The sequence below is a fragment of the Hyperolius riggenbachi genome, chromosome 9, assembly GCF_040937935.1.
Source record: "Hyperolius riggenbachi isolate aHypRig1 chromosome 9, aHypRig1.pri, whole genome shotgun sequence".
Taxonomy (NCBI): domain Eukaryota; kingdom Metazoa; phylum Chordata; class Amphibia; order Anura; family Hyperoliidae; genus Hyperolius; species Hyperolius riggenbachi.
The window spans coordinates 25197627-25308696 of NC_090654.1; the positions used below are offsets into that span (position 1 = coordinate 25197627).

General features: G+C 46.4%; 2 protein-coding genes and 1 long non-coding RNA gene across 6 annotated transcripts in view; 2 read left to right on the forward strand and 1 right to left on the reverse strand.

The window, feature by feature from the left end:
* The window catches only part of SMG5 (SMG5 nonsense mediated mRNA decay factor), a 93376-nt gene extending 90851 nt beyond the window's left edge, over positions 1-2525 (forward strand). Inside the window, exons 22-23 of the mRNA XM_068252170.1 lie at positions 388-526; positions 1797-2525. Coding sequence (XP_068108271.1) covers positions 388-526; positions 1797-1880 — 223 coding nt within the window. The 3' untranslated portion in view covers positions 1881-2525. The remainder of the gene's footprint in view (positions 1-387; positions 527-1796) is intronic.
* A 37579-nt stretch (positions 2526-40104) lies between these two features.
* On the forward strand, positions 40105-94864 carry PAQR6 (progestin and adipoQ receptor family member 6). 4 transcript variants are annotated; one of them, XM_068252175.1, is made up of 9 exons: positions 40105-40178; positions 63917-64063; positions 66794-66874; positions 70831-70958; positions 73170-73375; positions 79462-79588; positions 83752-83848; positions 87121-87265; positions 91408-94864. In XM_068252175.1, exons 2-9 carry the CDS (start codon positions 64013-64015, stop codon positions 91677-91679), a joined length of 1107 nt encoding a protein of 368 aa, XP_068108276.1. In that variant the 5' UTR covers positions 40105-40178; positions 63917-64012; the 3' UTR covers positions 91680-94864. The 4 variants fall into 4 exon arrangements, with proteins under 4 accessions (XP_068108276.1, XP_068108277.1, XP_068108275.1 ...); XM_068252176.1 differs by lacking the exon at positions 40105-40178 and adding an exon at positions 51718-51793; XM_068252174.1 differs by lacking the exon at positions 40105-40178 and having other exon boundaries at positions 63741-64063.
* Positions 83650-110060, reverse strand: LOC137532055 (uncharacterized). The gene is made up of 2 exons (XR_011023846.1): positions 109792-110060; positions 83650-83903 (listed from the first exon to the last, which is right to left on the reverse strand). It is a non-coding gene; the product is annotated as an uncharacterized lncRNA (long non-coding RNA).
* Between the last annotated feature and the right edge of the window lie 1010 nt (positions 110061-111070).

Consider the following 111070-nt stretch of genomic DNA (forward strand, 5'->3'; position numbering starts at 1 on the left):
ACAACGCGTTTCACGGGACTCAGCCCGCTTCCTCAGGTCAATACAAACCGATAACCTTAACTACAAGTCGTGTGGTGCGAGGGCGCCTTAGAAAAACTGGTTAGTTAAGTTATTGGTTAGAGTTAGGCATCAGTTTGGGGGGGGATCGGCTAGGGTTAGGCGTCAGTTGGTGTGTGGGGGGGGGGGGTGGTTAAGGTTAGGCATTGGTTTTGGAGAGTCGCTTTAAGTATTGGTTGAAGAGGGGGGGACAGTTAGGGCTAGGCGTTGGTGACGGTGTCATGGATGTAGGGTAGAGACCTCCTCTATTACTCTGCCGTGCCCACTGCATGTATATACTAACAGATAGTGAGGCAGTGTTCTGATTATACCTCGCTCTGCTCCTTCCAGGCACCTCTATAAGATTCTGGATAGCTGCAAGCAGCTGACAGTGTCACAGGGCAGCAATGAGGAGGAGACTGCGGGAATGGTCACCATTATAACCGGCTTCCAGTTTGAGGACCCAGAATGTTTCTCCTCTGCCATGCAGGTGCGTAAGATCCCTGAGCCGTATGTACTGTGTGTATGGAGCAAATTATACTGTTGGGTCCATATATACTTTGTTTCTAGTTTTGGTTCTGTACATTACCACAATGAATTTTTCATGAAACAACTCGGATGCAATTGAAGTGGAGACTTTCAACTTTAATTCAGTGTGGTGAACTAAACAATTGCATAAAAAAGTGAGGCAACTAAAGCATTTTTTGTAACGCAATCCCTTCATTTCTGGGGCTCAAAAGTAATTAGACAATTGACTCGAAGGCTATTTCATGGGCAGGTGTGGGCAAGTCCATCACTATGTCATTATCAGTTAAGCAGATAAAAGGTCTGGGGTTGGTTTGAGGCGTGGTGCTTGCATGTGGAAGCTTTTGCGACAAGATTTTGCTCCGGGCGCACTCTGCTCATCATACACGCGCACCACGCGGTTGCCTAGTAACATGGCCACGTGTATGTTGCCTGACGTCATACGTGCGCGTGTTACTAGGCAACCTCATGGGGTGTGTGTGTGTGTATGGAGAGTGAAGTGCGCCCGGAGCCTGCGGGGACAAGTGCAGGTGCCATGAGACCAACTGTGGGAATAAAATGTCGCATTGTCGGTCGGCATGCATTTGGCGGCACCGATTTTTTAATTGAATCGGATGGTCGATCGGCCGCCAAGTCGCCTGATGTATGGCTACCTTAACTAACTTAATCCCCCCCTTCCTTTGAAGAGTTTACACAATTACCTTCTGGCTTACTTAATGTGAACCAGAGACAAAGCACCCTCATGTATTTTACCATATAGATCAGTGGGAACATTAGAGAAAACACCTACCATGCCCTCTGTTTCATTCTTCACTGATCAGCCTGCTCCTTATCAGCCCAGATAAAATCCCCGACTGAGCATTCAGTCTGGCTTTGCTCAGGAATCATCATAGCTGAGTCTGTCTTCTCTGATGTCTTTTCAAGCCCAAGCCTGCCCCCTTCCGGCTTTGCTATAATGACTGAGCTATAATGATTCCTGAGCAAAGCCAGTCTGAATGCTCAGTTGGGGATTTTATCAGGGCTGATAACAAGCAGGCTAAGCAATGAAGAATGAAACAGAGCAGGGTAGGCATTTTCTCTAATGTTCCCACTGATATATATGGTAAAATACGAGAGTGCTTCGTCCTGTAGATGCTCTTTTTTTTTTTTTTTTTATGAGGTGCTAAGGCAGTAACCTGCTGTAGGCTAGTCACGTTGATAAATCCCCGTTGTAACGTTGTTTTGTGTTGTCTCAGTCTGCCCTGCAGGCCGCCACAAGCTCCAATATCGAGATCAAGAACATCCTAGATTTCTACAAGCAGTGGAAGGAGATGGGTTGAAGGTCCAGAGGTGTGAAAGGTGATGGCAATTTGTGAAAGAAATCCAAACACGACCTTTACACTTCCTCCTGAGCCGACACGGCGTTCCAAATGGTGACCATTTGGGAAAAAAACCTAAAAATGCAACCAAACGGCAAAAGATCTTAACCAGCAAGCTTGGAATCTAAAGTAACATCATTTTTTGGTATGTCTTGCACAAAACAACGGAGCTGCCGGCATCTCTGAGGGATGGTGGCAGATCTGCAGTCTCGGGTAACAGAAGCATGTCCATCCGAGGCTGGAAGAGGAAGTTCGGTGTCCATCTCCTGCTGTGTGAGCTTGGTGTTTGTCATGTGGCCTCGTGGTCTCAGACTTCCATCTTCCAGGCTTCTGGCTGATCTGACCGGACCGTGACCAGATTCTTTTCTCTTGTGTAGTGTGGTGATCGGACAGCGTCCTACTTTCCCGAACGCTCTACCCTGCTTGTTCCCAGATCCTTCCTCACCCTTCCCTCTCCTCATCCTGTATCCTCCCATCCGAATACCCAGCATCTCGCTACCCACGCCTCCCGCTATCCCAAATGCCCTGGTTTCTCTACTTATGTTCATGTCGAATGATTTTCCCACCGAGCGGAATAAAATAAAGAAAACCAGAGCTTTTATCTTACATGAGTGGAGAAATGAGATGTTTTTATTAAGTGGTGTCCGGGGTGGGAATATATTAACCCTTAAAGGGAACCTTAACTGAGAGTGATATGGATGTTTCCTGTTAAACAATACCAGTTGCCTGGCAGTCCAGATGATCTCTGTGGCGGCAATAGTGGCTGAATCACACCCTGAAACAAGCATGCAGCTAATCCAGTCTGACTTCAGTCAGAGCACCTGATCTGCATGCTTGTTCCGGGGCTGTGGCTAAAAGTATTAGAGACACAGGATCAGCAGGTGATTCAGGCAACTGGTATTATTTTAAAAGGAAAAATCCATATCCTTCTCAGTTTAGATTCCCTTTAAAGAGAACCTGAGTCCAAAAATTATTTTTAAAAAAAAGATACTTGCCTAAGGAGAGGGAAACCTCTGGACCATCCATGCTGCCCTCTGGTCCTCTGCCCGGGACCCTCCAGCTGATTGTGGCTGCGCTTTTTTCTGGCACGGCCATGCCTGGGTAGTAGCATGGATCCGCTCATGCATGAGCGGCTCTGGCTTACTGCGCAGATGCAGCCGTACTTGGTGTTTTGCCCCAAAACATTGGAGTTTTAAACCCTGCTACAAAGCGCACAGTACTTATAGTAGGTTAAAAAGAAATCTAGGCAAAACTGAAGAATTCAAACAATAATAGTATGCATTGTTCTATAATTCTATTGTAAATGTATCTTTAACCACTTGAGGACCCACCCTTTACCCCCCCTTAAGGACCAGCGCTGTTTGAAGGGATCTGTGCTGGGTGGGCTCTGCAGCCCCCAGCACAGATCAGAGGGCACGCAGAGCGATCAGATCGCCCCCCTTTTTTCCCCCCTATGGGGATGATGTGCAGGGGGGGTCTGATCGCTCCTAGTTGCGGGGGGGGCACCTCAAAGCCCCCCTCCGCGGCGACATTCACCCCCCTCCCTCTCCTACCTCTCCCTCCCGGTGATCCGGGCTGCACAGGACGCTATCCGTCCTGTGCAGCCAGTGACAGGACGTCCCCTGTCACATGGAGGCGATCCCCGGCCGCTGATTGGCCGGGGATCGCCGATCTGCCTTACGGCGCTGCTGCGCAGCAGCGCCATACGATGTAAACAAAGCGGATTATTTCCGCTTGTGTTTACATTTAGCCTGCGAGCCGCCATCGGCGGCCCGCAGGCTATTCACGGAGACCCCGCCGTGAATTGACAGGAAGCAGCCGCTCGCGCGAGTGGCTGCTTCCTAATGAATCAGCCTGCAGCTGGCGACGCAGTACTGCGTCGCTGGTCCTGCAGCTGCCACTTTGGCGACGCACGGTATAAGCGTGCGGTCAGCAAGTGGTTAAGACAGTATTTGCAAAATCATGGCTACTTTCCCATCAGGATGTTGCGTTTGATGCGACGTTAAAGAGAACCAGAGATGAAGCAACCTCATGTATTTTACCTTATAAATCAGTGGGAACATGACAGTAAACACCTAATCTGCTCTTTGTTACATTGTTCTCTGTTTAATTTGCCTGTTATCACCTCTAAGATAAGAATCCCGACTAAGCAGTCGGTCTGGCTTTGCTACAGAATAATTATAGCTGAGACTGTGTTCTTTGCTGTCTTCAAGTCCAAGCCTGCCCCCTGCTGGCTTTGCTCAGGAATCATTATAGCTGAGTCATTATAGCAAAGCCAGAATCAATGCTCAGTCCGGGATTCTTATCTCAGCTAGATAACAGACACTTTTAGCAGTGAGGATGGAACAGAGAGCATGGTAAATGTTTTCTCTAATGTTCCCACTGATTTCTATGGTAAAATACACAAGGGTGCTTCGTCTCTGGTTCACTTTAAGGTCGCACAACATGCCCCTAACGCAACGCATTGTGCACTATAACTTGGTTATAGTGCATTTTTTAGCCCTGAATTTGGTGCGCCGTTTTCGTCGCACAGTCATGGAACGAAAACGGCGCATGCGTTACATATTAAAAAAAAAAATACTGAGCATGTGCAACACAACTAACGCAGCAGATTCATTGCTAAACGCACAGCATGCAGCACTTTCTAATAACGCCTCACGTTATACACAACGCAACGTGTGCACTGTGAATGTCGCACAGACTTAGTATTGCTGTGCGTTAGTCTGCGTTATATTTTCTAACGTGTGACTTTAACGTCTCACTGTGAAAGAGGCCTAAGTGTTAGTAATTATGAGTAAGCTTAAACATTCTATACCAAGTGTTGTAGCAATATCACCCAAGGAAGAGGAGACTCCGTCAATCCTCCGTAGGGGACAACACCTGGCGACACAATCCATCCCGTCTGTTGGTCTCGGCAAAGTCCCGGAGTCCAGGCGTTTTCCCAACCCAATTATACTCCTAAACCATAACACACACAAGCGCATACACGGTCGCTGTCATAGGCGCGTGATCACAGTATAAATCTGATATCCGCTTCTGCGCAATACAACACAGCCGAGTGTGGACACCTTGTGCTCACTGAATGGGAAAACAATGGCTTACTTAGTACACCTGCGTATCTCATGCACCATTATCCCACGACTACCCGCTCAAACTGGCTGTAGCAGGATTCAGGAATGCATCAACATTCTTCACTGAACCCAAATAGAATCCAGGACATCTGGAACTGAACTCTGATAATACCCAGGTACTGAACTACTGTATCTAGAAGCAAAGACATATGAAAGTGAACACCCCGTAAAGCACTTGTTGGTAATCTTTGGTGGGTCCTCTAGAGGCAACAGGGTACTGGAAGACTTCCTAGAAAGCCCCATTAGTATCCAGAGGCTTCCGTATTCTTAGGCAAGTATGTAATTTTGAACCTGAGGTTCAGGTACACTATAAACGATACCCGATGTGATATGATAGATGTGCATGTTGAGTGCCAAAGACGCACATAACAGTTTCTCTTTAGTCCGGACCTCGATGGACTATAGTAATCTTCGCTGAGTAGTAATTACAGCCATAAACCTCCTTCCTGGCAGAGAACAGCGTCTGAGTGCAGGGATAGATAAACGTCAAGTTCATATATTTTAGCTTCTAGGACACTGAAAGATTATCAGTCATCTTACTAATTATAATAATTATAAATGTGAATGTCGGATGTTTGTTACTCAATCACAAAACAATGGCTGAACGGATTTGAATAAAGTTTGGCACACACATAGTACATTACCTGGAATAACATATAGGATACTTTTTATCCCCATAACCAAAAAGTGGGCGGAGACAAATACAAATTTCACTGGGAAAATGTGTTCAAACTTTCCACAGTTGGTTACTGGGTGACTGAAATTAATAATCAGAAAAGTGGGTGGAGCCTGCAAAAGCCAATCAAAATTCACCTATTGATTTTCAAGGGGAATATTTAAAGAGAACCAGAGATGAAGCACCCTCTTGTATTTTACCTTATAAATCAGTGGGAACATGACAGTAAACACCTAATCTGCCCTTTGTTTCATTGTTCTCTGTGTAATCTGACTGTTATCACGTCTGATAAGAATCCTCGACTGAGAAGTCAGGCTGCTCCGTCTAGCTTTGCTACAGAAAGATTATAGCTAAGTATGTATTCTGTGGCGTTATTTCAAGCCCAAGCCTGCCCCCTTGTGGCTTTGCTATAATGACTCAGCTATAATCATTCCCAGCAAAGCCAGATTTAATTGCTCAGTCTGGGATTCTTGTGACTGCTGTTAAAAGACACTTTTAGCAGTGAGGAGGAAACAGAGAGCATGGTAAGTGTTTTCTCTAATGTTCTTACTGATATATATGGTAAAATACACAAGGGTGCTTCCTCTCTGGTTCCCTTTAATTGCTGCCATTCTTGCACTGTTAATGGCACAAGCCTCAAATTAAATAATTTTAATGTTTGGGTGTCGTCCTTCTATAGATTGCTAAAGTGTTGTTTATCTATGGCCCTTATTGCCTTGACCCCACATGAGCTCTGAGCGCTCTGAATGCCAAATGCCAGCTGTGAAGTTTGGAAGTAATTTGAGGTACTTTTTTGTGCTAATTTAATAAACCGCCTTGGCTCTGGGTATATTGTACCTCCCTGGTATCCCTGCTCTGGGTAACTCCTAGCAAGAGTATGTGACCAGCAAGGCAGGCCCGTGTGTCTCCCCTCCAAGTGAGTTAACCAAGGCCACCCCCCCCCTTGAGCGGGGTGACAGCAGGCAGCCGCTCTCTGTGCAGCAGGAAACTTCTGGTGAAAGTACTCTTGGCCAGGTACGCTTCTGTATAGTGATTTATTTGACATTAACTAAACAAAGCACTTCCACAGAAACAGACAACAAACTCTACCACTGAGTGTCTGAGCAGGACTGGGAAGAGGTTTGTGTCTGGCCTTAAACATACAGCGGACCTACACTAACAAATTGTGAAAGTTGCCTTTGTTGCCTAATTCTAGAAACTGCTGCTTGTTTCACTGTAATGCCGACCTCTTAGGTTCTGTTATTACCATCATGCTTCTACAGCAGGCATGACTAGTCTGTATGGCCTCTTCCATGGATGGCGCACATATAGGTCAGTTCTGCCTCCCGGCTGCTGACCACAAGTGCCTTCAGGCTGCGAATACATGCCACCGAATGGCATCTTTTGGTAACACCATGTGACACGGTCAGCAGCAAATGAAGTCTGTTGTCACGTCTGAAGAGTGCAACCGCCCTGCTCAAAGGCCACTCCATAGGGGAGGCTGCCTGACCTTTGCCCGTGCCAAGCAAGCGCCTGGCCGGTGATCAGGCAGGTGAGGTGAATTCACCATCTTCAGCTGTCAGTGGAAAAGAGGCCTAAGCAGGGTCAAGTTTCTGGAGAGGCTAAAGAGGCCCGGGCCTTGGGTGGCTACAGCCCCAGGGGGGCACCTGGTCATGAAGAGGTTGATACATACATATGAAGGAGGAGGCCGCAAATTGGGATCAACGCATAATAAAGGGATGTTATTGTCCAAGGGAGCTGTTCATTATCTCCCTGGTGATATGATTCCTTCCTGATTTTAGGGTCTAAAAACGGTACAAATTTTTCATGTGCTTTTAGACCCTAAAAGCAAGAAAAAAATCATACCCCCAGAGCCTGGAGCAGCCCCCTGCACTTACCTTGGGATTCAACGCTGTAGTTCTCCCTCTGTCCTCCAGGTGGTGCTGTATCCCTATAGAGAGATTGCCTGCTGTCCTCATGACGACAAAAGGCGATCTCACCAGAGGGATCCAGAGCCTCCAAGGACCAGAAGGAGAATGGCTGCCGATGTGTGAGTTCAAACACCCGCTGCACGCTATACTCTGCACAGACCTGGTGGCTACCACGAGTCAGGCTTGGGGTTACAGCTCTGAGCTGTGGTTTTCCGCCCCGAGTCTGACTTGGGGTTACCGCTGAAGAGGTTGAAGAGATGGGATGCAGTATATATAGATGATGGGATAGGAGGGGTGTGATGCTGCACAGAGAGGGAGTCACAACACACTTGGCCTAGGGGCGAAAAAAGTATAGATCTAGACTTGGGCTTAAGAGTCAGAACACCTGATCTGCAAGTCTTAAAAGCTGAGATATTAATAATTCCAAGTTGATGCTATAGTATGCAAATTTAGTATGTACATTAATGCAGGTTTAAAATAGACCGACCAAACCCTCCCGAGCCCAATCCTTTTTCAAGCTGCATAAATGTACATATATTTACATAATGCAGCATCAATTGGGATGTAATTCTGTCTCATTGGCCATCTGTTCTAAAAATAATATTGTTTGATTGGGAGTGCTAAAAACAGACTCTTAGCATGAGTCCCTTTAGGCTACTTGCACACCAAGACGTTGTGTTAGGTGCCACGTTAAGGTCGCATAACGTGCACCTAACACAACGTATGGTGCTGCAAGAGCCGACGGTAGAGTGAGCCGCGTTAGGCGGCTCGATTCCTATAATGTCTCCCAGAGTGGCGCTGATTGGCCAGCGGGACAACGTGATGCGGAGCGAGACACTCCGCATCACGTGGTCCCGCCGGCCAATCAGCTGCCGCCAGTGCAGTGAATATTAAGTAGCCATGTGCGCGGCTACTGTAGCTGGCTCTCCCCGCCTCCTCTCCGCCCCCCACTGCGCATGTGCAAACAGTCTAACGCGGCTATAGCCGCTGTAACGCCGTAGCATGCTGCACTTTCGGGAGAACGTGCAGCGCTACATGTAACGCAACGTGGGCAGTGTGAACAGCCCACTTGTGTTACATTGCTGTGCGTTGGGGGAGCGTTACAGGCGCACTAACGTGCGCCTGTAACGTCTTGGTGTGTAAGCAGCCTTAAAGTGTAACTCGGGCATAAAATCTATTTTTTTTTTATCTGGTAAACTAGTAGTAAGGATACTAACCAGGCAATCCAAAAGTTAGAGACTCCGAGCAGTGCCCAAATTTAAAAGAATACACTTACCTGGGGCTTCTTCCAGCTCACCGTAGGCGGCGAGGTCCCACGGCATCTTCCTGGCTCTTCTTCAGCCCCCGCCGGCCCCCCGTTATCGGCGTCACCCGGGCCTGGTGTCGGCCAGCTCTTCTTGGTTATTGATGTAATGCGTCATCACGGCGGCCGGTGTGACAGGTCTGGCTCTCCATCGCGTATGGCTGCTGATCACGTGATCATTATGATCGCCGGCGGATCGTACTGATTACCAGTAACAGCTGCGGCAGTGGGGGGAAGAGGATCCCAGCCGTTCCTGCAACGATCTGCGTTCCCCATTGCTCTGGCCGGCATCTCAACTCCGTCTGACGTCAGCGCCGGGTCCCAGCTTGATGACGTCATCAAGCCGCAACCCGGAACTGAGCGGCAGTAGGAGCAGAGATGCCGGTCGGAGCAGAGGGGGCTACTGCGGCTCATCGCTGGAGCCTGGAAGGTGAGTGAAGGCTGCTGCACACAGGGGGGACACACAGCCCAGCATGCAAAACTGGTGATCTGGCTGCCTGACTCCCCAAACTTGCCCCCCCCCCCCCCCCCCCCCCTGCAAAAACGCCAGGCGGCCGGTCCTCAAATGGTTAAGCAATACCAGTTGCCTGGCAATCCTGCTGATCCTCTGCCTCTAATACTTTTAGCCAAAAACCCTGAACAAGCATGCAGCAGATCAGGTGTTTCTGACATTGTTAGTTCTGACAAGATTAGCTGCATGCTTGTTTCTGGTGTGATTTAGACACTACTGCAGTCAAACAGATCAGCAAGGTATTGTTTAAAAGAAAATAAATATGGCAGCCTCTCACTTCAGTTGTCCTTTAAGAGGGGTGCTGAGGTTTCGCCCTGCAATATAGGATTTCTCAAGACCGTATGATACCCTGCGCGTACCTGAACTTGTTTTATACCAGATACCCTGTTCAGACATCATACTATCAACCAATGTGTATGTACATAGCTTGACAATCGAAACGCTATCTGTGTGCAAATATAATGAGCAGGGCTGCTCAAATCCGGATCCGGGAGACATCTGGATAGTTCTATCCGGATATCTCCCAGTTACCTGTGCGGGGTGGGCAGGGGGGTCAATCTTACCTGTCTTACGTCTTTTTCGGTCCGTCCCTCTGCGCCTCCCACGATGCGGTCCAAGCGGCGGTCATGTGATTACAAACACTTCCTCCTTCCGGGTTGAAGGCGGAAGTGTTTGTAATCACATGACGCGCGTGGAGCGCATTGTGGGAGGCGCCGAGGGACGGAAGAAGAAGATGTCAGACAGGTAAGATTGAAACCCCCCCCCCCCCCCCCTTCCCGCACAGGTTTACTGGGAGATATCCGGATAGTTACTATACGGGTATCTCCCGGATCCAGGTTTGAGCAGCCCTAATAATGAGATTGTACTGTAACAGAAATGGAAATACAATCATTATACTGTGCCTGTATTGCACTGCAATCAGTGGTGGTACTACTCTGAAGTCTCAGCAGTCTGGAAGCTGCAGCGGGCTAAGGGCAGATGCAGGTAGTAGTGATGAGATGTGAGTTTATGATCCTGCAGTGCAGCAGCAGTTACAATACCCCTACCAGCCGAGCTTCTCTGGGTTAGTAGGTTTCAGCGGGACAAATGGCAGCAGCTGGCACTGCCAAGAATAGCCGTTGTCACTTCCACTGGGAAATGAAAGGGGATCATCTGTCGTATTTATGGGCGCAATGGTGCCAAGATGTGATGGGAGGAAGATCTCCGGAACTGGCTCGTCGGGGACACAGCCTGGCTCAGACTTAAGCCACACACTGTGCAGTGACCCGTTACTCTGGTGTTCACTTCCTCCGCGCCTAGGACAGTAATGTCTACAGCGACGTCTACAGTAATTTTGATATACCCTCAGCCAGGGCAGTTTTTTGACATAGGCAAAGCAGGCAGATGCCTGGAGTGACGCCTGGAGTGACACCTGTAGGAGGGGGCGCCACAGATCTAGTCTTAGCACATTGTACTTTATGGGATTCTTATAGCCATCTGCTAGTTTTATTAACAAAGGGATGGATGGGACTTTTAACACATTAGGGCCTATTTCCACTAGCACGCATTGCAAATCAGATCTGGAAACACGCATGCGTTTTTATGCACGTTTTCACGTGAAAATCTGCGTTGTGATTTGAAAACTGCCTAGCAACATCACGTGAAACAGGAAGACAGGTAAAAGGAAATGACACTGTGCATGCTGGTTAAATATGCAGCTCCATTGACATGACATACATTAGCCGCGAATCGCATCCAGATTGCCACGTAAGCGTAAAAATGCAGCATACAATCCAAATTTTTCCCGCACCGCATAGCGTCTAAAAATTAGCTTTGGCTGGAAATAACTCCATTCACAAACGTGTTGCATCTTGGATGCGGAAATTGGCATCCAGAATCCGCGTGTAGTGGAAATGGCCTTAAATGGACAATGCTGTGTTGATTGTTGTAACTCTGATTGGATTTCAAGGTCAGTATTCTAAGCTGTAAAGACCCAGGCTATACATAACCAGCATAATATATATAAAGTGGGTACACGCCCCTCAAAACTGTTTTGGAAGTTATTTTTCTACATGGGTTCAGTGAGTTTGGGCCGATGAGATGTATATGGCCTGGTGATAATTTGTGGATCCTTTACAAACCTATTTTGAGAAATATTATTTTTGTGTGAACTGTCAATTTCTTATTGGTGCCCACAAAACGGATTGATATCCTATACAATAAAATGCAAGTGTCCCTGCATCATCCACTGAATGGTTGTGTGTCCCTGGCTTTTTTATACTGAGCATGTGCGCAGCCAGGGCAGTTAGGACACAGGGCCGGATCTGACAGTTTGCTGTGTGTGGGTCACAGAGGTTCTCATTGCATTGTGGCAGGGAACACACTTGACTTTCAGTTTTCCGCACGCGGTTTTCTGCATACTTTTTCTGCACACCTAGAGCTTGATTCACAAAGCAGTGCTAACTGTTAGCACGCCTGTGAAAACCCCCTTAGCACATCTAAACGAGCTTTTCGCGCGCAAAACGTAATGTGCGCAAAACTTTATGCGCGTAAAACTTTACGCGTGCTCTGCGCGAAGTGCCCATTAAAGCCCATGGGACTTAGCGCGCGCATAGGACTTTGCGCTTAGCGCGCGATCTGATTAAGAAAACCGGTGCTAACCCACCCTGGTTAGCGCGCCTAAAGACTTTAGACGTGCTAAGTAGGTTAGCACCGCATAGTGAATCAATCCCTAAGTGTGTTTCCATGCAGGAAAACGCGCACGTTTTTTCAAAGCATCTGATGTAACTGATAGAGAAAACTGCCAAAATGTGCAGAGTCATCATGCAGAATGTCAGGTTTTTTTTCTGAGTGTGAACAACACAGTAAGTGTGAACTAGCCCATTGATTAACATGAGTTCTCCGTTTTTCTGTGCGGAAAACGTGTACGAAAACTGTCAAGTGTGTTCCCTGCCTGTGGGAAATAACAGCTTTTTCCAACTGCCAAGCAAGCAGCTCCCTGTGTGCATATACTTCAGATAGTGGTGGGGAACGAGTCAGCGGGACGCGTATGTGCGCGCATTGCGGGGGCGATCTAGTGCCCGTTTTTTTTAACGGGCGGGCCTTTTTTTTACTAATAGGCTATAATCATCTTCTTCCTGAAATTGGGGTAGAGAGACAAAAGGTGCTTAGCCTGGGGCGCCAAAATTGCCAGAAACGGTCCTGCCCTCAGCATATGTTGCCTTTATCCAGGCCCGCCATCCAAATCATTAAACAAATGTGTGGACCCCATATAAAGCACACCTCCGGACCCCGCCTGAAGCCTGAGACTGGAGCTCTGTATGACTTTCTACCACACTATTCTCTTCCCTTCATATCAATGTTCCCATGAAACTTAATTTCATTCAGTCCTATGACATCACAGCGGTTCAGCCTATGGACACCTAGCATGGGAGGAGCTTGTTGCTCTCCCGGCGTCTTTTTAGCACCTTCAACTCCCTGCTTAAACCCACCCCCCCACCTTCTGTTTCCTCCCTCTCTGCCACAGATTTAGCCACCCACTTCACCAACAAAATAGTCTCCATCCGTCAGGAAATATCCAATCTTCAATCTTCACCTCCCACCTACTCACAACCTACTCCTTCTCCACCCTATCCTCCCCTCACCTCCTTCACTCCTACTACCACTGAGGAGGTCAACCACCTACTGCAGACTTCCCATACCACTACCTCCCCCCTTGACCCTATCCCTTCTGATCTACTTCAGCCTCACTTCACGGATCTGGCCCCAGTCCTCACTACCATGTTTAACCTCTCCCTATCCACAGGCACCTTCCCCTCAGACTTCAAGCAGGCCACTGTACTGCCTCTGCTCAAGAAACCCTTCCTCGACCCCTCGCTACCCTCCAACTACCGCCCGATCTCCCTCCTCCCCTTCGCCTCAAAACTCCTTGAGCGTCTGGTTCACAAACGCCTGACCCAGTACCTCAATGCCAACTCACTACTAGACCCACTGCAATCTGGATTTCGGCCTGCCCACTCAACCGAAACGGCTCTCACCAAAGTGGTCAATGACCTTGCCTTAGCTAAAGCTGAAGGTAAATACACCATTCTCCTCCTCCTTGACCTTTCAGCAGCTTTTGATACAGTAGATCATCCCCTACTCCTCCAGTCCCTCCAATCCATGGGCATTCACGATCTCGCCCTGACCTGGCTTTCATCCTACCTCTCCAACCGCTCCTTCACGACCTCCTTCAATGAGTCCTCGTCCACCCCCAACCACCTCTCAGTGGGAGTCCCCCAAGGCTCGGTCCTTGGCCCCCTACTGTTCTCCCTATACACATCCTCCATTGGCAAGGTTATCTCCTCCATGGGTTTTAACTATCATCTGTATGCAGATGACACCCAAATCTATCTCCACACCCCTGACATATCCACCACTACCATGGACAAGGTCTCCTCCTGCCTATCTGCCATCTCCTCCTGGATGTCCGCTAGGTTCCTAAAACTAAATCTAGACAAAACGGAATTTATGATCTTCCCACCCCGGTCATCCCTGGACCTCCCAGATGTGCATGTCACTGTTAACCACACTACTATTCACCCTACCTCTCAAGCCCGCTGTCTGGGTGTCACCCTGGACTCCGCACTCTCCTTCACTCCCCACATCCAAAACCTCACAAAGTCCTGCAACTTCCACCTTCGTAACATCTGTAAGATTCGCCCTTTCCTGACCCCTGCCACCACCAAACTCCTCATCCATGCCCTCATAATTTCCCGCCTCGACTACTGCAATGCCCTTCTGTCTGGACTCCCTAAGACCCGAATAGCCCCACTGCAGTCCATCATGAATGCGGCTGCCAGAATTATCCACTCCTCCCATCGTTCCACCAGGGCGGCTCCCCTCCATGAATCCCTCCACTGGCTTCCTATCCAGTCCAGAATCAGATTCAAGATATTGTGTCTGACCTACAAATCCATCCACAAAACCTGTCCAACCTACATTTCCGATCTTACTCAGAGGTACACACCAAGCCGCTCACTCCGCTCCTCCAATGAACTTCGCCTGACCGTCCCCCGCATCACCCAGTCCCATGCACGCCTCCAAGACTTCTCAAGAGCCGCTCCGACACTATGGAACTCCCTACCTCCACCCATTAGGGCAGCCCCCTCCTTCAACACCTTCAAGAAGGCCCTCAAAACTCACCTTTTCACTCTTGCCTACCACCCCTCACAATTGCTCTAAACCCACAGCCGAACTCTGGTCCCCTACCTCTCGTGTTCCTACCTCTCCCTCTAGATTGTAAGCCTTTGGGCAGGGTCCTCACTCCTTTTGTGTCCTACCTGATCATGCACCTCTATTACTGTGCACCCATGCTATGCATTTGAGTGAACCTAACTTGCCTAACTCCATGCTCCCATCCAGTGACTGACTAAGCATTACCTTGTACTCATACTGTGTTGTGTGATCTGGTTTTCTTGTATTCCTGTATTGTCATATTGCTGTTTGTCACCCCTAAATATTGTCTGTAACCTAAATTAATGTCCAGCGCTGCGTAATATGTTGGCGCTTTATAAATACAATAAATAATAATAATAATAATAATCCTGCGGGACGAGTATCTGCTTCCCTGAAAACTTCACTTTAGTTCCCAGGGAGGTAGATACTTGTCTCATTCTGTTTACAAGCAGCCCCCGCTCCCAGCATCACGCAGCTGTGCACAGATTGGTGAATGGGAATGTGTGTTCCCAAAGCCAATAAAAGTGTCTGATGAATGAATGATCATTCTGAGTGAATTGCAGGTGTTAATTGTTGACTCTTCCTTTGGAAACCAATAAAGTTTTTTTTCCCTATTAACTAGTTAGTGTTCCCGGGGCAGTTTATCTGCCCCGCAGGACTTAATCTAAAGTCCCAGGGGTGTAGATATACGTACCTCGCCGCACGTGACGGTTTTATCCACAGTAGCACATTTTATTTTAAAACCGTAATGGCCAAAAACTGAGAAATAATTATTTTTTTATTATTATTCTTTTAGAATTCATTTATAATAAAATAATTATTTGCAAAACACAAAAACGCACACGACAGAAAACGCGACCTTTCACTGACAAGTGTGCACCCAGCCTTAGTGATGAACTAGTTAATTTTATGCTGTGATTAATGTTTTAGACCAGATAGATGGAATGCGAGTTTTATCTTACTTTAAGGCCTGACCATTCATAATTTGTAAATAAAATTCCACAAGAGAGTTAAAAAAATTTTTTTAAAGAGAACCCGAGGTGGCTTGTAAGAATCCTATTAGCACACAGAGGCTGGGTCTGCATATAATGCCCAGCCTCTGCTGCTATACTGTTTCCCCCCAGCCCCCCCCCCCCCCGCGCGCTCTGCTGTCCCCATAAATAATCAGCCGTGCTAGCGACATGCAGCGTGTTGCTAGCAGGCTGTTTTCATCTACTCTGTCACTCTTGCCGCTCCCCGCCTGTGTCCCCTCCCTCCAATCAGCGGGAGTGGCAACATAGAGGAGGCGGGGGGAGCGGGGGGAGCGGCGAGAGTGACAGTACAGATGTAAACAGCCGGCTAGCAATGTCGCTAGCACAACGTTTGATGTATGGGGGGACAGCAGAGCGTGGGGGGGGGGGGGCCTGGGGGGAGCAGTATAGCAACAGAGGCTGGGCATTATATGCACACCCAGCCTCTGTGTGCTAATATAGGATTATTACAAGCCACCTCGGGTTCTCTTTAACCACATTTTCATTTAAGATAAATCCTATAAGATAAAAATAACTTACAAAATCGGTTCTAAATTTCTGTATCCCTGATTGGCTGGTTACTGTGGCAGAATAACTTATTCTTTTCTCTTAAATCATTTCTTCTGACAGGAAATTATACTGCAGGTGTTGCATCAGAAAAGTGTGATTGCTGAATTTGATTTTTGTTTTATTATTATTTGCACTAATTTTATTTTTATTTTGGAATTTGCCTGTAACCTCCCTTCCTAAGAATCATATTGTTTTTAGAGCTGAAGAAGGGCTGGCGCTGCCATTAAGGCAAAGGAGGCAATTGCCCAGAGCCCTGACCACTCAAGGGGCCCCTCTGCCGAACTACTGAACATGCGGGGGCCACGGGGAGCAGTCTGGGGGAGGCCACATGTGGGGTCCAGCAGTGCGGGAGTCACGGGAGCAGACTTTGATGGGGGAGCAGTCAAGGGGAGGCCACTTGGGGGTCCAACAGCGCAGGGGCCAGAAAACCGACATTGATGGGGGTAGGGGTCTCCCCAAGTTACATCTGCCCTTGGGCTCCCGTGTGGCTTAAACCGGCCATGTGAATCCCTATCCACTGTCGGTGTGAAGAAAGGTGCCCATACACTGGCTGATGGTCTGCAGATTCAACCAGCAGACCACTCTCTGATGGAATCTGATCAGAGAGAGATCTATTGCTGCCAGTGTAGTGCAAACAGGTTTCCAAGAGATTTCAGAGCATCTCAGTTTGAACCAAACACATCATATTCTTGTGGGAGGGCTCAGCGGGCAGTCACATGATGCCCAGGGCCCTTGCAGCAGCCAATCAGTGTCTGGCACTGAGCAGGAATATGGCTGATCGGTGGACGTGTTGCCCGGTTTAGCTAGAAGCAGCAGAAACATGCGGTTGTGTTGGAGGACGGCTCAGAGCATTCTCACACTTTGCAACTCAGCAGAATTTTTTTTCTCTCATTCGTAATCTGCACAAGAATGCAGGAAATCTTTACATTCCCAACATTTGTCTTATTGGCTTAAAGGGATACTGTAGGGGGGTCGGGGGGAAAAAAAAGTTGAACTTACCTGGGGCTTCTAATGGTCCCCCGCAGACATCCTGTGTTGGTGCAGCCACTCACCGATGCTCCGGCCCCGCCTCTGGTTCACTTCCAAAATGTGCGACTTTAAAGTTGGAAAAACACTGCGCCTGCGTGGCCGCATCTTCGCTCCCGCTGATGTCACTGGGAATGTATTGTGCAGGACCAGTACGGTCTGCAACCGGCGCAGTACGCACCTGCTGCGCTTATGTTGTCTACATCCTGACCCTGCATTGCAAGCATTCCAATATAATCATAAATGTGTCTGCTGTAATGAATCTTATCTCAGCCTGGCTTTATTCTGGTACATTGCCAGGGAAAGGGAAGTTTGTTATCTCTCCTCCCACATTTCTGTTCCTCACTGATTGGCTGAGGGCAGTTCAGTGGGACACATGGCTGAGAAGAGAAATACAACTCACCGCACTGCAGAAGCTGCTGAAATATGATCTATGCTGTGTTCATGTGTTTACAAAGCAAGCTAGATATGACAGTGCAGTCTTTAGTACAGAGCTCAAATTGATTGGGAATTGGTCTGTGGTGTATGGGCAGCCAGCAGATCTCTCTCTGCAATCAGATTCGGTCAGAGAGAGATTTGTCTTTTGGTCGAATCTGCCCATCATCGCTAGATGTATGAGCACCTTTAAGGAGGCTGCCTTATTTATTTTCTTTTAAACGATGCACATTGCCTGGCTGTCCTGTTGATCCTCTGCCTTTGATACTTTTATCCAGAGCCGGATCATCAACCAGGCATCTCAAGCACCAGCTTGGGGCCCCATCCTGGCAGCAGGTAAAGTCTTAACTTTATTGAAATTATAAAGTTTCAGTACAGTTCCTCCCCCCCCCCCACTCCACAAACTCACACAATGACCATTGCCAAGTAGCAGCAGGCAGGTGAGGGGGGACTATTTTCTCACCAGTCTGCTGCTGGCGGAAGAACACCCCTGGCTGACCCGACAATTAATCTTTAGTTCTGGTCAGGGAGGAAGAGCTGCCGGAGGTGGCGCTGCTGAGCACAGAGACGAGTCCCACGTGATGTGAGGAAGACGGAGAAGACAGGAATGCTGCTGCTGCTGCTCAGACTTCAGTAAGTATAATGGGATGGAGGAGGTCTGCTGCTACTGCCATAGTAGAGGTTTTGGTGAAATAAAGCCCCCACCATAGCCGCGGGAAGCCCCGCCCACAACCCGCGGGAAGCTCCGCCCCCATGACACTTTCCAACTCCCTCCATGAGCACCAACACTGACCTCTCTTCCCCTCCTGCAACTCACACTGGCTTCTCCCCCCTGCAACCCACACTGACCTCTCCCTCACCCCCCTGCATCCCACACTGACCTCTCTTCCCCTCCTGCAACTCACACTGGCTTCTCCCTCACCCCCCTGCAATCCACACTGACCGCTCCCTCACCGCCCTGCAACCCACACTGACCTCTCCCCCACCGCCCTGCAACCCACACTGACCTCTCTCCCCCCCCCCTGCATCCCACACTGACCTCTCCCTCACCCCCCTGCAACACACACTGACCTCTCCCCCCTGCAACCCACACTGACCGCTCCCTCACCCCCCCTGCAACCCACACTGACCTCTTCCCCCTGCATCCCACACTGACCTCTTCCCCCCCCCCTGCAACACACACTGACCTCTCCCTCTCTCCCATGCAACCCACACTGACCTCTCCCCCCTGCAACCCATGCTGACCTCTCCCTCACCCCCCTGCAACCCACACTGACCTCTCCCCCCCACCCCCGCAACTCACACTGACCTCTCCCTCACCCCCCTGCTTCCCACACTGACCTCTCCCTCACCCCCCTGCAACCCACACTGACCTCTCCCTCACCCCCCTGCAACCCACACTGAACTCCCCCCCCCCCCCTGCATCCCACACTGACCTCTCCCTCACCCCCCTGCAACCCACACTGACCTCTCCCTCACCCCCCTGCAACCCACACTAAACTCTCCCCCCCTGCATCCCACACTGACCTCTCCCTCACCCCCCCTGCAGCCCATACTGACCTCTCCCTCACCCCCCTGCAACCCACACTGACCTCTCCCTCACCCCCCTGTAACCCACACTGACCTCTCCCCCCCTGCATCCCACACTGACCTCTCCCTCACCCCCCCTGCAACCCACACTGACCTCTCCCTCACCCCCCCTGCAACCCACACTGACCTCTCCCCCCTGCAACCCACACTGACCTCTCCCTTACCCCCCTGCAACCCACACTGACCTCTCCCCTCCTGCATCCCACATTGACCTCTCCCCTCCCCCTGCAACCCGCACTGACCTCTCCCTCCCCAGCAGCGCCCACACTGACCTCTCCCTTACCCCCCTGCAACCCACACTGACCTCTCCCTCACCCCCCCTGCAACCCACACTGACCTCTCCCCTCCTGCATCCCACATTGACCTCTCCCCTCCCCCTGCAACCCGCACTGACCACTCCCTCCCCAGCAGCGCCCACACTGACCTCTCCCTCCCCAGCAGCGCCCACACTGACCTCACACTCCCCACTCCCCTTATGTGTGCCAAAGGTACCCTCAGTTCTTTTATGACATTATGTGGGCGGAGGGAGCAGAGGGGGTTAAGAATGGAGGGGGCCCAAATATGCTACATTGCTTGGGGCCCCATTTGGCCTTAATCCGGCTCTGCTTTTATCCATAGATCCTGAACAAGCATGCAGCAGATCTGATGGTTCTGACTGAAGTCTAACTGGATTAGCTGCATGCTTGTTTCAGGTGTGTGATTTAGGCACTACTGCCGCCAGAGAGACCAGCAGAGCTGCCAGGCAACCGTTATTGTTTAACCACTTGCCGACCGCATAACACCATTTGGCGGGAACGCGGCGGCAGCCCCATGACTGCTCCATGCCAATTGGCGTAAAGTCCTGGGGCGGAGTATTGTAGGAGATCACGCTGATTGGCTGGCGGAGGGAGGGATAAAAAATTAGAGGAATTTATTGTTAAATATTTGTAAAAAATAATTAAACATTGGGGGAGTGATCACAGCCCACCAACAGAAATCTCTGTTGGTGGGCAGAAAAGGGGGAATCACTTGAGTTCTGAGTTGTACGGCACTGCAGTGATCCCTTAAAGCTGCATTGGCCTAATTTGTAAACAATGGCCTGGTCACTAGGGGGTGGTTTAAAGGGACACTTAAGTCATCCCAAAAAAATGAGTTTTACTCACCTTCCGGTTTCGGCGAAAGGAGCCGACAGGCTGGGAACGCGAGTGATTCATCGCGTTTCCGGCCACAGTAGCACCCTGTATGCTGCTATAGCATATATCATTTACCATATAGCAGCATACAGGGCGCTATTGCTGCTGGGAATGCGAAGAATTACTCGCAATCCCAGCCTGTCTGCTCCTGTCGCCGAAACCGGAAGTGGCTGCCGGTGGGGACAGGAGGATCGGAGGGAGACGGCATTTTTTTGAGATGACTTCAGCGACCCTTTAAGCCTGTGGACCTTAAGTGGTTAACAGGAGATAAATATGGTAGCCTCCATGTTTCCTCGGGTTCCCTTTAATCGGGAATATGTGTGCAGCTGTGTGCCCCTGACAGAGATCTGGATTCTGGCATTCTGTAGGCCGGGCCCGCGTACTTCTCAGGAATGATTTGTGGAAGTTGGCGTCTTTCCCTGGCGCAGGGCTGGCTGCCCGCGTTCCCTTGGCGATGCCTCTCGGCACAGGAACACTGAATGTTAATGAGATCCGAGGAGGAAAATGGAGGTGACTTAATAATCCAGGACAAAGTTTAACCAAGTCCATGCTGGCGGGGAGAGATCAGCAGCTTCTCATGTCCCTACAGGAACTGCAGCGAAAGTAAAGTGATGAATAAAATGTTTATTTATAAGTTCCTTAGTCACTGTTTGCTCATTGTAAAATATTTCCTCTCCCAGATTTACATTCGGAAACTTATCACAGACGGTGACCTCTTTAGTCCTGTCAGGTGCAGCTCCGCGGAATGTTTGTGTCTGAGAAATATGAAGTAAGTATAAAATATACCTAGTCTTCCAGAATGCTCTGGGAGGAGAAATCCTCATAGTTAATAAGCCTAATCACTGGAAAGGCGGGGCTACATACCAATATACAGCAATATATAGATATGGGAAGTGTTTCCCAGCTGAACCCAAGAAACTTAAAGTGAACCTACAGACTAAAAATCTACTCAGCAGCACTGAAAAGGCTTTGGTGTTTCTTTAACAGTTTCAAAGCACCAGAACTTTGTTTTTCTTACATAAGCCTTATTTTTAGCTGCAGAAAAGCTAAGCTCCACCCCATCAAAGAAAACTGCCCCGGCGATGTTGTTATTCACGTTGCCTAGCAACTGGGAGGGGTGATCAGGACACAGGACAGTTGGAACTGTGTCTCATGCTCCCTGTCACCTCCTTTCAACCAAAAAGATGGCTGCCCCCATGAAATCAAACATTTGCCTGTTCTTTTAAAACAGTGTGGGTAAGAGATTATATTACCGATCTATTTTAATTAACATAACTAATGTAACGTAATGACAGCATGTTTGTTTAGGCTGGAGTTTCTCTTTAAGCCTGGTACACAGTTTCAATTATTTTACCACCTGCATGTGGTATGAGGGTTTAGCTACACAATCTCAATATCTGTTGATCCTCATACTGCATGGAGGTGGTACAATTGGTCAGTGACTGGCCAATCATAATTGAAAGTGTGTACTGGACTTTATACTAAAAGTAGGATCCGGAAAAATTTGCATTCTACTATATGTCACTACAGTCTACAGTGGATTTGAACTCTTAAGGCCATACATCAGGCGACTTGGTGGCCGATCGACCATCCAATTCGATGATTATAATCGAATTGGATGAAAATTGGTGCTGCCCAGTGCATGCCCAACCGACAAAGTGACCAATTTCGGGATGGAAATTGGTCACATGGTTGATCGCGCATGACGCAAGATGTTGGGCCGAAGTTGGCTGGTCAGGTGCGTGGTGGTGCTACGTCGATTTCCGGAACGAGCAACGAGACAACAAAACCCCTGCCGCTACTGTCGCAATGTATAAATGTACCTGGTGGGTGCATTTATACATTACCTGACCTGTTGCAGCCTCCGTGCGGTGTCCGCAACCTCCGGGCGGCTCTCCATGTACACTTCTGGTGCATTGCGTCTGACGTCAGACACTATGCGTCAGTAGTGTGTACGGATAGCCACCCGGAGGTTGCGGACACCGCACGGAGGCTGCTACAGGACAGGTAATGTATAAATACACATGGGGAGGGCACATTATACATTGGGGGGAGCGGCGGTGCTGACTCAGCCGATTCCCTGAAGATTTCATGCTGAAATTGGATGGGAATCGGCCTGTAGTGTATGGGCAGGATCGACAAAAAAACAAATTTATCTCTAATCAGATTTGATTAGAGATAAATTTGTCTCTTTGTCGAATCTGCCCATAATCGTCAGGTCTATGGGTACCTTTACACAGGACAGAAGGAAAACCTAGAAAAATGCACTCTGTATATACATAGAGAGTTTAGCCTAATTCCCCCTCATTTGTGTCTAATCACACAAGTTGAAATTTTATCTCTCCCCTGGATCACCTCTCTGCCATGGCAGATAAGCTCATTTGAAAGCACAGGATGCAAACAATATGTCTGCTTCCATGAAAGCAGGAAATAGAGACACTGCAGATGTATTGCAGTATTTGTGTCAGCTGTAACAAAGAAATGTTTTTCTATAAAGGGTATTATGCTGTTGCATATCTTTTAAAGCAGAGAGGAAGTTCTGAATTCAGATCCGCTTTAAATAATGAATATATTATAGATTACTGTTTAAAGTGGCTGCCCCGATCACAGACATAGGATCTGGGGCTGTATGATCTTGGTACTGGATTAAGGACGAGTCACATTGGCCTCAATTCACTAAGATCATGCTGGAGATAATAAGGCAAGAGAAAACTTACCTCCACACAGTGAGATAGTTATTTTATCTCTTCATTCCTTAAGTTACCTCCTCTGTAGTTAATTTACCTCCTCTGTAGTTAAGTTACCTCCTCTGTAGTTATTTTCACACGCAGTTAATGAACAGCCTGTCTTTAACTGTGGAGTTATTTTAAGGATTAAAGAGTTAACTTAAAGACAGAAGAGTTAACTTTAGGTTTGCCTGAGAGAAAATGTTTCCTGAATACTACATGCCTCATCACCATGGTGATCACTCTAGAAGAGTTATTAAAGACAGGAGATAAGCTTAGTGAATACACTGGCAGTTTCGCAATATTTTCGTTGAACGTCAGATCAGTCTGTGAACATCTCACTAATCAGTTTCACATTTCATTAGAAAATTGACTGAAAACATACCATTTTTATGAACAATTCTTTATTTGCATTAGAAAAATCTGCTTGAAACTTGAATAAAAAGAGCCAGAAGTTTCTGATAGATAAAAAAAGAACATTTATAGTTGATCGTAAATAGACGGTTCATGGTTGATCCGGCCGCTGAATTCAAATGATGGTATCAAAGATCTTATCTCTTATTTTTTTACTAAGGCGACCCGCATCACACGGACATAGTAAAGGTTTGCTGTTTTGAATTGACCTGAGGAAGCGGGCTGTGTCCCGTGAAACGCGTTATCCACAGAATAATCGTGTTCTTTTAATAAAGACTCCTTTTTCATCTATATGAGTTTTCGTTGGAGGTAAGAGACCTCCTCCCCACTCTAAATTGTTTGAAAATGTATAGTGTTATCTAAATTAAAATTGTTTCGTTGTTTGAAAAATACCATCATTCCCATTTATATTTTATGACTATGGACTTTGTAAAATGCTGCAGAAGATGTCAGTGCTATATAAATACATAATAATATAATAGGACATTAGACTATGACTATGGTAGGATTAGACTGTGAGCTCTTCTGAGGACAGTCAGTGACATAACTATGTACTCTGTAAAGTGCTGCAGAAGATGTCAGTGCTATATCAGTATATATAAAATCAGATGTATGTATGTGTGTGTGTGTGTGTGTGTGTGCCGCGATCACTCGAAAACTGCTTGAACGATTTGAACGAAACTTGGTATATAGATCCCTTACTACCTGGGATGATATGTTCTGGGGGTCTCGCGTCCCCCCTGCACACGTGGGCGATGTTACAAACCGCAAATCAGATTTCACCCATTCATGTCAATAGAAAAAATGTAAAAGGCTGCCATTCTCACAGTAATCAAGCCAGAGTCCCCACACATCGCACAGTTGGTCACTTGGTGACCGAGGTTAGAAATCCAGGAAATGTGGGTGGAGCATAAAACAGCCAATCGAATTTCAGCCATTCTTAGACTGATAATCGCAGGGTTCTCAAACTTGGCACATTTGGTCACTGGGTGAATGAGATTAAGAGTCAAGAAAGTGGGTGGAGTCTACAACAGCAAACCAAAATTCACCTATTGGTTTTCAAGAGGAATATTTAAACTGCTGCCATTCTTACACTGTTAATGGCAGCGGCTTCAAACTTGCTACAGTCGGTCATTGGGTGACTGGGGTTCAAATTCACTAAAGAGGCGGTGCCACAAACAGCCAATCAGATTTCTTTGCTGGATAAACTGCTTCCATTCACAAATTTTTGATGCCCGGAACCCGAAAGCTCACAAACTTGGTCACTGAGTGACTGCGTGTCAAGGTTACAAAAACTGTGTGGAGTCAAAAACAGATTTCCCCGGGACTGGGTGACTGGGATTAATATTCAGAAAAATGGGTGGAGCCTACAACAGCCAATCAAAATTCACCTGTTGATTTTCAAGGGGAATATTTAAATTGCTGCTATTCTTACACTGTTAATAGCTGTTAATAGAAGATGCCTCAAACCTGGTACAGTTGGTCACTGGGTGACTGGGGTTCAAATTCAGAAAGGGGGTGGAGCCACAAACAGCCAATCAGATTTGATTCATTTCAATGGGAATATACAAATTATTGATGCCAAGGACCCCAAAGCTCATAAATTTGGTAATGCAGTGATTGTATGTCAAGGTTAGAAAAAGTGGGCGGCACCAACAACTACATTTTTTACATGGTAAAATATAAACTGCAACCATTTTTACACTGTTAATGGCAGGGTTCCCAAACTTGACACGGGTGGCCACTGGGTGACTGGGATTAATATTTAGAAAGTGGGTGGAGCCTACAACAGCCAATCAAAATTCACTTCTTGATTTTCAAGGGTAATATTTACATTGCTAGGGCAGCACGGTGGCGTAGTGGTTAGCGCTCTCGCCATGCAGTGCTGGGTCCCGGGTTCGTATCCCAGCCAGGGCACCATCTGCAAGGAGTTTGTATGTTCTCCCCGTGTCTGTGTGGGTTTCCTCCGGGTACTTCGGTTTCCTCCCACATCCCAAAAACATACAGATAAGTTAATTGGCTCACCCTTAAATTGGCCCTAGACTACAGCACTTACACTACATAACACAAACATAGACATATGATATTAGTAGGGATTAGAATGTGAACTCCTTTGAGGGACAGTTAGTGACAAGACAATATATATATATATATATATACTGTACAGCACTGCATAAGATGTCGGCGCTATATAAATACTAAATAATAATAATAATAATTTCTACCATTCTTACACTGTTAGTGGCAGAGGCCTCAAACCTGATACAGTCAGTCATTGGGTGACTGGGGTCCAAATTCACTAAAGGGGTGGAGACGCAAACAGCCAATCCGATTTATTAGATTGATTTCAGCCATTCTGTTATTGGCAGGGTTCTCATACTTGACACAGTTTGTCACTGGATGACTGGGATTAATATTCAGGAAAGTGGGTGGAGCCTACAACAGCCAATCAATATTCACCTATTGATTTTCAAGGGGAATATTTACATTGCTGCCATTCTTACACTCATAATGGCAGATGCCTCAAATCTGGTACAGTCTGTCACTGGGAGACTTGGGTTTAAATTCTGAAAAGGGCGTGGGCTACAAACAGCCAATCAGATTTGTTTAATTTCAGTGGAAAAATTCAACTTATTGATGCCAAGGACCCTAAAGCTCATAAACTTGGTTACTGAGTGACTGTATGTCAAGGTTAGAAACATCCCAAAACAATTAACTTTTTACATGGGAAAATATAAACTGCAGCCATTCTTACACTGTTAATGGCAGGGTTCTCAAACTTGACACACTTGGTCACTGGGTGACTGGGATTAATATTCAGAAAAGTAGGTGGAGCCTACAAAAGCCAATCAAAAATCACCTATTGATTTTCAAGTGGAATATTGAAACTGCTGCCATTCTTACACTGTTAATGGCAGAGGCCTCAAACCTGCTACATTCAGTCACTAAGTGACTGGGGCTCAAATTCACTAGAGGGGCGGGGCCACAAACAGCCAATCAGATTTCTTTGTTGGATAAACTGCTTCCATTCACACAATTTTGATGCCAGGAACCCAAAAGCTCACAAAATTGGTCATTGAGTGACTGTGTGTCAAGGTTACAAAAACTGGGTGGAGTCAAAAACAGATTTTGCCGGGAAAATATAAACTGCAGCACCTTCTTCACTCTTAATGGCAGGGTTCTCAAACTTTGCACAGTTTGTTACTGGGTGACTTGGATTAATATTCAGAAAAGTGGGTGGAGCCTTAAAAAGCCAATCAATATTCACCTGTTGATTTTCAAGATGAATATTAAAATTGCTGTTATTCTTGCACTGTAAATGGCACAAGCCTCAAGCCTGGTACAGTTGGTCATTGGGTCACTGGGGTTCAAACTAAGAAAAGGGGGTGGAACCACAAACAGTCAATCAGATTTGTTTTTACTGATGCCAAGGACCCAAAAGCTCACATACTTGGTCATTGAGTGACTGTGAGTCCAGGTTACAAAAAGTGGGAAGAGCCGAAAACAAATTTCACTGGGAAAATATAAACTGCAGGCCTTTTTACACTGTTAATGGCAGGTTCTCAAACTTTGCCCAGATGCAGGGCCGGGCCGAGGCATAGGCTGGAGAGGCTCCAGCCTCAGGGCGCAGTGTAGGAGGGGGCGCAAAATTCATTCAGCTGTCATTCCTAATCATGTATGAAGCAGAAAGAAATAAGAAAAGGGGATACATAGCAGTGACTGCAAGCCAGATAACTAGATATTAAGGTGTTGGGGAGGTTGTGGGCCCTGTGGCGCCCCTTAGTCTAATAGCACTCAGTGTGTGACGGCTGGGGTGGGAGGGATGGAGGGGCGCACTTTGGTGTCTCAGCCTTGGGTGCTGGAGGACCTTGTCCCTGCTCTGCCCAGATGGTCACTAGGTGACTGAGATTAATATTCAGGGAAGTGGGTGGAGCCTATTATAGCCAATCAAAATTCACCTGTTGATTTTAAAGGGGAATATTTAAATTGCTGCCATTATTACACTGTTAATAGAAGATGCCTCAAACCTGCTATAGTTGGTCATTGGGTGACTGGGGTTCAAATGCTGGAGAGGGGTTAAGTCACAAACCGCCAATCTGATTTATTTAATTTCTATGGGAATATACAAATTATTGATGCCAAAGCTCACAAACTTGGTCACTGAGTGTTTGTGTGTTAGGGTTAGAAAAAGTCGGTGACACCGACACCAGCCAAGTACATACCCGGGCAACGCTGGGTTATCAGCTAGTAAATACATAATAATAATATGATAGGACATTACACTATGACTATGGTAAGATTAGACTGTGAGCTCCTCTGAGGACAGTCAGTGACATGACTATGTACTCTGTAAAGTGCTGCAGAAGATGTCAGTGCTATATAAATACATAATAATAATATGGTAGGACATTGGACTATGACTATGGTAGTATTAGACTGTGAGCTCCTCTGAGGACAGTCAGTGACATGACTATGTACTCTGTAAGGTGCTGCAGAAGATGTCAGTATAAAAACATGATATCTGACATCTCTGGAACATAGGTTGACAAGAACACTTTGCAGGACACAGAATAGCGTTTTGTTTGCAGACAGGTCAGGTGATCACAGCATGTTCTTCAGTAAGTCACGGATCATTAATCGAGATACGAATCAGCCCCCATCATCTCCTCCAGAAATACAGCACATGGCAGAATTGGATAGTCTGGTGCTGGGGTGGCGATATCACCGCCTGATATTAGCGCTCTCCCACTTGCTGGGGAATGTTCCTGATGGGCTCCAATATACACAACGTTATCTCCTAACTTTTGTTATAAACTGTAAAGTGCACCGTAGCGTATTTTTATTACCAGATTTGCTTTATTTGTATATTTAGCATGCATACTGTCAGTTTGATTTAAAGGGAGACTTAAAGTGCACCAGAGCTTTCAGTATAGTAAGATTCAGGGGCACCTCTAGCTATTTTGTCACTTCAGGCGAGAAAACCTGAGGCCCCCCCCCCTCCCCCCAACACAAAAATAATTGTAATGCGGCACCATTTCACCAGAAAATAATCGTAATGCGGCAGCGTTTCACCAGAAATTACACTTATTGCAACAGCGTTTCACCAGAAAATATATGTAAAAGCGGCAGTGTTTCACCAGAAAATACACATACTGCGGGCAGCATTTCACCAGAAAATACACATAAGCAGGGCTCCTCCATTTCCTCCCTCTCTGCAGAGCCGGGACAAGGTCCTCCAGCACCCAAGGCTGAGACACCAAAGTGCCCCCTCCATCCCTCCACCTCAGCCGTCACACACTGATTTCTCTTAGACTAAGAGGCACCCCAGGGCCCCCAACACCTAAATCTTTAGTTATCTGGCTTGTAGTCACTTCCATGTATCTCCTTTTCTTATTTCAGTCTGCTTCAAACACAATTAGGAATGACAGCTGAATGAATTGTGCGCCCCCTCCTACACTGCGCCCTGAGGCTGGAGCCTCTCCAGCCTATGCCTCGGCCCGGCCCTGCCTCTCTGCCACAGATTGAGCCACCCACTTCACAAACAAAAGGATTGTGAAGGATTGGATACTTACCTGGGGCTTCCTCCACGCCCATAAGCACCCGAGTCCCTCACCGTCCTCCCGCGGTCTGCCATTTAGTCGCGATAAGCCCCGGTATCTGGCTCAGCCTTGTCAGTCAGGGTCTTCTGCGCATGCGTGGGAGGTCTGAGCATGTGCAGAAGACCATGACTGGAGCGACTGAGCCTGTTATCGGGGCTGATTGCCGCTGAACAGCAGAACACGGGAGGATGGAGAGGAACTCAGCGGTGCTTATGGGGCAGGAGGAAGCCCCGGGTAATTATCTAATCTTATTATACTGACAGCTCTGGTACACTTTACAGGGAATCTGAAGTGAAAATAAATTGATGAGATAATGATTTGTATGTGTTGTACAGCTAAGAAATAGATATGAGTCTCATATTGTTTCCAGTACAGGAAGCGTTAAGAAACTTCAGTTGTTATCTATGCAAAAGAGCTTCTCTGAGCTCCACGACCAATTTGGTTGCTGATTTCTGGAGCCCTTATACATCAAAGAAACAGTGACAGGGCTCAAACCCACTAGCAGCCTTTTCTAAGTGATTTGAAAAAAGCTCTTCCTAATGCAATGCATTGTGGGATTTTTATAAAATCATTATAAAATAATTATAAAGTGGGATCACCCACAAAGCATTACATTAGCAAGAGCTTTTTGAATCAAAAAGCGCTCAGAAAAGCGCTCCTAGTGGGATCCAGGCCACAGACAGCCTCAGGTAAGGTTTTTACTTCAGAGAAGTTCAAAGGGTCATTAGCTCTACAAACCCACTCTGTATTTTACACTATAAAACAGAGCAAACTGCAAATATGACAGTATATATAACTGAAAATCAAAATATGAGACTTAATTTCTTTGCCACTTATGTTCTATTCCTTATCTGTACTACACATATAATTCATAATATCATAAGTTTTTTTTCTTCGCTTAACTACTTTCGCCTCCTGGACGTAGAAGCTACATCCAGGAGGCCATGTGCGCTCCCTTGGCCAATCGCGCTCGTGCACGCGTGCTCCCGGCCCGCGGTTCGTTAGCCAGGGAATCAGTGAATCAGGCCATGGTGCCCGATCACTGATTCCTCTCCCCCGCAGAAAAAGCGACAGCTTCTCTCGGAAGCCTAGCATTTTCTGCCTCCTACATCCCCCTACGTGCCTCTAAGCGTACGTTACGCTTAGAGTGACGTCATGTAAACAAACCTAAGGTTGCCATCTTGTGGGCAAAAAGTAAAACTACATCTACATTAAAAACAAACAAACATATATTTACATTACAAAAATTACTATTTACATCCCACCCTCCCAAAAATACCCAAATAAAATGTTTAATAATAAAATTAAAAAAAAACATTACAATTAAAAAAAACCATAAATATTTACCTAAGGGTCTAAACTTTTTAAATATCTATGTAAAGATGAAATATTTCTATTTTTTTTTTTTTTATTATAAGTTTGTAAATAGTGATGGATGCAAAACGGAAAAAATGCACCTTTATCTCCAAATAAAATATTGTCGCCATACATTGTGATAGGGACATAATTTAAATGGTGTAATAACCGGGACATATGGGCAAATACAATACGTGAGTTTTAATTATGGAGGCATGTATTATTTTAAAACTATAATGGCCGAAAACTGAGAAATAATGCATTTTTTCAGTTTTTTTCTTATTCTTACTGTTAAGATGCATTTACAGTAAGGTAGCTCTGAGCAAAATGTACCCCCCAAAGAAAGCCTAATTGGTGGCGGAAAAAACAAGATATAGATCAGTTCATTGTGATAACTAAGTAGTGATAAAGTTATAGGCTAATGAATGGGAGGTGAACATTGCTCGGATGCATAAAGTGAAAACGACCGAGGGCTGAAGTGGTTAAGTATTACTTTAAAGGGATACTGTAGGGGGTCGGTGGAAAATGAGTTGAACTTACCCGGGGCTTCTAATGGTCCCCCACAGACATCCTGTGCCCGTGCTGGTGCTCCGGCCCCTCCTCCGGTTCACTTCTGGAATTTCAGACTTTAAAGTCTGAAAACCACTGCTCCTGCGTTGCCGTGTCCTCGCTTCCCCTGATGTCACCAGGAGCGCGCGGTGCAGGCCCAGACCATACTGGGCCTGTGCAGTATGCTCCTGGTGACATCAGCAGGAGTGAGTACATGGCAACGCAGGCGCAGTGGTTTTCAGACTTTAACCCCCCTGGCGGTATAAAAAAATCCGCCAGGAGGGAGCGCCGCAGTTTTTTTTTTTCCCCCCTATATCATGTAGCGAGCCCAGGGCCCGCTACATGATAGCCGCTGCTCAGCAGCATCCCCCCACCCTCCCACCCACCCCCCCCACCCTTCAAAGAACGGGATTTCCTGGAGGGCTCCCTCCGTCGCCATGGCGACGGGGCGGGATGACGTCACCGACGTCATTGGGGGTCCCGAACCACCCCTCAGCGCTGCCTGGCACTGATTGGCCAGGCAGCGCACGGGGTCTGGGGGGGGGGTGCGCGGCACGACGGATAGCGGCGGTCGAGCGCGGGACGGCGGCGATCGGTGTGCTGACGCAGCTAGCAAAGTGCTAGCTGCGTGCAGCAAAAAAAAAAAATTAAACAAAACGGCCCAGCAGGGCCGGAGAAAACCTCCTGCGCGGCTTACCCCGAACTACGTTAGGGGTTACGGCCAAGGAGGTTAAAGTCTGAAATTCCAGAAGTGAACCAGAGGCGGGGCCGGAGCATTGGGGAGTGGCTGCGCAGGCACAGGATGTCTGTGGGGGACCATTAGAAGCCCCGAGTAACTTCAACTCATTTTCCCCCGACCCTCCTACAGTGTCCCTTTAAGTCAAAATCCTGATCTGCATGCTTATTCAGCGGCTAGGATCAAAAGTAATAAAGGCAGACGATCTGCAGGACAACCAGGCAATTTGTATTTTTAAAAATGAATAAATATGTCAGCCTCCACATGCCTTTCAGGTCGGGTTCCCTGTAAAAGTTGCACTGGGGCCCCTGGCTCAGTAGCTATGCTATGGTGCAGTTAGTTCATTCTATAATGAGTATCACACATAATATGCCAATGACAATAAATAAAATGACAGGCTTGAAGTGCGTGGCTCTTCTGACAAGAGGACACAGCAGCGTCACACACAGGTTCTCTTGAACTGGAGGCACTTGGGATTTGTGTGCAAATTGCACTGTGGCCGAGAGGTGACCCCATCCACCCACATTCCAGCCAGGATGTGTGAATATGAGAGCCCAGAACTACGGGAGGGCGAAACCTTCTAACCCACATCTGCAGTGGTGCTCAGTGCTGCTGGAGGACTCTGCTCCTCCCTCTATCTAACTCTCCTCTCCTGATATACTCTGTGCTGCTGGAGGACTCTGCTCCTTCCTCTATCTAACTCTCCTCTCCTGATATACTCTGTGCTGCTGGAGGACTCTGCTCCTCCCTCTATCTAACTCTCCTCTCCTGATATACTCTGTGCTGCTGGAGGACTCTGCTCCTTCCTCTAACTCTCCTCTCCTAATATACTCTGTGCTGCTGGAGGACTCTGCTCCTCCCTCTATCTAACTCTCCTCTCCTGATATACTCTGTGCTGCTGGAGGACTCTGCTCCTTCCTCTAACTCTCCTCTCCTAATATACTCTGTGCTGCTGGAGGACTCTGCTCCTTCCTCTATCTAACTCTCCTCTCCTGATATACTCTGTGCTGCTGGAGGACTCTGCCCCTCCCACTATCTAACCCTCCTCTCCTAATATACTCTGTGCTGCTGGAGGACTCTGCTCCTCCCTCTATCTAACTCTCCTCTCCTGATATACTCTGTGCTGCTGGAGGACTCTGCTCCTTCCTCTAACTCTCCTCTCCTAATATACTCTGTGCTGCTGGAGGACTCTGCTCCTCCCTCTATCTAACTCTCCTCTCCTGATATACTCTGTGCTGCTGGAGGACTCTGCTCCTTCCTCTAACTCTCCTCTCCTAATATACTCTGTGCTGCTGGAGGACTCTGCTCCTTCCTCTATCTAACTCTCCTCTCCTGATATACTCTGTGCTGCTGGAGGACTCTGCCCCTCCCACTATCTAACCCTCCTCTCCTAATATACTCTGTGCTGCTGGAGGACTCTGCTCCTTCCTCTATCTAACTCTCCTCTCCTGATATACTCTGTGCTGCTGGAGGACTCTGCTCCTTCCTCTATCTAACTCTCCTCTCCTGATATACTCTGTGCTGCTGGAGGACTCTGCTCTTTCCTCTAACCCTCCTCTCCTGATATACTCTGTGCTGCTGGAGGACTCTGCTCCTTCCTCTAACTCTCCTCTCCTGATATACTCTGTGCTGCTGGAGGACTCTGCCCCTTCCTCTAACTCTCCTCTCCTGATATACTCTGTGCTGCTGGAGGACTCTGCGCCTCCCACTAACTCTCCTCTCCTGATATACTCTGTGCTGCTGGGGGACTCTGCCCCTTCCTCTAACTCTCCTCTCCTGATATACTCTGTGCTGCTGGAGGACTCTGCTCCTTCCTCTAACCCTCCTCTCCTGATATACTCTGTGCTGCTGGAGGACTCTGCTCCTTCCTCTAACTCTCCTCTCCTGATATACTCTGTGCTGCTGGAGGACTCTGCCCCTTCCTCTAACCCTCCTCTCCTGATATACTCTGTGCTGCTGGAGGACTCTGCTCCTTCCTCTAACTCTCCTCTCCTGATATACTCTGTGCTGCTGGAGGACTCTGCCCCTTCCTCTAACTCTCCTCTCCTGATATACTCTGTGCTGCTGGAGGACTCTGCCCCTTCCTCTAACTCTCCTCTCCTGATATAGGGCTGGTGCACACCGAGCGGCTTTTTGGGCGTTTTCAGATCCGCTTGCGGCTGCGGATCTGCTTGGTCAATGTATCTCAATGGGGTGGTGCACACCAGAGCGGCAGGCGTTTTGCAGAAACGAAAAATGCCTGGGTGAGGCATTTTTTGGATTGCGGATGCGTTTCTGCCTCAATGTTAAGTATAGGAAAAACGCAAACCGCTCTGAAAAACGGCACTTCAGAGCGGTTTTGCAGGCGTTTTTGTTACAGAAGCTGTTCAGTAACAGCTTTACTGTACCAATATATGAAATCTACTATACTGAAAACCGCAGCAGCAATCCGCAAAACGCTAGCAAAACGCCTCATAAAAATAAAAAAAAGCGTTTAAAAATCTGCTAGCATTTTGCGGATCTGCTAGCGGGTTTTGGTGTGCACCAGCCCATAGTCTGTGCTGCTGGAGGACTCTGCGCCTCCCACTAACTCTCCTCTCCTGATATACTCTGTGCTGCTGGGGGACTCTGCCCCTTCCTCTAACCCTCATCTCCTGATATACTCTGTGCTGCTGGAGGACTCTGCTCCTTCCTTCCTCTATCTATCTCTCCTCTACTGATATACTCTGTGCTGCTGGAGGGCTCTGCTCCTCCCTCTAACTCTCCTCTCCTGATATACTCTGTGCTGCTGGAGGACTCTGATCCTCCACCTAACCCTACTCTCCTGATATACTCTGTGCTGCTGGGGGACTCTGCTCCTCCCTCTATCTAACTCTCATCTCCTGATATCCTCTGTGCTGCTGGAGGACTATGCTCCTTCCTCTATCTAACTCTCCTCTCCTGATATACTCTGTGCAGCTGGAGGACTCTGCTCCTTCCTCTATCTAAGGGTACATACACACATCAGACTAAAATGAAAGATCACAGACCAATCTTACCACCCTTCCTGTAGTATAAGAGCCATACTCTACACAGTCTTTTCTATGGAGCTGAACTCCACATCAGGAAAAAAATCTTTGCAAGATGCTGCACACACAGATGCTGTACAGACACAAAAGATCAGTATCTGCAAAAGATCTGTTCCTGCCAAAAATCCATTCCTGCAAATTGCAATGATAGTCTATGAGATCTGCAGATCATCATACACACATTATTTAACTGACATTCATCTGCAGATCAGATCCACCAGGATGGATTTTCAGATCTGCAGATGAATGTCAGTTAAATCATGTGTGTATGATGATCTGCAGATCTCATAGACTATCATTGCAATTTGCAGGAATGGATTTTTGGCAGGAACAGATCTTTTGCAGACAGAGCCGGGACAAGGTCCTCCACCACCCAAGGCTGAGACACCAAAGTGCGCCCCTCCATCCCTGCCACCCCAGCCATCCCACACTGATTGCTATTAGACTAAGAGGCGCCACAGGGCCCACAACCTCCCCAACACCTTAATATCTAGTAATATGGCTTGCAGTCACTGCTATATATTCCCTTTTCTTATTTCTTTCTTCTTCAAACACAATTAGGAATGACAGCTGAATGAATTCTGCGCCCCCTCCTACACTGCGCCCTGAGGCTGGAGCCTCTCCAGCCTATGCCTCGGCCCGGCCCTGTTTGCAGATACTGATCTTTTGTGTCTGTACAGCATCTGTGTGTGCAGCAGCCTGCAGAGATTTTTTTTCCTGGTGTGGAGTTCAGCTCCATAGAAAAGACTGTGTAGAGTATGGCTCTTATACTACAGGAAGGGTGGTAAGATTGGTCTGTGATCTTTCATTTTCCAAAGACTGTGGTCTGATGTCTGTATGTGGCCTAACTCTCCTCTCCTGATATACTCTGTGCTGCTGGAGGACTCGGCTCCTTCATCTAGCTAACCCTCCTCTCCTGATATACTCTGTGCAGCTGGAGGACTCTGCTCCTCCCACTATCTAACTCTCATCTCCTGATATACTCTGTGCTGCTGAAGGACTCTGCTCCTTCCTCTATCTAACTCCCCTCTCCTGATATACTGTGTGCAGCTGGAGGACTCTGCTCCTTCCTCTATCTAACTCCCCTCTCCTGATATACTCTGTGCAGCTGGAGGACTCTGCTCCTTCCTCTATCTAACTCTCCTCTCCTGATATACTGTGTGCAGCTGGAGGACTCTGCTCCTTCCTCTATCTAACTCTCCTCTCCTGATATACTGTGTGCAGCTGGAGGACTCTGCTCCTTCCTCTATCTAACTCCCCTCTCCTGATATACTGTGTGCAGCTGGAGGACTCTGCTCCTTCCTCTATCTAACTCTCCTCTCCTGATATACTCTGTGCTGCTGGAGGAATCTGCTCCTTCCTCTAACTCCCCTCTCCTGATATACTGTGTGCAGCTGGAGGACTCTGCAGTGTTGCCAACTCATCCCTTTAATTACTGACACATATGAATTATACAGGTTTTGTGGCTAGGTAGATGAAGTTAAGGCACTGATTATGTTGAAAATAGCCCCTGAAACTGTATAACTTAGAAGTGTCAGTAATTAAAGGGATGAGTTGGCAACACTGGGACTCTGCTCCTTCCTCTATCTAACTCTCCTCTCCTGAAATACTCTGTGCTGCTGGAGGACTCTGCTCCTCCCTCTATCCAACTCTCCTCTCCTGATATACTCTGTGCAGCTGGAGGACTCTGCTCCTCCCACTATCTAACTCTCATCTCCTGATATACTCTGTGCTGCTGAAGGACTCTGCTCCTTCCTCTATCTAACTCCCCTCTCCTGATATACTGTGTGCAGCTGGAGGACTCTGCTCCTTCCTCTATCTAACTCCCCTCTCCTGATATACTGTGTGCAGCTGGAGGACTCTGCGCCTCCCACTAACTCTCCTCTCCTGATATACTCTGTGCTGCTGGATGACTCTGCTCATTTCTCTAACTCCCCTCTCCTGATATTCTCTGTGCTGCTGGAGGACTGTTGAAGTATTGCTTCTGAATGGGGAGACCCTTTAAGTAATGTTCCTAGATTTGCACTTCGTCATGGAGCGAATGCCAGAATCAGGCGAGGATAATGTGAAAACAAAGACCACTTTATACCCTTTACTACAATGATGCTGATTATCTCTATAACTGAGAAACCGAAGGCATTCTGTACTATACAGTGTGCCGGAACCCTAAACATTTAGCTAGTGACACAAATACTACCTGTCCAAATCAGAACAGACAAATCTGCAGAATATATACAATATGTATCTGTCAGGAGGGGAGGGGAAGAGCAATGTTCTGCAGATCTCTAGAGAGGCCAGTAATGGGATAATCTGCAGAATATATACAATATGTATCTGTCAGGAGGGGGCAGAGCAATGTTCTGCAGGTCTCTAGAGAGGTCAGTAATGGGATAATCTGCAGAATATATACAATATGTATCTGTCAGCAAGAGATGGGACGGAGCAATGTTCTGCAGATCTTTAGAGAGGCCAGTAATGGTATAATCTGCAGAATATATACAATATGTATCTGTCAGGAGGAAGATGGACAGAGCAATGTTCTGCAGATCTCTACAGAGGTCAGTAATGGGATAGTCTGCAGAATATATACAATATGTATTTGTCAGGAGGTAGATGGACAGAGTAATGTTCTGCAGATCTCTAGAGAGGCCAGTAATGGGATAATCTGCAGAATATATACAATATGTATGTCAGGAAGGGGATGGGGCAGAGCAATGTTCTGCAGATCTCTAGAGAGGCCAGTAATCGGATAATCTGCAGAATATATACAATATGTATCTGTCAGGAGGGGGCAGAGCAATGTTCTGCAGATCTCTAGAGAGGCCAGTAATGGAATAATCTGCAGAATATATACAATATGTATCTGTCAGGAGGGGGAGGGGCAGAGCAATGTTCTGCAGATCTCTAGAGAGGCCAGTAATGGGATAATCTGCAGAATATATACAATATGTATCTGTCAGGAGGGGGAGGGGCAGAGCAATGTTCTGCAGATCTCTAGAGAGGCCAGTAATGGGATAGTCTGCAGAATATATACAATATGTATCTGTCAGGAGGGGATGGGGCAGAGCAATGTTCTGCAGATCTCTAGAGAGGCCAGTAATGGAATAATCTGCAGAATATATACAGTATGCAGGGCCGGGCCGAGGCATAGGCTGGAGAGGCTCCAGCCTCAGGGCGCAGTGTAGGAGGGGGCGCACAATTCATTCAGCTGTCATTCCTAATTGTGTATGAAGCAGAAAGAAATAAGAAAAGGGGATACATAGCAGTGACTGCAAGCCAGATAACTAGATATTAAGGTGTTGGGGAGGTTGTGGGCCCTGTGGCCCTCTTAGTCTAATAGGAATCAGTGTGTGACGGCTGGGGTGGGAGGGATAGAGGGGCGCACTTTGGTGTCTCAGCCTTGGGCGCTGGAGGACCTTGTCCCTGCTCTGACAGTATGTATCTGTCAGGAGGGAGATGGACAGATAAATGTTCTGCAGATCTCTAGAGAGGCCAGTAATGGGATAATCTGCAGAATATATACAATATGTATCTGTCAGGAGGAGATGGGGCAGAGCAATGTTCTGCAGATCTCTAGAGAAGCCAGTAATGGGATAATCTGCAGAATATATACAATAAGTATCTGTCAGGAGAGGGAGGGGCAGAGCAATGTTCTGCAGATCTCTAGAGAGGCCAGTAATGGGATAATCTGCAGAATATATACAATATGTATCTGTCAGGAGGTAGATGGGGCAGAGCAATGTTCTGCAGATCTCTAGAGAGGCCAGTAATGGGATAATCTGCAGAATATATACAATATGTATCTGTCAGGAGGTAGATGGGGCAGAGCAATGTTCTGCAGACCTCTAGAGAGGCCAGTAATGGAATAATCTGCAGAATATATACAATATGTATCTGTCAGGAGGGGGAGGGGCAGAGCAATGTTCTGCAGATCTCTAGAGAGGCCAGTAATGGGATAATCTGCAGAATATATACAGTATGTATCGGTCAGGAGGGGGAGGGGCAGAGCAATGTTCTGCAGATCTCTAGAGAGGCCAGTAATGGGATAATCTGCAGAATATATACAATATGTATCTGTCAGGAGGTAGATGGGGCAGAGCAATGTTCTGCAGATCTCTAGAGAGGCCAGTAATGGGATAATCTGCAGAATATATACAATATGTATGTCAGGAAGGGGATGGGGCAGAGCAATGTTCTGCAGATCTCTAGAGAGGCCAGTAATCGGATAATCTGCAGAATATATACAATATGTATCTGTCAGGAGGGGGCAGAGCAATGTTCTGCAGATCTCTAGAAAGGCCAGTTATGGGATAATCTGCAGAATATATACAATATGCATCTGTCTGGAGGGGAGGGGCAGAGAAATGTTCTGCAGATCTCTAGAAAGGCCAGTTATGGGATAATCTGCAGAATATATACAATATGCATCTGTCTGGAGGAAACAGAGCAATGTTCTGCAGATCTCTAGAGAGGCCAGTGAAAGAGGGACAAATGAGGGTGAAAAAGGGACAGAGGGACAGGGCTCCCAAAAAGGGACTGTCCCTCCGAAAAAGGGACAGTTGGAAGCTATGTATACAATATGTATCTGTCAGGCTGTAAATGGGACAGAGCAATGTTCTGCAGATCTCTAGAGAGGTCAGTGATGGGATAATCTGCAGAATATATACAATATGTATCTGTCAGGAGGGGAGGGGCAGAGCAATGTTCTGCAGATCTCTAGAGAGGTCAGTAATGGGATAACCTGCAGCATATATGGCTTGAAGTTACGATCACTCTAGTAAAGTACGATGTTGCTGAGGGAACAGGTGTAGTTTTCAGGACCAGCAGGTAAATGAATGAATGAATGGACAGAGCAGGTCCTGGAAGACTGCCTTGCTGAATTGTACAAAGGTAGCCAGAAGTGGAGCAGAAGCGTACGGTAACAGGCCGGCGTTTCCTCGTGTAACTCTAGCCTGGAGCCAGTCTTATTATCCCCCGGGCTGGCGTTGGAACTAGATGCTTTGGGGCTCACAATGGTGGGTGTGCACACGAGGGGCTCAGCGATGGGGCCAAATGACAGCCATACAAAGGAGGCTCTTAGAGACTCAGATCTCCTGACTGGAGGCCGCTGACCAATGAGTGTCGGCAGGGAGAGAGATGGAGAAGGGAGGGGGCCTTGGCCAAGGTCCAGCAGTTCAGTCAAGGAATGCAAAAAGCAGTCAGTGAAAGCAGATCCATTCCTCCCCATCCTAAAACAGCCTGACAACCCAGAGCAACCGGTGGCCGAAGGGGACCCATGAAATCAGAAGCCACCCGGACCAGGTCAGTTGGGCACACGTGGGTGGTGCAGTTGGCTGTGGTGCTGGAGGTGTTGCAGGACCTGTCGCTATGGGCTTTGCTCTACCACCGATGACAGCATTGGTCTGATTCATAAATTAATTTATTGATCAATAAACCATGTAACTAAGTGAAAGTGATGATGTCATCTCCTGGATGGGTTGCCGGTGGTAGCAACAATCATGGAAGGTCATAAATGCACTAACTTAGATGCCCAAAAGCTGTTCTCCTCTTCAAATCTGCCAGACTTAAAGGGGAAGTCTACTCTGATGGTGTCTTTTAGGTATGGTTAGGGTTTGGTTCAACTGTTAAGTTCTCATGTGTCATGAGACCTTCCCACCATTGTTCCTGGTGCTTTGTCCAGTTGTATTATGGCCCATACTCACGGGCTACAATTGTCGCCGCAACACACGGCGTGCGCGCGTTGCGGCGACAGGTCGCCCGTGAGTATGAGGCGCAACACGGGCGCGCACCCCGAACCGTCGCTTGTCGCTGCTGTCGCCAGGCGATTGGCGCGGTCAATCGCCTGTCGCTAGTCCGCGTGGGCATGCGGACTAGCGACAGCAACAAGCAGGGAATACTGTGAGCTTCCGGCGGGGGGAGGAACATCAGCGACAGCTTCCCCGCATCAGTTGCCAGGTCCCTCCGCCGTGTATATGCGGAGGGACCTGGCGACGAGCTGTCGCCGGCCTGTCGCGCACACTCTCCCGTGTGCTAGCGACAGGCCACAAATGTAGCCTGTGAGTATGGGCCATAACCTGGTCTGTACTTTATCAGGTTGTGTTGCTGGTTAGAGAAAGGGAGGGGAATACCTTGCTGGTCTAGTGGTCTTATGGCCCATACTCACAGGCTACTTTTGTTGAGCAGGCTGTGAGGGGTTCAGGAGAGGATGTGAGTAGGCAGTGAGGGGTTCAGATGAAGGCGGTGCAGGCAATGAGGAGTTCAGTAGGCGGTCTAAGCAGGCAGTGAGGAGTTCAGATGAGGGTCTGATCAGGCAGTGAGGAGTTCAGTAGAGGGTCAGGCAGGCAGTGAGGAGTTCAGTAGGCGGTCTGAGCAGGCAGTGAGGAGTTCAGATGAGGGTCGGAGCAGGCAGTGAGGAGTTCAGATGAGGGTCGGAGCAGGCAGTGAGGAGTTCAGTAGAGGGTCAGGCAGGCAGTGAAGAGTTTAGAAGAGGGTCTGAGTAGTCAGTGAGGGGTTCAGAAGAGGGTCTGAGCAGGCAGTGAGGAGTTCAGTAGGCGGTCTGAGCAGGCAGTGAGGAGTTCAGATGAGGGTCGGAGCAGGCAGTGAGGAGTTCAGATGAGGGTCGGAGCAGGCAGTGAGGAGTTCAGATGAGGGTCGGAGCAGGCAGTGAGGAGTTCAGATGAGGGTCGGAGCAGGCAGTGAGGAGTTCAGATGAGGGTCGGAGCAGGCAGTGAGGAGTTCAGATGAGGGTCAGGCAGGCAATGAGGTTCAATAGAGGGTCAGGCAGGCAGTGAGATTCAATAGAGGGTCAGGCAGGCAGTGAGGTTCAGTAGAGAATCAGGCAGGCAATGAGGTTCAGTAGAGGGTCAGGCATGCTGTGAGGTTCAATAGAGGGTCAGGCAGGCAGTGAGGAGGAGTTCAATGGAGGGTCAGGCAGGCAGTGAGAAGTTCAGTAGAGGGTCTGAGCAGGCAGTGAGGAGTTCAGAAGAGGGTCTGAGCAGGCAGTGAGGAGTTCAGAAGAGGGTCGGTGCAGGCAGTGAGGATTTCAGTAGAGGGTCAGGTAGGCAGTGAGGTTCAGTAGAGGGTCAGGCAGGCAGTGAGGAGTTCAGTGGAGGGTCAGACAGGCAGTGAGGAGTTCAGTAGAGGGTCAGGCAGGCAGTGAGGGGTTCAGTAGAGGGTCAGGCAGGCAGTGAGGGGTTCAGAAGAGGGATGGTGCAGGCAGTGAGGAGTTCAGTAGAGGGTCAGGCTGGCAGTGAGGAGTTCAGTTGGCGGTCTGAGCAGGCAGTGTGGAGTTCATAAGAGGGTCTGAGCAGACAGTGAGGAATTTAGTAGAGGGTAAGGCAGGAAGCGATGATTTCAAATGACAATCGGAGAAGGCAGTGAGGAATTCAGTAGAGGGTCAGCCAGGCAGTGAGGTTCAGATGAGGGTCAATACAGGCAGTGAGGAGTTTAGTAGAGGGTCAAACAGGCAGTGATGAGTTCAGGTGAGTGTCAGGCAGGAAGTGGTGAGTTCAGGTGAGTGTCAGGCAGGCAGTGAGGTTCAGTAGAGTGTCAGGCAGGCAGTGGTGAGTTCAGAAGAGGGTCAGGCAGGCCGTGATGAGTTCAGTAGAGGGTCAGACAAGGCCGTGATGAGTTCAGTAGAGTGTCAGGCAGGCAGTGGTCAGTTCAGAAAAGGGTCAGGCAGGCAGTGATGAGTTCAGTAGAGGGTCAGGCAGGCAGTGAGGAGTTCAGTAGAGGGTCAGGCAGGCAGTAAGGAGTTCAGTAGAGGGTCAGGCAGGCAGTGAGGAGTTCAGTAGAGGGTCAGGCAGGCAGTGAGGAGTCCTGGTGGTCACTAAATGAATAATTCAATGGTTCGTTACAATGCAGATACTGGTACATCCAGTACAGACACAATAAAAGCTTGAGGCCCCTTTTAAACGATGCCTCTTTCTTTGATGCACGCAGGATAATGCAACAGAAAAGTCTATAAGTCCTAACACACTAACCCCATCACGTTGCGTTGCACCGGAAGTGCCGGATACGCCGCCGGCCCACCACATAGTCAACAGCGCATTACCATCGCACTTCCGCAACTATGGAATGCATGTCAATGGGCGATACAGAAAATGTAAATACGTTGGTGGCGGTTGTGCAGCGTGCATGCACGGAATAACGCAAATACGATGGGGAAGCTGGAAATCCCAGTGACATACCTCCTGTCCAGCAGAGAGTACGTCACTGGGCGACGGGCATGTGTGTATGGGGGCGGAGCTAAGCATATGACCCGGTCAGCGCACTCTGCTGCAGGGTCATATGAATGTAGATTTTGGTGTTGCGATGCTATGTGATGGGGGCGGAGCAGTAAACGCTGGCCTTAGGTGTCCAGTACAGATGTGTTCACCCTGCTGTATTTGAAACATTTTACTTCTATGCATTTTAGGCTGTTATGAGCTCTGCAGTGCATTTTATGATTTGCCGTAAATTATCACTATCAGGAAAATTTGTAAGATTTAAAATCTATGTGATAAGTACATTTCTCCCAGAGTAAAATGCACTATAAAATGCACTAGTGACTAGTCCCTCTCCTCATGGGGGAGTCTCAGTATTTCCGTTTTGCTTTACAAAAGCACTCCCTGAAAAGTATCTATACAAACATACAGGCCAGTCTCCCTACTTGCTTGCACACTATTTTGACGGTTAGACTGAGCAACTTCTATTCTGTAAATGCTTTTAAAAATGAAGAAAACTGAGATTTCCTCATGAGGAGATGGACTACTCCATCAGATCTGCTAGATTTTCCAGATCTGTCAGATATGTACTTCCTACTGTAAAGGTGGCCATACATCTACAGACTTGGCGGCCAATTGACCATCAGATTCGATAATTATTGTCAAATTTTATGAAAATCGGTGCCACCAAGAGAATGCCCAGTCAACAATTCAACCAATTTTGGGTGGAAATTGGTTGCATGTATCGATCTGACATGCTGGAAAATCTCGGGCCAACATGCTTGATGCGGTGTGTGGCAGTAACACGGCGTGTAATATTTGCAAATAAGGAACACAACGGGAACCCCTGGCTGATGCTATAACCCTTCCCATGTGCTATACAGCTGGCAACCACATGGGGGTGTAAGTGCAGAAGTAGAATGAGGACAGCGGACAGGTAAAGTATAACTGCACAGGCACTGAGGGGGGAACATAAAACATTAGGAGGACTGCGACCGGGGGAGGCGAGGTGGTGTTACAAGGACAAAAAAATGCTGCAGACCCTAATTTTGTGGACCGTTGTGCCCAGCGGAACGGAAGGTTTTGCAGCACAATAGGAACCTATGAAAACGGATGTTTTACAGCACACTGGCTGTAAAAAACTGACCTTTTTCCCAGATCTAGATGGCCGGATCCGTACGGCTGGATCGGCAAAAAAATTGCTAATGTGAACCGGACCTAACTGTCTCCAGGCTCCAGCAGTGTGCAGTGGACAGGATAGAGTCAGTAAACCAAGGGTCTTATCTATTTGCCATAAATACCTCACAATCCTTGCAAGATCCCTTGTAATCATCTGGATGACACTTATATTTGAAAAAAAAATATCTCTACCTCATTTTCATTGTATGTTCTTCCGTTGTCAGTCGACAGGAACAGAGTCTGAAGAAGCAAGCTGGAAGCTTACTGTTTTTCTTTTAAATTAGCCAATAAACGAGAGCTTGTATTTTACAGACAGGAAGTTTTGAATCAGGATAATAAACCTCATTCGAAACTTCCTGTCTGTACAAGCTGGTGTCTCCAGCAATGCTTAGCTACTAAGATAAGGAATAAGGGCCAGACCAGTGCACACCAAAAACCTCTAGCAGATCCGCAAAACGCTAGAGGTTTTAGAAGCAAATTTTCAGAGCGATTCTAGGCATGTTTAGGGACCATTCACACTTGAGTGTTTTGCCGGCGATTTCGGCAAAACGCTCAAGCGCTAGCGCTTTTTAAAACGCTACAGCAATAAAACCCTATGGGCCCGTTCTCACTTGGGCGTTTTGCCGGTGATTAACGCAAATCACCAAACGCAAATTTGTAGCCTGCACCATTTTCAGGCGATTTTCCGGCGTTCGCGTTTAGTGCTATAGAAGCGCTAAACGCGATTGCAAAAAATGGCGATTTTTTTCACGTTAATCGCCAAAAATCGCCTGTGAAAAGCACTAGCGTTTTGCGTTTTGCAAGTGTGAATGGGCCCTGAGAGAGGTTTTCTAAACATGCCTAGCGTTTTTTGGAGCGTTTTTGTGTAGCAGATTTCCTATTTTGTTACAGTAAAGCTTTTACTGAACAGCTTCTGTAACAAAAACACCTGGAAAGCCGCTCTGATCTAGCGTTTTTCAGAGCGGTTTTCCACTTTCCTATACTTAACATTGAGGCAGAAACGCCTCAGAAATCTAAAAAATGCTGCAGCCCCTGAGTTTGCGTTTGTGGAAAAAACGAACCGCTCTGGTGTGCACCATCCCATTGAAATACATCATCCAAGCGGTTTTCAAACAGCTAGCATTTTTAAAAATGCTCCAGAACCGCTCTGGTGTGCACCAGCCCTAACACACACAATGGCCCCAATTCACTAGGGGCAGTTCTGTAAAATAATTTAGGCTGGTAAAATACAGCATTCAATATTTTACATTTTTTTTCACAAATTCACTTTAGCCTCATTTACACGGTACAATTTTCCTACAGATCGGATCTATTAGATAATTTCCAATCAGGCCAATTGGATTGCAATAGATTTTACAATAGATTTTGGGTACTTATCAATGCAAAATCTATCACAAAATTGATCTGAAACAATTTGGATGTCTACACACGATACAATTTCTTATCAGATCACCGGTCGATCTGATGGAAAATTGTACCGTGTAGATGAGGCTTAAGATTTCCCCGAAGGCGGTATAAGTTCGGTAATTTACTGAGCAAACATGCTTCAATTCACTAAGCCCTGCTCAGGAAGTCTCTCCAGCTGTGTAGCAGGTCAGACAGCAAGCTGTGAGTCTGTGTGCATGAGGCAAGTGTTTCTATGCAGTGCATCCCTGGAATCTCTTTAGATGTGCTGAAGCCACCAGGGGGAGCTCTTCTGTATAAGAGCATACTGATATTCACATCTAACGGGATGCAGAAAAACCTTTTACTGCTCTGCCAGACTGAAGTCCTGCCCTCCATGGTATCGGACCAAAGTGGGTGAGAAGCAGAGCTGTGTGGCTCTCCCTATTGGCTGTATGCTAAATCTGTCAATGTTACCACATGAAGAGTGTGAGTTACCCGCTGGTCAAATCTAGAGATAAATACCATACAGTTTTGCTTGAATTATGGAATGCATTCATCTTTGTGAATTGCAATTTCTTGACATTTCTTGAGGTATTTACTGCACAAATCAATCTTTTACCTCACTAGTTGGTAATTTTGCTTTTCAGTGCGGTAATAGGTTTAGTTTATTGGCATTGGGCAAGGTTAGCAGTAAAATCTTCTGTTTTCTACATTACTGAATGCAGTAATGCTTAGTGAATTTATGGCATAGCTTTTCTCCCACTTTACTCTTCCCCCTCCCCTGGCTTGTAGAGCCGGGAGACACAGGCTGGGGGCTGGAATGATTTATCTGTGACCTGTCCACACAGGAGCAGCTTGCTAGAGAGTAAGGATTAAAGCATACCAGAAAAATAGCCAAGTGCATCTGTAGGTAGCTTTTTGTCCATAATAGCACCATCATCTGGGCAATCTGCTCTCAAAAGCCTGTTCTGTGTACACTTCTGTTTGTGATGTTTAGATGTTTAGATATGGTTCCTATTAGTCCCCCCCCCCCCCCCCCCCCAACAAAAAAAAAAAATAAGCTGGAGACACCACGGCCTATCTCTATCTATGGACCAATATAATGAGAGGATGGGCTTTTGATCTGTCTGCCACATATGGGCATACAGGATCTTCTCAAAAAATTAGCATGTTGTGATAAAGTTCATTATTTTCTGTAATGTACTGATAAACATTAGACTTTCATATATTTTAGATTCAAATACACACAACTGAAGTAGTTCAAGCCTTTTATTGTTTTAATATTGATGATTTTGGCATACAGCTCATGAAAACCCAAATTTCCCATCTCAAAAAATTAGCATATTTCATCCGACCAATAAAAGAAAAGTGTTTTTAAAACAAAAAAGTCAACCTTCCAATAATTATGTTCAGTTATGCGCTTATTACTTGGTTGGGAATCCTTTTGCAGAAATGACTGCTTCAATGCGGCATGGCATGGAGGCAATCAGCCTGTGGCACTGCTCAGGTGTTATGGAGGCCCAGGATGCTTCGATAGCGGCCTTAAGCTCATCCAGAGTGTTGGGTCTTGCGTCTTTCAACTTTCTCTTCACAATATCCCACAGATTCTTTATGGGGTTCAGGTCAGGAGAGTTGGCAGGCCAATTGAGCACAGTAATACCATGGTCAGTAAACCATTTACCAGTGGTTTTGGCACTGTGAGCAGGTGCCAGGTCGTGCTGAAAAATGAAATCTTCATCTCCATAAAGCTTTTCAGCAGATGGAAGCATGAAGTGATCCAAAATCTCCTGATAGCTAGCTGCATTGACCCTGCCCTTGATAAAACACAGTGGACCAACACCAGCAGCTGACATGGCACCCCAGACCATCACTGACTGTGGGTACTTGACACTGGACTTCAGGCATTTTGGCATTTTCCTCTCCCCAGTCTTCCTCCAGACTCCGGCACCTTGATTTCCGAATGACATGTAAAAGTGACTTTCATCCGAAAAAAGTACTTTGGACCACTGAGCAACAGTCCAGTGCTGCTTCTCTGTAGCCCAGGCCAGGCGCTTCTGCCGCTGTTTCTGGTTCAAAAGTGGGCTCATGCTTCCATCTGCTGAAAAGCTTTATGGAGATGAAGATTTCATTTTTAAGCACGACCCGGCAGAAAATAATGAACTTTATCGTAATATGCTAATTTTTTGAGAAGATCCTGTATGTTCAGTAGCTGACCACATCTGCATACAGACCTAACAATACATCCATATGGCCTCTATACAATATTCTGTGCATATGAAGCTTGTACTTATTTGCTTGTCATAAGCCCTGCAGATTACAAGCCTCTATTGTATGCATATACTGATTGAAAGGACAACTGTAGTGAGAGGGATATGGAAGCTGACATATTTATTTCCTTTTAAACAATACCAGTTACCTGACGGCCCTGCTGATCTCTTTGGCTGCAGTAGTGTCTGAATCACACACCTGAAACAAGCATGCAGCTAATATAGTCAGACTTCAGTCACTACACCTGATCTGCTGCATGCTTGTTCAGGGTCTGTGGCTAAATGTAATAAGGTGAACGCTAATGATTTTTTTTTATCAGGAAATCAGATCAGACCTGTCGGAAATAATCGATTCAACCCATCTATCTGATGGGAAATTGCATGGTGTGTACCAGGCATTAGAGGCAGAGGATCAGCAGAACAGCCAGGCAATGTGTATTGTTGAAAAGTTGTCCTTAAAAGGACCACTATCGTGAAAATCATAAAATGTTAAATACATGTAAATGTATACAAATAAGAAGTATATTTCTATCCGAGTGAAATGAGCCATAAATGTCTTTTCTCATATGTTGCCGTCACTTACAGTAGGCAGTAGAAATCTGATGGAGCTGACAGGTATTGAACTAGTCCATCTCTTCATGGGAGATTCTCAGCAAGGCTTTTAGTCTTTATAAAGACATTCGATGAAAAGGATTTATACAATGATGGTGGACAGCCATCGTGCTTACTGAACAATTTTTTTGGCAGTTGGACGGAGCAACAGCCATTTACTAGGTTCTTTTGAAACTAAACAAAACCATGGCAATCACCCATGAGGAAAGGGACTAGTCCAAAACCTGTCAGTTCTGTCAGATTTCTACTACCTACTGTAAAAGACAGCAACATAGAAGAAAAGTAATTTATGGCTCGATCCACTTTGGAAGAAACCTACTTCTTCGCAAAAATCGTAAAATTTAAAATGCATGTAAACATATACAAATGTTTACATGCATTTTAAACGTTACGATTTTCGCGATAATGGTCCAGTGAATCTGGCGTTGTTGTAACGCAGACTGAAGCATAGCAGAGCGCGTTCCTATAAAGATTAATCCAACAAGGCATTTCATAGCGGTATTTCCCCAGGTGTATGATTGATTGCATTTCAGTTTCAAACACTGTTTTTCCCTTGCTGATAATCTGTTAGAAAAGATCACGTATATGTATTTGTTTCTGAGACATTCACACTAAGGGCGCTTTCGGCTTTTTTTAAACGCCATCGATTTTCAAAATCACTCTAAAAGCGCTTGTGCTGAGCAGTTCAATTCCGATCCGCTCACCAAAGCGCTGCCTGTGCCATTTTCTGAGCATTTTGGCTCATTGGAAGGTATAGGGAAATCGCAAAGTACTTGAAAAAAACGCTTTGTATAGCGATTCCCCCAGCGATTTTAAGAATAAATACATTGTGTTTATTCTTTTCCGGGTCAAAGAGTTCACTTCCTGACTAATGTCAGGAAGTGAAAAATCGAATCGCTCTGCAAAAGCGTTTAGAAAAGCGCTTTACAAAAATTTGCTACCGCGCAGGTAAGTGTCGGGAGGTGCTAAAAAAAAAATCGCACACAAAATCGCAAAACGCTGGTGTCAGCGATTTATGATGTGAACAAGACCTAAAGGTGGCGATACATCTCTCGACTTGGTTGGCTGATCGATTATCTGATTCGATAATTATTAAATCGGTGCAGCTGAAATTAGTCGCATGTATCGATTGGATATGCTGGAAAATCTTAGGCAGACGTGCTCGATTCAGTGCTCGACGGTAACCACAAGCGATAATGGCGAAAATGCAAACCCCGGCCGCGTTCACTCAAATGTTAGATGGACCCCCTGGTGCCTGTACAGTAATACTTTACCTGTGTCACGCTGTCCTCGAGTGTCTGCTACTGTGTTTGCAATCTTCTTCCTCATTGGCGCCCCAAGTGGCCGCCGGCATATTGCACGTGGGACGCCAGTGAGGAAGAAGTGTGCAACAGTACAGTGGACACTCAGGAGACAGCAGAAAGCTAAAGTATTGATGTACAGGCACCAGGGGTCCATCTAACATTTGGGGGGATGCAGCCGAGGGCAGCGAGATGGTGTCACGTCGAGGCCGATTCCCAAAAGATTTCATGCTGAAATCGATCGGGAATCAGTCTGCGGTTTCTGGCAGCCAGAAGTGTCTCTTAGCCTCAGCGTAATAATTGACAGCACAGCAGGTGTAGAAATACCTTTATGTGAGAAGTTGACGTCTATCTCAGTGATCTGCAAACTTGGCCCTCCAGCTGTTAACCCCCTTTCCGTTCCAATTCCCGTGGCAAGGGGGCAGCGCAGCACTTAAAATTTTTTTTTTTTTTTAATCATGTAGCAAGCCCAGGGCTTGCTACATGATAGCCGCTGAGCAGCGGCATCCCCCCACCCACTCCGATCGCCTCCGGCGATCAGAGTAAGCAGGAAATCCCGTCCAAAATGGGATTTCCTGCTGTGCTTCCCATCGCCATGGTGATGGGGCGGGATGACGTTGCCGACGTCATGGACGTCAGAGGGAATCCCGATCCACCCCTTAGCGCTGCCTGGCACTGATTGGCCAGGCTGCGCAAGGGGTCTGGAGGGGGGTGGGGGGCGGCGCGGCGGGTAGCGGCGAATTGGCGGCGAGCGGCCGCGATCGTAGTAAGCACTTTGCTAGCTGCGTACAATAAAAAAAAATTATGCAAATCGGCCCAGCGGGGCCTGAGAAATCCTCCTGCGCAGGTTACCCCGAGCTGAGCTCGGGATAACTGGCAAGGAGGTTAAAGAACTACAAGTCCCACAATGCATTAACCTTTATGAATCATGACTGTGGCTGTCAGACTCCCGCAATGCATTGTGGGACTTGTAGTCCCCGAACAGCTGTAGAACCAAGTTTGCACTGGTCTATCTTAAAGGACACTTCTGGGGAAAATGAAAAAACAAGTTATACTTACCCGGGGGGGGTTCCTCCAGCCCCTGGCTACCGATATATCCCCAGCCGCAGCTCCGGCGTCCCGGGTCCCCCTACGTTGCAGATGCCAACCTCGAACACGATTCGCTCACTCCTGCAGGCACAGAAGATGCCGACCTGGCTGGAGGAAAGTAGAATTTTTTTTTTATTTCCTCGGACATTCTCTTTAAGCGGAAAAAAGTGCCCCATATACTTAATAGAGAGAAGCCTCTGGATAATCTCCCTCGCCTCCACCAATCCAGCGCTTGGACCCCAAAACCTCTTCAACAAGGGCTTGTCAAAGAGTGAAAGTGGCCACACTGCACAGGTACAGGACATCTGCACAGTAACATGGAGCCGACCAGCCTCGACTTTTCCTGCAAACCCCTAGCGACTCTGTGCTACTGCCCAATCACAAGGTGTCCTGCGCCTGCATAGTACGACCACGCCCGTTCATGGACAGGATCATGAACGCAAATCTCCAGAGGGTCCCAGCGCCAGATCGGTGGTCTTCGAGGAGGACGTGGGAAGCCTCTGGAGCATCCACTCTACTGAAGTAAGTATCTGATTTTTGCTTTTTATACTTTAACCCGAGGCTAATGTTTTTTTATTGTCTCTGATTCTGTTGCGGTGCTCTATTATCTTTGAGTCTGTGGAGGTACATACACAGGCACCGTGACAGTCGCCCATACTGATTGGGGACCTCATAGCCAGGGCGACAGTTCCCAGACACAAGCTCATACAGGCAGCTATAGCTGAGCAACATGTCCTGTTGCCATGGTAAAGGGAGAGGAGAGCCAATGATGTGGTCCATGATGGGTTGGGTTCTGGCAGGCACAACAAGGAGGTGGAACATTGCATTCAGAGGTTTCCGGCACACAACGGGTGTGAACGTGACGTCAATCGATTGCGGTACTTTGCGCTGGACTGATGTGGGATCTTAATGATACATTACGCCATGGCGGTCGTTATCGCCAAGCTTCGCTAAGCGTCATTTGTGTAATCATGCCTATATATATATATATATAAGTCACGAGATTGTGGAAATGAATACTCGTTCCTCAAAAAAAAATCACTGTTCATCGGAAAAATCGTGAAGTGGGTACGGGTCATTATTCTTTGAGCCTTCAAGTTTGCATGATAAGATTTTCTGATTGTATGCTGATTGCATGCTGCTTGCAGTGGCTTAGCAATAGGGGATGCAGAGGTTGCAACCACCACAGGGCTCTTAGACCAGAGGGGCCCAATAGGGGTCCTCTTTCATCCATCTTATTAGCTTTTCAGTGGTTCTATGCTGGTAATGAACAGCACTATATATGCATTGAATAGTGCTAATCCTTAACAAACTGTTTTCTTACTCTAAATACACCTCTCAGCTGTCCCCTCCCCTGCTTACACCTCTCTCACACTACAGTTATCCCCTCCCCTGCTTACACCTCTCTCACACTACAGTTATCCCCTCCTCTGCTTACACCTCTCTCACACTGCAGCTGTCCCCTCCCCTGCTTACACCTCTCTCACACTGCAGCTGTCCCCTCCCCTGCTTACACCTTTCTGACACTGCAGCTGTCCCCCCCTCTAATTACACGTCTCTGACACTGCAGCTGTCCCCTCCCCTGCTTACACCTCTCTGACACTGCAGCTGTCCCCTCCCCTCTTACACCTCTCTGATACTGCAGCTGCCCCCCCCCCCCCCCTCTACTTACACCTCTCTGACACTGCAGCTGTCCCCTCCCCTCTTACACCTCTCTGACACTGCAGCTGTCCCCTCACATGCTTAAACCTCTCTGATACTGCAGCTATCCCCTCCTCTACTTACACCTCTCTCACACTGCAGCTGTCCCTTCCCCTGCTTACACCTCTCTGATGGTGCAGCTTCCCCTCCTCTGCTTACACCTCTCTGACACTGCAGCTATTTCCTCCTCTACTTACACCTCTCTCACACTGAAACTGTCACCTCCCCTTCTTACACCTCTCTGACACTGCAGCTGTCCCCTCCCCTGCTTACACCTCTCTGACACTGCAGCTGTCCCCTCCCCTGCTTACACCTCTCTGATGGTGCAGCTTCCCCTCCTCTGCTTACACCTCTCTGACACTGCAGCTATCCCCTCCCGTGCTTACACCTCTCTGACACTGCAGCTGTCCCCTCCCCTGCTTACACCTCTCTGACACTGCAGCTGTCCCCTCCCCTGCTTACACCTCTCTGACACTGCAGCTGTTCCCTCCCATGCTTACACCTCTCTGACATTGCAGCTGTCCCCTCCCCTGCTTACGCCTCTCTGACACTGCAGCTGTCCCCTCTCATGCTTGCACCTTTCTGACACTGCAGCTGCCCCCTCCCCTGCTTACACCTCTCTGATACTGTAGCTATCCCTTCCTCTGCTTACACCTCTCTGACACTGCAGCTATCCCCTCCTCTATTTACACCTCTCTCACACTGCAGCTGTCTCCTCCCCTGCTTACACCTCTCTAGCAGTGCAGCTATCGCCTCCTCTGCTTAAACTTCTCTCACACTGCAGCTATCCGCTCCTCTATTTACACCTCTCTCACACTGCAGCTGTCTCCTCCTCTGCTTACACCTCTCTAGCGGTGCAGCTGTCCCCTCCTCTGCTTACACCTCTCTCACACTGCAGCTGTCCCCTCCCCTGCTTACACCTCTCTGACACTGCAGCTCTCCCCTCCCCTGCTTACACCTCTGTGACACTGCAGCTGTCTCCTCCTCTGCTTACACCTCTCTGACACTGCAGCTCTCCTCTCCCCTGCTTACACCTCTGATACTGGGCCTGACCCTCCCCTGCTTACACCTCTGATACTGGGCCTGACGCTTACACCTCTCTGATACTGGGCCTGTCCCTCCCCTGCTTACACCTCTGATACTGGGCCTGACCCTCCCCTGCTTACACCTCTGATACTGGGCCTGACCCTTCCCTGCTTACACCTCTCTGATACTGGGCCTGACCCTCCATTGCTTACACCTCTGATACTGGGCCTGACCCTCCCCTGCTTACACCTCTCTGATACTGGGCCTGTCCCTCCCCTGCTTACACCTCTGATACTGGGCCTGACCCTCCCCTGCTTACACCTCTGATACTGGGCCTGACCCTCCCCTGCTTACACCTCTCTGATGGTGCAGCTATCCCCTCCTCTGCTTACACCTCTCTGACACTGTAGCTGTCCCCTCCCCTGCTTACACCTCTGATACTGGGCCTGACCCTCCCCTGCTTACATCTCTGATACTGGGCCCGACCCTCCCCTGCTTACACTTCTCTGATGGTGCAGCTATCCCCTCCTCTGCTTACACCTCTCTGACATTGCAGTTGTTCTTGGTAGGTTTTGGGGCTCCATATCAATACAGTGCTTGGGGCCCCATGTAAAACTCACACTGGGGCCCCAAGCTTCTTACTTACGCCACTGTCTGCTTGTATGCTGCAGAGAGGACGTCTGGTTCACAGTCTGGTCACATCTGATCCTGGAGAGCTTCTTGGTAATCAGTAAAGGTCAGGGCCCCGGGACGCTTCTTTAATAAGGTGTTTAAAAATAATATAATGAATTCTCCTGGTGCGGCAGCTGTCTGCATGTCGGGGAATAGCTCATCTTTGTAATGGAATCTCTGGAAGATTTGCAGCTTAATGACAGGCCACTCACAATAGCAGCTCTTTAATAAAGTGAATTAAAAATAGTTTTTTTTTCCTCACATGTTTGAAGTCATTTTAGCTGCTGGAAGTGGCCCAGAGAATGTTTCTGCTAATTGCCTCCCCGAACCGAGAGAACGGAGACATCAGATGTCTGCCTTGCTCTGCGGCGATGGCCTACTGCAGGGATAGCCGCAAAATCAAACTCCCCAAAAAGGACCGGTCACAAACAGAATTGCCGTCTCCCGTATCCACAGCTAACAACAGACGAATCTCAGTGGCTATGGATATGGAGGCTGCCATATTTATTTCCTTTTAAAATGGACCTGAACTCAGAACGTCCTCTCTGCTCTCAAAGATAAACAACAGCATAATAATATTTAAAGAAAAAAAAAGTCTTTGTTACAGCTGATACAAATCCTAAAATAAATCCCCAGTTCCTGCTTACTTCCTGCTTTCATGGAAGCAGACATATTGTTAACATTGTGTGCTTTCAAATGAGCTTATCTGCCATGGCAGTTAAGTGACATGGGGAGAGATCAAATTACAACTTGTGATTAGACACAGATGAGGGGTATTAGACAGGCTAGACTCTCTAAATACTTAGGCCACATACACACATCAGACCATAGTCTTTTGAAAATGAAAGATCACAGACCAATTTTACCCCCTTCCATGTAGTATGAGAGCCATACTCTACACAGTCTTTTCTATGGAGCTGAACTCCACATCAGACAGAAATCTTTGCAAGATGCTGCACACAAAGATGCTGTACACATGCAACAGATCAGTATCTGCAAAAGATCGGTTCCTGCCAAAGATCTGTTCCTGCAAATTGCATTCATAGTCTATAAGGTCTGCAGATCATCATACACACCTTGTTTAACTGACATTAATCTGCAGATCAGACAATCATCTGCAGATCTGAAAATCCATCATGGTGGATCTGATCTGCAGATGAATGTCTGTTAACCTTCCTGGCGGGTAAGCCCGAGCTGAGCTCGGGCTATGCCGCGCAGGAAGATATCTCAGCCCCTGGTGGGGCGATTTGCGCCATTGAAAGTGCTGTGCGCGCAGCTAGCACTTTGCTAGACGCACGCACGGCTTGATCGCCGCCGCTCCGAGGCGATCGCCCGCACGCAGCGGCAGAAGAGGCCCCTCCCCCCGCCAGAGCCCTGGGCTGCCCGGACCAGTGAGTTCCGGGCAGCGCTATGGGCTGGATCGGAGGCGCCTGACGTCAGGATGTCGGCTGACGTCCATGACATCATTCCGATCGTCGCCATGGCGACAGGAGAAGCCAAACAGGGGAGCGCGTTATATACGCGTTCCCCTGTTTGCTATTGATGCTGGCGACGATCGCACTAGAGGGACACATGCGCCCTCTAGTGGCGTTTCATGGAGCTACCACTCTGGTTGCTTTACATGAAACAAAAAAACATTTTTTTAAAAAAGGATTTTTGCCTATTTGGCAAAAAAAATTAACCGCCAGTTAGGTTAAACAAGGTGTGTATGATGATCTGCAGATCTCATAGACTATGAATGCATTTTGCAGGAATGGATCTTTGGCAGGAACAGATCTTTTGCAGATACTGATCTTTTGTGTCTGTACAGCATCTTTGTGTGCAGCATCTTGCAAAGATTTCTGTCTGATGTGGAGTTCAGCTCCATAGAAAAGACTGTGTAGAGTATGGCTCTCATACTACATGGAAGGGGGTAAGATTGGTCTGTGATCTTTCATTTTCCAAAGACTATAGTCTGATGTGTGTATGAGCCTATACAGGGTTCATTTCTCTAGGTTTTCCTTCTGTCCTGTGCAAGAGTTCAGGTCAACTTTAAGCAATACCAGTCGCCTGGCTGTCCTGCTGATCCTCTGCCTCTAATACTTTTAGGGCTCGTTCCCACTATCGCGAATCCGCATGCGTCCAACGCATGCGGATTCGCACATGTAATGCAAGTGGATGGGCCTGTTTCCACTGTAGCGTTGTTGAGGTGCGTTTTTTTCAGCGGTAAAAAAACGCACAAAAGAGCCAACGAATTCGCCTGCGAGTGGAATGCATGCAAATCGCCGCTGATGTATTTAATAGTAAAAACACATGCGTTTGTTACATGCGTTTTTACCTGTGATTTCGCGTGCGATTTCGCACCTTTTTCAATTTTATTTTGCCCTGGCAGTGTCATGGTTAATTTCGCATGGCACCCTGCCATGCGAAATCGCACGCGAAATCGCGGGTAAAAACGCATGTGGAAACGCATCCGCATGCGTTTTTACAAGAGTCGGAATGCCGGCGAAATCGCGTCGCAACAGTGGAAACAAGCCCTTAGCCATCGTCTAGACCCTGAACAAGCATGCAGCAGATCAGGGGTTTCTGACATTATTGTTAGATCTGACAAGAATTAGCTGCACGCTTGTTTCTGGTGTGAATCAGACACTACTGCAGCCACATAGACCAGCAGGGCTGCCAGGCAACTGGTATTGTTTAACCACTTAAGAACCGCTTGATTTTTTTATGACCTGTGCTGGGTGGGCTCTCCAGCCCCCAGCACAGATCAGCCTCCACGCAGGGCGATCGGACTCCCCCCCCCCCCCTTTTTTTCCCCACTAGGGGGATGTCCTGCTGGGGGGGGGGTCTGATCGCTGCCGGCTGTTTGTGTTTTGCGGCGGCGGCTGGTCGTTAAGTGGTTAAAAGGAAATAAATATGGCAGCCTCCATATCACTCTCAATTCAGTTGTCCTTTAAGGGCCTGTTCAGACTATGCGTGTTCCTGGACGTTTTCAGGGAACGCGTACTGGTACCAAAAACGCATAGAAACGGCTCGTAATGCTTTTTAATGGGGTAGTTCACATGTATGCGTATGAGACGCATACGTTTCTCATCCGCATTGCTGCACGCAGTTCTGTGCGATACGCATAGAAACGGACGCAATGAAAGTCTATGGACGCGTATCAAAAACGCGTACTATTGCGTTTTTAGCGTCCGTTTTCCTCTGCGGTTCCCATAATTCTTTTTTTTCCCCTGGGTCACGTGTTTGTGCAAAACGCAATAGAAAACGCATTCAAACGCAAGAAAAACGCATGCGTTTTTCAACTTGCGTTTCTTTGAATTTATACGCGTTCTACAAACGCAGCAAGTATGAACAGGCCCTTAGGGATAAACATTTGCATGTAATGTTTTTACTACATCGAGTGAATGATAATGTTTATTCAGCTCCCATATAGAGTCATCTTGAGCAGGGGCGCCGCGAGGCACCAAGCAGACCACGCGGCCGCTTGGGGCCTCAAGGTCTTAGGGGCCTCGGCGGCTCCGTGACATCGGCGTGACGTCACTGTTTTCCCGCAGCCCTGCGGGGCTGGCAGAACAGAGCAGGGCTACGGGAAGATGGCCGCCGCTGAAGCCCTGCTCTGGAGACTATTTTATGTCCCCAGTACAGGGCTTCGGGTGGCCATCTTCCCGTAGCCCTGCATTCAATCAGTGCGGGAGATTGGAGGAGGGAGGGAGCTCCGTGGGAACTGTGCGCCTGAGGAGCCGGCCAGGAGAGGAGACGGGGAGAGAAGACTTCTGCCAGTGCCAGCCTGCCAGGTGAGTAAATTCTTTTCTTTTTGCAGCTCTGATTGCGTTTATCTGCTGAAAATGTGCCCTAATTGCGTTTGATATCTGCTGAACTGTTCCCTAATTGTGTTTGATTTCTGCTGAACTGTGCCCTAATTGCGTTTGATTTCTGCTGAAAATGTGCCCTAATTGCGTTTTATTTCTGCTGAAAATGTGCCCTAATTGCGTTTGATATCTGCTGAAAATGTGGCCCTAATTGCGTTTGATTTCTGCTGAAAATGTGGCCCTAATTGCGTTTGATTTCTGCTGAAAATGTGCCCTAATTGCGTTTGATATCTGCTGAAAATGTGCCCTAATTGCGTTTGATTTCTGCTGAAAATGTGCCCTAATTGCATTTGATTTCTGCTGAAAATGTGCCCTAATTGCATTTGATTTCTGCTGAAAATGTGCCCTAATTGCGTTTGATTTCTGCTGAAATGTGGCCCAAATTGCGCTTGATTTCTGCTGAAATGTGGCCCAAATTCTGTTTGTTTATTTTCTGGTGTCTTGGGTAACTGTTGCTGCATTTATTATTTAATGGTCATAGTTGGCTATATTTGCTGTGCTACGGTTAAGCTCCGCCCATACAATGTCATGGCCACGCCAATCTTTCGGCTCAATCACCCCCACATCCATTTTTCCCCCCAAACAGCCCCGCCCCAATCCGCCCTCCAGCTCCACCCACATGTCATGGCCACGCCCACTTATGTGGGCTAGTCACACCCATTTTTCGCCGCGCCGCAGGATAGGGCCACTTCCTACAGTCTGCTTGGGGCCACAAAAACCTTAGCTGCACCTCTGATCTTGGGCTACTGCGTTTTTCATCTGTTCAAGCACTTAGGGCCTGTTTTCACTGGTGCGGTTTCCACTGGTGCGGTTTCCACTGGTGCGGTTTCCACTGGTGCGGTTTCCGCGCTGAATCAGCAGAGTTTCCCCACAGGCAAATCATGCTGGGAAATTCTGCCATAGGGTAGAATGGCGCCACCGGCCCGAATCGCTATCGCTTGTGCTAGTGATTCGGCCGACATTACCTTCCAAAATGGTGCAGGAGACTGCGAATCCCATAGCATGGCACGGCTGATGGGATTCGTCTGCGTACCCGGAAGTGACGCCGCGCGTCTAGCAGAGGCATGCGTCACAAGTGGAAACGGGCTATTACAAGTGTTTTGAAGCGGATCTGAACTCAAAACTTCCTCTCTGCTCTAAAAGATACATAATAGCATAATAACCTTTAAGCAAAAAACATTTCTTTGTTACAGCTGATACAAATCCTAAAATAAATCTGCACTGTTTCCACGTCCTGATTCATGGAAGCAGACATATTGTTAACATCCTGCGCTTTCAAATCAGCTTCTTTGCCATCTCTGCCATGGCAGTCATGTGACACAGGGAAGAGTTTAGATTACAAATTGTGATTAGACACAAATAAGGGGGAATTAAACAGGGTAAACGCTCTAAATTCATACGGGGTGCATTTCTCTATGTTTCCCTTCTGTCCCAAGCAAGAGTTCAGGTCCACTTTAAGGTAGCTTTACATCAAGGGACTTGACGGCCAATTGACCCGACCATACGATTCAATTATTATAATCGGAATTGGATGAGAATCAGTGTCGCCAAGTACACGTCCGATCGACGATGTGACCAATTTCGGGCCGAAATTGGTCGCATTAATCAGTCGGTTATGCTGCAAGATGTAGGGCCGTCTTGCTCTATCAGGTGCGCGGCAGTAACAGCGAGCGATATCGGAACGAGCGACAAAACCCCCAACGCTGTTCCTCCAATGTGTGTGTATGTAATGTATATGTGCTGTAATGTGCATTTATACATTACCTGTCCTGTGTCGCGGTGCCCGTCTGTCTTCCACCGCTCTATTAGCCCTATACACGCTGCCGGCGCATAGCATGCCAGCGCGTGACGTCACACATGTCCAGTCTCTTCCAGTCTCTAGCCAGGAGGCGTGTCCTCAGACTGCCACGGAGTTGGGGGGGTTGGAAGGGGAGTGAGCATGCAGCTGGCGGTTGCTGAGGTGAAAATGATGATCTGGAAATTGGCACAGCTGGTGTTTCCATTTTGTATTTTGCAAAAAACTGCATTTTAAATTTACACAAAAAAACATTTTCAGTTTTCATAATCTACTAAATGCATGTTAAACAAAAACAACATTGCGCCTAAACGTCAGCCTTAAAGAGTAACTTAAGCTAAGGATTGAAATTTACTCCAATCAGAAGCTGATACCCCCTTTCCCATGAGAAATTCTTAACTTTTCTAATAGATCATCAGGGGTGCTGTGTGGCTGATATTGTGGTGAAATCCCTCCCACAATGTGATGTCATGACCATGGTCCTGACAGTTTGCTGTCTGTGAACCTCATTGCATTGTGGGAAATAACGTCTTTTTCTAACCGCCAAGCAACCAGAATCTCCCTCTGTGCATAGAACTCTCATAGAACTCTGGTGCACACACCCGAAGAGCCTTTCTGAGCGCTTTGTAATTTTAAAAGCTCCTGCTGCATGTGCGCACACTGGAGCGATGTGATTTTGTAAAAATCCCCCATAACATTGCATTAGCAAGAGCTTTTAAGTTCTCTAGCTTTTTAAAAGCTCTCGTGGTGTGCAGCAGCCCTAAGGAACATTCCGTACAGAAGATCTAGTAGAACTAAAGATGTCAACATCAGGGGGATACATTTCAGAATGTAAATCAGGGAGAGGAAAGATTCTACAAATGGGCAAACACTGACTAAATCATCTATAAGGCCTGGAACCCACTGAAATCAGCAAACGCAAAACGCAACCGCTAGCGTTTTGTCTGAGCGGTTTGCAAGCGGATTCATGCGCGTTTTTGGTCGTGTTTTGCAACATTGTATTTTTTTGCCCAGCGGGTGCGTAGCGTTTTGCGTTTTTATCCTGATTGGTCCTGTGAATTATTTTTAATTTTGTTACAGTGTGCTGAACCGCAAAACGCTAGCAAAACCGCTCAGTTTAGGTTTTGCTGAGCGTTTCTGCTAGCGTTTCAATACTTTGCATTGAAGCGCTAACGCTCCCAAAATGCTGCAGGTCCTGCGTTTGCGTTTCTGGGAAACGCAAACGCTCCTGTGGAAGTTGCCCCATCCATTAACATTAGCCCAGCGTTTTGGCAAACTGCTAGCGTATCGCAGTGCTGCCAAAACGCTGCCAAAAGCGCTCCTGTGGGTTCCGGGCCTAAATGAATATTGTAAACAATAAGTGCTATTTCACACTAGAGGGATTTTTCGGCGTTTTACCGCCACGCCCGTAGTTTGCGCTTTCCATGGTAAAATGAAAGTCCATAGACTTTCATTTTACCTTTCAGGCTGCATTTCCACTTGTGCGGTGCGAATCGCTGCGGTAAAAAATCGCATGCGGATGCAAAAAATGGATGACGGTGTATGCGAATTTAACCATGGCAGTGCTGGTGTGATTTTCCATTGTTTCTATGCGAATTCGCATGCGAATTTGCATGAATTCTCATGCGAATTTCCTATTAAATACATTGTATGCGATTCGCATAGCGGTATGCACAGAAAAACGCAAAGGAATCCTGACAAGTGGAAACAGTCCCATTCACTCGTATTGCTATGCGAATTTGCTTGCGAAAAACGCATGCAAATTCGCGATAGTGGAAATGAGCCCTCACACTTAACGCCACGTTTTTGAGAGTTGCGTTTTGAAGCTCCTCGGTGCTTTTTCAGGGCTGACCGCGGCGTTTCGCGTTTCAATGATAGTCAATGGAAAAAGCAAACAACAGCTTTTTTAAAACGTTTCAACGCTGAAAATCCCCAGAATTCAATAAAAAAGACGTTTTCAGAGCTGTAAAATGCTTTGAAAATGCTATGGAAAAGCTATGTATTGGCGTTGAAAAGCATAAAAAACGCCTTCAAAAAGCACCAAACGCTGACAGCAAAAGGCAGCGTTTTAGCCTTTTCTACCGCAGCCTCTAGTGTGAAAGAGCCCAAAGACATTTTATTATGTCATTTTCACTACAGTTCCTCTTTACAGTAGAAAACAACACCTGAAGTGAGAGGTATATAGAGGATGTCATATTTATTTCCTTTTAAATAATGCCAGATGCCTGGCTGTCCTGTGGATTTTTCTGGCATCAGCAGAGTCTGAATCAGACACCTGAAACAAGCATGTGGCAAATTCTGTCAGACTTCAGTGAGAAACATCTAATCTGCATGCTTGCTCAGGGTCTATGGCTAAAAGACAGGGGATAAGCAGGACAGCCAGGCAATGTGCATTGTATAAAATTAAATCAATATGTCAGCCTCTACATCCTTTCACTTCAGGTTCCCTTTAAAGTGAACCCGAGGTGAGAGTGATATGGAGGCTGCCATATTTATTACCCTTTAAGCAATACCAGTTACCTGGCTGTCCTGCTGATCCTCTGCTTCTAAAGGCTCATACACACATCAGACTATAGTCTTTGGAAAATGAAAGATCACAGACCAATCTTACCACCCTTCATGTAGTATGAGAGCCATACTCTACACAGTCTATTCTATGGAGCTGAACTCCCCATCAGACAGAAATCTGTGCAATATGCTGCACACACAGATGCTGTACAGACACAAAAGATCAGTATCTGCAAAAGATCCATCCTGGTGGATCTGATCTGCAGATGAATGTCTGTTAAACAAGGTGTGTATGATGATCTGCAGATATCATAGACTATGTATGCATTTTGCAGGAACGGATCTTTTGCAGGAACGGATCTTTTGCATGAACAGATCTTTTGCAGATACTGATCTTTTGAATGTCTACAGCATCTTTGTGTGCAGCATCTTGCAAAGATTTCTGTCTGATGGGGAGTTCAGCTCCATAGAATAGACTGTGTAGGTATGGCTCTCATACTACATGGAAGGGGGTCAAATTGGTCTGTGATCTTTCATTTTCCAAAGACTATAGTCTGATGTGTGTATGAGCCTTTATACTTTTACCCATAGCCCCTGAACAAGCATGCAGCAGATCAGGTGTTTCTGACTTTATTGTCAGATCTGATAAGATTAGCTGCATGCTTGTTCCTGGTCTTTGATTCAGACACTACTGCATCCAAATAGACCAGCAGGGCTGCCAGGCAACTGGTATTGCTTAAAATGAAATCAATGTCAGCCTCCATATCCCTCTCACTTCAGGTCCCCTTTAAAGGGAACCTAAACTGAGAAGGTTATGGATTTTTCCTTTTAAAATAATACCAGTTGCCTGACTCTCCTGCTGATCCGGTGTCTCTAATACTTTCAGCCACAGCCCCTGAACAAGCATGCAGATCAGGTGCTCTGACTGAAGTCAGACTGGATTAGCTGCATGCTTGTTTCAGGTGTGTGATTCAGCCACTACTGCAGCCAAATAGATCAGCAGGAAGGCCAGGCAACTGGTGTTGTTTAAAAGGAAACATCCATATCCCTCTCAGTTTAGGTCCCCTTTAAGAATGACTTGGTTTCTGGCCCTTTTTATACCCTGGCTGTTTTGGGGTTAATGTTCACGTGGCCAGAAGTCGTGTTGTTGCTGCTGTTGGAGAAAGTTTCTTTTCCCGTCTGAAGACAGAAGTGTGGGAAGGTTGTGCCTGTGAAGTAGCAGGAGATCAGGGCGGGCGGAACATCTGGAAGCTGCGCTGGGTGTGTGACAGCGGGAGGCGTATGGAGGATCACACGGCTGGCTGGGAGTTGACATTGGCAGCCTCCGCTGTTGTTGTGTGTCTCTCTGTCTCTCTCTGTGTCTCGGCTTCCTGAGTCTTCCCTGCCGCGTCCCTCTCCAATGTTTTTATCTGCCTCTCACTTCCTTTTGTGCTAACCTGACTTTGCAGAGCGGATGTTCAGTGGGGGGCTGCTGCCTGGATTAGGGCTTTGAAGGAGCTGCTTCGGAGGACGGGGACCCCGCGACAGGCCGCCCGCGCCTCAAGATGCTGACCATCAAGCTTCCCCAGCTCCTGAGCGTGCATCAGATGCCCCGGGTAAGTGGCTATTCCCCTGCACCCCATACTCCTGCATCCTGCACATCAGGGGCTCCCCCCCCCCCCAGTGACTTCCTCCCCCCGCACCCCATACTCCTGCACCATGCACATCAGATGTCCCAGGTAAGTGGCTTTCCCCTCCCCCCCCCCCCCCCCCCCACACACACACACACACACACCTCATACTCCTGCATCCTGCACATCAGGTGCCCCCCCCCCCCCCCCTAAGTGACTTCTCCCCCACACACACACCTCATACTCCTGCACCATGCACATCAGATGTCCCAGATAAGTGGCTGTCTCCCCCTGCACCCCTCCTGCACTGTGCACATCAGATGTCCCAGGTAAGTGGCTATCCCCCCATACCCACCCCTCCTGCACCATGCACATCAGATGTCCCAGGTAAGTGGCTATCTTCCCCCACACCCCTCCTGCACTGTGCACATCAGATGTCCCAGGTAAGTGGCTATCTTCCCCTGCACCCCTCCTGCACTGTGCACATCAGATGTCCCAGGTAAGTGGCTATCCCCCCATATCCACCCCTCCTGCACCATGCACATCAGATGTCCCAGGTAAGTGGCTATCTTCCCCCGCACCCCTCCTGCACTGTGCACATCAGATGTCCCAGGTAAGTGGCTATCTTCCCCCGCACCCCTCCTGCACTGTGCACATCAGATGTCCCAGGTAAGTGGCTATCTTCCCCCGCACCCCTCCTGCACTGTGCACATCAGATGTCCCAGGTAAGTGGCTATCTTCCCCTGCACCCCTCCTGCACTGTGCACATCAGATGTCCCAGGTAAGTGGCTATCTTCCCCCGCACCCCTCCTGCACTGTGCACATCAGATGTCCCAGGTAAGTGGCTATCTTCCCCCGCACCCCTCCTGCACTGTGCACATCAGATGTCCCAGGTAAGTGGCTATCTTCCCCTGCACCCCTCCTGCACTGTGCACATCAGCTGTCCCAGGTAAGTGGCTATCTTCCCCTGCACCCCTCCTGCACTGTGCTCATCAGATGTCCCAGGTAAGTGGTTATCTTCCCCCGCACCCCTCCTGCACTGTGCACATCAGATGTCCCAGGTAAGTGGCTATCTTCCCCCGCACCCCTCCTGCACCATGCACATCAGATGTCCCAGGTAAGTGGCTATCTTCCCCCGCACCCCTTCTGCACTGTGCACATCAGCTGTCCCAGGTAAGTGGCTATCTTCCCCTGCACCCCTCCTGCACTGTGCACATCAGCTGTCCCAGGTAAGTGGCTATCTTCCCCCGCACCCCTCCTGCACTGTGCACATCAGATGTCCCAGGTAAGTGGCTATCTTCCCCCGCACCCCTTCTGCACCATGCACATCAGATGTCCCAGGTAAGTGGCTATCTTCCCCCGCACCCCTCCTGCACTGTGCACATCAGCTGTCCCAGGTAAGTGGCTATCTTCCCCTGCACCCCTCCTGCACTGTGCACATCAGCTGTCCCAGGTAAGTGGCTATCTTCCCCCGCACCCCTCCTGCACTGTGCACATCAGCTGTCCCAGGTAAGTGGCTATCTCCCACCCTTCCCCCCCACCCCGATCATCTTACACACTGTTCATCAGATGTTCAGAGTAAGTTGCTACCCCCTTAGACCCTGAACATGCATGCTAGATATCTGACTGAAGTCTGACTATCAGCTTCATGTTTGTTTCATGTGAGTGATTCAGATACTGCTGCAGCCAGAATGGTCAGCAGGACAGCCAGGTAACTGGTATTGTTCAAAGCACACTTGAATGGAGAGGGATATGGAGGCTGTCATATTTACTTTTAAACAATGCATATTGCCTGGCTGTGCTGCTGATCTGCTGCCTCTAATACTTTTAGCCATAGACCCTGAACAAGCATGCAGCATATCAGGTGCTCTGACTGAAGTCTGACTGGATTAGCTGCACGCTTGTTTCAGGTGTGTGAATATTTATTATTTTTATATTTACATAGCGCCAACATCTTTGGTCGTGTTGCACATAGTACAAAACAAATATTGGGGAACGTAGATACGTGAGACAAGAGGGTCTCCTGGGAGGTGCGAAGGTTTTGGTTGGGGAGCAGTGGTGGACTTACCTCCTCCAAACAGACACAACATACGCCAACAAAGTTTAGCAGAACAAATTTATTTACATATTCCAGGGGAAATGCAACGCGTTTCGCAGGTAGGACCCCGCTTCATCAGGCAATTGATTAATACTGTGTTCATGTTTATGATTATGATGTACATGCATGCAGCATACGTTAGCTGTTATATCAGAAGTGCATAGACTGCACTGTCTGAAGTTCACATTGCATGCATTGCGGACCACTGCGGTCCGCGAACGTATGCTGCATGCATTTTTTTAGCAAACTGTGCGGCTGACCCATTCACTAAAGTACAACCGCAGATGGCGTGCGATCGTATGCGTTGTGTTTCGATCGCACAGCCATCTGCGGGTTGAAATGTGAGTCCTTACAGTAGTCAAGATGGTTATTGGGTTATTTTCTACACTGATGGTCACTATAGGTGGGGGAGCAGAGAGAGAAGGTGGAAATATCGTAATCTCTATTTTGTTCACGTTAGGTTTAAGGAAACTGGATGACATGAATGTAGAGACAGCAGATAGACAGTCGGGGACTTGAGATAATAGTGTGGAGAGGTCGGGGGAGAAAAAGAGATTTGGTTGGCAATCAGCATAGAGGTGATATTGAAAACTAAACTACCTTATTAATTGTCCTAGGCCATGAGTGTAAATGGAGAACAGAAGAGGTCCAAGGATGGAGCCTTGTGGTACCCCAACAGACAGCAGGGGTGGAGAGGAGTAGGTATTGGAATAGGAGACAGTGAGAACTGCTGCCAAAACTGCTATGAAATGTAGACATTCTTCATCTTATTGACCACTATTAGATGCAAAGCTTAGTGGATGCAGGGACCGTTTCGCCATGACATGCTGCTGATGTTCCTCTTTTCTGACTTGTTTTCCTGTCTGGCAGTGATCTGGCAATATGTGTTCTATGTGTTTAGATGGTAACCATTGGAAACAGGAAACACCCGGGTTGCGCATCACCTACACATTGAGCTATGAAATAATTTTTTTCTCTGTGTCATCACACATTGGACCTGATTCACAAAGCGGTGCTAACTGTTAGCACGCTTGTGAAAAGCCACTTATCACGCCCAAAACCTAATCTCGCGTGATAATTAGCAAAGTCCCATGCGCAAAAAATTGCGTGCGCACAGCGCGGTGCGCGCGAAACATTGCCTCACAGTGAGATGAAAATGGCGCCTATAAGGTCACATTGGGTGTGACCTTAACAGCGTATGGTGCGACGTTAAGTTCGTACGCAATGCGACCTTATAGGCGCATCGGGTGCGCCATTTTAGTTGCACCACGATGCAACGTTTTACGTGCACCGCACTGCGCGTGCAATGTTTTTCGCGCGGGACTTTGCGCGCGATCTTAATTTACAAAACGATGCGCACCCTGGTTAGCACGCCCAAAGTAACTGGGTTAGCACCGCTTTGTGGATCAAGCCCATTATATTATTATTATTATCATTTTGTTATAAAGCGCCAACATATTCCATGTTGTTGTACAAAGTAAGAAACAAACATGGGGTACATAATAATACAGACAATAGTGTACACCAATATACAAAATACAGTATTGCTACAAAATACAGAATTGGTAATGACAGTGACAAAGGTAACATGATGAATAAGATGTATAAAATTCCAAGACACAAAAGGGGGAGAGAGCCCTGCCCTTGCAAGCTTACAATCTAAAGGAATAGGTGGGGTAGTATACAATAATCATGCCTGGAGGCAGTGCGTTCTCAGATTATCTAATAGGAGTACAACTTGGCCAGAGGCCAAAGGAGGTAGAGCCTAAGGTAGAGCCAGGGCTGGATTTCCCATAAGGCACTGTAGGCACCTGTCTACAGGCGCCTGATGATGGAAAGGCAGCTAACTTCCCTCCCAGAGCGCCTCCCTCCCTCCTTCCCTATGCAGAATCCTGTTGAGAGTGTAAATAAGAGGTTACTCACCCTGCTATCGGAAATCCACTGACCAGATCTCCATTCAGTCAGGGACACCACTAGCTTCTTAATGCTAAAGTTCCTCTAGCTACCTAATACTTAGGGAAACCTCGAGCTACTTAATATTGAGTGTACTTATGACTACCTAATACTAAGGGGCACCTGTAGCTCCCTATAACAGGCAAGGAAAATAGGGGAGAAGTGACATCTGGGACAGCCAGCACAGTTGCGGTTCTGTTTGGGGGGGGGGGAGGGGGGGATTGTAGGTTCATGTAGGGCAAAGTCCAAGGTGCCAGGACATCTGTGTCTATAGGCTCCTGTGAGATAAATCCGGGCCTGAGTAGAGCATATGCTTGTCACAAAAAGTGAGTTTTGAGGGAGCATTTAAAGATATCAAAGGTTGGAGAGTGACGGATGTGTTTTCAGGGCCAGATTTACCATAAGGCAGTGTAGGTATGTGCCTACAGGCGCCTGATGATGGAAAGGGGTCTTAATCCCCTTCCCGAGTGCCTCCCTCCCTCCTTACCTATGCAGAGTCCTGATGAGAGTGTAAATGAGAGGTTGGCATTCCACTGACCAGTCCTCCCTTCAGTCGAGGGCATCACTAGCTGCTTAGCATCAGGTAGCCAAAGGTACCCTCAGTATTAAGGGGCATCTGTAGCTGCATATGATGGGCAAGGGCAGGGCCGGATTTGTACTTCTTACCGCCCAAGGCCGACTATTACCAGCCGCCCCCACCGAAACCGTATCCTACCACCTCTCTCCACACACACCCATCCAAAAAATTTTGAGCCGATGGTGTCCACTATTGGTGCTAGTGCCGAGGTCTCCATGGCAACGTGAAGTGAATCAATCATGTCACACGGGGGAACTGGTCAATCAAGCGATCTACAGGTGATGGGCGTGGTGGGAGCCGTCCACCACACACACATAGTCAAAAGTGGCTCACAATTGGACATTGGGTGGGGTCAGCAACACGTAAAAGTGAGTCCTGTACCCACTGCTGTCTCCAGGGTAACAGCGCTGGCCAATCAATAATTAAGAAATGGGTACTGTGAGAGGCTGCCTTCTGTATTCTGTACTATTTGCTGGTGCTGCCCCTGGTCCTTTCATCCCCCACACCAAGTGCGTGGGACCCGGCCTTCTGTAACTGCCTGGAGCTGCTGCTATGTCATTGGACAAGGTCTGGCTTTTTGCTAGTCACACACTGTTCACAAACGTTTGGTTAACGGACTGCAGCTGCCTGTAGCACAGCACAGGCAGGTGCCAGCTGGTACTAATAGTGCAGCCATCCTGACCACTTTCATTTGTTTGGACACTTGCAAATAATGCCCTGCAAATAATGCCCACTTTTTGCCCCTTGTTTATCTGGTGCCCTAGGCCATGGCCTATGTGGCCTTGCCAGAAATCCGGCCATGGGCAAGGGAAGTAAACAGTGCGGTTCGATAAGGGTTTGCCGGATCATAGAGAGCGAAGTCTAGGGTGCTAGGAAATTTGTGCCTATAGGCTCCAGTGGTGTAAATCCGGGCCTGTGTGTTGTGGAAGGGCATTCCAAGGAGGTGTGAAGGCACGTGAGAAATCTTGTACACATGAATGCAAAGAGGACAAAAGAAGGTCATGTGCAGAACAGATCTGAGATTGCGATTGGATTGGTATCTGGAAACTAGCGAGAAGATGTAGAGACTGTGGAGAGCTTTGCAGGCTACCGTAGGGTTATAACAATAATATATGAGTAATTCTCACAGCAGCTAGTTTGCAAGGATAATGCATGTTCTTCCTTACTTTTTTTGTGGTTTTCTGACAGTGTGTGACAGATTTTATTCAGAGAGGGATTTGTTGGTCGTATCTGCCTATCTGCCAGTGTATGGCCTCTATCAAATAGGCAGCTAAATTCACCAACTCTCAGCTGCTTGCCTGCATTGGCCAGCTCTTGTTAGCACTCATACTGGTGCTATACAGGCAGCCCCCCCATGGAGTCACATCTGAGCACGGCTGTATCCATCTCATGTCGCGGTCCTCTTGTAAGAGCGCTTCGGTTTTTCTGCGGGGGACACGGATCGGTGATCGGGAACCATGTTCCCATTCACTGATCCCAGGGCGGAAGCGCACCAAATCGCGCCACCGCAGCAGAGCAGCTGCCCGGACGTGAGCCTCACGACCGGGCGGCAGAAATGGTTAAAGGAACAATATCAAACCAAGTGTTCTAAAATGACAATGTACAAATAATGTCTATGTAGCTGTGTAAACATTTTCCTACTTTTCATGTTAAATATCAGAGGCAAAATCTGTAATTTGTTGTGTGTAGATTTTAGCTACGTTTGGAATGTCTCATTTGCAGAGGTGAATCTCTGCAGTCTGACATGCTAAGAACAGTGTAATATTGAAGCAGAGTTATATGCAATGGCTCTGGTGTCAGGTTTCACATACTATTAGAAATGTTTATGTTGCACATAAGATACATTTCCTCAGCTCTCAGAGAAAGGCAGCTGCCAGTGAGAAAGCTTCTCACACACACAGGGTTAACAGATGTAGTCTGTCAGATTTGGTGACACTAAAGTGTGAAAGGAATTTTATAATAGTAAACAAAGCGATAAGCATTCAAATGTATATAACCGTACTTAACAGCACTTCCCAAACTATTCCTATCTCAATTGAAAAAAACATGTTACTCGATAGTGTTCCTTTACGTACACAATACAGAATCTTTGCTATCAATAACCTGTTTCATACCCGCCCTCAGGTCTTCTGGGAAGATGGCATCATGTCGGGGTACCGTCACCCGAAGAGCTCCGCTCTGGACTGCCTGCTCAGCTCCTTCCAAATGACCAATGAAACTGTGAACATCTGGACCCATTTCCTGCCAACATGGTGAGGCAAGGAGGCATAGGCTTAGGGTACATTTACTAAAGGGACGCTTGCGTGGGGGAGGGATATTGAAACAGGAGAGTTGAGCACACACACATAACAATATATGGCCATTATTCAATTCACGTTTTCTTCAAATGATTTTTCCTGGGAAGTAATTTTACATCTTCCATTTAAAGCACTCTGCAACTGAAAAAGTATTTTTATGTAGGTGACTTAAAGGGCATTTTATTGAAAAATATCACCTAGGAGAAAACTTTGGAGGGAACGTGAACGCACTTGACGTACATTTTCACGCACGGTGCTTGGGGTAATAGAAGTCAATGAAAGATGCAGTAAATGTGAACGATGAGGCACTGTGCAGCGCGCATGCGCGGACCGGCGGGAATCACGGTGATGCACTTCCTGTCCAGCAGGAAGTACATCACTGAGCGGGGGCCGGCGCTATGCATATGATGATGGTGGTCTCTGCCACAGGGTCATATGTTTCTCATTTTTTACGTTGTGGTGGACCTCGACAGGAACATCTCATCCCACCGCAATGCAAAAAACAAGTGTGAAACTGGACTTATAAGAGTCGTCATGCATAATATGCTGCCCCATGATATACTTACCTGGGGTTTCCTCCAGCCCAGAGCCGGGACAAGGTTCTCCAGCACCCAAGGCTGAGACACCAAAGTGCACCCCCCCCCCCCCCCATCTCTCCCACCCCAGCCGTCACACACTGATTGCTATTAGACTAAGAGGCCCCTCCCCATCCCTCCCACCCCAGCCGTCACACACTGATTGCTATTAGACTAAGAGGCTCCCCAGGGCCCCCAACACCTTAATCTCTAGTTATCTGATTTGCAGTTACTGCCCCTTTTCTTATTTCTCTCTGCTTCAAACACAATAGGGGAATGATAGCGTGAGTTGTGCGCCCCATCGTACACTGCGCCCTGAGGCTGGAGCCTCTCTCACCTCTGCCCAGCCCCAGCCCCTTGCAGCCGACATGTCCCATGCAGCATCTCCGCTCACAGCCGTCGGCCCGGGGTCCCTGCCAGTGCAGAGGCCAACCTCGAGGTCGTCCTCGCACAGGCGCAGTAGAGGAGGTCGGCCTCTGCCCCGGGTAAGTATAACAGGGGGCAGCATATTATGCTTGACAACTCCTTGACAATCAATGATGCATTCTTGATTGTACAATCTTACTTAATTTGTCTTCAGCCTACAAGATGTAGTCTTTCCTATTAGATAAAAGTGGTAGGATTATGTCATGAAAGGCAGCCACACTCCACACAATAAAATTATCCAATTTTACAGCAATTTGATAAAAACAATCGGTTGTACAGAAAAATCGAAAAGCTTTTTTTTCTTATTGCTTTTTTCTTATTTTGTGTTTTGTTTTGTTTTTGTTTTTTTGCGATAAAGGTAAATTGGGGTTGATTATTCTGATCGAGCTTTATGAAGCTTGAATGGTGTAGGGTAGATTGTCAAATTCTTGATTTAAAGACTCGAGCCATTTTTCAGAGTTTCCAGTCGTTTATGTGTGTGGCACATTGGTCAGATTTTTCAAATGTTACAATCAATCAGAAAAATTGATTGTAATTCTTGAATTGAAAAGAAATATAAACATTGCTGTGGCCATCGTATTAATGTGATATAAATTGTAACATTTATAAGTACATTTTTCCTTTCTGTTGAAGTACTGTATGTAGGGCTTGTTTCACTAAACCGTGATAACTCAAAGATCACACCTTATCAAAGATATCACACCTTATCAAAGTTAACACGCCTTATCAGAGTAGCATAGCGAGCACTACGAACCTGCAGGGGCTCAGGGCAGGACGAGTGCTATTGCCAATTAGCAGGCATACGTTTGTAACCCTCACTATGCTACTCTGATAAGGCTGGTCAACTTTGATAAGGTGAGATATCTTTGATAAGGTGAGATATCTTTGATAAGGTGAGATATCTTTGATAAGGTGTGATATCTTTGATAAGGTGTGATATCTTTGATAAGGTGAGATATCTTTGATAAGGTGTGATATCTTTGATAAGGTGAGATATCTTTGATAAGGTGAGATATCTTTGATAAGGTGTGATATCTTTGATAAGGTGTGATATCTTTGATAAGGAGTGATATTTGAGTTATCACGGTTTAGTAAATGAAGCCCCTTATGTGGAATAAAACTCGCTGGATGGTAACCAGTGCTTTTCCTGTTCTTATATGTCCAGGTATTTCCTCTGGAGGTTCCTCCTGCTCTCCTACACAGTGGACTTTATAGGGGACCCATACAATTGGCCACTTCTGGTTTACATGATGCTGATCTGCCTGTACCCCTTCACCTCCGCCTTCGCCCACACCTTCAGTAGTATGTCCGCCCACGCCCGCCACATCTGCTACTTCCTGGACTACGGCGCCCTCAGCCTCTACAGCCTGGGTAGGTGCCGGAGGGAAACACTATCTCTAATGTAGCCAGCATTGTCAATGTACAATGATACTCCCGGCATGTGTGTGCAATGCCAGACTGTAGAGGAGAGACACATTGGGCTGTGCATTGCAGGCACTGGCACTACACTTACCTCCCTCTGCATCTCCTCCCTGCTGGCCCGCAGCATCTGATCCCCAGGATGGCGGGTATGTGCTGCACCTCCTCCCATAGCATCTCCTCCCTGCTGGCCCGCAGCATCTGATCCCCAGGATGGCGGGTATGTGCTGCACCTCCTCCCATAGCATCTCCTCCCTGCTGGCCCGCAGCATCTGATCCCCAGGATGGCGGGTATGTGCTGCACCTCCTCCCATACCATCTCCTCCCTGCTGGCCCGCAGCATCTGATCCCCAGGATGCCGGGTATGTGCTGCACCTCCTCCCATAGCATCTCCTCGCTGATGGCCCGCAGCATCTGATCCCCAGGATGGCGGGTATGTGCTGCACCTCCTCCCATAGCATCTCCTCCCTGCTGGCCCGCAGCATCTGATCCCCAGGATGCTGGGTATGTGCTGCACCTCCTCCCATAGCATCTCCTCCCTGCTGGCCCGCAGCATCTGATCCCCAGGATGCCGGGTATGTGCTGCACCTCCTCCCATAGCATCTCCTCCCTGCTGGCCCGCAGCATCTGATCCCCAGGATGCCGGGTATATGCTGCACCTCCTCCCATACCATCTCCTTGCTGGCCCGCAGCCTCTGATCCCCAGGATGCCGGGTACATGCTGCACCTCCTCCCATACCATCTCCTCCCTGCTGGCCTGCAGCTTATGATCCCCAGGATGCCGGGTATGTGCTGCACCTCCTCCCATAGCATCTCCTCCCTGCTGGCCTGCAGCATCTGATCCCCAGGATGGCGGGTATGTGCTGCACCTCCTCCCATAGCATCTCCTCCCTGCTGGCCCGCAGCATCTGATCCCCAGGATGGTGGGTATGTGCTGCACCTGCTCCCATAGCAAGTCCTCCCTGCTGGCCCGCAGCATCTGATCCCCAGGATGCCAGGTATGTGCTGCACCTCCTCCCATAGCATCTCCTCCCTGCTGGCCGCAGCATCTGATCCCCAGGATGCCGGGTATGTGCTGCACCTCCTCCCATAGCATCTCCTCCCTGCTGGCCGCAGCATCTGATCCCCAGGATGCCGGGTATGTGCTGCACCTCTTCCCATAGCATCTCCTCCCTGCTGGCCTGCAGCATCTGATCCCCAGGATGCCGGGTATGTGCTGCACCTCCTCCCATAGCATCTCCTCCCTGCTGGCCCGCAGCATCTGATCCCCAGGATGCCGGGTATATGCTGCACCTCCTCCCATAGCATCTCCTCCCTGCTGGCCTGCAGCATCTGATCCCCAGGATGCCGGGTATGTGCTGTACCTCCTCCCATAGCATCTCCTCCCTGCTCGTCCGCAGCATCTAATCCCCAGGATGCCGGGTATATGCTGCATCTCCTCCCTGCTGGCCCGCAGCATCTGATCCCCAGGATGTCGGGTATGTGCTGCACCTCCTCCCATAGCATCTCCTCCCTGCTGGCCCGCAGCATCTAATCCCCAGGATGCCGGGTATGTGCTGCACCTTCTCCCATAGCATCTCCTCCCTGCTGGTCCGCAGCATCTGATCCCCAGGATGCCGGGTACGTGCTGCACCTCCTCCCATACCATCTCCTCCCTGCTGGCCCGCAGCATCTGATCCCCAGGATGCCGGGTATGTGCTGCACCTCCTCTCATAGCATCTCTTCCCTGCTGGCCCGCAGCATCTAATCCACAGGATGCCAGGTATGTGCTGCACCTCCTCCCATAGCATCTCCTCCCCTGCTGGCCCGCAGCATCTGATCCCCAGGATGCCGGGTATGTGCTGCACCTCCTCCCATAGCATCTCCTCCCTGCTGGCCCGCAGCATCTGACCCCCAGGAAGCCGGGTATGTGCTGCACCTCCTCCCATAGCATCTCCTCCCTGCTGGCCCACAGCATCTGACCCCCAGGATGCCGGGTATGTGCTGCACCTCCTCCCATAGCATCTCCTCCCTGCTGGCCCGCAGCATCTGATCCCCAGGATGCTGGGTATGTGCTGCACCTCCTCCCATAGCATCTCCTCGCTGATGGCCCGCAGCATCTGATCCCCAGGATGCCGGGTATGTGCTGCACCTCCTCCCATAGCATCTCCTCCCCTGCTGGCCCGCAGCATCTGATCCCCAGGATGCTGGGTATGTGCTGCACCTCCTCCCATAGCATCTCCTCCCTGCTGGCCCGCAGCATCTGATCCACAGGATGCCGGGTATGTGCTGCACCTCCTCCCATAGCATCTCCTCCCCTGCTGGCCCGCATCATCTGATCCCCAGGATGCCGGGTATGTGCTGCACCAGCGCCGCATCACTCACCCGCTCTCAGCAGATTAGCGATGGGATCACCAGCCACACATCCTGCTTCCTCTCTGGCTACAGCGGTACCACATGTGACCTGGCAGCACGTAACAGGTCACATGAGACACCGCTGTAGCCATGGATACAGGACACTGGATGGGTGGATGGAGATCCCATCACTGGAACACTGAGAGCAGGTGAGTGAAGCGGTGCCGCGCATCTAGGGAGGGGGAGTGCAAGGAGAGGGTCATTCGCAGAGGGGAGGCACCTCTTGTTGCCCTTTAATTGTTGTCGCCCTGAAGCATATGATTCTGGTATATATATATATTTCACAGCTGTTTAAGCATGTTAGTCCAATTATAAAAATCAGTGGTAATTATATTAAAAAAATGTAAGTAATGAGTTAGCGTTCAGTCAAATGTTGTGTCATATGAATATCCAATCAGACATCAAATGGTTGTTCTTAGACTGTCTCTCTTCATTCCAGTTGTTTATCCATTTTCATTTGCAGAAGTGAAAGACCACAAATCTTCTATTTCAGTTACGTAAATGTCACCAGGTCTCGCTTAGTTCAGAAGGTTTCTAGTTTTTTTCCACTGTTTGTTCCTCTTTTCCTAGACACCATTTCTGCAGAACATAAACCTCAAGATTCTTTCAGAGTATTTTTATAACCGTATATAAAATGGAATTTCTAAAACACAATGGATGATAGTATCATTAAAAGATTCATTGAATCCATTTTCCAGTACATTATGCTGGGTGTTATTCTCAGTACCGGCTCTCTGTATGTATGGACACTGCACAGTAACACTTCTCTTGTCCTGTATGTATGTATGGACACTACAGAGTAGCACTTCTCTTGTCCTGTATGCTGGCTGTAATTCTCAGTATCAGCTCTTATTCTGTATGTATGGGTAAAGCACAGTAACACTTCTCTTGTCCTCTATGCTGGGTGTAATTCTCAGTATCTGCTCTTATTCTGTATGTATGGGCACTGCACAGTAACACTTCTCTTGTCTTGTATGCCGGGTGTAATTCTCAGTATCAGCTCTTATTCTGTATGTATGGGTAAAGCACAGTAACACTTCTCTTGTCCTCTATGCTGGGTGTAATTCTCAGTATCTGCTTTTATTCTGTATGTATGGACACTGCACAGTAGCACTTCGCTTGTCCTGTATGCTGGGTGTAATTCTCAGTATCTGCTCTTATTCTGTATGTATGGACACTGCACAGTAACACTTCTCTTGTCCTCTATGCTGGGTGTAATTCTCAGTATCTGCTCTTATTCTGTATGTATGGACACTGTCAAGTAACACTTCTCTTGTCCTGTATGCTGGGTGTAATTCTCAGTATCTGCTATTATTCTGTATGTATGGAGGCTGCACAGTAACACTTCTCTTGTCCTGTATGCTGGGTGTAACTCTCAGTATCTGCTCTTATTCTGTATGTATGGACACTGCACAGTAACACTTCTCTTGTCCTGTATGCTGAGTGTAATTCTCAGTATCTGCTCTTATTATGTATGTATGGACACTGTCAAGTAACACTTCTCTTGTCCTGTATGCTGGGTGTAATTCTCAGTATCTGCTATTATTCTGTATGTATGGAGGCTGCACAGTAACACTTCTCTTGTCCTGTATGCTGGGTGTATCTCTCAGTATCTGCTCTTATTCTGTATGTATGGACACTGCACAGTAACACTTCTCTTGTCCTGTATGCTGAGTGTAATTCTCAGTATCTGCTCTTATTCTGTATGTATGGACACTGCACAGTAACACTTCTCTTGTCCTCTATGCTGGGTGTAATTCTCAGTATCTGCTCTTATTCTGTCTGTATGGACACTGTCAAGTAACACTTCTCTTGTCCTGTATGCTGAGTGTAATTCTCAGTATCTGCTCTTATTCTGTATGTATGGACACTGCACAGTAACACTTCTCTTGTCCTGTATGCCGGGTGTAATTCTCAGTATCAGCTCTTATTCTGTATGTATGGACACTGCACAGTAACACTTGTCTTGTCCTGTATGCTGGGTGTAATTCTCAGTATCTGCTCTTATTCTGTATGTATGGACACTGCACAGTAGCACTTCTCTTGTCCTGTATACTGTGTGTAATTCTCAGTATCTGCTCTTATTATGTATGTATGGGCACTGCACAGTAACACTTCTCTTGTCCTGTATGCTGGGTGTGATTCTCAGTATCTGTTCTTATTCTGTATGTATGGACACTGCACAGTAGCACTTCTCTTGTCCTGTATACTGGGTGTGATTCTCAGTATCTGCTCTTATTATGTATGTATGGGCACTGCACAGTAACACTTCTCTTGTCCTGTATGCTGGGTGTGATTCTCAGTATCTGCTCTTATTCTGTATGTATGGACGCTGCTCAGTAACACTTGTCTTGTACTGTATGATGTGTGTAATTCTCAGTATCTGCTCCTATTCTGTATGTATGGATGTTGCACAGTAACACTTCTCTTGTCCTGTATGCCAGGTGTAATTCTCAGTATCTGCTCTTATTCTGTATGTATGCAGGCTGCACAGTAACACTTCTCGTGTCCTGTATGTTGGGTGGGATTCTCAGTACCAGCTTTGATCCTGTGTATATTGTGAAAGAGAGGTCCAAGTACAGTTGCAGTAGATTAATCTGTACTGGAAGAATTGTCACAGGCTCAGTACAACTTCTTACAAATGTGTCTGACCAAACTGGGTGAAGTAACAACACACAGAGCATTTATATTGTACTTTTCTCCTGGAAGACTCAAAGCCCCAGAGCTGCGGTCACTAGGGCACTCTCTATAGGCAGTAGCAGTATTAGGGAGTCTTGCCCAAGTTCTCCTCACTGAGTACAGGAAGGCCTGGTGCACACCAAAAACCGCTAGCAGATACGCAAAATGCTAGCAGATTTTGAAACGCTTTTTCTTATTTTTCTGTAGCGTTTCAGCTAGCGTTTTGCGGTTTTGTGTAGCGGTTTTGGTGTAGTAGAGTTCATGTATTGTTACAGTAAAAAGCTGTTACTGAACAGCTTCTGTAACAAAAAACGCCTGGCAAACCGCTCTGAAGTGCCGTTTTTCAGAGCGGTTTGCGGTTTTCCTATACTTAACATTGAGGCAAAAACGCTGCAGCATCTGCAGCAGCCCGGGAGTATGCGTTTCTGCAACACGCCTCCCGCTCTGGTGTGCACCAGCCCATTGAAATACACTACCCTAGCGGATCCGCACCCGCAAGCAGATCGCAAACCGCGGCGGAAACGCTCCGGTGTGCACTAGGCCGAAGAGCCGAGATCTGAACCTGGTCTGTGTCAACCGCAGAGCCTGTAAAGGACAACTGAAGTGAGAAGAATATGGAGGCTGTCATATTTTCCTATTAAACAATACCAGTTGCCTGGCAGCCCTGCTGGTTTATTTGGCTGCAATAGTGTCTGAATCACGCCAGAAACAAGCATACAGCTAATCCTGTCAGATCTGACAATAATGTCAGAAACATCTGATCTGCTGCATGCCTGTTCAGGGGCTGTGGCTAAATGTATTAGAGGCAGAGGATCAGCAGGATAGCCAGGCAACTGGTACTGCTTAAAAGCAAATAAAGATGGCAGCCTCTGTATCCCTCTGGATTCAGTTGTCCTTTAACCAGTACATTTAAAGATGCTTGACTGAGGGAATAGATGAGATTAATCTGTGTTCTTTCTCTGCAGGTTGTGCCTTCACCTACGGGGCCTACGTGGTGCCAGATCGCTGGGTAAATGGCGTGCTGCATCGCTATTACGTGCCTATCGCTGCGTTTAACACATTCATCTGCACCGGCCTGTCCTGCTATTCCCGGTATGTACCAGTACTGTCCTCAATCATCTTCTGATAGCACCATGTGACTGGGTGTCCAATCACAGCTCGAAGCAGAGAGCCCACTGTAATTCTGTGAGGAGAACACATTGGCCTCAATTCTGGTAGGGTTATCAAACAAATTACCTCATGTGAGGTAATTTACCTCATGAGGTAATGACATTTAGAAATTCTGGTAGGCTTTAGTCATGTTTTACCTAATGAGGTAATGTACAGAAAATAGGTATTCTCACGGAAATTAGGGAGCATGTTAGCACATAATCTTTTAAGACCTGCCTGTACCTGGAGGTAAAGTCCATTTGTATGCATTTTGCAGTTTTTAGTAAAGTTCCTATTGCTGATTTAATGTCGCTCCTATTCAGGCTGTGTAATAGAAAAGAATAGTAGAAATAAAATAAATTTTTATTTTTTTCTGTAAGGGATGCCTATAAATATACTTTTCATAGGTTGCTACATAATCAAATACACCTCCCCCCTCAAAAAAAAACATCTACCAAAGACTATCCTAACTTATGGAAGACAATTAAAGACTACTATAATTTATTTACTGCATGCTTACCTCTGAAATACCTCATGTTTTACCTCATGTTTTCCCTCATGTTTTACCTCATGTTTTCCCTCATGTTTGGAAATTGAGAAAAATCTTTCAGAATTGCTAAAAAAAAAAAAAAAGAGGAGAATACCTCATGAGGTATTTTACCTACAAAAATGTATTACCTACCAAAAAAAACAAAACAAAAAACCTAGCTACCAGAATTGAAGCCACTGGCCTCTGTATTAACCCCATAGCAGAGATGGTGAAATGGGGCCCTAGGCAAGTTACAACTTTGGCTCACCTGTAATGGCCACGTGGGTATTTGTTCATTTATTTTGGTAAGATTTGGTGGGAACTAGTATCAACTGGGCCCTTAGTCTCTCTCTCCAGGCCCTAGGCAACAGCCTTAGTTGCCTTGGGGATGATCCAGCTCTGCCCCATAGGCAGTCTCCATTTAGACTCTGACCCCACATTATACCCCACCTCATAAGTAGTATATCCTATTCAGTGGACATACCAGGCCATATGCCATTAACTTTTTCCCCTGAGTTTTTTCTCCAAGGAGATAATTTTTCATCTTTCAATTTAGATACAGACTTTGCAATATGGAAAAAGTACCAAAAAGTAGGTGAGAAAGTACTGTCAATATTATTTTGAGTATTTTGCTTGCTGGTGGTTTAGAAGGCATTTTAATTACAAGTTCGAAATTATCACCTAGGAGGAAACTTAGGGTAGGTGCACACATGCGTTTTTGAAAACGTAGGTTTTGTTGCATACTATTAAAAAACTATTAAAAAACAAATAAAAACCGCATATAATGAAAGTCAAAGGGAAGAGCAGTGATATGCGTTTTTCATGTGTTTTCCACACTTTTTTTTATATCTGTCCCCCCCCCCCCCCCTCATAAATTTTGTGCTGTATTTCCACTTCCTGTTGTTATTTCTAGTGATTTGCATAGATGCAAATATAAAAATGCACGAAAACGCATATGCTTTTTGTATATACGAACCGCAAACACATGAAAACGCACGCAAAATGCTTGAAAACGCATTTGCAATTAAAAAAAACGTGAACGCAGCAAAAAAGCGCAAAAAAAGCGCACACAACATAAAATGAAAACATGACATAAAACTCAGCCTTTCATGTTATGTTATGTGTGCACCCAGCCTTACGGGAATAAGGTGACTTGCATATGGCCCACCATGTTATAACTACATACCTCCCAATTTTTTTGAGATGAGAAAAAAAGGACACTTAAGCCATGCCCCTGCCACACCCCTGGCCACGCCCTCACCACACCTCTAGTCACACATACCATAAAGATTTCATAAGAAAAATGTGTTGTTTTATAATTCAAACCACACTGGTGCTTCCTATCCTGGTTCATTTTCATTCATAGTAACATTTTAAAATTAGTAATATATCAATTTAAAGGATGGGAATAAAGTTTAGAGTCAATCAAACACATTTTTAGTATAGAAATCTATATATTTACATAGAAAGAGGGACACAGTCCTGAAAGAGGGACAAATGAGGGTGAAAGAGGGACAGGGCTCCAAAAGAGGGTCAGTCCCTCCCAAAAAGGGACAGTTGGGAGCTATGTAACTAACTTGCATCATTTCACTTATCAGGACACTGCTCTAAATCCAGACCAGAAAGTGGAACATCGAAAAAATAATCTGCTAACAGTAGCCAACGAAAAAACATTCTGTTCTCAGCTGTCATCTGAAAACCAGAGAACAGTAACGTAATAAGACTGGATTTCAGAGGCACACCCAAGTCATGATTCATTATCATTACACAATGATTCATGGAGGATGGGATGTAAACAGTATATTTCCTTCTGGCAACTGAACACAAACAAGAATGTGCAAACCACAAAGATACTGACAGCATAGTACATAGAGCACAAAAACCCGAGTCTAATGCCTGGTACACACCATGCGCAATTTCCCATCAGATAGACAGGCCCAATCGATTATAGCCTTTCCGATCGGATCACTTCTATACAAAATAGATCCGAAAAAAACAATCGGAAATCAGATTGGACCTGTTGGAAATAATTGTTTCGACCCATCTATCTGATGGGAAATTGCATGGTGTGTGCCAGGCAAAACATTGGACTGAGAGCAAGACACGTTCTGCTAAATTAGACCATGATGCATGAGCAATAACAACCAAAAATTAGGAAATATATTTACAGTATATATAGCTACAGGGCTGGTCCTAGACTTCTTGCTGCCTGAGGCAAACTTGTGAGGATGCCCGACCATCTCCTCCCCCCCCCCCCCCCTAGATTTTAAATGATTGCACAGAATTTGACAATTTACTCTGATTTATTTATTTCAATGAAACACCGCTGCTCTCCTTCCTCCCCCTCCTCACTCACTGTCACACAGCACAACAAGCTGCTTTTCCCAAATGATGACCTCTTCACCCCGCTCACAGTACAAAAATGCTGCCCCTGTAATTTCTGCGCATGATGCAAGTGTTTCACCTTGTTTCATGACAGAACCGGCCCTATATAACTAACATGTATATATCTTTTTTAAAGTTATAGGACTGCCCATAGGGAAATCTACTTTTTTACACTTGCATTGAAAATCTAGTCCCTTACACACTCCAATGAGCTCTGGGTCACCATGAGCTTGCTGGTTAGTCTGTACCTCTCGGTGTTACAAGCCCTACTGCATAGAGCCAAATTAATCCATGCCATGCACTGATGAGGATCAAACAATCCGAAACAGCCTGTATGCATGTTGGATTATTATGGCTCTGTACAAATTAACAAGCGGACACATCATTGCATTCCAGCAGTTCTGGAGGTGTGTTTAGCTTCTAAGGGTAACAATGGTTAATTTGCATATATTCAGCAGTGATGCACTGGGAGACATCTCAAGCTCACTCCAACCTGAATTATTGCTAATTCTTTCTGTTTTAAAGAGGAACTGTAACGACAAAACGTCCCCTGGGGGGTACTCACCTCGGGTGGGGGAAGCCTCCGGATCCTAATGAGGCTTCCCGCGCCGTCCTCCATCCCTCAGGGGCCTCGCTGCAGCGGTGACGTCAATATTTACCTTCCCGACTCCTGCGCAGGCGCTCTGACGGCTGTCGGCTCCGAAGTAGGCGGAAATACCCGATCGCCGTCGGATCTGCTCTACTGCGCAGGCGCAAGTTTCCGGCGCCTGCGCAGTAGAGCGGACCCGACGGAGATCGGGTATTTCCGTCTATTTCCGTGCCGAAAGCAGCCACAGCGCCCCCGCTGGAGCCAGCAAAGGTAAATATTGAAGCTACAGTCGGCTCTGTCGCCGGCTGTTCGGAGGGCTGCAGCGAGACCCCCGTGGGACAGAGGACGGCGTGGGAAGCCTCATTAGGATCCGGAGGCTTCCCCCACCCGAGGTGAGTACCCCCCAGGGGAGGTTTTTGATGTTACAGAGTCTCTTTAAGAAAGCAAACTTTTGTTTTTTTAACTGAGCAAGTCATGTGTATTGAATGGCATTTTGAGAAAGACGTTTTATGGCTGTTTATTGATTTGTGCAGGCTTGGCGAGTCCGACAGACGCAGTCCAGAGACCCCAGGTCTAAACATATTATGTCTCGCTTGTTGACAGATTCCTGGAAGTGGAACGGCCGGCTCTAAGTAAAGTCCTCCGCACTGTGGCTTTCCTGCACCCCTTTGTTTTCGACAACGTCCCTCTCTTCTACCGGGTGAGATGCCAAATTTCCTGAGCCCCTTGCTCAACTTGCCTTAAAGAGGAACAACCTTAAAGAGGAATTCAAGTGAAAATAATTTAATAAAAAAAAGTGCTTCGTTTTTACAATAATTATGTGTAAATGATTAAGTCACTGTTTGCCCATTGTAAAATCTTTCCTCTTCCTGATTTACATTCTGACATTTATCAGATGGTGACATTTTTACTGCTAGTAGTAGCAAACGGTCTCCAGAGCTCAACTGGACAATATGAAGGGGACCAGGGAGTCAACCAGTCCACACCCGGATCCTTAAGGGTGTAACGATCAGCAGCAACAAGTTCAAAAAATGACTGGGTCTCCACCTGGATAAATGCAGTATCGCTGAACTTTCTTTATTGCACCATAGTAATAAAAAACACGACGTTTCGGCACACAGGCCTTTATCAAGTGTTACAAAATCAAATGGATACTCACAGTTATATATTGCACTACATCATTAAAAATTCACGCCCCTCAAGAGGGCGGGCACAGACTTAAAGAACGAGTGGCCAAAAATATTTAAAGAGACAGCATGGTAAACAAACTCTCTATAAAAAGCATCTTAAATTAAACTCATCATTCAGTCCATTAGGTGTCAATGTACTCAACCTATTGATCCACCTATGTTCACATCTAAGCAAAGATGTCTGTCCGTCCATTCCTTCTATAACCGCGACTTTTTCAAGAACGCACCATCGCAATTCCCCCACCATGTGATCGCAATCATAGAAATGTTTTCCTATAGGGGAATCAAATTTTTTATTAGGATCATCATGGTACTTTCTATATAAACGAATATTACTGCGGTGTTCATTAATTCTTACTCTGACCTCACGGGAGGTTTGACCAACATAACCCATCCCACAAGGGCATTTTAAAAAATAAATTACATTTGGTGTAACACATGAAAAATTACCTCTAATATTAATCTTATAGCCCTTAGTGGGATGCCTAATGTGGTCCCCCCTTATAATACTGGAACAGTTTTGGCAATTCAAGCATGCAAAAGTTCCCCTCTTTTGTGGTAGGAAAGTGCTTTGTTGCACCGTATGTTTCTTAATATCTGCCCTTACCAATTTATCACGCAGACTTTTACCCTTCCGGTAAACAAAAGAAGGGGGAGAGGAAAACACCTTGGACAGTAAAGGGTCTGCATCAATAAGTGACCAATTCTCCAAAATGGTTTTTTTTACCAGATTCGCATGACTGTCATATGTGGAAATGAACTGTACTTTCTTAAAGTCTTGCCCCTTAGTGCTTTTCTTTCTCAAAACTTTCCTATCCATCTGTGCCACAGTTTGTGCGACACCTACAACTTCTTTCGTATCATAACCACGTTCAGTAAAATCTTTAACTAATTTCTTAGCTTGATTATCATAAGCCCTGTCGTCCGATGTAATCCGCCTTGCACAAATGAATTGACTCTTAGGGAGACCCCGTATCAAGGAACGTGGATGACAGCTTGTTGCCAATAAGGCATTATTACGATCGGTACTTTTTCTAAATAAATCAGTGTGAAATATAAAACCATCAAACTGTACATCCACGTCCAAGAAATGTAAATTGGTGGGGTGAAACTCCAGAGTGAATTTAATCGAGTCATGATAACCATTTAACTCTGCCACAAATGTTCTTAAACTCTCCTCATTCCCTTTCCAACAAAAGAACAAATCGTCAATGTAACGACAGTAGCCGATTCCATGTGCGCAAAAAAGTTCATTGGCAAAAATATATTTCAATTCGAAATCTGCCATAAAAATATTTGCTAGGGTAGGTGCATAAGGGGCCCCCATTGGTACCCCTTTAACCTGTAGAAAAAAGTCATTCCGAACTCTAAAATAGTTTGACTGTAGACATAATGATAAAAGTTGTTTTACAAATGTCATATTTACTGCAGGATCATTATATTGCACTAATGCCCCTGAAATAGCCTCTAAGGCCTCAATATGAGGTATGTTCGTATAAAGACTGACAATGTCTAAACTGACCAAGTATGTAATTCCATTGGTTTCTATTTCCTCCAAACCTTTCAAAAAAGCAGTAGTATCCTGTAAACAAAAAAGGTTATTTTTCACGATAGGCTGTAAAACACTGTCAACATAAATTCCCAGTGGTTCCAATAATGAACCTGATGCAGAAACTATAGGACGTCCAGGGGGGTGAATGGGGTCCTTATGAATTTTGGGTAAAGTGTACATTATCGGCACTCTAAAATGTTCTTTGGTCAACACCCCCTTAAGTGTATGTGAAATTAACCCATTTTCAACAGCCTCTGCCAAAAAAGTGTCTATATGATTTTTAATCCTCCGTGATGGATCTCCTGGGAGGGGCCTATAAGTGTCAGTATCATTAACTTGTTTCAATAATTCAGACAGGTATGCATCCTTTTCTTGTACCACCAAGGAACCCCCTTTATCTGCTTTTTTAAAAACGACATTCTCCTCTTGCTGTAATCTCTTTAAAGCCTCTCTCTCCTTGTATGTCATATTATTTTTTCTCTTAAGGCTATTGTGGCTCCAATTGGTCTCCAAAGTGTGCATAACTGTATTGAGAGTATCCATTTGATTTTGTAACACTTGATAAAGGCCTGTGTGCCGAAACGTCGTGTTTTTTATTACTATGGTGCAATAAAGAAAGTTCAGCGATACTGCATTTATCCAGGTGGAGACCCAGTCATTTTTTGAACTTGTTGACATTTTTACTGCTGGCAGGTGATGTCAGTGGAAGGAGATGCTGCTTGCTTTTTTGGCAGTTGAAAATAGCTGTAAACAGCTGTTATTTCCCACAATGCAACAAGACTCCTACAGTGTGATGTCAGAACCATGGTCCTGACATCACACTGTGGGATGGGTGTTACCACAATATCAGCCATACAGCGCCCCCTGATGATCCGTTTGTGAAAAGGAAAATATTTCTCATGTAAAAGGGGGTATCAGCTACTGATTGGGATGACGTTCAATTCTTGGTTACGGCTCTTATTTCAGACATTGGTGGTCTCTGGGGCTTAGAGGGCCTCAGACCAAGCAGATTACCTCAGTCATATCATATGGAATGTTAGCTCAGACCACAGAAGTATGGACCTCTCTATATGTTTATCATAGTCGTGCTGAATTCGGTATACATCAGTTTAACCTGGATATAACAAAATGTTTTCTTTGGTTCGATAGACCATCCCTCTTATGGTAGGACGGCGGTGCAGCTTTTCCATGTTCTGATGGTGCATATCTCTTCCTTTTTCCATCGTCCAGCTTCTCTTCTGCTCTGGAGAAGGTTGTAACTGGAATGAAGCCACCCCTCTCCATCTCTACCACCTCTTCTTTGCCTTCCTGACCGGGTTCCTCTTCGCTTCCCACCTTCCCGAACGCTTGGCCCCAGGTCGCTTCGACTACTTTGGTAAGTCTTGTCTTTCGGTATGTATAAAAATATTCTCAGTTAAGAATGGCTAGCACTCTCGCCTTACAGTATTAAAGGGAACCTAAACTGAGAAGGATGTAGATTTTTCATTTTAAAATAATACCAGTTTCCTGACTCCTGCTGATCCTGTGTCTCCAATTTTTAGCCACAGCCCCTCAACAAGCATGCAGATCATGAGCTCTGACTGAAGTCAGACTGGATTAGCTGCATGCTTGTTTCAGGTGTGAGATCCAGATACTACTGCGGCAAAGAGATAGCAGGACTGACAAGTAACTAAATGGTATTGTAAAAGGAAACAACCATATCCCTCTCGGTTAAGGTTCCCTTTAAGGTGCCCTTACGTTAATCAATCTTCCCTGGTTCGATCACTGTGATCAAATCTGCCAGAGATGGATGTCCTAACACGGCCGCCCAATTGTAATTTTGCTTGACTTCCAGCCACAATCAATTTAAAATTATTGACTGCACCGGGCAGATGATCTCACTCAAAAGGGGCAACATTAGTGGCAGTCAACTGACAGCCTTCCTTAGGCACAAAACTGGGCATTTGGCCAGGGCTCCAAAGCCGACTAACGCCCCCCCAAGTTAATAATGCATCCTGGAGCCCCTGCAGAATTCTTGTGGCAGCAGAGTGTACATATCTGTCCTGCTGGCAGGACCCCTCCTATGTCCTTCCATCTCCATCACTGAACACCAGCGCCTGTACCCTGTACCTGCTGACTTGTTACGTGAGTACATACATGCCGCCATGTCATGGAGAACAGCCACCTGTGAGGATGGAGACAGAAGGACACAGGAGGGAGCGCACCGGCCGGACAGGTCAGTACTTTGCAGGGGCCCCAATTGAATGAATACTATTAATTAAAGGAAAGGTTCAGGGAGGGTGGGCAAAAAATAAAAATCAAATTCCACTTACCTGGGGCTTCCTTCAGCCTGTGGCAGGCAGGAGGTGCCCTCGCCGCCGCTCCGCAGGCTCCCGGTGGTCTCCGGTGGCGCGCCCGATCTGGCCAGGCCGGCTGCCAGGTCGGGCTCTTCTGCGCTCCAAGGCCCGGAACTTCTGCGTCCCACGCAGGCGCTCTGACGTCATCGGACGTCCTCCATGCTCTACTGCGCATGCGCAGAACTACTGCGCATGCGCAGTAGAGCACGGAGGACGTCCGATGACGTCAGAGCGCCGGCGTGGGACGCAGAAGTTCCGGGCCTTGGAGCGCAGAAGAGCCCGACCTGGCAGCCGGCCTGGCCAGATCGGGCGCGCCACCGGAGACCACCGGGAGCCTGCGGAGCGGCGGCGTGGGCACCTCCTGCCTGCCACGGGCTGGAGGAAGCCCCAGGTAAGTGGAATTTGATTTTTATTTTTTACCCACCCTCCCTGAACCTTCCCTTTAAAGGGGCACTATGGCGAAAAAAAATTAAGTTTAAAATATGTGCAAACATAGACAAATAAGAAGTACATTTTTTCCAGAGTAAAATGAGCCATAAATTACTTTTCTCTTTATGTTGCTGTCACTTGCGGTAAGTAGTAGAAATCTAAGAGAAGTGACAGGTTTTGGACTAGTCCATCTCTTCATAGAGGATTCTCAGCAAGGCTTTTATCCTTGATAATGATATTCCCTAAAAAGGATTTGAACAATGATGCTGGCCAACTTCCCTTCTTGCTACACAGTTTTTTGGCAGTTGGACAGAGCAACTGCCATTCACTAAGTGCTTTTGAAAATAAATAAATTCCTGAGAATCCCCTATGAAGAGATGGACTAGTCCAACAACTGTCACCTCTGTCAGATTTCTACTACCTACTGTAAGTGACAGCAACATAGGAGAAAAGTAATGTATAGCTGAATTTACTCTGGAAAAAAAAAATGTACTTCCTATTTGTCTGTGTTTGCACATATTTTAAATTTTATAATTTTTCACCATAGTTTCCCTTTAAGAAAATGCCTGTGGATCCAGTCAGCCAGCTCTGGTGCCCCGGAAGGGCCAATACTATCTGTGGCAGTAGCGATAGTACAATAGGGTTCTTTTTTATAGATTTTAAAGGATACCCGAACTGATGTGACATGATGAGATAGACATGTGTATGTACAGTGCCAAGCACACTAATAACTATGCTGTGTTCCTTTTTTTATTTCTCTTCCTGAAAGAGATAAATATCAGGTATGTAAGTGGCTGACTCAGTCCTGACTCAGACAAGAAGTGATTACAGTGTGACCCTCACTGATAAGATATTCACCTTTTTATCTCTTTCTTGCTCTCAGAAGCCATTTTCTGCTAGGAAAGTGTTTTATTGTTGACATTTCTTATCAGTGAGGGTCACACTGTAGTCACTTCCTGTCTGAGTCAGGACTGAGCCAGGACTGAGTCAGCCACTTACATACCTGATATTTAACCCTTTCAGGCAGAGAAAGAAAAAAAAGGAACACAGCATAGTTATTTGTGTGCTTGGCACTGTACATACACATGTCTATCTCATCATGTCAGTTCGGGTATCCTTTAAGATGAAATCTATTAAAAAATCTGTTTGCAGTGTGTGGCAGCAATAAATCCTTCTCTGATCACATTTCATCAGAGCCTGTATGTGCTATTTACCTCATCTTAAAAATATACTAATAGGTGAAGTGGCTTCCCCCATTCCTAGCCCTAGAATGTGGTACAGGCATTAGAGTGCAACCCCACTGAGGTCAGTGATGTGAGTCGTTCTTTGTAAAGTTTGTCAGTGTCAGTGATATATAATTGTGTAATAATCAACATAATAATACTTTTCAGAGAAAAATATAGTTACAATATAGTTGATGTTTAGTGGCCACCTCCCGCCCTTATACAGTTTCCTTGTGTCCAATGAACCCCTCTCTACCAGGGATGGTCGTAGTCAGCCAACTTCGCTACGCTAGAACTACGCGTAGTTTTACGCAATTACGCTTTGCCAAACTACGGCTTCGAAATCAAATATTCGCTTCGTATGCATTTCGTAGACTAAGCGTTAAAATACGCAATTACGCGTAGTGCGAAGCGTAGTGTGTGCGGGTGCTTATGCCCGTATGCAGAAAATTTTACGCATTAATTCCTCTTTAATTGCGTATACTGGGTACTCGTCTATGCGTACATTCCCCTTGACAATGCGTAAATTTATATGCATACAATCACACGCTGAAAATTAGCCGCGAGTAACGTATTCGTACTTCACTACGCAATACACATGTTAACTACGCATAGTGGGCGTAAGCTACACGTAGCGGTACTTCGCTACGCGTAAATTCATAAGCGTAGTTTTGAAACTTCCCCTGCAAACTACGATGCGTAGATGCGAACTACGATGCGTAAATTCGCACTGGCGTAGTTTCTGCTCATCCCTGCTCTCTACCTTATTCAAGCCCTGGTGCCTAATAGCTCCCATCCCTTATGCACTTCCCTGGGGTCTTGTGCTCACCATCCCTCCCCATACAGTTCCCTGGTGTCTAATGGCCTCCCTCTCTATCTTATACAGTTCCCTGGTGTCTAGTGGAATCTCCTCCCTCCCCTCCCTTCCCTATATAGTGGCTGGATAGTGTAATGGTTAAGGGCTGTGCCTCTGACACAGGAGACCAGGGTTCGAATCTCGGCTCTGCCTGTTCAGTAAGCCAGCACCTATTCAGTAGGAGACCTTGGGCAAGACTCCCTAACACTGCTACTGCCTATAGAGCGCGTCCTAGTGGCTGCAGCTCTGGCGCTTTGAGTCCGCCAGGCGAAAAGCGCGATATAAATGTTCTGTGTTTGTTTTGTTTGCTTGTTTGTATATAGTCCCCTGATGTCGAGTGGCCCCCTCCCTTTCCTATTAAGTTCTTTGGTGTCTAGTGGTCCTCCCCTCTATAGTTCCCTGGTGTCTAGTTGCCCCCTTCACTCCCTTACACAGTTTCCTGGAGTGCATTGGCCTCCTTCCACATTGTGACACGCTGGGCCAACTACTGCACAAAGTTAAAATTACCCTTGCGGTCCAAATATAATTACTGCTTTGGTAAAATTTAGCCCGTGGGCTGCAGTTTGACACCACTGATATAGATAATACAATTAACAAGCAAGACAGTAGAAAAGTGATGCCTGTGTCCTTTCACTGTTTTCTTCTTCTGATCTGTGGCCATTTTTCCTTGTAGGCCACAGCCACCAGCTCTTCCACATCTGTGCTGTCCTGGGAACACACTTTCAGATGGAAGCCGTCTTAGCCGACCAGTCATCTCGGAAGGCATGGCTCAGCGTATACTCGCAGGCCGACTCCTTGGCTATTACATTGGGTGTTGTGGCCACGTCAGTGATTGGAAATATCTTCCTTATCTGCTTCTTCACTGCGACTTTGATGTGGTCGCAAAAAGGCAACTCCATTCTCCAACAACACATCCCCGGAGAGGCTAAAGCCAAGCAGCATTGACCAGGCCAGCCTTTGACCAAGAACTTAGAAGGATCTCTTTGTCTTCATGGCCAACCTTCATCTCAATATTAGCAGCTGTAGAGTTCCCCTGCTCTACACCCAACTTTCACCCCTCAGGGCCAAACATATTCCAATCCCATCTCTTCTTGGTCAAAGATCTGATGCTTGAAATTTACATATGCAAAAAGAAACAAAAAATGCAGAGTATAACGTCAAACCACTTTGTTTTTTGCACACTGCCATCTACCTGTGGCCTTGGCTTATGTGCGTTTTCAAAAACTGATGCGAGAATGTGATTCTCGACCTAAATCTACCAAACTGATGGAAGGGTGCAGTACTAATACTGGTTTAGTTGGGGTGGTTCATGATGCGCACAAGACCAGATTTGATCAACTTGTCCTCTTTGTGGTCGAAGGATAGCTTTTATATGTTCCAGGCGTTGGCTATTTTGTTAAAGAGGTTCTCTATGAGTTTCATTCTTACCTGTAAGGTGTGAAGTTAACCACAGCTGTATGTGCAGTTTTTGGTCACGGAATGTGGCAATCAAGCTTCTCATGTAACTCATAGTTTACTTTGTGACAATATGAGCCCCACAGTTACGTGGTTCATATGGTCAAAAAAAATGATTTTGTATTGCATGATGCGCTCAGCTATCTACAATAGCGTTGCAAGGTCAGATTACATAGATTGAAGTTAGAACGTGCTCTGTTCTGCCCAAAGTTGAATATTTTTAAGAAGTCCTTGTTTGGGGCAATATATGGAACGTGATAGAGCCTTTTGAAATTCTGCAAACCAGAGAACTGGAAACTGGGACATGCTTTGGGGGGCTCTGGAAACTGGGAATCTTGGACAATTTTAAGCACTTAAAATATGGGACATTTGTCAAGGAAATTCTACAATAGAAGGACACTGAAACGATGGAATGCGCTGTGTAGCGATGACATGGTGAGAAAGCTGGTACCTCAACACGGTGCGTAAAAATGCAACACACGGTTGGGGCACTATAAGAGCAAGACATATAGAGAAAGGGATGCAAATGTAATGTGTGTGGGGGAGGTACAGGCCCCGACGTTGTCCCACCGCGGGGCCCAGTATATTCTGATGGCAAACCTGCATGAATAGCCTCCAGAGAGGAGAATTAAATATATGGCCATGGAATGTTTGAAGAAGATATGGAAAAGGAACGGTGTAGGATCGTGGTAGACCGGCCTGGTTTGGGCTAGTCTAGATGAACCCTGTCGCAGATATGAGCAGACTAGTACTGCTCACAGTCTCATGTGAGGGGTTGAGTTGGATATTTAATTTAATATAAATAGGCGTGTCAATTTGCATGTGAGATTTAGTATCTATAAAGGTTGAAGGATTTTGGAAATGGTGGAACAGGCAGAAGGATATATAGTGTGTTGATGGTTGCTACAAATGGATGTGGTGGATCTGTGATTCTCTTTCTTGGTTATTGACCCATGTGGCGTGATTGGCATCTCCAGGACAGGGTTATCAGAGAGCAAAACTGATCCAACAAGCCTGGATGTGATTTACTAAACATGTTCCACAAATGAAAGATCAAAAGTTTGCATATCTCTCCCGGCTTTAAGAAGGACATAGTGAGGGATAATCTACGGTTAATGAATGAGATGTGGTTGCAGTGACACCTAGGCTTGGTTTTGCGAACCCACCCATGCTCACCAATGATATCAACCCCCGAAGAACCTCAGTAAACCAGGTCTACTGAAAGTAGAGATCTATCCAAGACTGTTTCTAACTTTTAATTTTTGTATATAGCTTATAAGGAAAATAACTTGCCTTGGGTTTTTTTGCCATCTCTGGTCCCATAGGAGGGGTTCCCATCACTCCAGTTCTTAGTGACCAAAGCAGGAAATAAGGAGGACTTTCCAAGCAATAGAGACACAAGGGCCTAATGATAATGAAGCTCTGATTTGCTAACAGGTCACTGCTGGGGAATGGTCAGTGAGATGCAAATCTTTCCAAATTGATGGAGGCTTATGCAAATAATATATGCAAATTTATGCAACTTGCAAAATGGACCAATCCAATGATTTCACTGTGAGCCCTGCCTGTGGCTGAATCTCCGATCAATTGCAGTTGCCGATTATGCAAATTCAGCCAATTCCTAGATGGATACATTGAATTTAATAACATTTGCACCACCTCAAAATGATTAGACTCTCATTGACCTTCTCTGATTTTTGCAGGTGTGGGTGGGACTTCCATTAAAGGGAAAATGCCAGACATCTAGTTTTTCTATATTATTGAATGGCAGCTGTTTACACATTTATAATTTATTTAAAAAAAAAGACTTGGGAGGGGCCATTGCTGAGCAAATTAGTTGATTGTCACTGTAAACCACACCCAGACTCACCACCGGGCTGGATTATGTTGCAATCAGGAGGAGGCGTGTCCTTTTTGTGGTCTCCTCCAGCAGAGGGAGCTCTGTCATGCTGGGGAGAGGTGGTGCCTAATAGTTTTTAAACACACTGCAACAGGAATATGAATATATGCTCTAAAGGGAATCTACTCTACTCTTAAACTGCCATAAATATATTTCGGTGCTATACATTTTCTAATTAATGTTATTAGAGTTAAACAATCTGCAGCCAGCTAAAACTGCCAGAAACATTTAGACTTTTCTTCTTTACGGCTATGATTGTGATAGTGGGAGATTCTCATTATTCTCATCTCCCTGCTCATGTAACTGGCTAACTGCTTTACCCACACGACCTGTGCAAAGCAGAGAGAACATTTTGTGCATCCCCAGAAATGTGTTTAGTTTTATTGCTATAAGCTGTAAAGCTGTACGGCTCAAAATGGTTCACTCACCACTTTCTGTGTTAGTGTCAGATACAACGTGGCTGGGCTTGTTTCCAGACTCCTCCCACCATCCCATCTTCCCCCATAGGAGGTAGTCAGGGTGGAGCTGGGGGGTGGGGACCAGACAGTTTTTGCTTGTGAATATAAAGCTGTCCAGGAGGAAGCAGAGGGAGGAGGTGGGTGCAGTCAGGTGATGTCTCTATACACAGAAAGCACCTCCCACTCTCCTAGGAACTCTTTACTTAGTGTACAGATTTCAGGGTCATGTGATTTACTTTTTCAAAGGGAATTTCTCTGGAACGGCTGCATCATATATGAGAATGAAAGTGAGTAATGGCACGCCCCCCTAGCAGAGCTGGGACAAGGTCATCCAGCACCCAAGGCTGAGACACCAAAGTGCGCCCCTCCATCCCTCCCACCTCAGCTGTCACACACTGATTGCTATTAGACTAAGAGGCGCCACAGGGCCCACAACCTCCCCAACACCTTAATCTCTAGTTATCTGGCTTGCAGTCACTGCCATGTATCCCCTTTTCTTATTTCTTTCTGCTTCAAACACAATTAGGAATGACAGCTGAATGAATTTTGCGCCCCCTCCTACACTGCACCCTGAGGCTAGAGCCTCTCCAGCCTATGCCGGCCCTGCCCCCTAGTCACTTTTACTGACAATGAAAAAACCTGGGAGGGGAAAATAAGGTTTAACCTGCTGAGCGGTCTGGACGAGCTCAGCTCGTCCAACACCGCCAGAGGCTGCCGCTCAGGCCCTGCTGGGCCGATTTCAACCAAATAAAAAGCAGCACACGCAGCCGGCACTTTGCCAGCCGCGTGTGCTGCCTGATCGCCGCTGCAGCGCGGCGATCCGCCGCGTGCAGCGGCGAAAGAGGGTCCCCCCAGCCGCCCGAGCCCAGCGTAGCCGGAACAAACAGTTCCGGCCAGCGCTAAGGGCTGGATCGGAGGCGGCTGACGTCAGGACGTCGGCTGACGTCCATGACGTCACTCCGCTCGTCGCCATGGCGACGAGGGAAGCGAAACACGGAGGGCCGCTCATTGCGGCCTTCCGTGTTATCTCTTGCCGCCGGAGGCGATCGGAAGATCGCCTCCGGAGCGCCCTCTAGTGGGCTTTCATGCAGCCAACTTTCAGTTGGCTGCATGAAATAGTTTTTTTTTATTTAAAAAAAACCCTCCCGCAGCCACCCTGGCGATTTAATCAGAACGCCAGGGTGGTTAATATGCAGCTGTTGTGATATTTATACTTGCTAGAAATGCCCAATGACTGCTCAAATAAAAGACTTTTCATTCCATCTTGCATGCAAATTGGAATTTGGCCAAACAGATTAGTTAGAAAATTAAACTGCTTGTTCTGTTTGAAGATGCATACAATTTGCATTACATTTGCAAGCAAGGTGGGAATTTTTTATGCATCTCATTAGCCATGTCTACTGACCAATCACACCTCTCTGAAGAGAGAAGTTAGTATCTGTAACTGCTTAACTAAACTACTGGCGCTAGTATGGTTGAGGTAACCCAGCGGAAAACTTCCAATCACAGCACCCTCTTCTCCCTGAAGCTTTCTAATTGGCCGAATAGTGTGGGTGTGGTTATTAGCACTACTTATCTGAAACCTCAAAGCTGAAGAATGGGTGTTGTCATTGGGAAACTGATGAAACGGCAACCAATTGCGTTAGCGGAATTTTCCTATGAGGTTTCCCGCTGGGTCGTCTGAACCATACTAGCGCCAAAGTAAAAGTAACGTAAGTACAAAATAGAGGAAGTGAGGTCAGTAAATGGTGTGTGGGTGCTGTGTGCAGTCTAATAAACCCCAGTCACTTGGAGGCGTAAACTCCCTTTCAAAACCACTCGATTTTGCAATGCAAACAGATGAAATCAGATAGGAATTCTCCAAGCTAACAATCACTATGCAGACACGCTAATATGTGTGTCAGTCTTTGCATGAAACTGTAGCACTGAAAGACCAAGTTTGGAGAAATGGCTCTTCTAATTTTGGATAGTGTGCAAAGGTGTTAAAACGTCTTTTGCTTTTGGTACCGTCATCATTTTCATGTGCAATGGTTTCACTTCCTGTTCTAACAGGAAGTGAGTAAAAATCTCCACTAGAAATATACTTCCTCCTCATTAGTTTAGTCTCTGTCAATCACTACTTCTTTCAGCTGTTGCATAGGCATGTTCATAGCTTCACATATGCTGCCTATCCATCTGAGCCTCTGTCGTCCTTTTCTTCTTTTGCCCTCAATTTTTCCAAGCATCAATGATTTTTTTACAGTATCAAGCCTTCTAGTGAACACTCTGGCCTTATTTTTTTTTTTTACAGCAGGAGACATTGGCAGCACCCCAAACAGAGGCTGCACCGGAGTTAACTACCTGCAATAGATGTGCAGAGCTCCACAATATAGACAAAATTACTCAACTTGCATTTAAAACAGGTACAGCAAAGGAGTGCGTTAGCTTTATACTGAACCTAACGCCCTCCTTTTCTGTACCTGTTTTGAATGCAAGTTGTGTAATTTTTTCCTTATTGTGGAGCCCTGTACATCTATTGCAGGTAGTTAATTTGGGTGCAGCCTCTGTTTAGAAGCACTGCCAATGTCTCCTGCTGTACAAAACTCATGTAAGTATACTTATGGCTAGCTGCATCCATGTGCTCCAATTTGCATTCAAATTTTAGATTAGGGACTAGTACATGATTTGCATCTGATTTGCATTCAAGGCATGTATTTAGCCCCTGTGGGGCTCTGCATGCCTCTGTTGGTCTTCATTTCAGTTGCAGCCTATGTCATTTTTTTGATGCTTATTTCTTTTTGACTGGTTAGATTGGGGGGAGCCGCCATGTTCACGCCAATTGGCGTGGAGCGGTCGGTAAAAGGTTAAGATAAAAGAACACTGGGAGAGGAATGTTCAGCTCTACAACAGCTCCAATGCATGCTGGGCAGTGGGGTTACAATACGGGAGCCAAAGGTGGTGACCCACCTGGGCCCCTGGACGAGACAGACCCCAGATAAGGTGCTGTTGTGTCTGGTACACACGTTGCAACTTTTTCTCAATCGGAAAAAGTTCGGATGTATTGGAAATTATCTGACGACTGGGAATTTCCTGTCGATCTGATGGGAAAATTGTATGGTGTGTACCCAGCCTTAGTCACTGCATTAGCTCTTCCTTGGTGCTATAATAGTAATTATCACCTCTATATGAGCTTTGAATAGTGGCTCCTATCAACTAATCCCTCCCCACCCCCACTTTGCCTTTTTAGTACTGCCGTTATTCCTGGAAAGTAGAATATGTATTATGTGACTGTTATATATTCAGTGCTGGGAGGGGGCGCTAGAGTAGAATTCAACTGTGCAGGTGCCCTCGGCAACTATACTGCTCATCCAAGAAAGTAGGTAATGGAGTTCACTGCAGTGACCTCGCTCATGAACGCACAAACGAGCTCAGCCATGACGGTGAACTCCATCCATCCCTATTGGCTAGCTGACTTCAGGTCATGCTGAGCATTATGGGATGGGCGGTGCCATCTCTGACGAAGAATGCCATGGCCGTGCCGAGGCAGAGGCGAGAAAGGCTCCAGCCTCAGGGCGCATTGTAGGAGGGGGCGCATGACTCGCTCAGCTATCATTCCTCTGTTGTGTTTGAAGCAGAGGGAAATAAGAAAAGGGGATACATGGCAGTGACTGCAAGCCAGGTAACTAGAGATTAAGGTGTTTGGTCCTGGGGCGCCTTTTAGTCTAATAGCAATCAGTGTGTGACGGCTGGGGTGGGAGGGATGGAGGGGCACACTTTGGTGTCTCAGCCTTGGGTGCTGGAGGACCTTGTCCCGGCTCTGGGTGTTACTATCCCTACTGAAGAGCTGATGTGTAAGCTCTGATCTGGTGCCATCTGTTGGTGAAAATCAGGTGCTGCAAGTGCTCCACTTGCCTGTTGAATATTTTCTGATTTCAAAGTTGTCTCATTGTTAGTTTTTTACCTTTTTCTACCTGTTATTAGTATTATCCGTTTCTAAATCATGGAAAAAAGTATGATTGAATGCCAGTGCTAGCAGTTTTCTTGTGCACACCATGGTAAAAAGTTTCCACTCTCTGTCTTCGTTTTGCCAAACTTTGCAAAGTCGCCAAGGAGTGGGTATCGGTACAGGAATAAATAAAAGTGAGTACTGCACTCTTACACCAGTCTGCGGGCCTAATGCACTGTCTTTTCCCTCTGACTATAAGACGTTATACTCAGCTCTGCTCTATCTTCAGATTCCTCAGTTTTCTATATAGCCTGAAGCTGCTGCCAGTTTATTTATATATCTGCCGTGGGAACGGTCAGTGAGTAGTGATGAGCAGAAATTACGGATATGAGTAATTATACATTTCAATTACGCATCGTAATATGACATTTTGAGAAAAGTCATAATTTTGAATGCAATTGTAATCATTTGTAATTTCGCGTAATTTTTCACATAATTTTTGCGTGATTTTTTTGCCGACTTTACCAGTTAATAGCAAAGCCCCCATATAGGTGATTGCTACCATACATATGTTAAAGGGACTCTGAGCACCTCTCATGGGTATGCCTTTAAGCCAGACGGCTTCCAACAAAGTCGTGCTATGACCCCTCTGGAGGAGCCTCTTGCAATGGCCATGCGTGTCACTTCCTCTTCCTGCTTCATTCAGTAATGCACTTCTCTAACAGAGAAGATGGGGGTGACCCGGAAGTTATAACATAGCCAAGATGGCAGACGCAATTTTTAAATTGAACGAAAACTATTTGGTCTAGAACGGCGATTCAGGCATCAAATGAAAGAGGATATCACAATCTACAGAAAGGTATGCATCTTTAAGTACTTTGCAGTATTGGTCGGAGTCTTAAAGGCATGCCCATGAGAGGTAATCAGAGTCCCTTTAAGGAGAATAGCGGGTTCAAGTAAAAAAAAAATTTTTTTTCAAAAAGACCTTGTAGCTTTTGAGAAAATCAATTTTAAAAATGCAAAGAAATATTTTTTTTTTTTTTTTTTTGTAAATGTTAAAGTTTAAAAAACATTTTTCTTTTCTCAAAAAACTACAAGGTCTTTTTGAAAAATTTATTTTTTGCCTTGCACCCACTATTCTTCTTAACATATGGTTGCTATTCACCGCTAAAGTCGGCACGAAATTACGAGGAAATTCCGTGGAAATTCATGCGAAAATACGAATGATTATACAAAATTAATTGAATTAACAATTTGTAATTACGTGTAGGCATAATTGCGAAAATTTACACGAAAGCTCGTGTAATCCTAATTAGCTGATTACGATCATCACTGTCAACGATATACCATTAATTCCGAGTTGATGCAAATTTATGTTAATTTTACACAAATTTTTGCAGCTTGGAAATGGACCAATCAAATGCAGCTGCTGCATTTACTCAGTCCATTTTCCAGCTACATAAACTTGCGTCAACTTAGAATCATCATCAGCATCTCACTGACCATTCCTAATTCATATCTACACTCAACATGAGAAAAAAGAAATCTGATAAACTTTTAATCACGAAGGATAACCTATTAATTCCCTCTGTGCAGAGGAGAGTTGTATAAGCTAAATGACATATTTTTTAGGAACTGGTGCTTGGCGTTTTATTCTTGTTGATCAGCAATAGCGCAATCTCGTGCCTTCTCCATACCGAGTTTTGTTGAATGTATTTTTATTTCCTTTTTTTTTATAAATACTAACTGAAAAAAAAAATCCCAAGATTTTATTTTCCTTTTCTTCATGGAGTACTTTTTCTATTAACTTACTAATGGCCTTATTTTTTTTAACGAGTCTTGTTTTTTTGTGTGATTTTTATGTTGTAGTAACTTTTATTTTTTTAATAACAGAGTGTTGTGACTGTTACATTTATAAGGTACATTCCATTTTCATACTGTGTTTTTTTTATCATAATACAAATGGATTACAATATAATCTATGGGGAAAAATATGTATATAAATAACAGTTTAATTTCTACTAAGAAAAAAGAATAATTACCAAATTATAGGCTTGATCATTAGGAGCCTAGGTTCTGAGCACTTTTGTTGGGGGTCAGGTTGTACTTATTCTTAGTAATCCTTTTATAATTTGTTTTAAAACATTTTTTTTTATAAAGAGATGAACAGGTAAAATTTAAAAAATGAGAATATCGTGCACAAGTCCAACTTTCATATTTCTGGAACACAATTTAAAAGGTGAAACAAACACATGAAATAGACTCATTACATGCAAAGCGAGATATTTCAAGCCTTTATTTGTTATAATGTTGATGATTATGGCTTACAGTTTATGAAAACCCCAAAACCAAAATCTCAGACCATTAGGCCTGGAACCCACTGAAATCCGCAAACGCAAAACGCAACCGCTAGCGTTTTGCCTGAGCGGTTTGCAAGCGGATTCATGCGCGTTTTCGGTCGCGTTTTGCAACAGTGTATTTTTTTCCTCAGCGGTTGTGTAGCGTTTTGCGTTTCGCGTTTTTATCCTGATTGGTCCTGTGAATTCTTTTTAATTTTGTTACAGTGTGCTGAACCGCAAAACGCTAGCAAAACCGCTCAGTTTAGGTTTTGCTGAGCGTTTCTGCTAGCGTTTCAATACTTTACATTGAAGCGCTAACGCTCCCAAAATGCTGCAGGTCCTGCGTTTGCGTTTCTGGGAAACGCAAACGCTCCTGTGGAAGTTGCCCCATCCATTAACATTAGCCCAGCGTTTTGGCAAACTGCTAGCGTATCGCAGTGCTGCCAAAACGCTGCCAAAAGCACTCCTGTGGGTTCCAGCCCTTAGACTATTGTGAAAAGGTTCAATATTCTTGGCTCAGAGTGTCAGACTCTAATCAGCTAATTAACCCAAAACATCTGCAATAGGTTCCTATTTTATAGATTAGTTTCACTTTTTAAGTTGGATTACTGAAAAAAACTTTTGCATGATATTCAAATTTTTTTGAGTTTTACCTGCTATTAAAACACACCTGCATAAGGATTATTTGTTAACTTAATCATAAAGAAATATTTTAAAAACATTACGTTTATGGGGTTCTCCAAGTACATATGTGAAAGAGAACTGAAAAAATGTTACCTACAATAAGACCTCTTTCACAGTGGGACGTTGCGTTTGATGCGACGTTAAAGTCGCACAACGTGCCCCTAACGTAAAAAAAAAAATAATTACTGAGCATGTGCAACACACATAACGCAGCAAATTTATTTAACGCACAGCATGCAGCACTATCTAAATATTGGTACGCGTTACACACAACGCAACGTATGCACTGTGAATGTCGCACAGACTTTGTATTGCTGTGCGTTAGTCCGCCTTATAAATTTTTATAACGTGCAACTTTAACGTCCCACTGTGAAAGAGGCCTAAGGGTTACTTTGCAAACACTGCCCTTCATAAAAAAAAATGTACCCTCTTTAAAGGGAACCAGAGATGAATAAGGGAAAAGATTTTATACATACCTGGGGCTTCCTCCAGCCCCATCCGCCTGGATTGCTCCCACGCTGCCGTCCTCCGCTGCCTGCAGCTACGAGAACCGGGTCCCGTCACTGACGTCATCGGAGCCAGCCTACACAGGAGAAGTATGCCCTCTACGTATCTCTCCAGCAGCTGCTGGAAAGATACGCAAACAGCGCACTTCTCTTACGCAAGACTGAGTCCGACTGACAGAAGTGATGGGACCAGGTTCTCGTAGCTGCGGGCAGAGGAGGACGGCGGCGTGGGAGCAATCCAGGCGGATGGGGCTGGAGGAAACCCCAGGTATGTATAAAATCTTTTCCCTTATTCATCTCTGGTTCCCTTGAAGAAAGACTTTGCCAATAACCCTCTGTTGTGAGTATTACAATCTAGAAGGCCTCTTGACACATTTTTATCAGAAGTACTTTATGATTGTATATGAGAGTTTTCAAAAAATTCCTTTATGTCTTGAATCAACTAAAATAGTTATTCAAGTTTTTTTTTGTTTTAATATTTATTTTTATTTAAATTATAAAATGATGGATAGTGACAAGTTCAAATTGAAATACTTTCTGGGGTACATGTACAAAATTTTAAGGAACCTGGCTCTGGACAGAGATCTTTTGCAGTTTCAGAGTTGCAAGAAACTTTACAGGAAACATCTGAACTAAATGAAAATGACAACTTCTGAAAAATTTCTGCGTGGGGTATGTTACTTCAGTAAATTTTATATTTGTAAAAAAAAATTGTAAATAATATAAAGTAAAAATATAGGGATCGCACTACATTCTAAAATAGAAAGGACACACCTGGTAAAAAAAAAAAACCCAGCTGGTAAAAAAAAACAAAAAACAACCACTGCGTGGCATACATGCAATTCACTTTTTTTCTCCTCCGTTTTCTTCTTGGAAATATTTTTTTAAACTTCTCTTTAAAATACCTTTTGTTTTGAGCACTTTTCAATTAAAAATGTACCAAAAAAGTAGGTGACAAATTTACTATCAAAATTATTTTTAGTATTTTCTTGCTTGTCGTTGGTTTTAAAGGCATTATATTGACAAGGGCCCATATGCAACTAACTTTTTATCCTGAGTTTTCTCCTTTTTCATCTTCTATTTTAAATAACTTTTCACCACTTTGCAATTGTAAAAGTATCAAAAAGTAGTTGAAAAAGAACTATCAGAGTTATTTTGAGAGTTTTTTTGCTTGTCGATTGTTTAAAAGCCATTTTATTGACAAGTTTTAATATATAAATAGTTTGGTTGAAAAAAGACATCATCCGTCCATCAAATTCAATCAGTAAAAAAAACACACAAAAAAACCCAACATCCTGAACCCACACATATCCTAATTGATCCACTGGAGGGCGAAAAACCTTTCAGTCAAATCCCGATATTTCAGAGTAGATGCAGTTTTTTAAATAGACCAGATTGTAATAGACCAATCAAAAACAGTAGCTGCGGCCTTGGACTGGTACATTTCTAAGCTACATAAATTTGCATCAACTTGCTGCAACCATTAACATCTCACTAAACCTCCCTAGTTGCAAGTAATGGTTCAAGAATGTGTGTGTGTGTCCATGTATGGTGTGTGTGTGTGTGTGTGTGTGTTTGCGTGTGCTTGGGGGAGGGGGAATAAAGATGCCTTTTGTCTAATAGGTATTTAAAAAGCCCATATCAGTATTGAGTCTATGATTTTGGTGTGTGTCAAATAGAAATCTTTACTCCCCCTCTTGATGCTTAGCACTAACTTATCCTCCCTGGTGATGCCAAACCCTACGGACTTTCCTGGCGCGGCCTACCCCTAAGGGTTGGGTGCCGGAATTATTGCTAATAGCCACCACTTTTTACCTGTTTGGCAATGTCACCCCCTGCTCAGAGTGCTCAAACCTAAAGTCTTGGGTCGACAGTCTTCCTGTTCCTTGTGCCATAAAGTCCATTCTGCCTTATACTTAAGCCTTCAGTCTCCCAGAATCCTGCCTTAGCTATCATATACAATAAGGAGACCTAACAATATTTAAATACAGTCACTGACTTATTTGAATTGCCTAACGTGTACATTTTTTTACTCATTTTTTTCATGAGAACCTAAATGGAATACAATGATATAACATTGCGATAACTAACATAGAAAAAAAAACACCAATTTTGTGACTAACAACTGGATATGGCTGATGTACTGTTACTGAGCTGTTAGCGTGACCGGCAGCCATTTTGTCTGATATTAACTTGTTGGACGCACTTGCCGCAGATCGTCAACATGTGTTGTCTAGAAAGTCATATGAAATGTTGAAGTAATAAAACCACTGTGGATAATACAATGAGTATGAAGTATTGTCTTCATTTTTACTTAATTATGTCATGATTGTGGTTCGAAAAATAACCAACTCTTGTGGACAGGTTAGACTGGACATACACTTGCCAATGTTTGGGGTTTGATCAAATCTGCCATGGATCTACTGCCTCTAACATGCCTGTTATTATATCAGAATGATATCAACATGTGTACAGTAAATCAACATGAGGCCAGTAATGGGATAATCTGCATAATATATACAATAGGTATCTGTCAGGAGGTACAGTCAGGTCCATGAATATTGGGACATTGAAAGATTCTAACATTTTTGGCTCCATACACGACCACATTGGATTTGAAATGAAACGAACACAGTGTGCTTTAACTGCAGACTGTCAACTTTAATCTGAAGATTTTTACATCCAAACCCTCCATATTCACTTTGGTGAAGTCTTCTCTTGATTGTTGACTTTGACAAAAGCAACAGGATGAATTCCAAAGTATTTCTGGCAATATTATCTGCTCATATTCAAAGTCAACAATCAAGAGAAGACTTCACCAGAGTGAATACGGAGGGTTCACCACAAGATTTAAACCATTGGTGAGTCTAAAAAACTGGAAGGCCAGAGTTTGCCAAAGGACATCTAAAAAGCCATCACAGTTCTGGAAGGGAAAATGCCCCAAGAACAAGCAGGAACTTAAGACCTGACGGAACTGAAGTTGCAGTAGAGGCCTGGCAGAGCATCACCATGGATGAAACCAGCGTCTGATGATGTCTATGCCTTCCAGACTTCAGGCTGTAATTGACTGCAAAGGATTTGCACCCAAGTATCAAAAAGTGAAAGTTTGATTTATAATTATTATTCTGTCCCATTACTTTTGGGGGCCAAAAGTAATGGGACAGAATAATAATTATAAATCAAGTGGGAGGCAGATATGCAAACTGTTGTAATTCCTACACCGTTCACCTGATTTTGATGTAAATACCAACATAGAAAGAAAGACTGGGTCTCCACCTGGAATTAGTGCAGTTATAGCAAAATTATATTTTATTCCATAGCAGCAAAAAGCACACAACGTTTCGGCACAGGGCCTTTGTCAAGGCACAGGGCCACTTGACAAAGGCCCTGTGCCGAAACGTTATGTGCTTTTTGCTGCTATGGAATAAAATATCATTTTGCTATAACTGCACTAATTCCAGGTGGAGACCCAGTCTTTCTATGTTGGTCTAATGGATTTGCACCTTGATGGATCCAGGTGCTGACTGGTCGACTCCCTGGTATTGAAATCACTACACACAGTTGAGCTTTGGGACTTTTCTCTTTTCTTTGATGTAAATACCCTCAAATTATAGCTGGCAGTCTGCAGTTAAATCACATCGTGTTTCTTTCATTTCTTAAAATGTTACAATTGTGTCGATGACCCAATATTTATGGACTTGACTGTTGATGGGCAGAGCAATGTTCTGCAGATCTCTAGAGAGGCCAGTAATGGGATAATCTGCAGAATATATACAATATGTATCTGTCAGGAGGGAGATGGGGCAGAGCAATGTTCTGCAGATCTCTAGAAAGGCCAGTAATGGGATAATCTGCCCAATATATACAATATGTATCTGTCAGGAGGGGGAGGGACAGAGCAATGTTCTGCAGATCTCTAGAGAGGCCAGTAATGGGATAATCTGCAGAATATATACAATATGTATCTGTCAGGAGGGAGATGGGCAGAGCAATGTTCTGCAGATCTCTAGAAAGGCCAGTAATGGGATAATCTGCCCAATATATACAATATGTATCTGTCAGGAGGGGGAGGGACAGAGCAATGTTCTGCAGATCTCTAGAGAGGCCAGTAATGGGATAATCTGCAGAATATATACAATATGTATCTGTCAGGAGGGGGAGGGACAGAGCAATGTTCTGCAGATCTCTAGAGAGGCCAGTAATGGGATAATCTGCAGAATATATACAATATGTATCTGTCAGGAGGGGGAGGGGCAGAGCAATGTTCTGCAGATCTCTAGAGAGGCCAGTAATGGGATAATCTGCAGAATATATACAATATGTATCTGTCAGGAGGAGATGGGGCAGAGCAATGTTCTGCAGATCTCTAGAGAGGCCAGTAATGGGATAATCTGCAGAATATATACAATATGTATCTGTCAGGAGGGGGAGGGGCAGAGCAATGTTCTGCAGATCTCTAGAGAGGCCAGTAATGGGATAATCTGCAGAATATATACAATATGTATCTGTCAGGAGGGGAGGGGCAGAGCAATGTTCTGCAGATCTCTAGAGAGGCCAGTAATGGGATAATCTGCAGAATATATACAATATGTATCTGTCAGGAGGGGGAGGGGCAGAGCAATGTTCTGCAGATCTCTAGAGAGGCCAGTAATGGGATAATCTGCAGAATATATACAATATGTAACTGTCAGGAGGAGGAGGGGCAGAGCAATGTTCTGCAGATCTCTAGAGAGGCCAGTAATGGGATAATCTGCAGAATATATACAATATGTATCTGTCAGGAGGGAGATGGGGCAGAGCAATGTTCTGCAGATCTCTAGAGAGGCCAGTAATGGGATAATCTGCAAAATATATACAATATGCATCTGTCAGGAGGGGGAGGGACAGAGCAATTTTCTGCAGATCTCTAGAGAGGCCAGTAATGGGATAATCTGCAGAATATATACAATATGTATCTGTCAGGAGGGGAGGGGCAGAGCAATGTTCTGCAGATCTCTAGAGAGGCCAGTAATGGGATAATCTGCAGAATATATACAATATGTATCTGTCAGGAGGGAGATGGGCAGAGCAATGTTCTGCAGATCACTAGAGAGGTCAGTAATGGGATAATCTGCAGAATATATACAATATGTATCTGTCAGGAGGGGGAGGGGCAGAGCAATGTTCTGCAAATCTCTAGAGAGGCCAGTAATGGGATAATCTGCAGAATATATACAATATGTATCTGTCAGGAGGTAGATGGACAGAGCAATGTTCTGCAGATCTCTAGAGAGGCCAGTAATGGGATAATCTGCAGAATATATACAATATGTATCTTTCAGGAGGGGGAGGGACAGAGCAATGTTCTGCAGATCTCTAGAGAGGCCAGTAATGGGATAATCTGCAGAATATATACAATATGTATCTGTCAGGAGGGGGAGGGACCAGAGGCGTAGCTAGGATTTTCGGCGCCCGGGGGCAAAGACCATCTCAGTGCGCCTCCAGCCCCCACCCTTCCACCCACAGGTGGTTGTGCGGCATGTAAAGCGGGCATGGTCATGCAGATTGTGGGTGTGGTCATGGGTGGAGCTAAATGTACATTGTCCATCTGCACAACAGCAGGCTCCATATACAGTACAATCCCTTTATAGTGAATTTCAAGGGACGGGGCCAAGTAGTTTACTATATCAGAAATTTACTGTATTTGGCATATATTGTAAATTTTTGGGACCCAGGGACTGAGATAACTATATGAGGATAGGTCATACATTGTATAGTCATGCAGGTACATGATTGGGAACTGAGGACTGAGTTTACTACTGTATATCAGGATTGGTCATACATTAAAAACATCATGACTGTCACAGTGGATCAGATCTTTGAGATTCCCGACGACTCCGGGGAAAGTACCGCGATCTCTTGACTTCCCATTCACACTGGATGTTTAACATTACACATACCCGCCGCCAGAAGATGGATTGCTGAACACTCGTGTGAAGGGGGACGTCGCTGGATCCATCTTCCTCTGGTGAGTACTTATGAGTATTTAGCTTAAAGGAGTCATCAGGCAAGTTAATAGAAAATAAGTGGTACTTACCGGGGGCTTCCTCCAGCCCCAAGCTCCCAGGACGTCCCTCGCCGCAGCTCTGCCCGCAGCCGTTCGCCGCAGGTCCGTCCCGGTCCCCGGCGATGACGTCAGAGAGACCTCCAGGTCGCTCTGTACTGCGCCTGCGCAGTCTGCTCCGGCCCATGTGGCGGTGATTGACAGCACTGCTCGCGCAGGTGCAGTACAGAGCGACCTGGAAGTCGCTCTGACGTCATCGCCGGGGACCGGGACGGACCTGCGGTGAACGGCTGCGGGCAGAGCTGCGGCGAGGGACGTCCTAGGAGCTTGGGGCTGGAGGAAGCCCCCGGTAAGTACCACTTATTTTCTATTCACTTGCCTGATGACTCCTTTAAAGAGAACCTGAAGCGAGGGGGATATGGAGGCTGCCATATTTATTTCCTATTAAGCAATACCAGTTTCTTGGCTGTCCTGCTGATCCTCTGCGTCTAATACTTTTAGCCATTGACCCTGAACAAGCATGCAGCAGATCATGTGTTTCTGACATTGTCAGATGATCTGACAAGATTAGCTGCATGCTTGTTTCTGGTGTGATTTAGACACTACTGCAGCCAAATAGATCAGCCAGGCAACTGGTATTGTTTAAAAGTAAATAAATATGGCAGCCTCCATATACTTCTTGCTTCAGGTTCCCTTTAAGCAGGATATATATAAGGGCAGCACGGTGGCATAGTGGTTAGCACTCTCGCCTTGCAGTGCTGGACCCCCATCTTCGAATCCCAGCCAGATCAACATCTGCAAGGAGTTTGTATGTTCTCCCCATGTCTGTGTGGGTTTCATGCAGGTACTCTGATTTCCTCCCACCTCCCAAAACATACAGATAAGTTAATTGGCTTTCCCCTAATGCTGGGTACACACGATGCGATTTCCCGCTCGATCAGCGGGATCGATTATTTCCGACATGTTCGATTGGGTTTCGATCGATACAGCCGTCGATTTTGCATACTCAACATGCAAAATCGACGGCTGTATCGATCGAAACGCGAATGAACATGTCTGAAATAATCGATCCCGCTGATCAAGCGGGAAATCGCATCGTGTGTACCCAGCATAAAATTGCCCCTACACTAGACGATACATACAGAGACATATGGCAATGGTAGGGATTAGATTGTGAGCACCTCTTATGCTGAACATACACGGTTCGAGACTGTCCTTATCAATTGAGCCGCTGATGGCTCGATTGATAATATCCGACAGGTCCGATGACCCGCCAAATAGATTTCCCGCTCGATCCCCGCGGGCGGACAATCGAGCAGATGATAAGGAGCGCAGGCGGGGACGAGCAAGGAATCAAGCCGCTGGCTCGATACCGGCACATTATCGTGCCGTGTATGCCAAGCATTAGGGACAGTTAGGTGACGGTATACTCTGTGCAGCTATGCTTAAGAGGCCGGCGCTATATAAACACTAACACACACACACACACACACACACACACACACACACACACTACACACACACACACACACACACACACTGTACACACACACACACACTGTACACACACACACACTACACACACACACACACACACACTACACACACACACACACACACACACTGTACACACACACACACTACACACACTACACACACACACACACAATGACAATGTTTACACCGTAGGTCACACATAATTAATCAATTTTCTGCCCTGATAATGCCTCCTCATGAGTCCTCTCACCAGTCACAGGGTCAGGGCTTTGGGAGATAAGCGTCCAGTGTGCTGATGCTGGCTTCCCGGGAGAGGTGTGCAGAGCCTGTCTCACACGCACAGCAGGCTAGTCTGTGTGGCTGCAGGAGGAGAGGAGAACTGACAGCTCTTCAGTCTAGCAGCAGCCCCAGCCTCACCCATCCTCGTCCGGTCCCCATAGCTGGCTCCTTTCTGCTGCTCGAAATGTTGCTGCCGCCCTTCTACTACTTCCTCCCCTCACCAGCGTGACCCAATCATCACGCAGCACAACAGAGGGGAGGGGGTTGAAAGAGGAAGCAGCGTGTAGCTGTTGTTGGGCTCAGGCTGAGGCTGTCCGTATAGAGGATCGGGTATTAATTGATTCTCCACACAGCAGCAGCTGATGAGCGCCCTCAAGTCCCAGCGCCCCGGGGCATTTGTACCCCTCGTCCCCCCCATAGCTACGCGTCTGGGAGGGACAGAGCAATGTTCTGCAGAGCTCTAGAGAGGCCAGTAATGGGATAATCTGCAGAATATATACAATATGCATCTGTCAGGAGGGGGGAGGGACAGAGCAATGTTCTGCAGATCTCTAGAGAGGCCAGTAATGGGATAATCTGCAGAATATATACAATATGTATCTGTCAGGAGGGAGATGGGGCAGAGCAATGATCTGCAGATCTATAGAGAGGCCAGTAATGGGATAATCTGCAGAATATATACAATATGTATCTGTCAGGAGGGGGTGGGGCAGAGCAATGTTCTGCAGATCTCTAGGGAGGCCAGTAATGGGATAATCTGCAGAATATATACAATATGTATCTGTCAGGAGGTAGATGGGCAGAGCAATGTTCTGCAGATCTCTAGAGAGGCCAGTAATGGGATAATCTGCAGAATGTATACAATATGTATCTGTCAGGAGGTAGATGGGCAGAGCAATGATCTGCAGATCTATAGAGAGGCCAGTAATGGGATAATCTGCAGAATATATACAATATGTATCTGTCAGGAGGGGAGGGGCAGAGCAATGTTCTGCAGATCTCTAGAGAGGCCAGTAATGGGATAATCTGCAGAATATATACAATATGCATCTGTCAGGAGGGGGGTGGGGCAGAGCAATGTTCTGCAGATCTCTAGAGAGGCCAGTAATGGGATAATCTGCAGAATATATACAATCTGTATCTGTCAGGAGGGAGATAAGGCAGAGCAATGTTCTGCAGATCTCTAGAGAGGCCAGTAATGGGATAATCTGCAGAATATATACAATATGTATCTGTCAGGAGGGGGTGGG

Excerpts from the sequence above, each read along its gene's own strand:
- PAQR6 (XM_068252175.1), top strand. The coding sequence starts at position 64,013 with ATGCTGACCATCAAGCTTCCCCAGCTCCTGAGCGTGCATCAGATGCCC. Across the intron at positions 79,589-83,751 it reads GGCCTGTCCTGCTATTCCCG|ATTCCTGGAAGTGGAACGGC; the intron begins GTATGTACCAGT and ends GCTTGTTGACAG. Across the intron at positions 87,266-91,407 it reads AGGTCGCTTCGACTACTTTG|GCCACAGCCACCAGCTCTTC; the intron begins GTAAGTCTTGTC and ends TTTTCCTTGTAG.